This window comes from Jaculus jaculus, chromosome 1 (genome assembly GCF_020740685.1).
Source record: "Jaculus jaculus isolate mJacJac1 chromosome 1, mJacJac1.mat.Y.cur, whole genome shotgun sequence".
Lineage (NCBI taxonomy): Eukaryota > Metazoa > Chordata > Mammalia > Rodentia > Dipodidae > Jaculus > Jaculus jaculus.
Genome location: NC_059102.1, coordinates 192,577,900 through 192,722,078, shown reverse-complemented (window position 1 = coordinate 192,722,078; position 144,179 = coordinate 192,577,900). Strand labels below are relative to the sequence as shown.

General features: G+C 37.6%; 2 protein-coding genes, 1 non-coding gene and 1 pseudogene across 9 annotated transcripts; 1 reads left to right on the top strand and 3 right to left on the bottom strand.

Annotated features, from left to right (window-relative positions):
• Window positions 1-1,477: 1,477 nt before the first annotated feature.
• On the bottom strand, window positions 1,478-4,134 carry LOC101612561 (annotated as a pseudogene).
• Window positions 4,135-46,570: 42,436 nt separating this feature from the next.
• On the bottom strand, window positions 46,571-73,085 carry Cep44 (centrosomal protein 44). 5 transcript variants are annotated; one of them, XM_045142338.1, is made up of 12 exons: window positions 72,976-73,085; window positions 72,227-72,342; window positions 70,004-70,142; window positions 65,918-66,065; window positions 63,292-63,438; window positions 62,215-62,337; window positions 60,124-60,294; window positions 59,606-59,812; window positions 51,385-51,457; window positions 47,767-47,891; window positions 47,474-47,511; window positions 46,571-46,778 (listed from the first exon to the last, which is right to left on the bottom strand). In XM_045142338.1, exons 3-12 carry the CDS (start codon window positions 70,090-70,092, stop codon window positions 46,736-46,738), a joined length of 1,164 nt encoding a protein of 387 aa, XP_044998273.1. In that variant the 5' UTR covers window positions 70,093-70,142; window positions 72,227-72,342; window positions 72,976-73,085; the 3' UTR covers window positions 46,571-46,735. The 5 variants fall into 5 exon arrangements, with proteins under 5 accessions (XP_044998273.1, XP_044998275.1, XP_044998274.1 ...); XM_045142340.1 differs by having other exon boundaries at window positions 72,238-72,342; XM_045142339.1 differs by lacking the exon at window positions 72,976-73,085 and adding an exon at window positions 72,724-72,963 and having other exon boundaries at window positions 72,238-72,342.
• LOC123457823 lies at window positions 64,293-64,429 on the bottom strand. Its single transcript, XR_006635186.1, has one exon. It is a non-coding gene; the product is annotated as a small nucleolar RNA SNORA3/SNORA45 family (small nucleolar RNA).
• Window positions 73,086-73,345: 260 nt separating the features above from the next.
• On the top strand, window positions 73,346-129,945 carry Fbxo8 (F-box protein 8). Of its 3 annotated transcripts, XM_045160371.1 has the most exons (7): window positions 73,346-73,591; window positions 92,293-92,632; window positions 95,600-95,726; window positions 100,000-100,152; window positions 122,798-122,916; window positions 125,479-125,675; window positions 129,436-129,945. In XM_045160371.1, exons 2-7 carry the CDS (start codon window positions 92,301-92,303, stop codon window positions 129,621-129,623), a joined length of 1,116 nt encoding a protein of 371 aa, XP_045016306.1. In that variant the 5' UTR covers window positions 73,346-73,591; window positions 92,293-92,300; the 3' UTR covers window positions 129,624-129,945. The 3 variants fall into 3 exon arrangements, with proteins under 3 accessions (XP_045016306.1, XP_004657183.2, XP_045016318.1); XM_004657126.3 differs by lacking the exon at window positions 100,000-100,152; XM_045160383.1 differs by lacking the exons at window positions 73,346-73,591; window positions 92,293-92,632 and having other exon boundaries at window positions 100,034-100,152.
• The last annotated feature ends 14,234 nt before the right edge of the window (window positions 129,946-144,179 follow it).

Genomic DNA, 144,179 nt, shown 5'->3' with positions numbered 1-144,179 from the left:
ATCTGGCAAAAAGAAAGAGCAAAGGTAGATATCATATTCCCATCTGGAAGAATCCACATAAGAGAGGAGGAAGCATAAATTGCATGAGAAATACAATGCAGAAAAGACTGCAAAGTCTGGTCACAGCTGGGACAAAAAATTCTTATACCCGGCATATGGAGGGTTCTCCAACTTCAGTGTAAGTCAGAATCATTTTGAGGGTTTGATAAGTCACAGATCACTGGATAGAAGGGTCTTGGTTTCAGTGGATCAGGGATGGGGCCCAAAGGTTTGCTTTGCTAACATGTTTCTTCACATTTGATGTTCCTGGTCCAGGGGCCACCCTGTGAGATACTGAGATAAAAAAAATGACAGAAAACCTTACTGGGGAACTATCCGTGCCATTAGCTATGGCATCAGTGTGTGAGATATGATTTGAATCTGAATCTGGTAACAGAAAATGCAATTGAGGATTACTGAATTTAACAAAAATATTTCCAAGAGTTTTATTGATGAATTAATGTGCTGAGGGAACACACAGGATGGTACAATGGGTCTGAAGGTGAACTCAAATACTGGACAAGGGTACAGCCAATCAGGAGGGGATTAGGGATGAATCTGTGAAAAACAATATCATATTCTATAAATTTTATAAATATCATATTCTATTTCTCTTTTCAAAGCATATAAAATCATGCTCATAAGGAGTGCAGTGGTTATTCTAAGGTAGAAAACATTCTCCAGCATGGATGAAAGAATGTGCTATGGATGAATTTGGACAGGAAGGAGACTCCAGGAGGTGGGCTCGATCAGGCATTGTGAGTCCCTGGAGATACCCAAAGTCACTAAATGGCTGGATTGAGAGAAAAATTACTAGTTAAGGCTCATCCATCCCCAGGCTCCCTTTGCTCAGGCTACACACCAGTGAATGACCATCTCACCACTCGCTTGATGATGCATGGCTACTTTTATCATTGATGTGGTGTGTAATACATACATATAATATGTACATACATAAGCACTCACTATGATACACATGTATGCATATGTAGGTTATATTTTCCAATGGCCAATGTTCACAAACTAAAATGAACAAGACATGAGTATAAATCTTTCATTTGTAGGAGAAGGTATACACCTTCTATATACTTATGTATGCATACACAGAAGGATGTAACACACACAGTGACATATGTATGTATACATGCATGTACATGCACCCCTCTTATCATGTACTGCCTCAGATATATCATATGGCAATGCAGGAGTTTGTTCTGGGTGGTCTCTGTTTCCCATCAAAGGCTGACAACACTTGAGAAAGTGGCCCAAGCAAATACAGCACTGGAAAGTCCAGTGTCACAGTGTGACAGGCCATAGTAACTAGGTTTTAATTTCAGTGCCACTGATATCCTTCACCTTTCCCCTCCCTCCACTGTGGACTCTGGTCATGGCTGAGGGGTGCCAGGAGGCTCAGAGTACCCATGGAAGTCCCTTCCTATCACTCATAGGCAGGCAGACCCAACAACTGACTCTGGAATTCCTACAGGGAACGCAGGACCAGAGTGGTCTTTGCCTTCAAGCCTCTGCTCAGGTTTTCATTGGAAATCATGACAACCTGCATCGCAGCTTCCAGGGTTGTCTCCACACTACTGGGGCATGATCACAGACCAGGCATGTTTCCGGGCCAGAGGAGAAGAGCATCTCGGAGCAGGCAATAAATATGTCTGGGATTGGTGAGTTGCTCTTTACCTCAGGATCATCTCCCAGCATGATGTGATTAAACAAATCGAAGAAGTCCTTGTGCCTGCTGGCCTTCATTTCAAAGGACAGGGACCCTGAGCTTCTGGGCAGGCAGAAGGGTATGTTGTATTTTTTCAGGTGGTGGATCAGTTTTACAGGTCCTGGGGTTGGGGTGGGGGGAGAAGGAGAAGGAGAAGGAGAAGGAGAAGGAGAAGGATAGAAGAAAGACTTCAACAGGACAGGCAAGGTGTTTGAAGGATGACAAGGTCACCTGGATTTTCTGCAATGGTTTGCATCTAGAGTGTTCCAAAAGTCCTATGCTTGGCCTCTAGCTAGTGGCTCTATTACAAGTAGGGCCGAGAAGTAGTCCATCCATGTCAAAGAAGAGGTGGGTGAGGGGCTGAGGAGGGGACATGGGTGCTGGAGTGTCCATAGCAATGATGGGGTGGGGTCAGATTACTGAAGTTTTCTTGAGATCTTTAATAAATGAACATGCTTCAAATTGATTATATTCCTATCAGATTATATTCTCATAGCCTTTCTTCACCAGCCCCATTCCACTGAGGGCCTAGTGTCTTATGTAGCCCAGGCTGGCTTCAGACTCTCCATGTAGGTAAGGTTAGTCTTGGTGAGCCTTTTGGCTCCACTTTCCCAGTGCTGGGATTGCAGGTCTGTGTCACCATCCCCAACTTGGATCATTGAGTATTGTAACCAATAATGACATAATGGCTTGCTATCAGTGGAAGGTGTGAGGAACCGAAATTGGTTAAGAAACCCATTTTTGTAGGAGTAATAATAGTACTTAACATCCTTTTGGATTTAAGATTGAGCAGGAAATAAAATGAGAAGTGATACTGCAAATCTTAACCCAAGAGTAAAGCAGCATAACAAAAAGATTACTGTAGTGTATAATATAAAACATCACTGTCATGAGTGAATCATGTCAGAAACAGGTATGTTTATGTCTTCCACAAGGTCAGAAATTACTGAAGAACAATAAATTCACCAGATACATCAATTTTATTGGGTTTAATTCACCAAATACTACCGGTTTCACTTGATAGGCATGACTGTTGGTAAGCACAGATTCTTTTATGCCAATCTTATTTACCAATATTAACTCACAGACTCTCAGATCACACTTCACACCATGTGTTTGTCTGTGTGTTGGAAAATGGCTCTAAGAGGGTTAAAGAAGCTACAGGGATCAAAAGTCTCTCCTGAAGACAAGACAGAACTAGTACTGATGCAAAGACAGTCACTACAGGTGGATAGATATCAACATAACTTGATGCAAGCCTGGTCCTAGGGGTATAGAGTAGGGAGTTTATTACCTATTGGTCTCATGATGCATGCACCAGATAGTCTAATGGCAAGAGGGAAGAAGCCTCCTACCTTAGTGTTAGGTGCACCTCCTATTACATGATCCAAGTGAGGGATATTGCATCATTCATTGGTCTACTGTAACCTTGTTTACAGTCCTGTTTTTTTCTAATAAATTTTTGTTATTCTCATGTGCCCATTTCTTTTAGATTTAATTTGATCAATTCAAAGGTAGTAATATATTATCTGTGTAAATTTATTTACTATTTATTTAGCTGTCACTACTATCTTGTGGTTTGTGATGATTATTTACATTTTAAAAAACAAGATATAAAATTATTCTACCTCAACATTTGCATGTAAAATGGAGCAAAATTCTCATTTTATAAAATGGAGTCATTCAGGGAAAGGTAAAACCTAAGACTACAACCCTGTATAATACTGGAGTATCTTGAATTTCCCAGATTCCCTGCTCCAGAGTGTGTGTGCACAGGGTGAGTAGGCCAGATCTCCCTGTCCATACCCCTCTTCCCAGTTCCTTGGTCCCAGTAGGTAGCCCTGTGGCTGGCTTGGGGCTGTTTGGATCCTGTAAGCTTGCTGCAGAAGCAAGAACCTTGCTCCAGCTTCCTGATTGAATGGCCCCTGGGTGCCCAAGTACTGGATTACCTGCTCCCAAGGGCACCTACAGGAAGAGTAGGCCAGAGCTTCTGGTTGGTTCCCTACTCCCAGTTCCCTGGTTCCAGTACTCCTGCAGCTCCCTTGGGGAGGCCTGATCTCTGTGTGCGGGCTGCAGAAGCAACTCTTTTGCTCTGGTTTCCTGATTGGCTGCCCCCTGGGTACCCAAATCTCTATTCCCATAAGTCAGAGGGTGCAAGGGCCACTGTTGGAGCTGGCCTCTTGTCCCTGGCTTGCCAGTGTCCTCACTCCTGGTTCCCCAACCCCTGATCTCCATGTGCTGAAGAGTATGTGCAAGTGAAGTGAGTAGGCCAGAGCTCAGTTTCCCACCTCCCAGTTTCCAACCTCCCAGTTCCCCAGGTACCTTTCATTACCTGCAATCTTTATAATCTGTGCATCTTCTGTTAACCCCCTCATATACCAACCTGGTTCATATTTATAACAGAACAACCTATGAAGATACTATAAGGACAAGTACTTGCTTCTCCCACAATAGAATAAATGTTTCCCCAAGATGGGTAGACCAATACAAAACAAAACAAAAAACAAACAACCAACAACAACAAAAAAAAAAAACAATGCAAGTGAGAAAACAGAAACCTATATCAGGGATGCCTAGTCCCACAATGGAAGTCGCCAATGACATCATAGAAAAATCAACAGAAATTCATTCCCAAAATGAAAACACAACAACCCAATGTGACCCAGATCAAAATAATTGCTGACCTTGAAGAAAACCATCAAAAACTCAACAATCATATCAATGAAATTGAGCAGAATAGTCTCTAAGGGCACTTAGATTTGGACAGTGGACTTAACAATTGAAGAAAATGTAAGAAGCCTCAAAAGAGATGAAAATGAATTGAAGCTGAGTCAACAAATGAAATATGTCAATAAAGAATTGATTAAGCTTAATGAAGACTTGATCAAATGCAAGAATGAATTCCAAGAAGCATAAAGAAAATAATAAAGCAAACTGAAATCATACTTCAAAAAGGAGATAGACATGATGAAAAATAACACAACAGAAAACAAAAATCTCTAACTAACAGAGTTACTTATGTAGAAAATACAACCTCTAACCTGGAAGACAAGACAGAACAAATTGATTGGGAGGCCAAAAACTTTGCTAAGTTCAAAAACCAAGTGATCAGACTAGGAGGGAACTGTGGGATACCATAACAAAACCAAACATCTGCATCATGTGTATACCAGAAGGAGAGGAAATCCAGGCCAGAGATATAGAGAACATATTCAACAAAATTATTGAAGAAAAATTTCCCAGTTTTTCAAAAGAAGAGCCCATCCAGATACAAAAATCCCACAGAATACTAAACAGACAGGACCAAAGAAACTAGTCTCCAAGGCACAACATAGTTAAACCTCTTAACAATGAAAACAGAGAGAGTGCTAAAAGCAGCAAGAAAAGCAATTCCATCAGAATTACCTCAGTTTTCTCAATGGAAACCTTGGAAACCAGAAGGCCCTGGGATGGAACACTTCAAAGTCTAAAGTTCCAATGCAGTGAAATGTACTGTATCACTACTGTATCCAGCAAGAGTATCACTCATAATAGATGGTAAAAGGAAAACTTTCCATGAAAAAAGTCAAATCTATGATCATATGAACACAAAGCCAAACTTACAGAGGATACTTGAGGCAATAGTCCACACAGAAGAGTCAAACAACAAATCTCAAAAGCAACCAAGAAGAAAGTCACAATAACTAAAACTAGACCAGGCTCAAAAAAGTACCAAACACAGAAAACACAAATCTCCATGAAGCACCCCATCATGACAGGGATTAAATCATACCTCACAGTTATAATCTTAAATACTAATGGTCTTAACTTGCCCATCAAAAGAAACAAGTTAAAAGAGTGGATCAAAAAATGAACCCAGTTGGGTAAAGTGGTGCATGCCTTTAATCCCAGCACTTGGGAGGCAGAGGTAGGAGGATTACCTTGAGTTTGAGTCCACCCTTAGACTACATACTGAATTCCAGGTCAGCCTGAGCTAGAGTGAGAAACTACCTCAAAAAAAAAAAAAAAATTGAACCCTTCTATCTATTGTCTACAAGAAACCCATCTCACCACTAAAGACAGACACCTCCTCAGGGTAAAATGATGGAAAATATATTCCAAGCAAATGGAAATAAGAAACAAGCAGGTGTTGCTATATTAATATCTGATAAAATAGACTTCAATCCAAAAGGAATAAGAAGGCCACTTCTTAGTCATCAAGGGAATGATCCAACATGAGAATATCACAGTCATAAATCTATATATGCTAAACACAGGAGCTCCAAAGTTTAGAAAGCAAAACCTACTTGACATCAAAACATAAATAAACACCAACATCATCATAGTCAGAGACTTCAACGCTCCACTATTATCAATAGACAGATCATCCAAGCAAAAAGTAACAGGGAAGTAATAGAGCTCAACAACACCATAGATCAACTAGACCTAATGAATATCTACATAATTTTCCACCCCAAGGCTACAGATTACACTTCTCAGCAGCCCATAGAACTTTCTCCAAAATAGACCATATATTTGGCAATAAAATGTGACTCCATAAATTCAGGAAATTGAAGTAACACCCTGCATCATATAAGATCACAATGCTTTAAAGCTAGAAATTAACAAGAGACACATCCAGAATTCTGCTGGCTCCTGGAGTCTAAACGACACATTTATTTTTCAAGGTAGGGTCTCACTCTGGCCCAGGCTGACCTGGAATTAACTATGTAGTCTTAGGGTGGCCTTGAACTTGTGGTGATCCTCCTACCTTTCCCTCCCAAGTGCTGGGATTAAAGGCATATGCCACCACATCCGACCTAAACAACTCACTGTAAAACAATAATGGATTGTGGAAGAAATCAAAAAGAAATTATAAAATTCCTAGAATTGAGTGATAATGAAAACTTATGGACACAATAGAGGCCATCCTGAGGGGAAAATTCCTAGCACTAAATAGCCTTTATGACAAAGACAAAGAGATACCAAATTAATAACCTAACTGTCCAGGTAAAGGCACTGGAAAAACAAGAAGAATCTGTCTCTGAGAGCTCCAGATGGAAATAAATAATCAAGATCAGAGCAGAGATTAGTGAATTGGAAACTAAGAAAACAATTTTAAAAATTAATGAAACAAAGAGCTGGTTCTTTGAAAAAATAAACAAGATTTATAGACCCATGGCCAATTTTATCAAAAAAAAAAAAAAAAGAAAAGGGAAATGAAAGAGGAGAGATCACAATAGACACCAATGAAATTAGAACAATCATCAGAGCACACTTCCAAAACCTCTACTCCACAAAATTGAATAATTGGGAAGAGATGGATAAATTCCTAGGCACATACTACCTATCAAAACTAAATTCAGAGCATAGTAATCTCCTAAACAAACCAATCACATCCATGGATATTGAAAAGGTAATCAAAAATTTCCCCCAAAAGAAAAGTCCAGGACTGGATGGCTTCCCATCTAATTTCTATCAAACCTTCATTAAAGAATTAAAACCAATTTTTCTCAAACTGTTTTGCATAATTGGAGTGCAAAGGATCCTCCCCAACTCCTTTCATGAAGCTAGCACCACCCTAATACAAAAACCAGATAGCAGTAAAACAAGAAAAGAAAACTACAGGCCTACATTCTTGAAAAATTTAGATGTAAATATCCTGAACAAAATCCTCATAAACCAATTCTAACAACCCATCAAAAGCATTATCCACCTTTATTAAGTAGGCTTCATGCCAGCGATGCAGGGATGGTTCAACATATGGAACCATATCTGTCAACATAATATACCACAGAAAAAAACTTAACCATAAGACTCACATGACCATCTCAACTAATGCAGAGAAGGCCTTTGACAAAATAAAACATTATTCATCATCAAAATGCTGGAGGGTTTATACCTCAACACAATAAAGGCTATACATAAAGCACCTAAAGTCCAAATATTACTTAAAAAGGAAAGACTCAAGGAGTTCCCATTGATATTGGGAACAAGACAGGAGTGGCCACTCTCACATTGCTCTTCAACATATCCATCTCAAAACTCCTAAATGTGATTGATTCCTTAAGTAAAATGGCAGGATACAAAAACCAATGCATAAAACTCAGTAGACTGTCTATTTGCAAAGGACAAATATACAGAGAAAGAAATGAGCAAGGCTGTCCCATTTTCTTTTATTTATTTATTTATTTTATTTTATTTTCACAAACATTGTTATTGCTGACATTATTGGAAGAGGCAGTAAGGAAAAGGACAATATTGTTTTGAGATATAAAATGTGCCTAATGGATGAGTATTAGATATGCAGGCAAACATTGTTCTCAATGAGTTGGAAGGATAGCTGAAGAAAGACACATGAGCTGAACGCTCTGCTGGCAAGGAGAGATAGTAGCATCAGAAAAAGATGGAGAGAGAGAATTGAAATTCAAAATGTATCTCCCATCATTCAAGTGTCTGCATGCTGAGGACTTAGAAGCAAGCGAAAATGTTTTCTGTGGAATTATCACAGCTTTATTTGTGATAATAAAAAAAGAAAATACCAGAGAACTTTCAAATCTGTCTCCTATCATTAGTATAAGTCATTCAATTTCAGCATATGCCATCTCATATTTAACTGAAAAGATCAACTGGTGTCTAAACTGCATTACACTTACAGAACTTCCATACATTCTATTGCAACATGTTTGAATATTTATGGGATCTACTCTCCTCTTACATTTATTTATCACTGAGGGAACTCTCTCTCTCTTGTAAATGTATTACAGGCTCATTCTCTGACTTTTCACTTTCTGAAGCATTGTGCTCAGTTGATTTTTCCCATTTCATCTACTTATTTTCATTTCTATAGTTTTTTTCTCATTTACTTTATACATTTATTTTTTTTATTCATTAGTTTTGTATTCAGTGAATACAGTCAAGTTTGTACCATTGTTAGGTTCATCCATGTCCTACTCCCTTCCCTTGACACCTCCTTGTTGAGGTATATGGGTTCTGTATTGTGGAGTTAGCCCACATTTATGGGTAGGAGAAATGTCTCTGTGTATCATGACCCAACATGTTCCTCTGACATTCTTTCCACCCCCTCTTCCACAAAATTTCCCTGAGCCATGTTGGGTTTATTTTGGGTCTGCCTCAGTGATGAGGTGTTGGGGGGCCTCTGGGTCTCTGGATATCTGATTTGGTAGGAGTTGATTATTTTCTGTATTCTGCTGGTACCTGGTTCACCAAGAAAACAGCACCCTTGCTTATTTAGCTAATTATTTTTGGTTTCACCTGGGGTGCTTTTGAGGTATGATGGGATGGTTCTCTCTTTAGGATCTGCATCTACCTGAAAAAGAGAAGCAGATTCTCCAATGAAGAGTAAAGTTAGCACCAGACAAACGGGATAACCCTTATATTTTTTTATAGAGAATTTAATAGGTGTAGGCCCTCTTGTAGCCTAAGATTGTTGGTAGCTTGGTAATGGAGAGTGGGCTCATGTTTGGGTATGGTTCTGACTTGGTTCCCAGCTCCAGGTATGTGTCCCATTCCACTGAGGGGATCAGTTAGCCAAATCAAGAGCAGCTGGTTTCCCACCATGACTGTGTGCCACTATTGCACTTGGGTGAGCATCACGACAGGTTATTTGTTGCTAAGTAGGTTAGACCATGAGTTGCTTGCACAGATATTGGTCATTTTCCCCCAGTCACTGGAAGGCTGTCCCATTTTCAATAGCAACAAAAAAAAAAATTAAATACCTTGAAATAACACTAGCCATGGATGTGAAAGACCTATATAATGAAAATATAATAAACTCAAGATAGAAATTGAGGAGGACTTGAAGCTGTAAAGAACTCCCATGCTCCTGGATAGGTAGAATCAATATTGTGAAAATGGCAATTCTACCAAAAGCAATATACAGATTGAATGCAATCCCAATAAAAATACCAGCATCATTCTTCACAGAGATAGAAAAAAATGATCTCAAAATGCATACTGAATGGCAGGAAACTTTGGGTAGGCAAACATATTCTCATTCAAAAAAGAAAAAAAAATCACCTTTGGAGGTATCACCATTCATATATTATAAAACCATAGTAACAAAAACAGCATGATACTGGCATAGAAAACAGAAACACAGACCAATGCAACAGATTGAAGAGCCAGACCTCAGGTAAAGTAAATACAGCTACTTGATTCTTGACAAAGGTGCCAATAATATAGATTAGGGGAAAGACAGCATTTTTAACAAATGGTATTAGACAAATTGAATAACCATATGTACAAAAATGAAGTTAGACCCACTCATCTCTCCATACACAAAAATCAAGTTCAAATGGATTTAAGACCTCAATATAAAACCAGAAACTCTTCTCCTAAAGGAAATAAAAATAGGGAGAACTCTCCATGTTATAGGACTTGAGAAAGACTTCCTGAACAAAATCCCAGTAGATCAGGAAGTTAAACAATCACTCAATCAATGGAATTTCACAAAGCTAAAAAGCTTTGGCACAAGCCCGCTGGGCATGGTGGTGCATGCCTTTAATCCTAGCACGTAGGAAGATTTCTGTGAGTTCAAGGCCACTATGAGACTATACAGTGAATTCCAGATCAGTCTTAGCCAGAGTGAGACCCGACCTTGAAAAAAAAAAGAGCAAGAAAGGAAGAAAGAAAGAAAATAAGCTTTTACACAGCCAAGCATACCATAAGCAGAGCTACACCAGTGACAGAAGCCTAATATCTAGAATCTACAAAGAACTCAAAAAACTGAACAACAACAAAAACAAAAATAATCAAACAACCCACTTCAAAAATTGGGCAGAGAACTGAATAGGAGTTCTCAAAGGAAGAAATACAAATGGCTAACACACACTTAAGAAAATGCTCAACACCCCAAACCATTAGGGAATTGCAAATTTAAACAACCATGAGATTTCACCTTATTCCAATAAGGATGGCAATCATTTAAAAAATCTAACATTGCCAATGTTGGTGAGGATGTAGGGAAAAAGGAACCCTCATCCACTGTTGGTGGGAATGTAAACTTGTAAACCACTATGGAAATCAATATGGAGATTCCTGAAAAGGATGAACATTTAGCTACCAATAGACCCAGTTATTCCCTTACTGGCATTTATCCTGAATGCTCCCTGCATCAATACAGAGATATTTGCTCAACCATGTTTATAGCTGCTCAGTTCATTATAGCTAAGAACTGCAATCAACCTAGATGCCCATCATTGGATGACTGGATAATAAAGTGGAATACAATGGAATTCTACTCAGCATTAGGAAAAAATAAAAGATGATACAATGAAATTTGTAGAAAAATGGACAGACTTGAAACAATCATACTCAGTGAACTCAGATAATCACAGAAAGACACATGTTGCATGGTGTCACTTATCTGTGGTTCTTAACCTGGACCTGTTTGATTTGCTGTCATACTTGATAGGCAACTCAAGACTCAAACAATAGGGATGAAAGGGTTTGAGAGGAGGGGAAAACAAACACAAAACTAAATCCAAAATGTGCTGGTATCATAGAAACATTTATCCTTGGAGAAAGCCTAAAAGATTTAACCCTTAAAAGGAGTAAGAGGGGAGCACCTGAAAAGTAGGGCCCAGTAGAGGGTGGAATGAAGTCCAAACTGAGAAGAATTATTATTTTTGGGGGTCTCTGGCCTATAACTCCCAATACCAGAGATTGGTTGCTACTTACATTGAACTGTTGATCGGAGAGACCTACAAGGCCCCCAAATCAAAACAGCTTTCTGACAAAACACTTGGTTACCTACCTGAGGCAAAAAGTAAGACCCTATTTCTGAAGACAGCCTATGCTACTGACACAGAGCATTGAGAGACCTGGCTGGAATTCAGAAGAAAGCCATTCCCCAAATAGCCTGTCTGGTGCTGGAAAGCACTACATGAACTACTGGGGGAAAGTGACCAATACTGGTCTGAGCAACCAGAGTTCTAAGATACTCAGAGACAAAGACCCTGACACATGCCAATATATTAGTGGCACACAATCTCAGTTATTAACCAATAGCTTTCTGATTGGCTAAGAGATCTGCTCAGTGTAAAGGAATCCATATCTGGAATTGGGAAAAAGATGAATCCTATGGAGACAAAGATTATGTTCTGCAATATCAAGCTGTTGCAGTCCGGTTAGCATTGCTGGTAGAAATCACCCAACCAAGAGCAGCTTCTGGGAAAAAGAGGTTTATTTGGCTTACAGGCTCGAGGGGAAGCTCCACGATGGCAGGGGAAAACAATGGCATGAGCAGAGGCTGGACATCACCCCCCTGGCCAACAGAAGATGGACCACAGCAACAGGAGGGTGTGCCAAACACTGGCAAGGGAAAACTGGTTTTAATACCCATAAGCCGCAATACACTCCCTCCAGGAGGCATTAATTCCCAAATCTCCATCAGCTGGGAACCTAGCATTCAGAACACCTAAGTTTATGGGGGACACCTGAATCAAACCACCACATTCCGCCCCTGGCCCCCATAAACTGATATCCATACATGATGTAAAATACAATGCATTCAGTCTGACTTTTAAAGTCCCCATAGTTTTTTATCAATCTCAATGATGTTCATACATCCCCATAGTCCAAGATCTTTTAACTGAGCCATAATACCAAAAAATAACCTCAAAAAACCCAGAATGGCACAGAATAAATATTCACACTGCAATAGATGGCATTGGGCATAGCAAAGAAACATTCAACCAATACAAGATTTAAAACAACCAGGGCAAACATCAAACTCTGTAGCTTCAAGTCCAGCAACTCTAGCCAGTGACAAATCTTCAAGTCCGATAATTCTAACCAGCAACAAGTCTCTGGCATTCCAATTCCGCCCCTCCAGCTCGGCTACTCACAGTCCTGGGAAACTTCATTGGGAACGGCAGCTCCTCGGCAGCCATCTCATGGTCCCGGCATCTCCATTGGGTCTCCACTGCAAGCCACGGTTCATCCTCATGGCCCCATGGGGTCTCTATGCAGGCAACCAGCAAACCTGCTTCACACTGCCCATGGCCATTTCCAAAACACAAGACCGTGTTGCAAACTCAATGACCCTCTTTTCCAGCATTTCTTATACTCCACGATACCAGGTAGGGTGCCAATTTGTTAATCCAGGGGGGAATAAAGCAGACTTTGAAGAACAGGACACTCCTTGATCACTCAGACCCCTGCAAAAGAGTTGACATTCTTCTTGTTGCCCTAGCACAGGTCAGCTAGCCCAGTCTCAAAGGTTGTAATCTCTCAGTTGCAGCTGAATGGGCAGCAGTTCACCCAAAGATTTTCCTTTCTGTGCCATATCCCTCTGCACACACCAGTTCATTTCTACGCAAAGCAACCCTGCACAACTTTCTCAGGACATGGGCACAAGAGCAAGTTTCTCACACACTGCTAGCCCAGCCCAGGCAAAGCTCTTTCTCACCCTCATAAACCAAACCTCACAGTCCATAGTTCTTATTGCATTCAGGTCTTGCAGCTCAGACCAGAATAGTCCATCAGGCTGTACTTACAGCACTGCATGGCATCTCTTAGGCCAAGGTTTCAACTCCTTCCACATTCCTCTTGAAAATCAGCTCCAAAAGGCTGAAGCCACATAGTCAGGTGTCTAGCAGCAACCCCACTCCTCGGTACCACTTTACTGTTGCAGTCCGGTTCGCATTGCTGGTAGAAATCACCCAACCAAGAGCAGCTTCTGGGAAAAAGAGGTTTATTTGGCTTACAGGCTCGAGGGGAAGCTCCACGATGGCAGGGGAAAACAATGGCATGAGCAGAGGCTGGACATCACCCCCCTGGCCAACAGAAGATGGACCACAGCAACAGGAGGGTGTGCCAAACACTGGCAAGGGAAAACTGGTTTTAATACCCATAAGCCGCCCCCAACAATACACTCCCTCCAGGAGGCATTAATTCCCAAATCTCCATCAGCTGGGAACCTAGCATTCAGAACACCTAAGTTTATGGGGGACACCTGAATCAAACCACCACACAAGCTCTCATTAGTCTTTGGCTAAAAGAAGGGCTACATATATCAAATTATTCCTAAATTAATAATGCTTATCACATTCGAACTATGTTGACTTCACTCTCCATTGGAGAATATATGCCTTTTCAGAAGGTAATGAGGCCAGAGGAGATAAACTACCGCTCTCACTGAAACCAAGCCACAGATGAAACCACAGAGGAGTTGGGGAGAACAGCATAAGGGCTGCTTCCACATTGAACCTGATAATCAGACCCAGGGTGTAGGAGACAGAACCTGGTGATATTCAACACTTACCAAAGCAGAGATCCAAAGGCTGCTAAGAACTCATAACTTAAATAGACTTAAAACTCACCTGCCATGGCTCATGGAACTTTGTGGAAGAGGGAACAGAAAGACTATAAAAGACACAGGCTGAGACATCATGCCCAGAGGCATTTGCTCCCCCCAGAAATAACTGATTGCTGCTCCCACAATGCATAAAGCCCAACCCCATAGGGAATACCTGCAACCCTACTGAGGAATGTTCCCAAATGAATAGGGGCAGATACAAGGGAAAAGAGGGCACCAACACATGACATATCCATATAAAATATGTTTTTAATAATAAAACATAAAAATACTGGAGAGTAGGCCTCATTTCCACAACTGAAGTAGTTCCCAAAAAGAGTAGAGTGATACCCATTTTCATAAGTATTTACTTGTACAATAATGAATTTAAAAACAAAATAGGGCTGGCAAGATTGCTAAGTGGTTAAGGCACTTGCCTGCAAAGCCTAACAACCTGGGTTCTATTCCCCAGTACCCACATAAATCCAGATGCACAAATTGGCAAATGTATCTGGAGTTCATTTGTAGTAGCTGGTAGCCCTGATAACACCCATTTTCTCCCTCCCTCCCTCCCCCCCCTCCCCGTATATATATTCTCTTCTCTGTTTCTCTCTTTGAAAAATAAATAAGTAAATAATTGGAAAAAATATTCTTGACATGATACAGGATTTAAAAAAATGAATTTGACACATGAGGTTATTGACCTTCTAGTATAGAAGAAAAGCTTCCTTCATGTTCAAGAAAACCCAATCTTCAAACAGCAGGCATAGTGTTCAAGAAAGGACACATGGAATATGTCTATTCAAGTGAAATGTGATATAGAAAAGGACACATACAAGGACATGATGGAATGGTTGGATTAAGAGCAATTCATGACACTGACAATCAGAAAAATTAAATATCTGGGATGTCAAATGTCAGTGGAAATAATTCAAAGGTCTAAAATTAGATTGAACTAATGTAGCAAAACCCATTATACTAAGTGAGGTAACCCAGACCTAGAAAGCCAAGCATTGCATGTTCTCTCCTATATGTGGATCCTAGCTACAAATGACTAGACTTCTTTGTGAATAGGAAGAAAACTCAGTAGCATAGGCCAGTAACCTAGAAAGGAGATATAAAGCCGGGCGTGGTGGCGCATGCCTTTAATCCCAGCACTCAGGAGGCAGAGGTAGGAGGATCGCTGAGAGTTCGAGGCCACCCTGAGACTACATAGTGAATTCCAGGTCAGCCTGAGCCAGAGTGAGACCCTAACTCGAAAAACCAAAAAAAAAAAAAAAAAGAGAGAGAGATATAAAGGGAATAGAAAGTGAGGGGAAACCTAATAGGATGGTATTATATATATGTAAGTACAAGAACAAATTAATGGGAGTGAAAAGGCCTAAGTGATGTCAGGGGATGAGATTGAGTTCAAGAAAGGTGGAGGGAGGGCTAGGCAAAATCTAAGAGGATATAAATAAGTCATATGGAAACCTGCTCTTTTGGACAAAGGAACCATAGATTGTTAATACAAAATTTTCAGTGCTAGGGATTGGATACCTTCCAGTGAGTTGTTGGCCAGAGAGGTCCCTGATGCTCCCAAAACATTACAGGCCATTGTCAAGGCTCTTGGTTTCCCACCAGGAATAGATGGTAAGACCCTATTGCTGAAGATCCCATATACTTGGGCTGCAAGGTCACTGAGAAGTCCTACTGGACCTGAGCTGGAAACCTTTTCCATGTAGACCAGCTGACAGAAAGCTTGAAAAAGCTATGCTGCATGTTAAAAGTTCAAAGTTCAGAAGCATAAAGAGAAATCACCAGTGAAGATACCCAACAGTAGACACTACATGCCTTATATTTGGCTAGCCAGGCCAAATCAACCAACTGGTGCAATAGTGGCACGTCTGTTATGGGGGAAACTGACCACCCTCTAATTGGCCCACTCCATAGGAGGGAATACACTCCTGATATGGAAACCCTACAACAGGGGTAGTCATGAGCCCCAGTATAATGTCTGCTGCTGTCTGGCTAAAAGTATGTCCTATGCTCACCAAACTGCCCAGTAAGCACTTCTCTTAATGTTCATACACACATATTGATGCTACTCTCACTTTCGGTTAGAGAACCTTATCTTTTCAGATGGCAGTGACCTTGGGATGACTCAGAAGGCACCATGGTGCTGTGAAGAAGTGACAGAGGAGTGCTCAGCACTGAAATATCACACCTTTCAAGACTCAGAAGAGCTGGTGGAAAGAATGTAATAAATATAGGAAGGGCAAGACTCCTTACAACATGCTCCTCCAAACACAAAATGCCTGGACATCCATGACTTCACAGTGCCTGACACTATTTATACAAGTCTATCACAATAGGAACAAAAGATAATGACATCAAAATAAAAGAGAGGCTGATTGAGAGTGGGAGGGGATATGATGGAGAGTAAAGTTTCAAAGGGGAAAGTGTGGGGAGGGAGGGAATTACCATGGGATATTGTTTACAATTATGGAAGTTGTCAATTAAATAAATAAGTAAGTAAGTAAATAAATACAAACCCACCAGCAGGCAGGGAGTGTAAGGACAGTATAGTTCAAGAGTGCCCTGCTTTCTTCCACCAACGCAGTAGCTCAGTGGTTAAGGTGCTGCCTGCAAAGCCTACCAACCCAGGTTTGATTCCCCAACACCCACATAAGGCCACAGGCACAGAATGGCACTGGCTATGGGCCTTGATGTGTCCATGTTATTCTGGCTATTTCTCTGTCTCTGCTTAAAAATACATAAAAATATATTTTCTAGAAAAGTCAGACATATTGTCCTAGGAAGGGCAGATCAATGAACTCTTACTGTCAGGAATGCTGTGCTTATCTGAAGGCAGAAGTTCACTTTTCCTTTTTTTTTAAATTTTGGTGACTCTCTCAACTGTATGATTAATTTAAACTAGCATGCAATGTCTTGTACTCTCTCAAACTTAGGTAAGAAAAAAATGATAAAACACAATTGTTATGACTTTTTAAAAAAGAAATTAAAAAATTATTTTCAACAAATTGTTCCAGCCCAACTTCATATCCATATGAAAAAAAGGATGAACTTCACTTAAATTAATAGCTAATATTTTAAATAATTGCCCCATTATAGCCAGTAGGAAGGAAACCCTATAGGCACAGAGAAAATATTTTTCTCTTGATTTTTATTAAGATTTTCCATGATTATAAAAAATATCCCATGGTAATACCCGCCCCCCCCCCACTTTCCCCTTTGAAATTCCATTCTCCATAACATCCCCTCCCCATCTCAGTCAGTCTCTCTTTTATTTTGATGTCATGATCTTTTCCTCCTCTTATGATGGTCTTGTGTAGGTAGTGGCAGGCACTATGAGGTCTTGGATATCCATGCTATTTTATGTCTGGAGGTAGCACGTTGTAAGGAGTCCTACTCTTCCCTTGGCTCTTACATTCTTTCTACCACCTCTTCCGCATTAGACCCTGAGCCTTGGAAGTTGTGAAAATCGAGATGTTACTCCGTACTCCAGTCACTTCTTTTCAGCACTATGATACCTTCTGAGTCATCACAAGGTCACTGCCATCTGAAAAGAGAAGATTCCCTACCCAAAGTAAGAGTAGCATTTATATAAGGGTATAAATATTAAGAGAAGTGCTTACTGGGCAGTTTGATAAGCCCAGTACATACATTTTTCCAGACATCAGCAGATGTTACACCCCTAGGGCTCATGACTACCCCTGTTTTAAGTTTTCAATATCAGGGATTTGTTCCCCCCCATGGAGCAGGCCTCCAGTCCAATTGGAGGGCAGTTGGTTTCCACCATAACAGACCTGCCATATTGCACCCGTTGGCTCATTTGGCCTGGCTGGCCAATTATAAGGCTTGCAGTGTCCACTGTTGAGTATCTTCACTGGTGGTATCTCGTTCTGACATTGAACTACTGTAGAATGGCTTCTTCCAGCTTTCTGTCAGCTAGTCTACATGGAGGAGGTTATCAGCTCAGTTCCAGCAGGATTTCTCAGTGGCCTTGCAGCCCAACAATGTGGAGTCTTCAGCAATAGGGTCTTACCATCGATTCCTGGTGGGAAACCAAGGGCCTCGGCAATGGCCTATAATGTTTCAGGGGCATCAGGGACCTCCCTGGCCAACAACTCACTGGAGGTATCCCATCCCTGAAACTGAAAATTTTCTAACAACGATCTATGGCTCCTGAGTGTTCCATTGTCCAAAACCGGAGGATTCCATATGATTTATTTGCATCCTCTTAGATTTTGATTAGCCCTCCCTCCAGCTTGCCTTTACTCAGTCTATTTCCCTGATCTCACTTTGGGCATTTTCACCCCCATTAATCTATTCTTCTACTTACATATATACAATACCAACCTATTAAGTACCCTCCTCTCTTCCTTTCTCTTCCCTTTATATCTCCTTTTTAACTTACTGGCCTCTGCTACTGAGTTTTTTCCTTCTCATATAGAAGCCAAATCATCTGTTTCTAGGATCCACATATGAGGGAGAACATGCAGTGCTTGGCTTTCTGGGCCTGGGTTACCTTACTTAGTATAATCTTTTCCAGATCCATCCATTTTCCTGAAAATTTCATAACTTCATTTTTCTTTACCACTGAGTAGAACACCATTGTATAAATGTGCCACATCTTCATTATCCACTCATCAGTTGAGGGACATCTAGGCTAGTTCCATTTCCCAGCTACTATGAATTGAGCAGCAATAAACATGCTTGAGCATGTACTTCTAAGGAAATGGGATGAGTTCTTAGGATATATGCCTAGGAGTGCTATTGCTGGGTCATCTGGTAGATCAATTTTTAGCTGTCTTAGGAATCTCCACACTGATTTCCACAATGGCTGGACCAGATTGCATTTTCACCAACAGTGTAGAAGGGTTCCTCTTTTTCCACAGCCCTGCCAGAATTTATGGTCATTTATGTCCATGATGGTAGCCAATCTGATAGGAGTGAGATGGAATCTAAATGTAGTTTTAGTCTGCATTTCCCTGATGACTAGGGATGTAGAGCATTTTTTTAGATGCTTATACACCATCCATATTTCTTCTATTGAGAACTCTCTATTTAGCTCCATATCCCATTTTTTAATTGGCTTGTTTGACTTCTTATTATTTAACTTTTTGAGTTCTTTGTATATCCGAGATATTAATCCTCTATCAGATATATAGCTGGCAAAGATTTTTTCCCATTCTATAGGTTGCCTCTTTGCTTTATTCACAGTGTCCTTTGCAGTGCAAAATCTTTGTAATTTCATGATCCTAGTGGTTAGTCTGTGGTTTTATTGCCTGAGCAATTAGGGTTATATTTAGAAAGTCTTTGCCAAGAACAGTATGTTTAAGGATTTCCCCTACTTTTTCCTCCAGCAATCTCAGAGTTTCAGGTCTCGCGTTAAGGTCTTTAGTCCATTTGGATTTAATTCTTGTGCATGGAAAGAGAGAAGAATCTATTTTCATCCTCCTACAGATACATATCCAGTTTTCCCAGCACCATTTGCTGAAGAGGCTGTCTTTTCTCCAATGGGTATTTTGGGCATTTTTATAGAATATCAGGTGGCTATAGCTACCTGGACTTATATCTGGGTCCTCTATTCAGTTCCATTGATCTACATATCTGCTTTTGTGCCAGTACCATGCTGTTTTTGTTACTATGGCTCTGTAGTATAGGTAAAAATCAGATATGGTGATACCACCAGCCTTATTTTCGTTGCTCAGTATTATTTTAGATATTCAAGGTTTTTTGTGATACCAAATGAGTTTTTGGATTGTTTTTTTCTATTTCCTTGAAGTATGCCTTTGGAATTTTGATGGGGATTGCATTAAATGTATAGATTACTTTTGGTAAGATTGCCATTTTCATGATATTGATTCTTCCAATCCAGGAACAAGGGATGTTTTTCCATTTCCTAGTGTCTTCTGCAATTTCTCGCTTGAGTGTTTTATAGTTTTAATTGTAGAGATCCTTTACTTCCTTGGTTAGGTTTATTCCAAGTTACTTTATTTATTTATTTATTTTTTGATGCAATTGTGAATGGGAGTGATTCTCTGATTTCATCCTCTGTATGTTTGTTGTTAGCAGATAGGAATTCTACTGATTTCTATGTATTTATTTTGTATCCTGCTACCTGGCTGTATGTGTTTATCAGCTCTAACAGTTTGCTGGTAGAGTCTTTAGGGTCCTTTATATATAGAATCATGTCATCTGAAAATAATGAAAACTTGGTTTCTTCCTTTCCAATTTGTATCACTTTTATGTGTGTCGCTTGCCTTGTTGCTATGGCTATGAAAGTGGGGACAGTGGACACCCAGTCTTGTTTCTGATTTTAGTGGAAAAGCTTCCAGTTTTTCCACATTTAATAATAAGATGGCTGTAGGCTTGCCATAAATAGCCTTTATTATATTGAGATAGGTTCCTTCTATTTCCAGTCTCTGTAGGACTTTTATCATGAAGGGATATTGGATTTTGTCAAACACTTTCTCTGCATCTAATGAGATGATCATATGATTTTTGTCCTTTTATATAATGTATTACATTTATTGATTTGCATATGTTGAACCATCCCTGCATCTCTGGGATAAAGCCTACTTGGTCAGGTGGATGATCTTTCTGATATATTCTTGTATTCTGTTTGCCAATATTTTGTTGAGAATTTTTGCATCTATGATCATGAGGGAGATAGGTCTGTAATTTTCTTTTTTTGTTCTATCTTTGCCTCCTTTTGCTATCAGTGTGATGCTGGCTTCATAGAAGAAATTTGGTAGGATTCCTTCTTTTTCTATTTTATGGAAAACCTTAAGAAGCAATGGTGTTAGTTCTTCCCTAAAGGTCTGGTAAAATTCAGCAGGGAATCCATCTGGGCCTGGACTTTTTTTAGCTGGGAGATTTTTGATAACTGTTTGGATGTCCATGCTTGTTATAGGTCAATTTAAGTGATTAATCTCATGTTGATTGAATTTAGGTAGGTCATATAAATCAAGGAAATCATCCATTTCTTTCAGATTCTCATACTTTAAGGAGTAAATGATTTTATAGTATGTTCCTATGATTTTTTTGGATTTATCTGGCATCTGTTGTGATGTTACCTTTTTCATCTCTAATTTTATTAATTTGTGTCTCTTCTCTCTTTTAGTCAGATTTGCTAAGGGTTTATCAATCTTGTTTATCCTTTCAAAGAACCAACTCATTGTTTTATTGATTCTTGGATTTTTGTTGTTGTTGTTGTTTGTTTGTATTTCATTAATTTATGCCCAAATCTTTATTATTTCTTCCCATCTACTAGTTTGCTTTGTTCTTCTTTTTCCAAGGCTTTAAGGTGAAGTATTAGGTCGTTTACTTGCAACTTTTCTAATTTCTTAATATAGGCACTTAAAGCTATAAATTTACCTCTTAGTACTGCCTTTTTTGTGTCCCAGAGATTTTGGTATGTTATTCTCATTATCATTTGACTCCATAAATGTTTTTATTTCCTTCCTGATTTCTTAATTGACCGATTCATCATTTAGTAGTGTGTTGTTTAATTTCCATGATTTTGTGTACGGTCTATATATAGCCTTTCTTGCTATTGATTTGTAGTTTGATTCCATTGTGGTCAGATAGAATGCAAGGAATTATTTCAATTTTCCTGTATTTGTTAAAATTTTCTTTGTGTCCTAATATATGGTCTATTTTAGAGAATGTTCCATGTGCTGCTGAAAAGAATGTATATTCTGCAGCCTTTGGATGAAATGTCCTGTATATATCTGTTAAGTCCATTCCTTCTATGACCTCATTTAGTCCAGATGCCTCTCTGTTTATTTTTTCCCGGGATGACCTGTCAGTTGATGAGAGGGGGTTGTTAAAGTCACCCACCACCACTGTGTTTGGTGTTATCTGTGACCTTAGTTCTAATAGTGTTTGTTTGACGAATTTGGGAGCCCCCATGTTAGGTGCATATATGTTTAGGATTGTAATGTCCTCCTGTTGGAGTGTGCCCTTAATCAATATAAAGTGACCTTCCTTATCTTTCTTGACTAACGTTGGACTAAAGTCTACCCTGTCAGATATTAGGATAGCAACCCCTGCTTGTTTTCTAGGCCCATTTGCTTGAAACACTGTCTTCCAAACTTTCACCCTAAGATAATGTCTATCCTTTGTAGAAAGGTGGGTTTCTTGGAGGCAACAAATTGAAGGATCCTGCTTTTCAACCCAGTCTGCAAACCTATGCCTTTTGGTTGGAGCACTGAGGCCATTAATATTAGGAGATAATATTGAAAGGTGTATATTCATTTTTGCCATTTTTTTGTAGTTCTTCTGGTTTTACCTTTGCTGTCTTGTGTTAACTAGTATTTGAGTATTGTTTGTTTTTTTCCTGGTTCCTTATATGTGTGCTTTTCTTTTTCTTCAGCATGGAGGATGCTTTCAAGTAGTTTCTATAGTGCTGGTTTTGTCTTCAAATACTCCTTTAGCTTGCTTTTGTCATGGAATATCCTTATTTCTCCATCTATTTGAATGGACAGCTTTGTAGGATAAAGTAACCTTGGTTGACAGTTGTTATCTTTCAGGACTTGAAATACATCACTCCATCCCTTCTGGCTTTTAAAGTTTGTGTTGAGTAATCTGCTGTAATCCTTATAGGCTTGCCTTTGTAGGTAACTTTATTTTTCTTTCTGAATGCTTTCAATATTTTTTCTTTGTTTTGTGTGTTTGGTAGTTTGATTATAATATGGTGTGGAGACGTTTTTTCCAGGTGTTGTCTGGCTGGTGTTCTAAAGGATTCCTGTATCTGTATTGGCACCTCTTTCCCAATTTGGGAGTTTTCTTCTATGATTTTGTTGAAGACTCCTACTATGCCTTTGGAGTGAAATTCTTCTCCTTCTACTATGCCCTGAATTCTTATGTTTGATCTTTTCATAGTGTCCCAAATATCTTGAAATCCCCACTCATACTTTTCTGTTAGTTTGTCTTTCTCTTTGTTGGACTGTATTAGATCTGCCACCTGGTCTTCTAGCTTAGATATTCTGTTCTCTCCCTCATCCAGTTTCCTGGTGAGATTGTCTATAGAGTTTTTTATTTCATTAACTGTGTTCTTCATTGCTAGTAATTCTGACTGTTTTTTTATTATTATTTCTATTTCCTTATTTATGTCTTGTATTGACCTCTTTGTTTCATTAAATTGGTGTCCTGTGTTTTCTTCGATTCCCTTGATTTCCTCTTTCATTCCTTTAATTTCTTCTTTGACTTCTCTGAACATATTTATAATCATTCTTTTGAAATCTTTCTCAGGCATTTCCTCTAACTCATTCTTACTGGAGGTCATCTCTGATGCATTAATACTTTTTGCTGGATTTATATTGTCTTGATTTTTGGTGTTTCGTATGTTACAATGTATATATTTTTGCCTCCTGGATTATTTAATGATTGGATTTTCTAGTTTGCTGGGTATTATTAGATATATCCGACAATCTGATGTTATGTAACTTCAGGGTAGGAGCTTAAGGTGTTAGGTGTGACTCTCAAGACTCTCAGAGTATATATCCAAGAATAGGTATTATGACAACCAGATCCTCTAACTGTCCTTTTGGGTGTGTGGTGCCCTACCCACACCCTTAATCCTGACAACAAGGAGGTTAAGATTTCTGATCTGTTGAGGGTTCCAAGTCAGCTTGTGACCAGGTGAGACCCTTCCCTAGTGTAATCCCAGTTACCTCTGTTCCTGCTTGGGTCCTGCTGTCAGTTCAAGTTGGCGTGGCCAGGTCCCTGGACCACTGCTCTGTTCGCTGGAGCTGGGCATTGTTGGTGGGGGAGGGGAGGCTGCTGCTGCTGCTCTAGTTCTCTCGCTGTTCCATGTGTTCTTTTACCTTGTGATCTGCTCCTCCGTTTTTCACTGCCACTCTCCCTTCACATGTGAGTGGAAAATCCCCTCACCTGGCTTTTCCTGCAGCTCAAGCTGATCTTGGCCGCTTTCTGGCACACTGCTGCCACTGCCATGGTCATCAGTCCTGCCGGAGCTGCTTCTGCCAGCCTATGTGGGCTCTGGATGCTCTGGATCTCTCCTATTTCTCTGCTGCCATTTCAATTTCCTATACACCTCACTTTTTAGTAAAAGTGTGTATTTTGCTCAGGTTTTTGTTGGCTTTTTCCCCCCTAGGCTGCTTTGGTGTGGTATCTATGCTGCCATCTTAACCAGAAGTTCCGGAAGAGTCCACAGAGAAAATGTTTGCAAAAATTCCAACAAAGATTTTTACTTGAATTATCCAGAGAACTTGCAAACTTGAATAGTATGAAAAAAAAAATCCTCTTTAAAAATGAGCCAAAGGGCCTGGAGAGATGTCTTAGCTGTTAAGGTGCTTGCCTGCTAAGCCTAAGGATTCCAGTTCAGTTCCCCAGAACCCAATTAAGCCAGATAAACAAAGTGGTGTATGCATCTGACATTTGTTTACAGTGGCTGAGGTCCTGGTGTGCCCATTCTTCCCCTACCCCATCTCACTCTCAAATAAATAAATAAATAATCTTTTAAAAATGAGCCAAAGGCTTTGATAGGCACTTCACCAAGAAGGCACACAGAGGTAAATTTATGAGATGTCACACATCATGTTTTTTTTTTTTTCCTCCTAGGAAAAATGCAGTCAATATAACAATGAGATAGCACTGCACACTTACTAGAATAGCCCAACCCCAAGTGCTGGAGAAAATGTGGCAAACAGCTTGCATTCACTGCTGCTGGTATGAAAAACATTAGTGCCACTTTAGAAAATAGCTTGGCAGTATCTTGCAAAAGCAAGCATGATTTTCTCTTATTTGTATTCTCCATAAATCATGCTTTTTGGTACTTCCCTAAAAAATGTTGAAAAGTAATACCCACACAAGAATCTGCACATGGTTATTTAGAAATATTTTATTCATAATCATCCAGACTTGGAAGCCACCAAGTTATTATTCAGTAGATTAACTGGAGAAATAAACCAAGGTATATCCAGACAGTGGAATATTCTTCAATTCTAAAGCGATATGAACAGTAACATTTTTGTCTTAAATGGAACCAGAAAATATGTATGTATGTATGTGTACACATGTGAAATCAGAGCTGTAAACCTATGAGATTATTTAAGTATTATATCAATATCAGGTTTGCATAGAAACAAAGCATTCAATATGTTTTGCCTAATAGAATTTCTCAAATGAGGATAAAAACTCAATGATATACCTTGTGCCTAGCTGCCATATTCAGTTTGCTATTGAATATTGGTATCAATTTTTTAAAGACATAGTCTTGCTAAGAAGTGCAGGCTGGCCTTGACTTTATGATCTTCCTGTTTCAACCTTCCAACTACTACTGGTATTGCAATATATGTATATAGTTTATATTTGTGTGTGTGTGTGTGTGTGTGTGTGTACAAGAAGAGAGAGAGAGAGAGGGAGTGAGAAAAAGTATTGGCATGCTAGGGCCTCTTGGAACTGAAAATGAACTCAAGATGCAAGTGATATCTGGCTTTCTGTGAGTAATGGTGAATCAAACCCAGGTTATCAGGTTTTGCAAGCAAGTTCCTTAACTGCTGAGCATGCTCTCAGGCCCTGTTATCACTTTTAAAAAATGTATTCAAGTCTTTAATGTAAATTAAATGTAAGAACCTCCAAAGCAGAAACCATTTTATATGTTTTATAAGAATTATAATTTCCTTATATATCACCCACAGATGTACTGTGCAAATATTCTGCCTATATATGCATAGGAATGTTGATACCACCCTATGTCACACTAACAATGCCCCTTTTAAAGTCATAAAAAATTCAAAACCAAACACAGGCATGGCCAAATTTCTGCTTGCCTTGTGTCACTAGATCACAAAGTGACTAAACTCTCAGATTTGACATAAGTGAAATTTTTGAATCTTTAACCATTTTGCCTGGTAATGTCCTAGAATGTATCTCTGTGCTTCCCTGCCCAGCACGTCTTTGGGCTTTGTCTTCTTTGGAAGAACATCCTAGGGAAGGCATGCTATTCTGCCAGCAAACTTAGACTCTATTAAAATTTCATTCAGAACATTTGGGAGAAGTCTATAAGCTTTGGGAAGTGCTGTGGGCCCATAGGCTTGTTATAGAAAACATGTAGTGATTGTTAAGGGTTGATGACAATTCTGGATCCTCTTCTTTAAGGCTATCTGTTTTCATTTACATTCACTTGTTCAGTTATTATTCACTGAAGCAGTTTTGATGGTAGCATAGATATATTCAAGCAATGGCAAAATACCCTTTAAAGGGGGTGATATTTTAAATATTTTATTTTTATTTATTTCAGAGAGAGATAAAGAGAGAAAAGTAGGCAGGTAGAGGTAGAGAAAAGAAAGAAAGAGAATGGGTGTGTCAGGTCCTCTAGCCACTGCAAATGAACTCCAGGTGTGTGTGCCACCTTGTGCATCTGACTTACATGGGTCCTGGGGAATTGAACCTGGGCCCTTTGGCTTTGCAGGCAAGTGTATTAATCAGTAAGCAATCTCTACAACCTGGGGATGGTATTTTAAAAGTATGGTCTTTACTATTTTTGCACTGGAACTCATTTTGAACAAAAACACTATGATTTCTAAGGTAAATATCCATTCAGGTGTATGGTTCTCAACCTAGAGTTTATATGTATAAAATGTATAGAATGTTATGCTATGGAATATTAACAAGGGTTTTATCCTGGAGTATTAGGTAAACACACTCCTATATAAACCATTATCTTAATGTTAATGCGATGAGTTTATAATATTAAATGTAATGTAAAATTCCTGTGAGATTTTTATACTAAGACCACTTCAGACTTTGTCTTTAGATATGTGGAGATAAATTTGATTCTTCTTAAAACAGTTTTCATTCACCCACTCATTTTATAACAGAACAGTAAAGGCACAAGTCAAGAAAGAAAAAAAAATGGAAATGGGATTCTTTTACTTTTTTTGAAATTTTTTTTGTTTATTTTTATTTACTTATTTGAGAGCAACAGACAGAAAGAAGGAGGGAGAGAGAGAATGGTCGCTCCAGGGCTTCCAGCCACTGCAAATGAACTCCAGACATGTGTGACCCCTTGTGCATCTGGCTAATGTGGGTCCTGGGGTATCAAGCCTCGAACTAAGGTCCTTAGGCTTCAAAGGCAAGCACTTAACCACTAGGCAATCTCCCCAGCCTGGGATTCTTTTTCTTTTTTTGTTGTTTTTGTTTTGGTTTTTCGAGGTAGGGTCTCACTCTGGTCCAGGCTGACCTGGAATTAACTCTGTAGTCTCAGGGTGGCCTTGAACTCACAGCAATCTTCCTACCTCTGCCTCCTGAGTGCTGGGGTTAAAGACGTGCGCCACCATGCCCGGCTTTCTTTTTCTTTTAATTAAAAAAACAAATTTGGGCTGGAGAGATGGCATAGCGGTTAAGTGCTTGCCTGTGAAGTCTATGGACCCATGTTTGAGGCTTGGTTCCCCAGGTCCCACGTTAGCCAGATGCACAAGGGGGCGCTCGTGTCTGGATTTCGTTTGCAGTGGCTGGAAGCCCTGGTGCGCCCATTCTCTATCTCACTCTCTATCTGCCTCTTTCTCTCTCTGTCACTCTCAAATAATCAAATAAATAAATAAAAATCTTAAAAAAAATTTTATTGACAACTTCCATAATTGTAATTGTAAACAATATACCATGGTAATTCCTTCCCTCCCCCTCTCAATCAGCCTCCCTTTTATTTTGATGTCATGATATTTTCCTCATATTATGATGGTCTTGTGTAGGTAGTGTCAGTCACTGTGAAGTCATGGATATCCAGGATATTTGGGTCTGAAGGAGCATGTTGTAAGGAGTCCTACCCTTTCTTTGTATCTTACATTCTTCCTGCCACCTCTTTTGCAATGAACACTGAGCCTTGGAAGTTATGATAGAGATATTTCAGTGCTGAGCACTCCTCTGTTACTTCTTCTCAGCACCACGTGCTTTCTGAGTCATCCCAAGGTCACTGCCATCTGAAAAGATAAGGTCCTCTAACCAAAAGTGAGAGTAGCATAAACAATATAAACATATAAAAAATTATATGGGTATAAATATTAAAAGAAGTGCTTACTGGGCAGTTTGGTGAGCATAGTGCATACATTTTCCCAGACAACAGCAGATGTTACACCCCTAGGGCTCCATGACTTCCCCTGTTGTAGTGTTTCAGTATCAGGCATATATATTTCCTCCCATGGAGTGAACCTCCAGTCCAATTTGAGGGCATTTGGTTTCCCCCATAACAGACATGCCACTATTGCACCCACTGGCTCATTTGCCCTGGCTGCCCAAATTTTAGTCTTGTAGTGTCCACTGTTGAGAATCTTCACTGGTGATTTCTCTTTCTCCCATTGAGCTGCATGCAGCATAGCTTTTTCAAGCTTTCTGTCAGTTAGTCTACATGGAAAAGGTTTCCAGCTCAGGTCCAGTAGGACTTCTCAGTGACCTTGCAGCCCAAGTATATGGGATCTTCAGCAATAGGGTCTTACCATCTATTCCTAGTGGGAAACCAAGAGCCTTGGCAATGGCCTATAATGTTTTGGGGGCATCAGGGACCTCTCTGGCCAACAACTCACTGGAAGGTATCCAAGCCCTGGCATTGAAAATTTTCTGGTGCCAATCTATGGCTCCTTTGTGTTCCATTGTCCAAAAAAGTAGGTTTCCATATTATTTATATCCTCTTAGATTTTTCTTAGCCCTCCTTTCCTTTACTCAGTCTCTTCCCCTGACCTCACTTAAGCCTTTTCACCCCCATTAATCTATTCTTGTACTTACATATATGCAATACCATTCTATTAAGTCCCCCCCCCCCTTTCTATTCCCCTTTTATCTCCTTTCCAGCTTACTGGCCTCTGCTACTGAGTTTTATTCCTACTCACATAGAAGTTCAAGCATTTGTAGCTAGGATCCACATATGAGAAAGAACGTGTGACATTTGTCTTTCTGGGCCTGGGTTACTTTACTTAGTATAATCCTTTCCAGATCCAGCCAGTTTCCTTCAAATTTCATGATTTCATTTTTATTCACTGCTGAGCAGAACTCCATTGTGTAAATGTGCCACATCTTCATTATCCACTCATCAGTGGAGGGATATCGACGCAGGTTCCATTTCCTAGTTATTGTGAATAGAGCAGCAATAAACATGATTGATCAAGTATCTCTAAGGTAGTGAGATGAGTCCTTAGGATATATGCCTAGGAGTGGTATAGCTGGGTCATATGGTAGATCTATTTTTAACTGTCTCAGGAACTTCCACACTGATTTCCACAATGGCTGGACCAGATTGCAATCCCACCAACAGTGTAGAAGGGTTCCTCTTTTTCTGCATCCTCACCAGAATTTATGGTCATTTGTTTTCATAATGGTAGACAATCTGACAGGACTGAGATGGAATCTCAACATAGTTTTAATCTGCATTTCCCTTCTGAGTAGTGATGTGGAACCTTTTTATAGATTTTTATATGCCATCTGTATTTCTTATTTTGAGAACTCTTTATTTCTGTAGCCCATTTTTAATTGGGTTGTTTTATTTCTTATTATTTAATTTTTTGAGTTCTTTGTGTATCCTAAATATTAATCCTCTGTCAGATGTATAGGTGGCAAAGATTTTCTCCCATTCCTTAGGTTGCCTCTTTGCTCTGTTCACAGTGTCCTTTTGCCATAGAAAAGCTTTGAGATTTCATGAGGTCCCAGTGGTTGATCTGTGCCTGTATTTCCTGAGCAATTGGAGTTATATTCAGAAAGTCTTTGCCAATACCAATAGGTTGAAGGGTTTCCCCTACTTTTTCCTCTAGCTGTTTCAGAGTTTCAGGTCTGACATTAAAGTCTTGAGTCATTTGGATTTAATTCTTGTGCATGGAGAGAGATAAGGATCTATTTTCATCCTTCTACAGATACATATTCAGTTTTCCCAGCACCATTTGCTGAAAAGGCTGTCTTTTCTCCAGTGAGTATTTCTGGCATTTCTATTGAAGATCAGGTGGCTACTAGGACTTATATCTGGGTGTAAATTGGGTTTTATTTCAATGAAAATACTTTGCTCCTTAAAACATGTCATCACAAGAAATGATAAAGGCTTGAGAATGTAGGTCAGGTAAAGTGCTTGATTATTCATATGAGAAAGAGCCTCTAAAGAACACTGCAGAAGAAATGGATAGATTCATGTTAGACCATAGGGTCTAAGTGAGGCCTTCATGAGCCTACAGTGAATACCATAACCCTACTGAGGAGGGCCCCCAGGATAATGGGAGCAGAGGCAAGGGGATAAAAGAGTATAATCTGTTAACACACACACACACACATATTAAAATGAGCCAATGATTTGATACTCATTTCATAAGAGAGTGTACATATACTGTGAATAACCAAACATGTATGTGTGAATAAAAATTTGTTCAATATCAGTAAGAATCAAACAAATGAAGACCACATGAAATATCACTACAATGCCAGCAATTAGCTAGAGTTATAAACACAAATATCAAGTGCTGATGAATGCTATAGTCTGAGTGTGTTCCTCCAATAGTCAATATTTGAATACTTAATCACCATGGTGATAGCAATGAGAGAAAGATGCTTTAGGATTTGTTGAAGTGAATGGGAATAATAACTTTATAAATGAAGCTACAGGGAGCCAACATAGTCTTTGAGCCAACCCATGAGAATATTGCAAGAAGCACCATCTGTGAAAGAGAGAGAGAGTCTTGACTATAAGTTGAAACTGCTGGTGACCTGATCTGGGATTTATTCGCCTTCAAGTCTGTGAGGGATGAATTGCTATCATTTATGTCTTACCCAGTCTGTGGTATCATGTTACAACAGCCCAAATGAACAAACGCAAAATTGAATTGAGAAGGATATTTCTTTAACAAATATAATATGAAGATGGCTTTAGAACTGGACAATAGGTACAGACTAAAAATTTTATTTTATTTTATTCATTTATTTATTTATTTATTTATTTGAGAGTGACAGACAGAGAGAAAGAGAGGCAGAGAGAGAGAGAGAGAGAGAGAGAGAGAGAGAGAGAGAGAAAGAGAGAGAATGGGCACACCAGGGCCTCCAGCCACTGCAAACAAACTCCAGATGCATGTGCCCCCTTGTGCATCTGGCTAATGTGGGTCCTGGGGAATCAAGCCTCTAACCGGGTTTCTTAGGCTCCACAGGCAAGCGCTTAACTGCTAAGCCATCTCTCTAGCCCCAGACTAAAAAAATTTGTAGGTACATGCTTTTAAAAACTTTAATTGCGGGCTGGAGAGATGGCTTAGCGGTTAAGCACTTGCCTGTGAAGCCTAAGGACCCCGGTTCAAGGCTCGGTTCCCCAGGTCCCACGTTAGCCAGATGCACAAGGGGGCGCACGCGTCTGGAGTTCGTTTGCAGAGGCTGGAAGCCCTGGCATGCCCATTCTCTCTCTCTCCCTCTATCTGTCTTTCTCTCTGTGTCTGTCGCTCTCAAATAAATAAATTTAAAAAAAAAAACAACAAAACTTTAATTGCTATGAATGGAGCACTAAGGGTGATTCTTGTGAGGGCTCAAAAGAGCAGAGCTGAAAAGACCACTTCCATCTTCTTAGAGATTATCTAAGTGAATATGAAAAAGATGTAGCAGAAATATGGCATTTTTTTTTTCTTTCTAACAAGAGAAGCAGGGTTGATACAGGGTCTCATACAACTCAGGATGGCCTTGAATTCACTTTATACCTAAAGATGACTTTGAACTACTGAGCATCCTGTCTCCACCTCCCAAGTGCTGGTATTACAGATGTGCGTCACAACACTCAGTTGATGGCATAAGCCACTGTGGTGGTTTGAATAGAATAGATGGCCCCCAATATATTTCAGTTATTTATTTGTTGTAGTTTACATCTGCAGACACCTGGCTGGAGGCAATGTCACTGGGTGAATCTTTAGGTGTGGTGGTGAATTTCAGATTTCAATCTAAAGATATGCAAAGTGTACCTAGCTGGAGCTGCTGAAGTGTGCTGTGCTGTGTGGCTTTTTGGCTTTTGGCTTGTGCTTCTCTCTCTGTGTTTGGTCCTGTGAAGACAGGCCAGCTTCTTCTGACATTTATGGAACCTCCCCTGGATCTGTAAGCTTCAATAAAACCCTTCCTCCATAACTGTGTCTGGTCTGAAGGTTCATCTCAGTGAACCTGAAGCTGTCTGCTTCAGCCACCCTGTCTGGCATTCAATGTATCAATTTAAAAAAATATTTCTGTGTGGGTGTGTGTGAGACATAATTTGTGGGTACTAGGGAATCAAATTCCAGTCTAACAGTCTTTTTGAGCAAGCACCTTTAACTGCTGAGCCATTTCCGGAGCCCCGTATATACCAATTTTAATGTGGCCTTGGAGGAGTGTACAGGAAAGTACTGGGAACTGGAGGAAAAGCCATTTTCACTGCAAAGTGGAAAAGAACTTGGCTGAAATTTATCTGTGTTCCTGTGTTTATAAAACGCAAGACTTAAAGAATGATGAACTATAACTCAAGGACTTGGGAGATGACTCAGAGGTTAAAGGCACTTGAGTGCAAAGCCTGCCAGCCTCAGGCTTAGTTCTCCAGTAACCACATAAAGCTACATGTAAAAAGTAGCACATGTATTTGGAGTTTGTTTACAAGGCAACACACACATATAAATAAATAAATAATATTTTTAAAAGAAATTAAGAATTGAAAAAATGGCTCAATGTTTGCTTATGTCGCTAAGGATGACCTTGAACTTCTGATCATCCTGCTTCCACCTCTAAAGTACCAAGATTACAGGCATGCCCTACTCCTGGTTGGTGTGGTACTGAGGATTGAATTTAGGACTTCATGCAGGCCAATAAGATGCTCTACCCACTGAGCCATATCCCTATCCCAGGAGTATGATATTTGTAGCCATGAATTTTAGAATTACTAGGTTAGTGATAAAGGGTAATTAGGACAGGTATCTCCCCAGTTAAATGAGAGCACAAGAGTATCTAGAGAACAGTATTATTGGGAGATATAAAAGAAATATCTGTAAACACTTTGCCTGGCCAGTGTAAGGGCTCAAAAACATGATAGCAATGATTATTGGTATTATTGTGAAGGGACTTTTTCAGAAGTATAGCCTGATACATGGCTAATGAGTTGTCTGATAGCTTTATACAATTCCCACTCAGAATACTTTTCTTTTGTAGGTTACAATACTGACTCCTACTTCACTTTTCTAACAAGAGAGATGGAGTTAGCCCTTCAGATAGTTGCTGTTGGTTGCTTGTAAACAAAGTAATCCTTTAATCTCTTCTATCAGCTTATATTGCTCTGTCAAATTAAGTAAGCTTTTTAATTGTATGCAAACAATGTATATCACACAAACTAAGGGATGGAGAGAGGAAAGCATGGAAGTAAATCACTAAGCCTGAGGTAGGGCTAAGTGCTTGCAATAAAGCTCTTGAAATGTATCAGTGCCAGGGTTGGGTCCCCAGGCCCCATGGAAAAGCTGATAACTGTGATGTGGTTTCTGTATCCTGGCATACCTATGGTGAGATGAGATGTGGAGACAGCAGAAATTCTTGGAAGCTTATTTGAACCACCTAGCCTGGAAAATGGAGCAGTGACTAATGAGAGATCCTGACTGGAAACCAGGTGAAAGGCAAGGACTGACACCCCTAAAGTGAAAGTTGTACTCTAACATCCACATGTGCTGTATGGAATGTGCACCCATACTCCCATACATGGGTGCATACACACATCATATACACATACAAGTTTTTTAAAAAAGGATTAGAAGACCACATAGAGTGTGAGAAGAATATTTTGTTGATTACTGTTTCATTATTAAATGGGACTGTTGGTTGCATTCCATTAAATAGTACTATAAAATCTGGGTGTGGTGGCACATACTTATAATCCTAGCACTTGGGAGGTAGACATACAAGGATCAGGAGTTCAAGGCCAGTTTCCACTATATAGGGAGTTTGAGGCCAGCCTGGGCTACATGGTATCCTGCCTCAAATAAAAGTATTACAAATGATGCTCATTTAAATATAAGATTTTAAATTTTCAATGCATTTTTGCTTTATGCTCCCCAGCACCTAATATATATTCATAAAAATAAGTTCTAAAGACTATACCTACACGCCTACAAATTCGAATGAAACACTAACACTTTTAATGTTCCTTTCCCTTCTTTTGTATCATTTAAAATTGTTTTTACACGTCTGTCTCAGTAGTGTATTAACTGTTACCCTGACGAATGTTAACATAGTTCCTGTGTTTCCCCCAAAGGACCATAAAAAAGCAAGGTCTTCAGATTTAAGGCACAGATATAAATATACAACCCAGGTGTTTCTAAATTACCTTCCACCATTTCAAATGATCCTATCTTGTACTTGAATAGCTCTGGCAAAATATCTTAAACTGTAGTCTATGTTTGTACCAAGTTGTATTACACCCAGAGTAAATGCATAAAATAAAGCAAGTCCTGATGACATATTTATTTCCAGGCTAGTTCTGTCAGGTGAACTTTATAATCATATTTGAGAATCCAGCTGTAGAAAGGTATATATACCAGATAAATGACTACTGGGCATCTGCCAGACCACAGAGTCAAACTGCATAGCAATGGGAAAACTCCAAAATAGTCCTGGAGCAATTCATTCTTTTAGATTAAAATTTCCAATTAACCATGATTTTTGTTACTGTCAGTATAACAATCCTTTTTATGTCCATAAACATAAAATATTATAACTTTTTTCTGAAAATATCCCCTAAAAGTGATTTCTTTTCTGGTTTCTACACATCATGAGATTTGTAGAAAAAGTGTATCTAGAATATAAATGTCCTTTGTGTTCAATTGTAAACACATTTTCCTTCTCTGTTAATTCCAAAGACCTCCATCCTATACATATAAGAAATATAAGAAATGTTGACTCAACATCCTGGTGGATTATTTCTCTTACCAAATAGACAAGATGTCTTTGTGTGTTCTAGGCCTCAGTACTAGGAAGGCAAGAGGTTCAATCCTAAGCATCATATCCCTCCAATTAGGAAAAAAGTCCTTGATTACTCCACACACCTTAGACATGATATTTTGCATAGATTCACCCTGAATAGTTTTCTCTTCACCCAAAGCACATTCTGATTTTAGACCAATCTATTGAACAAATTTGTGAACCAGAAAAGCAGTTGGTCCTGTTTAATGGATCCTTTGTCTGAGACTTTTGGCAATTGAAATGTGAAGTACACAAAATATCTGCTGCTTTGGGGTTCATATATGTCAGTATGGGTGCACATTCCAAACAGTCCATGTGGATGTCAGAGGACAACATTCATTTTGGGGTGTCAGTCCTTGCCTTTCACCCAGGTTTCAGTCAGAATCTCTCATTACTAACTGCTCCATTTGCAAGGCTATGTGGTCTACATGAGTTTTCAGAAAATGGAAAGATTTTATTTATTTATTTATTTATTTGACAGAGAAAGGGAGGGAGGGAAAGAATGGACATGTCAGGGCCTCCAGCTGCTGCAAACAAACTCCAGACACATACACCACCTTGTACCTATGGCTTATATGGGTCCTGGGGAATCAAACCTGGGTCCTTTGGCATTGGAGGCAAACACCTTAACCATTAAGCCATCTCTTCAGTATTATTTTACTAGTTATTTATTTGCTTATTTTGTTTGTGGAGGCAGTGTCTTGCTCTAAATTCACTATGTAGTCTCAGGGCAACCTTGGCCTGACAATGATCCTCCTACCTCTGACTCTTGAGTGCTGGGATTAAAAATGTGCACCACCATGCCCAACTTGGAAGATTTTATTTTAAACTTCCATTTTAAATATGTTACTGAAATTAGAATGAATTATATTTTGTTAAAATGATGAAAAAATTAAATGTTAGCACTTTTAAGAGTCAATAAATGCAATGAAAAGACCTAACATATATTACATCTTGCTTGTGGGAAGAGATCTTATAAGATGTGGTTGATTTGATTAATGAAATGAGGAGAGTAGCCAGTTTTGCATATTCTAACAATAAGCCAATGCAGTTCCCTTTACTTTTGTTTACATTGTCATTAAATATGTAATCAACAGTGGCTTAAGAATCTTTAAGTACAAGTTGCTTAGTTTTTTTGTGTTGCCTTACTTTATGTGGAAATCCTATACTATCAACCTATCAACTAAACAGAAGACTGTCTTATTTGTTCGGCCCACTTATTTTTTTTTTCATGGTCCAAGCATGTGGTGATTTTTATTAAGAATAACTTTGGTTCTAAGAATTCCACCCTCAGTTCTGTAATACTTTCATTAAAAACAATTTTACAAGAGCAAATACAAAAAATATTAAGTTATGAAAACAAATCCATTAAGGCTCCCTTTATATATATATATATATATATATATATATATATATATATATATATATATATATATATATATTATATACTCAAATAGGTCAAGATTTCTCAGAGAAGAATAGAATCAACTGTTATAGCTTAGAAAACAACACTACTTTATAACTATTTTAACAAAACTACAGAGTGAAAAAATGGAGTCATTTTTTTGTCAAAAAGTGGCCCTAAGAACAAAACTGCTCAGCTGTTCATGGATCCTCAGGGTTTGGACAGTACAGTGTTAGGTACAAGCAGAGAGTGACTGCCTTTTAAATGCAGGCTCCAGAGCACAGCTCACTGCCCGCTTTTTTTCCTGTTGCTTTTGCTTTTGAGCTATATCTCAGTTCATAACTGCCTTCACCAGTGTTGGCTTCCTTCATCATTTTAGATATATAACAATAGCAGTGTGTGGACTCAGCTACTGAGAAGAAAGTAAGGAGGGACTGGGTTGCTTTGTAACTTCTATATTTGAAATTTTCTCTAATGAGCTTGTACAAACTATACTTTCTTTAGTTAATAAAGACATTTGTTAACGAAGCAAAACTTCTATTTTAAAAATGCTTAAATATACCTATCTCTATCCTTTTATTCAATTTGCGATCACAGCCCAAATGAGACTGCTTCCCAACATTAGGGAGGGTCTTTCCACTTCAGTTAATTTAGAAATTCCCTCAGAAACATGTCTATATATTTGTTTCCTGGTGATTCTACATGTTGACATGCCTAACTACCACAATAAGTAACACATACTCAGCCACTACATACCCTGGAAACATATCCATAAAGTAAGAACACCTACTACCCAAGATGTGTAGCAGTATTTATCTTGGCAATTTTTATATTAATGAATGTTATAAACTACTGGAATACACAATAGGGTAATGAACTCAAAGGTTATGATATTATGGCTAGCACACTAAAGCAAGGATAAATGTTTGCTGAACTAGAATACAATACTTTAAAACTGAACATTTTGAGTTTACATTTTAGAACATACCTTAATAATGTGAAAACACTCATTATTTCTACAAAAGAAATCACACCTATAAAAATCATTTTCAGAGCTAGGGAGATGGCTTCACGGTTAAGGCACTTGTCTGTGAAGCCTAAGGACCCATGTCTGATTCTTCAGATCCCATGTAAGTCAGATACAAAAAGGTGAGGCAAGCACAAGGTCCCGCTAGATGGCACAAGGATCGGGAGTTCAATTGTAGTGGCTGAGGCCCTGCCACACCAAGTTTCTCTGTCTCTCTCTTGCTTTCTCTAAAAACAAAACAAACCATATCATCCACATAAATGCAGATAAAAGTGTAGGAAGACAAGATACACCAAAATATTAATAGAGAAGTCAGGCATGGTGGCACCCTCCTTTAATCCCAGCACTAGGGTGGCAGAGGTAGGAGGATTGCTGTGAGTTGGAGGTCACCCTGAGACTACATAGTGGATTCCAGATCAGCCTGGACTAGAGTGAGACTCTATCTCAAAAACCAACAACAACAACAAAGAAAAAGAAAAAGAAGAAGGGCTGGAGAGATGGCTTAGTGGTTAAGCACTTGCCTGTGAAGCCTAAGGATCCTGGTTGGAGGCTTGATTCCCCAGAACCCATATTAGCCAGATGCACAAGGGGGTACATGCGTCTGGAGTTCATTTGCTGTGGCTGAAGGCCCTGGCACGCCCATTCTCTCTCTCTCTCTCTCTCTCTCTCTCTGTTTATTTCTCTTTCTGTCTGTCACTCACAAATAAATAAATAAAAATAAACCAAAAATATTTTTTTTAAAAAAAAAGGAGGAGGAGGAGGAGAACAAAATCAATAGAGATTATTTCTGGGTAAAACTTGCCCTTGAACTTTTGTACATTTGAAAAATAAAAATAAAATGAACATATTACTTTGAGCATGTTAAACATTAACATGTGTTATAGATTTATACTAAAATCATTAACATATATATTATTTTAATAAAAAAAATGAAGGTTGAAACTATAATAAGTATTCTTATCTAAAATATTTTAGTTTACAACTCTTTTGACCTAAGGGTAGAGGATGTTATTTGTAATTCATCCAAAGCCAGCCTTAAGAATTTAACAAGACAGCTCAGTAGTCTATTTTTACCATAAATCTATCTTGAGCAAGACTGGTGATAGCCTAAAGGTTAACATATATTCATTAGCATTTTTTACTAAGTCAGAGAACAACATAATCCAAATAGTTTTTATCCTTTTGCTAAACCTCAAAAAGAGAAAGAAAAAAGACATGGACTACCTTTTGAACTTTTTCCCTCTAGTTTCTCAAAACAACATTTTTAGTTCCCATGAGTAAAGTACATTCTTAAAGCTATAAAGTCTGAGAACATTATCCTGGGGGAAAATGTTATTGCTAAACTACCAATATATTTTAACACAGACTACTTTTATAACTTTGAAGATACAGAAAAACAATTTAAAAGCATATGTCTCCTTCAGGTTTTACAACTTATGAACAACTAAAACTGCTAAAAGCAAAAGGTAAAACTTTGCTAAAAGTTTTCCTAACTAGTTTTTTTTTTCTTTTTCTTTTTCTTTTTTAGCTTTTGGAGGTAGGGTATTGCACTAGCCCAGGCTGACCTGGAATACACTATGTAATCTCAGGGTGGCTTTGAACTCATGGTGATCCTCCCTACATGTGCCTCCCAACTGCTGGGAGTAAAGACATGTGCCACCACACCCAGCTCTTAACTAGTTCTTATTACACATGAAATTTTCTTTTTTGAGTAAACCATTTACCTATATTATTTCTATATTCATTCTGACTCAACTTCTTGAAAAAATGGGTAAGTATAATTGCTGTTACACTTTTTTTTTTTTTTTAACTCAGCCTGACCTGGAAATCACTATGTAGTCTCAGGCTGGCCTCGAACTCATGGTGATCCTCTTACCTCTGTCTGCCAGGTACTCGGACAAAAGGTGAGCACCACCATGCCCAGCTTGCTGTTATACTTTGTATCTTATGTGTAAACGTGAATGCATTATCAAATAGTTTTCTATGCCATAGCACAATAAGAAGCTGTTTCAATTTATATTGCTAAATAATGCTTGGACTTGAAAAGTTAAGAGTAAGTGATTTTGTTGTTGTTGTTTGAGATAGATCTATGTAACTCAGGCTGGCCTCAATTTCACAATCTTTCCACCTCAACCTCCTGAGTGCTGAGAATCCAGGTGTACAGTACAAAGCTCTAACTGCATCAATACTCTCCATGCTTTGTGCACAATGGAATCCACTTGAGTTGCATGATAATCTTGTACATGTGTGTGGTAGTTTGAATAGGTGGCCCCCAATATATTCAGTGTTTATTAGTTTGTAGTTTGCATTTGCAGCCACCTGGCTGGAGGCAGTATCACTGAGCAGATCTTGAAGTGTAGTGATACGTTTGAGATTTCAATGTAAAGATATGCAAAGTGGGCCTAGCTGGAGTTCCTGATATGTGCTGTGCTGTGTAGCTTTTGGCTTTTTGACTTGTGCTTCTCTGTGCTTGGTCCTGTGAAGGCAGGCCAGCTTCTTCTGCCACTATGGAACTTCTGGATCTGTAAGCTTCAATAAATCTCTCTTCCTCCATAACTGTACCTGGTCTGGAAGTCCATCTCAGTGAACCTGAAACTGTCTGCTACAATGTGTCAAAGTATTATGGCTAGAAACTAATAGTTATTGAAAAGCATTTCCTTGTCATAAGAAGTAATTTATTTCCTAACAATTACACAGAATTTTATGAGTACAGTGGTTTATCTATACAAAAGGCTTTTTACAATGTTGACATGCTTACTTACACAATTTTAAAGTTGATGGTTAGGCCTGGCTTTGGATGAAGCTTTTTCTAGCATTGCTAGGAAAAGTACTAGAATTTTTTTTTTCTTTTACAGGCATATGAAACCATTCCTAACACTTTCATTTTCATCTTTACTTGTGTATATTGTAGTATGCATGATGTATGCAGATGTGTGTATGTGTACAGATGCATGTATGTGAGAAGGCCAAAGGATGTCACTGTGCATCACTCTTCTGCCTTATCTCCTTGAGACAATCTTTCCCTGAACCTGGACCTCATCATTTTTCAGCAAAAGTACCTGATGAAGGAGCCCACTAATCCTTCTGTCTCCAGCATCCTCAGTGCTGACATTACAGGTGTGCATGGCTGTGCACCACCTTCTACATGGGTGCTGGGGATCAAGCTCAGGTCCACATGCTTGTACAGAAAGTACTCTTACCCACTAAGGCATCTCCCCTGCTCACAAACACTATCTTACCATTATTTCCATGAGGCAGATGTTTTTACTCAGGTAAAATTAAACTATAAGTACTAGACTCACATTTTCACATAACACTATACAGAGAGAGTCTCTTCTCATAGCTACTGTGGAAAGGAAAAGTTTTTTCTCAAAGACTAAGCAAAAGTTCCTTTCCTACTCCTACCTTTTATCTGTCAATCAATGCCCAGAGTGAGAAAAGCTGTAAGGAGAATAAGCCCATTACTGAATTCTCCAACATCCTGGTAATAACTCCAATTTGTTTAGTTGGTTTCGGGACCTTCTCCTTTACAACACACTTACTTGCTTTGCATTACAGATAAAGAATATAACTGTTATAAATTACTATATTTTCTAGTAAATTACTATATTTTCTAGTAAACATAGTAGAAATCACAAATCCTTATTGTTCTCATAAAATGGTCTCAGATCTTAGATCTTTTCTCCATTCTGAATTACCTTAAATTATGGTATAAATAACCAGACTTTGACTGGAATTATTTTCACTCAAATTATAAATTACCTGAGTACAAAATCTTTATTGTATCATCTTAACATGAAGATCACATGCTGCTCCATTTATTTGGTTTTCTTTAATGTTTTCATTTATAATGTTCTCTATAAAATTCACATGTGGGGCTGGAGAGATGCTTTCAGAGGTTAAGACACTTTCCTGCAAAGCCTAACAACCAGGGTTCAATTCCCCAGTACCTATGTAATCAAAGTGGCACATGTATCTGGAGTTCATTTGCAGTGGCCAGAGGCCCCAGTGTGCCTGTTTTCTTTCTCATTGAAAAAAAAAAAAATAAAATTCACATGCATCTTACATGTTTCTAGATACTTTTATTTTCAAGATAGGGTCTCACTATGCATCCAGACAGGCCTTAAACTCATGATCCTTCTGCCTCAGTCTCCCTAGTGCTGGAATTATAGACATGTATGGGCCACTACACCCAGCCTCCTGAACACTATTCCCTGTTTCTTTTATGTAACTCATGTAGATAAATCTCCATCCACTGCTTCTATATAGAATTTGTTTTTCATAAATTGTCTAGCCACAGATCTGCCAAATTCCATTAATTCTAAAAATCAGCATATAGTTTGTTTTTATTCCCTACTTACATGAACTTCATGAATATCAGAGACAAAAGAGAAATGTTACAAAAAGCAAAACAGTGGGACACATATCCTCATTACAGTGATAAGACAGGCTGTAGAGAAGATGCAGCTGACTTGATCAGAAACAATGTAACCCACAAGATATGGTTATCTATAAAGTTGAAAGATTAAGTAAATAAACAAATCTACATATCTAAACTTGGAACCCAGCAAAAACATCTTTTGAAGATAAAGGTGAAATGCTTTTTAAGGAATTCATCAACAACAAACTAACATTATACATGTATCAAAAAAGTAAAAGGAAGCCGGGTGTGGTGGCACACATCTTTAATCCCAGCACTTGGGAGGCAGAGGTAGTCGGATCACCGTGAGTTTGAGGCCACCTTGAGACTCCATAGTGAATCCCAGGTAAGCCTGGGCTAGAGTGAGACCTTACCTCAAAAAACAAACAACAACAACAAAAAAAAGTAAAAGGAAGTCATTCAGGCACACAGAAAATGATGTTGGAAGGAACTATGTATCTACACAAAGGAATAGTAGCACCAGAAATGTTGCATCCATTTTTAAAAAACTTTTTTGCATGGGTATGGTATGTGGTGTGGTGTGGGCAGCTGGGTGGTGTGTGTGCATTGTATATGCATGTATGGCATCCCACGCATGTACGGCATCCCACGCATGTACGGCATCACACATACCCCCTCCTGCAAACATCCACATGTTTTTTGAGACAGTGTCTGTCACTGATTCTGGAACTTGCCATTTTCAAGAGTCCCAGTGATTCTCCCATCTCTGCCTCCCACAGAACTGGGATTAGAGACATGCATGGCCAAGTCAGCTTTTACATGGACACTGCTTAATTGCGCTTAGGTGGTTTCAATGCTTCAGTGGAAATGTTCTTACTGAGCCATATCCCCAACCCACATTTTTAGAAACTGTTAAAAAAAATACTGACAACTCCTTAAAAGATAATAGCCTGCTTATTGCAAAAATTAATGCTGTTTTTAGAGTTTATGACATATGCAAAACAAGTGTTGCAAAAAAAAAAAAAAGGTGTTTGAAGGTGGGACATGGTGGTACATACTGATATCCCAGTACTTGGGAAGGCTGAAGCAAGATTGCTAGCTTAGCCAGAGCCTCAGAGGCCCCCAACACCTCAGCACTGAAGCAGACCAAAAATGAACCCAACATGGCTCAGGGAAATTTTGCGGAAGAGGGGGCGGAAAGAATGTCAGAGTCACGTGTTGGGTCATGATATGCAGAGACATTTATTGTACCAATAACTGTGGGCTAACTCCACAATGCATGACCCATTTACATCAACAAGGAGGGTCCACTGGGAGGGGTTAGATCATGGATGAACCTAAACAATGGTACCAAACTGCCTGTATTTGCTGAAAAGAAAACTAATAAATTAAATTAAAAAAAATAAAACAAAAATGATCCAAAGAAAAATAAGATTGCTAGCTCCAGTCTAGTCTGGGGTACAAAGTGAGACCTTATCTAAAAATACAATAAAAATCAGAAAAAATAAATGTTTGCAAGGCAAAGTATATGGTTATAAGTGAGACAAGATTTTGGGGGTTCAAGGAGGGCTTATGAACCTTAACTTCTGGGTACTTTGTTAACAAAAAATTGAGAAAACAGACTGAGAAGGATAAATTATAAGTTACTAAGTTTACATAGGGAGAAATTATGAATTGAGAGGTTTATTTAGGGGAAATTGATATCTAGGAAAAGACTGGAGTAGTTAACACATACACATGGAAGAGAGGACCTAGAAGTACCTTCAAATAAAAGACCAGAGAGGATTAGGAAACAGTGAAGGACTAAGAAAAATTATACATGTAATTGAAATGAAATGGTACCCCAAACCATGACACAGATAGAAGGCAAGCAGAAAAATACTTAGGTTGGGAAAAGTACTCTCTCCTTCCCAGCCAAGTTGGGAAAGGGAGACAGACTTGCATGCATGTTCACAGGGCATAAGGAGAGGGCTGGGCCAGATAGGTAACCTCCTTTACTTAGATATCCAAGTCATTTTCTACAAACTAAATGAATCCTCATGCCCCCACATTGCTGCTGATGTCAGCACTGTACTGGGTTGGGTCCACCTTTGTATAAGGAATCTGCCACATTTTGGCAGAAAAGCACAAGGGACACAACATCTCAATTTTACTTCTGCAGTTTGAAATCCCACACTACCTCCACCATATTGGCCTTGCCTTATTTGGCTCCACAGGAAGGAGCCAAACCTGGGGATTGTTAAACTACACATTAAAGCTACAATGTTACTTGAATTAAGTGTTGTAGTTTGCAAAATTGACAAGGTCCTTTTAGTTTCTAATGCTTCCCCAAATGTTGATCAATTACATAATGCTATAAGTAAAGAATGGCATAAAAGTCTTTAAGCTTTATTTTACACGGAAGGTGTTATGTGTTAAAACATTACATTAGAACAGCACCAACATGGTAAAACTAGTGAGATTGTCCTACAATTTTCATAGAACTGATGTTACTTTTTTTCAAACTCAGTGAGTGTACCTCTCTAAAGACTTTACAACTGTTCTTTGGCATCTAAGAGCAAGTACATAAATACTAACAAATAGCCCCAGCTATTGACACCTTTGTTGGTGTACAAGTTTTAAGGGGTGGAACTAATGAAAACACCAGTTAGCTAAAGTTTATGTACCTCTGGGGGTAATCAAAAGTGGCCAGTCTATTGTTACAAACTACTTATCAAATTACCTATGAGAAAGAAAAAATTCTAAAAGAGAAGAAATAGTTTGGCAATCTCTTTAATAAATTCAATGGGTCATATTTGCTTTACTTTTCCAAAAATTATCTTTTCGAAACAACAGCTTCTTTGTAAATGCAATTGTATGCTATTATTATGAGTTGACTTAATTAGGTCTTATTTAAATTGTTACATATATTTATATTCTAAATTTCTATTTGATAATATAGATTACAAATTTTAGGGCTGAATTAGAATTAATTAGAAATGAATTAGAACTTAAGTGTACTTCCTGTGCAAGCATGAGGTCCCCAGATGGCCTGAGACCACTTAAGTTCAAATCTCCAGAAAATACACTAAAACAGCTGGGTGTGGTCACATGCCTGTAACCCCAGCCCACAGGGGATCAGAGGCCTGAGAACCACTAGAGCTCTGGCATCAAGGTCAAGCTCTGGGATCAGTAAGATACTAGCTCAAAAGAGTTGAAGAGTAGTGGAGTGAGACACCCAACCTCCCACTCTGGCCACTTCAGGTGAGCACATGGGGCACCACAAGGGCACATACATGTGTATACACCACACACACATGCACACACACTCACAAGCACACAAAAAAATTAAAATTTCACTAGATGCATTTTGTACATTGTATGTGGCTTATATTAGAAATGTGTCAAATCTTCTAATTTTTATATGTTTAAACTATATACAAAGATGATAAAGACACAAAGGAAAACTTACTTTTTTTCTAACTTTCACAAGAACATTTTTATGTTTCTTTTTAAAATTGTCTCCCATATTAAGACTCACTGGTGCATTCATGACCCCATAGAGAATACCCATAATTCCATGGAAGATGGCCCTCAGGAGAGAGGGAATTTGTGTGAAACTGATGGCAATGAGAATAAGCAAGGTTCATACTATAAAGTTCATACTACTAAAATACTCTAAAAAAAGGGACGGAGCCATTCTTCACCACAAGGTGGTGCTATAATTCCATGCTGGGAATGATATTTTAGAAGGTACCTGATAAGATACTGTTAGCTTTGTCAAAACTATAATCTCTTGGTTTCTATAAAAGTAGTTGTAATTGTAAAAGTAATGCTAAGAGGATTCATTAATTCATTATTGATTTAAACTTTATATGCTTCTGTATGATAGCTTAAAAGTTTACAGTCTTAAGGATGATTGAACATTTATTGAAATATCAAAAATGCTTAAAGTTTTGCTAGTTATAACTTTAACATTCTATTTGACAATGAAATAAAAAAATATATATATACAAAGTGGTGAATAAGAAAATATGATTAGGTAAAGTATGACTAAAAATAAAAAAAATTACTCTTTCTAATAAGAGTTGATTCTCTTGACTATTACCGAGGATAATCCACTACATTTTCACTTAAAAGGCTAGAAAAGATAACTTATAAATAATTTTTAAGATGATTATAATGTTCTTTTAACTTTGTCTAAGGCCTTTGCTCTGCCAAAAATTTTCTTTCCATCATTAGGAAGAGAAATTGCACTGTGTATCATCTAACACTGGACTACCACCCTGTGTCTATCTCCTTGGTTTAAAACATGTTTTCAAAAAGAGCATGGAGGCACTCAACACATTCCTCATGGGGAGGCTTCACACTTGCTTCAACACCAAGGGACACTGATTTGTCCTTTACTTTTTTTAGTATCAATCAAAAAGACACCGCTGCCTTTTGACTTGGTATACTCGTATTGGCATGGTATACTCATACTTTTCTTCCATTTAATTTTCAATGAGCATTTTTAACTTTTCATTATAACTTATTTGTCAGCATAGATGGCAAAAACTGTGTATCAGAGCCTCCTGGGAACAGCATGAAAGCCCTAGCTGGAATGTCTCCAGCAGAATGTAAACCATGGTCCTCAAGCCTGGACTTTAAAAACTATTACTTACACTGCCAGTAAATGTCAACAACAAAAAATACAGTGCTTCACTCTGTAACAGCAATGTAACGGCATACAAGTTTTACTGAGAAAAGTGTAAGAACAATCAATAAAATCAGCCTGAAAATATTTTTTAAAGTTTTTATTCAATAATGAATGAAAACCTCACCTACTCAGTAGAATTGAAATTCATTGTAAAAATAACACAGCACATTAAAATTATAAGAATTCTTAAAATATACAACATATACAAGTGGCCAAAGTCCTAGGGAAGTTCATGTAGAAATTCTAGTTAGTGACTTGCACATTTCAATAATTCTGCAGTTTCTTCAAACCTAAAATAAAACAAATGTCATATTGGTTAAAATGTAATTCATAATGAATAAGACTTAAGTTTATGCTCTTGTGTCCAAAATAAATTTGAATATTTTTCTACTCTTTGGTAGGCTTACTAATAATACCTCTATATATTATGGCTAGGGGAAAGGAAAAATAGCTGTAGTCAATTCTCATAGCACAAGTTATTTAGTACTTTTGAAATGTCAAAGAACATTATAGTTTTTAAGATAGTAGGCTGCATAATATTCTTATACAATTTCACTATATATTTCTTTTAAACTGCTCTTCAAAAGACTAAATTTCATTTGTACTAAACAAAAGTTATCAGTACGGTTTTATCAATAATTTACTGAAAAGACTAGTGGCATTTAAATGATTGTTTTAAGTTATGTAGCAAAAAAATAGATAAGTCGGGATTAATTACAAACCAAATATATCTCTATACCCTTTAACCTATGGTTAATTTGATTAATTTTATTAAAAATGTTTTACATCACTTGCTGGAAAACAGTGACTCATCTCACAAACATAACTGTAGGTGGATTTATTATCCACCGGAGTCTTGAAGGAAATTCCACACCTGATTGAGACCTTTAAGGTTTGAAGCACATATGCACAGCCTATGTATACTGTAATTCAATACAATTCCCTACAGAGAAATCAATTTCTCTTGCTCTTTTCTGTTACTTACATTTTTTTCATCCTTTCCATTTTCTGGATTGTTGTTTCCTTTAATTTAAAAAGCAACAAATTTAGGCACTTTCTCAGAGTAAACAATCCTTAAAGATGGACCATGAATATATCAAGCACAGTATGAAAAACTGTATTCAGTGCTGTTTACTCAAAACAGAATTTTTGAGAGGTTAAGATTTACAGTCTTGCCATTTTTCTTGCCAGCAGAATATACAAGTAAAACTAATGCATGCTTATTTTCTTGACCTTAGAAAGGAAATCACCTAGGCCGTTAGTGGTCAGCTTCCTTACCTCTGAAAGGTCTTTCAGACCACAATAATTAATAGTTGAGCCTCTGGGAGTTGACTGAGCTGATACTGTATTGTAACCAGATGACTGATGGACACTCACTGGCCTCTCCACATTGCTTTTTCTCTCTGTGAAGAAATGAAGTTTTAGCTTACCTCTTAATTTCAAACTAGTGCCAAATATCTATAAACATTTTATTTACAAATGAGAGCAAAATAAACATTATTTAACATGACTACTGGTGTACATAAAAATTAATTTTCAGTATTTTTCAAGAAAATAATATGCATATGTTGAGAGATGTTAAAAACTGCTTAATAAAAATTACAAAATATATTTAGGTCTGTGGCACATAACTGTCATCCCAGTTACTTGGGAGGCTGAGAAGGATTAGGAGTTTGATGCCAACCTGGAAAACACAACAAAATCCTGTCTTTAAAAAAAAGGGCTGGAGGGATGGCTTAGTGGTTAAAGCATTTGCCTGCAAAGCCAAAGGACCCAGGTTCGATTCCCCAGGACCCATGTTAGCCAGATGCACAAGGGAACACACATGTCTGGAGGTCGTTTGCAATGGCAGGAGGCCCTGGTACACCCATTCTCTCTCTCTCTCACAAATAAATAAAAATAAAATATTTAGAAAACTCAATATTATCTTTCCCATGATAGCAATCAGTCAATAGAAAAGTCTATATGCTACTGTTTTGTCCTTAAGGTGGTGGCTTCTGTGTTAACTAATGAATGCTGACAAACTTGGCATGATACTTTGGTAAAGCAACATCTAAGCATTCCATAATTATTTTATTGTAGCTTTGTAGCAAGTGGCAACTATTTATTAACAATTAACCATATATACCTTTTTTAAAAAAAATTTTTTTTGTTCATTTTATTTATTTCTTTGAGAGCGACAGACAGAGAGGGGAAAGAGGCAGAGAGAAAGAGAGAGAGAATGGGCATGCCAGGGCTTCCAGCCACTGCAAACGAACTCCAGACGCGTGCACTCCCTTGTGCATCTGGCTAACGTGGGTCCAGGGGAACTAAGCCTCGAACCGGGGTCCTTAGGCTTCACAGACAAGCGCTTAACCGCTAAGCCATCTCTCCAGCCCACCTATTAAAATCAAGAGGCATCTTACCTTGAGTTAACACATAAGAAAAAGAATGTGTTAAATTCAAGATCAGTTCTAAATAGTTAAAAAAAAACCCACATTTTTAATATTTTGATATAAATTTGACAAAATAATGATTTTTTTTCTGATTAACGCTATCAATTATGGGATCCTATAGATAAGATATATTCTTATCAAATTAAAACTACATAGCATGCTCTATTTTAATCAGCGTAAACTAAGTTATAAAAACAAAGGAAAAATCAGACATTCATTTAATCTAGTATACATAAATGTAGTTTACTGTAAGTCTTTACTGATACCCTTGGTGAGGAACAACATATTTATGCATGAGAACTGATGCCTTTTCTTCCTCACAGAGCTGTACTCTTTGGCCTGCTTTTCTTACTACTTGCTGCACTCCTCTGCTTTTCTTCTGTTTACATATCAGCATGACCTGGCCAAAATAACCAACTTAGCCCAGTCTTGACATATGGATTTAACCAATTTACTCTTGGTGTCCTGGTTCAAATATTTAGGAAATATAATTTGACTCAGCACTTTCTGTATTAGTATTTGCTTGGTTGAGGAAGTCAACACTAAAGCAATCACATGGTATCTACACCAAGATTTTTTTAGTAGAAGTGAAAGGCAATTGGCAATGTTACGGAAAAATAATTTGAAACTAAGAAAGACATATATCTACTATGCCGAAATCTTGATTCATTTTCTACTCGATGGGATAGGTATCTTCTGAAGGTTTCTTACACTATTCTACAAAACTACCTGAGAAGATAGAATAGGGGCTGAAGGAATGGCTCTGCTGGCTGTGATTTTAGGGCCTGCATTTTGAGGCATATAGCCTTATTCAAGAGTGTGTTTCAGGGTGGTTAAAACTGGTACTAAGCAGGCTAGGAGGTTAGAAGATAAGACATACCACAGGCGATTTGAGAGGCTATAAATACAAAGTCCAATGTAAACAGAACACCAGCCAAAGTTAATAGCCAGATGAATTAAATGCATGCTGTTTTCAGTGATAAGCTTTTTTACTGCTTTTCTGAGTCTTCTTTATTAAAATCTTACTTCTTTAAACACAATCATTTCTTAGTCACATTATAGGAGTTGAGAAAAGGATTGGTAATCAAGTTCAGGTTGGAAAGGAAAGGAGAGAGCAATGAGCTTTAATATGCACACACTAGAGAAAGAGGTGGCAAAAATAATTCATGCTTGGTAGACAGAGATTGTTTATGCTTTCAAACATTTTAGCGTCGAGCTTGATATTGTTGACTGCATGAATGATAAATAGAAAAAATAGTCAGCACGTTAACCAATCTGTAATTTACAACCTATACTAATATTAGTACCTGAAAATGCATATCAAATAATTATATTTATTAACTTAATCACTGAAATTGTTTAGCATTTGCAGTGAACATGTAGTGTTTAATAAAAACACCAGAATGAGTTGCCTGGATTCAAATCTGTCTACCATTCAATAATTATGTAACCATTGGCATAGTCACTGATTTCACTACAACTCATTTTCTTTATCTATAACATAGGAATAATAATGATACTTATCTTGCATGTTTGCATTTGGAATCAAATGAGTTAATGTAGTAGAATGATACCAGTACAAGAAAGAACAATGAACTGTTACTGTTATGGAGTAGCTGAAAGATCTAACAATTTTAAAAATCTACACATATTAAGATTCTCAACAGGAGAAAGTATTTATTTTACAAACACAATTTAATCAAAGATATGCAATAAAATATAGAATGAAAAGAATACAAGCTTCCTGCTGTGTTCTTGGTGCTCAGTAATGCTGAAAAGATTTATGAAGTTCACTAGCACGGCAAAATCTTCATTATTTTTCCTTTATGATCATCAGTACACTGCTCAAATATAATCTTCACAGGTTACTAAGAAATGCTTTATTTTTTTTTCCTTTTGAACATCTTATTATAAACAAGAATGCCACTGTTTAGATCTAGATACTAGAAATCTTAGAGAACTCCTTCTGTTATTGTACTTTATTGTTCTAGAATAATTACAAGAGCAAGGTTTGGGCTAGGGAGATGGCTCAGCAGTTAGAGGTGCTTGCTTATAAAGTCTGCAGGCTCAGGTTCATTCTCTAATACCCACAGAAAGCCAGACGCCCAAAATGACACATGCATCCAGAGTTCATTTGTAGCAGTTCTGGCACATTCTACACACTCCCATTCTCTCTCAAATAAATAAGTAAATATATTTAAATAAAAGTAAAGAACAATCTTTGCAGTTCTTTTACACTAGAATTCATTTATCGTTTATGTCATGAAAGATATATACAGTGGCTTTGTAAGCAAACCTTGGTCCTCGTAGGCTATAGTTTATTATTTCCTTTGTTTTAGGAGATCTGTAATTTTTTTTTAAGAAAAAGGCTTGAGAATAAAAAGTTATCCCACATTCATAAAAATTATTTTTTCTCTGAAAACCCCTTGTGCAATAATACTGATACAATTGAAGAACTTACCAAAGTGTGTAAAATCCATGTCACTAACAGAAGCATAATCATCATCTGGGACATTAAGCTTTACATATTCATTCTGGAATGTACAGTTCAATATTCAGAATAAAATGAAAAAGAAAATGTTTTATTGTATACTATCAAGTATCTAATACAAACATAGCATAAGAAACGTTTAAATAGTTTTAATAATTTTATCTATAAAGCAACACATATTCCAATATATAAAAAAAAATCTTGCAGCTGGGGATATAGCACAGTTGGTACAGTACTTTGTACAATGCCCTGGACTAAATCCCAAGTCCAAGTACCATAAAAAAATAAAAATAAAAACTACAAACAAAACCCCCAAGAAATAAAAATAAAAAAAGAAGGAAGAAAGGGAGAAAGAAATAAACAAAGATAGGGAAGGGGACAAGACATGGGAAGAAGAAGGGAGGGAAGATTTTACATGTAGAAGAGAATGAGGATAAGCTTCTCAAGGTTACCACTAACATCCCTCTCTAGGAAGAGAGAGACTAAAAACTGAAATCCTAAGAAACAGAAACAAATCTCTCAGATTCACTAAGGTAAACATAGTAACTATTTCTGTTAAATTCACATTATGACTAAAGTTTTTGCTTAGAAAAAGAAAAGTTACAGTTTTAATTTTTCTACAGTTTATAACTAACTTTTCTTGTTAACTAGAAAAGCCATTTGTGATATTAAAATGCATAAAATACTCTTGACATTTTCATAAAGGAAGTCAAACATAGTCTTATTTCATTAAGTTTTTCAAGTAGTATTAATAACTAAAAGCACAAACTAGGTGGGTGCGGTAGCAGATGCCTTTAATCCCAGCACTCAGGAGGAAAAAGTAGGGGGATCACTGTGAGTTCAAGGCCAGCCTAGTACTACAGAGTGAGCAACAAGTCAGCCTGGGGTAGAGTAAGATGTAAATAATAAATAAAAAATAAAAACCAGGGTCAAGACGAAATCTGCCTAACTGCACCACACATCCCAGGGAAGGAAAGGCAAAGGCAAGACACTTAGGAGCCATTGGGTCTTCTAGGGAGGAGCAGACTCTTAACAGACCTCCAGTGGGAGGGTGTGGAGGGAGCAAAAAAAATAGGGAGGGGGAACTGGCTGATTCACACACTCTCAGGAAGTCTACCAGTGCCCCACTCCCCTCAAGCAGTGGTCCTAGACATAGTCCCAGCCCCCGGTTCCTCCTGTACTAACTGCAGGCAAGGGGACCCAGGCCAGCATAGCTCCATCTGTGCCACTACATGCAGGTGAACGCTCTCTCTGCCCCACAGGAATGCTATCCCACTCTCTCTGACCTGTGAACACTATCCCACTCTACCTGCCCCTAACCCTTTGGCTTCCAACCCAAACTAGTGTACCCAGCAAAAGTATCCCTCAAAATGGATAGTGAAAGAAAAATTTTCCACGATAAAACTCAGCTTTACAACTACATGAACAAGAAGCCAAACCTGCAGAGAGTACTTTAAGAAATTCTCTACAAAGAATCAAGAATCAAATAATCAACTTCAAGTGCCTACATACAAGAAGCAGATCACAATAACCAAACTCACAGAAAGCACACAAAACTACAAGTCCAAGAAAACACCAAACCACATAAACCACCATGAGATGGCAGGGATCAAATCAAACTTCACAGTCGTTACTCTAAATATTAATGGCCTTAATTCACCTATTAAGAGATCTAAGCTAACAGGGTGGCTCAGAAAATTAGCTCTACCTATTGTCTTCAAGAAACCCACCTCATCACAAAAGACAGATACCTCCTCAGGGTGAAAGGGTAGAAAATGATATTCCAAGCAAATGGGAACAGTAATATTGGATAAAATGGACTTCAAACCAAAACTAATTAAAAAAGACAAAGAAGGCCATTTCATACTGATCAAGGAAACTATCCAACTAGAGGACATCACAGTCACCAATCTTTATGCAGCAAACACAGGGGCACCACAATTCATAAACCAAATCCTACTTGACAATAAAACAGAAATAACCACCAACACCATCATAGTTGGGGACTTTAATACTCCACTATTAGCAACAGACAGATCATCCAAACAGAAAATCAACAGGGAAGTGAGAGAGCTCAACAAAACCATAGACCACATAGACCTAACGGATATCTACAGAACATTCTACCTCAAATCCATAGGCTACACATTCTTCTTAGCAGCCAATTGAACCTTCTCTAAAACAGATCATATATTGGGTCACAAAGCCTGCCTCCATACATTTAGGAAGATTGACATAATTTCCTGCATTGTATCAGATCACAATGCTGTAATTGCTAGAAATTAACAACAAAAGATGAACCAGGAATCTCATGGGCTCCTGGAAACTGAACAACACACTTTTAAACAATAAATGGGTAGCAGATTAAATAAAAAAAAAATAAAATTGTGAAATTTCTAGAAATGAATGACAATGAGAACACAATGTACCAAAACTTATGGGGTACAATGAAGGCAGTCTTCAGGGGAAAATTCATAGTACTAAATGCCTTCTTAACAAAGACCGAAAGAGTCGGGCGTAGTGGCGCATGCCTTTAATCCCAGCACTCGGGAGGCAGAGGTAGGAGGATCACTGTGAGTTTGAGGCCACCCTGAGACTAAATAGGGTCAGCCTGAAATAGGGTTAGTCTCTACCTCAAAAATTAAAAAAAAAAAAAAAAAATCAGATTGTAACAAAGACAGAAGATTCCAAATCAATAACCTAACCATCCACCTAAAGGTATAGGAAAAGCAAGAAGAATCCAGACAGAAATAATTAAGACCAGAGAAGAATTTAATGGTTGGAAACTAAGAAAACTGATGAAACAAAGAGCTGGTTCTTTGAAAAAATAAACAAGATTGACAAATCCCTGGCCAATTTGATCAGGGAAAAAAAGAGACGCTTCAAATTAACAAAATTAGAAATGAATCAAAGGGGAAAGTGTGTGGGGGGAGGGCATTGCCATGGGATTTTTTTTTTATAATCATGGAAAATGTTAATAAAAATTAAAAAAATAAAAAATAAAAAAAATTGAGAGGGGAAGGGAATAAGATAGAGGATGGATTTGAGAGGTAAAGTTGGGGTAGGGTGGGAATTATCATGATTTATTGTCTATAATTATGGAAGCTGTCAATAAAAAGTTAAAAAAACAAGAAACGAAAAAGGAGAGTTCACAACAGACGTAAGTGAAATTGGGAGAGTCATCAAAAACCTCTAGTCCACAAAATTCGATGAAATGGATGAATTCCTGTACATATATCACCTACCAAAGCTAAACTCAGAGCAGATTAATCTCCTAAACAAACATATCACATCCATCGAGATTGAAAAGGTAATCAAAAAACCTCCCCAAAAAGAAGAGGCCAGGGCCAGATGGCTCCTCAGCTGAATTCTATCAAACCTTCACAGAAGAACTGAAACCAATTTTTTCTCAAACTGTGCCATACAATAGAACAGGGAAAGCTTCCTGTTGCAGTCCAGGTCGCATTGCTGGTTATGAGCTGGGTGTTGTCTGACCCACCAAGCCATAAAGTTGGACGTGCACAGCAGCAGTCCATCATTAAGTGGAAGTGGTATATATGTGATCGGGCTTGAGCAGGCCCTGAAGGTATGAATAAGTTACATGAGGAAGTTGCCCAAATACCCATGGCTGCTACACCTGTTGCAATACCTTCTGTCCCCAAGCATGCACCTATGGCATCATGGGGTGTGCCCTATGACCAACTGACTGAGGAGGAGAGATCTAGGGCATGGTTTACAGATGGTTTAGCACATTATGCCGGCACTGCCCAGAAGTGGACAGCTGCAGCATTACAGCCCCTTTCTGGGACAACTCTGAAGGACTGTGGTGAAGGGAAGTCTTCACAATGGGCAGAACTTCGGGCAGTACATATGGTTGTGCATTTTGCTTGGAAGAAAAAATGGCCAGATGTGCAGTTATACACTGACTCATGGGCTGTGGCCAATGGTTTGGCTGGATGGTCTGGGACTTGGAAGGAGCACAATTCGAAAATTGGTGAACAGGACATTTGGGGAAGGTGTATGTGGATAGACTTCTCTGAATGGGCAAAGGATATAAGGATACTTGTGTCCCATGTCAGTGCTCATCAGAAGGTGACCTCACTGGAGGATGACTTTAATAATCAAGTAGATAAGCTGACCCGTTCTGTGGATAATGGTCAACCTCCTTCCTCAGCCACCCCTGTCATTGCCCAATGGGCCCAAGAACAAAGTGGCCATGGTGGCAGAGATGCAGGCTATGCATGGGCCCAACAACATGGACTTCCACTAACTAAGGCTGACCTGGCTACAGCTACTGCTGAGTGCCAAATTTGCCAACAGCAGAGACCAACTCTGAGCCCCCAATATGGTAGTATTCCTCGGGGTGACCAGCCAGCAACCTGGTGGCAGGTTGACTACATTGGACCGCTTCCATCATGGAAAGGGCAGTGTTTTGTCCTTACTGGAATAGACATTTATTCTGGGTATGCATTTGCCTTTCCTGCACGTAGTGCTTCTGCCAAAACTACCATCCATGGGCTTACAGAATGCCTTATCCACCGTCATGGCATTCCACACAGCATTACTTCTGACCAAGGAACTCACTTCACTGCCAAGGAAGTACGGCAGTGGGCTCATGGTCATGGAATTCACTGGTCTTACCATGTGCCCCACCATCCTGAAGCAGCTGGCTTGATAGAACGGTGGAATGGCCTTTTGAAGAAACAGCTACAGCGCCAACTAGGTGGCAACAGCTTGGAGGGCTGGGGGAATGTCCTCCAGCAGGCTGCATATGCTCTGAATCAGCGTCCTATATATGGTACTGTTTCTCCTATAGCCCGGATTCACGGGTCCAGGAATCAAGGGGTGGAAATGGGAATGGTCCCACTTACCATCACCCCAAGTGACCCGTTAGCTAGATTTTTGCTTCCTGTTCCTGCAACCTTACGCTCTGCTGGACTACAAGTCTTGGTCCCAGAGGGGGGAGTGCTTTTGCCAGGAGACACAAAGAACATTCTATTGAACTGGAAGCTAAGACTTCCCCTGGTCACTTTGGGCTCCTAATGCCCTTGAGTGAACAGGCTGAGAAAGGAGTAACAGTGATTGCAGGGGTGATTGATCCAGATTACCAGGGGGAAATTGGACTGCTCCTCCACAATGGCGGTAAGGAAGAGTATGCCTGGAGTGCAGGAGATCCTTTAGGGCGTCTGTTAGTGTTACCATGTCCTGTTGTCAAAGTCAATGGACGACTGCAACAACCCAATAGAAGTAGTGTGATAAATGGCCCAGATCCTTCAGGAATGAAGGTATGGGTTACCCCTCCAGGTAAAGAACCAAGACCTGCCGAGGTGCTTGCTGAAGGTGGAGGAAATACAGAATGGGTAGTAGAAGAAGGCAGTTACAAATATCAGCTAAGGCCACGTGATCAGTTACAGAACCGAGGACTGTGATTGCAATATTTCTGTCCTGCCTTGATAACAGAGTGTATCTACACCAATATTAAGATTATATCATTAGCTAACTGTTGAATTTATATTAGACCCATTGTATTAGAGACTAAGCTTGTGTTGGGGGAAAGATTTTGCGGTTCCAGTTGTACGTGGGATAGTTATGCAATGTTAGGCGGAATTATGAGCTTGTTACTGTTTTCATTTGGAAATTAAGTATGATGTAAGGAGACATGATTTGATGCCAAGTTGACAAGGGTTGGACTTGTGATAGTTAAGGTGTTGTCAACTTGATCTGTTAGTAATCCACAGGCTGCTTCTAGGAAGGATCAACTAAAGGAGGAGGTCTTTCCCCCAGGGTGAGCCCTTCCCCCAGAGTGGGCGGCCCCGCTCAGAGGGGGACTTGATACAAGGAAGCTCTGGGTAGAAGAGTTCCCTTTTCCTTCCTTCCTTCCACTTGGCTGCTGGAGCTGCTCCCTACCTTCTAGTGTGGATTGAAGACCAATACGGACTAAAGACCAACATCAACTGAAGACCCACGTGGATCAAAACCCAGCGGCTCCTCAGGAAGCCTCCAGGCTTTCCGGCACCATGTGCTGAGGCATCTGGCCACATGGACTGAGCAGCTACCAGGTTCGGTGATTCTCGGGCCTGCAACTGCTATTGGACTACTGGAAGCTAATCCAATAAATTCCCTTTTTAAAATAATTCATTCTAGCAATTCTGTTCCTCTAGAGAACCCTGACTAATACACTTCCCAACTCCTTCTATGAAGGTAGGTCACCCTAATACCAAAACCAGGCAGAGATGCCACAAGAACTCAGACTCAAAGATCCTGAACAAAATCCTCACAAACTGAATCCAACTACACATCAAAAGCATTATCCACCTTGATCAAGTAGGCTTCATCCTAAGGACACAGGGGTGGTTCAACATAAGGAAATCTGTCAATGTAATACACCACATAAATAAGCTTAAACACCAAAAAGACAAGATCATCCTGATAAATGCTGAAAAGGCCTTTGACAAAATACAACATAATTTCATGATCAGAACATTGGAAAGAATTGGCATGGACAGTTTACAATTCAACATAATAAAGTCTATATATAAAGCTCCTAAAGCCCAAAAAATACTTAATGGAGAGAGACTGAAGGACTTCTCATTGAGGACAGGAACAAGACAGCGGTGTCCATTCTCACCTCAGCTCTTCAATATAGTACTAGAAGTACTAGCTCAAGCAATAAAACAGAAGAAAGAAATAAAAGGGATAAAAATTGGAAAGGAAGGAGTTAAGTTAGCTGTATTCGCAGACCACATGATTCTGTACATAAGAGACAGGAGAGCCTCCATCCCAAAACTCTTAAAGGTGATTAACTCCTTCAGCAAAGTAGCAGGATACAAAGTCAATGCACAAAAATCAGTAGGCTTTCTATATGGTAAAGATAAAGATACAGAGAAAGAAATAAGTGACATTGTTTCATTTTCAAAAGCAACAAAAATAAATAAATAAACAAATAAATACTTTGGAATAACATTAACCAAGGATGTGAAAGACCTATACAATGAAAACATAAAAACACTGAAGAAAGAAACTGAGGAGGACTTGAGAAAATGGAAAGACCTCCCATGCTCTTTCACACTCTGTTGGAGAATTTGCTTCTTCTCTTTTTCAGATGGACACAGATCTTAAGGACAGAACCAGCCCATCACACCTCAAAAGGGCCCCAGCAGAAACTAAAACTAATTGGGGAAATGGGCAAGAGTGAACCTGGTACCAGCACAAGGGTGAAGGAGATAGATACAGAGAACACTCAACTCCAACCAAACCAGATGTCCAGAGTCACAGAGGCTCTCAAGATCTCATCACTGAAGCAGACCTAAAATGAACCCAATATGGCTCAGGGAAATTTGCAAAAATAGGGGGTGGAAAGAATGTTAGAGCCACACGTTGGGTTATTGTGCACACAGACATTGCTTTTTACACATAAATGATGGCTAACACCATAATGCATGACCCATATTTCACAAGAAGGAGGGTCCCTACTGGGGGGGGGGGGAGGACAGGGAGGAGGCTAACGATGGTACCAACATGACTGTACAAAACTAATATAAAAAAATACAAACCATACCCCCCAAAAAAGGTCAAATTATATGTTTTCCAAATTATCTTATTCAATAAAGAAAAAAAAGCAGCCATGAGAATAAAAAAACATGCTATTTGGGCTGGCAAATAGCCTAGTGGTTAAGGCACTTGCCTGTGAAGAAGACTAAGGACCCATGTTCAACTCACTAGGTCCCACATAAGCCAAATGCACAAAGTGATGCATATACAATGTTACACATGTGTACCAGGTGGTGCACATGTCTGGAGTTTGTTTTCAGTGGGTAAGGCCCTGGCATACCAATTCTCTCTCATTATAAAAAACTCAAACAAAAAGCCAGGTGTGGTGGCACACACCTTTAATCCCAGCACTTGGGAGGCAGAGGTAGGAGGATCACTATGAGTTCAAGGCCATCCTGAGACTACATATTAAATTCCAGGTCAGCATGGGCTAGAGTAAGAGCCTACTTCAAAAAACAAATAAGCCAAAACAAACAACAAAACAAAAACATGCTATTCATAACTCTTTATTCTATACTAAACATTGTTTAGTTTCCTTAGTATTTCCTTAATACCATTTCCAAAAGAATATAGACATAACAATAAAATCTATACTTTATTGGACCTGACATATTCTTTACATATTAAGGAAAGGAAATACCTTCTTGGACAAAAGCATTTCTGTTTCAAGAAGTGTGACACGACTTAGAAGATCATTCCAGGTCTTTTCATCAACCATCACTTTGCCTTTCATGGTCTCTTCCAAAAGGTCCAGCCTTTTCTCTAGGAAAGTCAGCTTCCCAAGCTTCTCTTGGGATTCAGCAAGCATGGTCTGAAGTGCAGTAATCTCGGAATTATAATTTATATCCTGAAATGATTACCAGGATTAAGGATAGTAATAGGAGGTAAAAGGCCTTTAAAATCAATCAATTCCTATTTCCATTGTGACATTTTAATTATTTAAGAGTATGAAATATGAGAGGAAGAAAACACAGATTAAAAAAGAGAACAGATGCAACAAACACCATTCAGTAGGGTTAACTGATTCTCAATAACATTAATGATACTGTTAATATGTCATCATTCAAAAGGTAAGAAATATTGCAGTGTTTAAATACCCAAATTATCACAGATATCAAAGAAATGCCAGGCACCTGTTAAAGAAAACCTAAACCTTACCTGCTGCACAGCCTTGGTTGCAGAGACCTTCACTTCAGAAACCTCTGTTTCATTCGTCTTGGTATCTGACTCATCAAAATCTTCACTGATGTCATCTGTTACTGAACTTGTGTCCTCAGGAACGTCGATATTATCTGCATTATACAGGTGACGAATCACCACAGCTTTCTTCTGCATAGACACAAACATGGAAACAATACTTTGGTGGTTCTCCTCCCACCATGATTTTAAATAACCTACACCAATTCTGGTAAAAACACCCAATGTTTACTTAACTATTTAAAAACTTTTAAATTATCAAATATAATGTATCAAAACATACCTAGTTCATATTTTGTATGTGTACAATATTTTTTATGTGATGGTAAATTATGGTTCTGATTTTTAAAGATATTCATATTTCTTCACTGAAGATGGTGAAGATGGGTCTCATGTAGTCCAGGTTGGCCTCCTTGAACTCATGATCCTCCTGCCTCTGCTTCCTGAATGCTGAGATTATAAATTCATGCAGCTGTGCCTGACTTAAAAGCATAGCTATTATTTTAAGCAAATATTTAAGCATTTAATAATGCTTGGACTTGTTTCAAAATACTGGGGAAAGTGGTTACAATAAAGATGAAAAAGATTAGCAAAGAACTGGTTAACTTAAACCAAGATAGTAAATCCCTTTGTCAATGTCTGAAATGTTCCATTAAAAAAAAAAAAAGAAAAGAAACGAAAAAGCTGCCGGGCATGGCAGCACACACCTTTAATCCCAGCACTTGGGAGGCAGAGGTAGGAGGAATGTTGTGAGTTCGAGGCCACCCTGAGACTACAGAGTGATTTCCAGGTCAGCTTGAGCTAGAGTGAGACCCTACCTTGAAAAAGAAAAAAACAAAGCCTACTAGAAAACCAAAACCAACTGAACTGCTAGTTGTAGCGGCATGCAACCATAATCCCAGTACCCAACATCTGGGGCAGTAAGATTACCACATCCAGATCAGCCTAGGCCTTGTCGATAGACAAACAAATAGATTGGGCAGATATATAAAGACTATCATTTAATGTACAAATAGTTTTGTAAGAATTCATTATTTTTTTTGCTATTTCACAAATCAATATATGATACCTTCAGTTGAGCATTCCAACAATGATAAAGGAAAAGTCTTGACAAAAAGGCATAGGTGAAACTATGCATTTACAATGTACCCTTTTAACTAGTTCCTTTTCTGCATAGTCTACCTAAGCACAGAAACAGTACATGTGGTAAAGATACAGATACTTGTTCATTACATGTTCATTACAACTTCATTTCTAATAGCTAAGAGTTGAAAATGGCCTAGATGCCCAGCAATAGATGAATGGATAATGAAACGTGATATATACAAATATATATGCACAATGACATTTAGTTTAGCAGTAGGGAAAAATAAAAATAGAAGGGTCTGGAAATCATATTGAGGGAAGTGACTCAAAGTCAGAAAGACCAAAACTGCACGTTCTCTCTAATATGCTAGACTTAGCTTGTCAAATTTATAAATAGGTACATATAGGAGAACAAATGTGGATAAGACCTATAAAAATAAAACTATAAGAAAAGTGATTAGAATGAGATGAACTAAAGGAGGGGGAGGGCTGAACAAAAGGATACATGTGATGTATAAAAAGAAGGGAAATACAGAGGAAGGAAAATTGGGAGAAAGGAGAATAGTGGAGGGACAGGAATCAGCAAACCAAGTTGTATTGGAAAATACCAAAAATTTTTAAAAAGCATAAAAAATAAAAATTAAAACCACTAAAACTAAATATAACTCTAAAGAAAGTATATATACTGTTCTACAAAAACCCTGGAAAGGAAGCATTTTGCTTTACCACTGACATTCAGTACACAGTAAGGAAGCACAATGATCAATGGTGGTGCTCAGCCAGCTCTCTCCTTCTTATACAGCCCAGAACCCCAGCCCACTATTAAGATGTGTCTTCGTTGTTCAATTAACTGAATCAAGGTAATGTCACTCAGGTATGCCCACGGACTACTCTGATGTAGACAAACCCTCACAGGTGCTTATAGGTCCTGTCATATTGACAATCAATCAAAACTATCACATGTACCTTTCCTGAAGTCATAACCCTGCCACTCATATCAATGCCGATAACGCCTGCAGGTGTTTTCTCACTGCTTGAACAAGAATCTGACTTATCACAAATGGTTTTCTTTCTTTGGTGGGATGGAACCTAAAAAAATGGAAAAGTATTACACATAATAAATTTTGTGTGAAAAAATAATGTAGATTTGAATTCTGCTTTACTTAACTATTCGTTCTGAAAATAACTGACAAATGCTGATACTCTAATGAGATAGGCATGGTGGCACATACCTGGAATCACCAAATTTGGGAGACAGAGGTAGAGGGTTGAAAATTTGAGGTCTGCCCGGGTGATGTGGTGAGGCCTTATTTCAAAAAATTTATCTTAGAAGTGATAAAATCTGTAGTTTAGGACTAGCAATTCTAAGTCAAAGATGCATAAAACCTGTGAATAGCATCCAAAGGTCACCCCATCTGTGAGTAATACAGTCTGAGACAGAACAAGAAAGAATAATGGGATCCATCAACTAGGTGGTTATGAACTCATCCAGGTACAGACTGCAGTACAACCTGCTACTGTAATGAGCTGCTCTCTGCAGGTCGGCTGTGATGTGCAGAAGACTGTGAGACCCCAAAACCCAGACAGAGGATTGTTTCACATTAGTTTCATGCATGTGCCTTGATCTAAATTGCATAGTGGTTCCATACACTCCATGTTTGGTCACTCATTTTTCCTTAGTTCCTAGAAGTATCCTCCAAATTCCTGGAGAATTCCACAATTAGGCACACAGCATTAACATAAGATGTCTCTGCAGCCCCACAAAGCCTTTGATTCCTACGTTCAGGATAGCCAGCTGAAAAACTGAGTTGCCTTCTAGGAATGTACTTTTGCTTTTGCTTCAGTAAATCTGTTCCTGCTTAAGTCTCCTGTGTCCATCCTGGAATTCTTTTTCTCATGAGACCAAGAACTTCTGAGGCCACCAAGTTTGGTGACAGTTGCATGACGTAATAACTCCTACCTAGGGTACCAATTTTAGATGTTGAAATACTGGGTCAGGAATATTTAGTATAAGTTAGGACTAAAATCTATTCATAAGATCACCTTTTCAGAACCAGTCAATTCCTTATGTTTTTTCACCACACAATTCAAAACATCACAAACAATTTGGATTTTCCATTCAGCAAATCCACATTGTATAAATTGCTTTTTTGACAAAATTGGTTTATAGTCAAATTGATCACGAAGAAGCTGCCAAAAAGAAAATGATGAATAGTTAGGAAAAATTTCTTTAATTAACAGTGATATATAACCACCTGGTCAGAGGAGTATTATTACCAGAGGACAACGAAGACCAAACCACTAGTTATAGGTAATAAGACTTACCATGCTGGGGTTGAGTCATGACCAGGTAAGAGATAAAGGTAGCTAGGGACATGCCAGATGGGGGATATACAAATGTTGCAGTCAGGGTCACATTGCTACATCTGAATCAAAACACCACAATAGAGATGGAGACATAGCCATCAGAAACTTCAAATATCCCCAGAAGTACTAGAAAATCTGTAGCTCATTAGAATACCATATGACATGTCACAGAATCATGACTCCCTTTGGGTAAAATCCATCCACTATGTGACTTTTAAACCAGTCAACAGGCATTTTCACTAGTTTCTCACTTATAAATAGAATGGGAATATTTTCCAGGATTCTGTTAAACGGAACCCTAGAATTTATAGCCATATCAGTTAAGCGTCTATGGACAACTATCTGGGATTAAAAGCAAACAAAAGGAAGATTAAATAAAGACCTCCAGTAAACCTCCCATTTCATCAAGTTCAGCTCTAGTTTTTAGTAGAAAATCGTAACACTTAAGCAAAAGTTAATAATAAATAAAAATTTTTAAAAATCAACTGTAAGATTAATTCAGTGTGTGTGCATGTATGTGTATATATAGATACTAGTATAGATATAAGACCTAGTCTCATATCTCAAAGAATAAATTATGAAGTTTCTATTTTTTTTTTCCTAGAAGAAAAAGAATTTACAATATATCACAGCCTGGATAAAGAGACCCACCAACCCAAACAAGGATCCAGGGAGGGGAATGTTTCTGATCTGGGCACTAGCAGGAGCACTGACTGCCACTATCACTGAATCAAGACTAGCAGATCTTCTTTGAGAACTCTAGCACACCAGGTCAAGGGCAAGGGCCATGTCAAGATGTGACTCTAGTCTTGGCAATTATCAAGTTTCAATACCTTGTTATAAATATGTAAATTAACTCATAATTTCATAAACTGCAACTTTTTGTTTATTTTTATTTATCTATTTGAAAGGGGCGGACAGAGAGAAAGGGGAAGATAGAGAGAGAGAATGGGCACACCAGGGCCTCCAGCCACTGCAAACGAACTCCAGATGCATGCACCCCCTTGTGCATCTGGCTAATGTGGGTCCTAGGGAATTGAGCCTCGAACTGGATCCCTTAGGCTTCACAGGCAAGTGCTTAACCGCTAAGCCATCTCTCCAGCCTCTAAACTGCAACTTTTACTGAAGATAGTTATATTTCTCTTTGGCTTCTTCCAGCATATCAATTTTTGCTAAAAATTGACAGAAAACTAGCATATGAGAACCAATGACAAATATTTACCAGAGTTAACAGAATAAGAAATATTTATGAAGCAAACATGAATTGCACCTTCATTTCAATACAAGCTGACAGTTTAAAAGACAAAAGCATATGAAAATATTCTGCCAACTATACAGTCATGTGCCACAAGAAACATTTTTGGTTAATGATGGAATACATATGCAATAATAATAAAGATGAAAACTTTCTATTGCCTAATATGTTGAGTGAAACTTTTCCTTAAAGTTTAAATACCTTTAGACATAAATACTTACATTATGATTCTACAGTATATGCTGGGATATGGCTCAGTGAATAAAGTGCTTGCTACTCAGGTGTGAGTACGCAAGTTTGGGGCCTCAGAATCTAAGTAAAACTGGATATGGTAGCATAAACTTCTGTAATCTCATCTTGCCTTAGGCAAGATGGGGGGCATACACAAGAAAATCCCTCAGAAGTCTACTGGCCAGCCAGCCTGGTGAAACTATAGTAGTAAACAAGAGACCTTGCCTGAAACAAGGTGGAAGGTGAGGACTGACACCCGAAGTTTTCCTGTGACCTCTACATATAAGCATCAAAAAAAAAAAAAAAAAAATCCTACAGTATTCAGTATAGTAGCATATTGTATGGGTTTCTAGCCTAGAAGCAACAAGCTGTGTGTGTGTGTGTGTGTGTGTGTGTGTAGCCTAGGCAGTAGTAGACTAATACTACTGAGGTAGTGTGAGCACACACTCATGTTTGCACACAAAACAATATTGTCCATCAATGATTTTCTAAGAATGTTATCCCATGGTTAGTGATATATGACTTCTTAAATAGTTACTGTTCAATTATTAATTTTTAAAAAGCATTCAGGGGCTGGAGAGAAGGCTTAAATTGTAAGGCACTTGCCTGAGAAATCGAAGGACACAGATTCAATTCCCTAGCACTCACATCAGCCAGATGTATATGATAGCATATGCAAGTGGAGTTAATTTGTACTAGCAAGAGGCCATGGCATACCCATTCATATATTCTCTCTCAAATAAATAAAATATTTAAAAAGAAAAGAAAAAGCATTCAGTAACTTCTACAGTAATTATTGGTTAAAACTCAAAATACCTTATAGACAGCATCTGTAAAGCGCAAGTCATTCTTTGCTATCAGCTCTATATTGGAATCCATCAGAAGTTCTGTTACATAAGGTGAGTATGAGGTAAGAGAATAGCTGATGATTGGCAAAGATGCTGCTGTGTCTCCTTTTATTAAACTGTTAGGGAAAAGGACTTGTAATTAGCATAGTTCTAAAAGCTGGACAGTTAAGGAAATTTAAACAATGATGTCAGTAACTTAGATACTACAGACACAATAATTTAATGATACATGACCCTCCAGGTTCTACCTCCCAATGTAAACCACTCTGGTCAGACTATTGTGAACTGGTTTTGGTCATGTGCCCAAAAAACTTATTGTAGCTCTCAAGTACCAACAGTCTATCTACTATACTTTTTATTGATTTCCTAAAGCTTAGTCTTACTTATCTACCTCATTCCTCCTCCTAATAAACATGTGACCTTATGGTTCATAAAAAAACCTTATGGTTTTGTAAACATTTGTTACATTAACTCATTGCTCCATATCCAAGCTTGCAAAGGTAAATCTTACAAATTATAATTTACTAAAACACTTATGGCAGTATTACCTGGCCTATGGAAGTTGGTTCAGTGGTTAAAGGCACTTGCTTGTGTAATTTGGTGGCCTGGGTTCAATGACTAAGTACCTATGTAAGTTATAAGTATCTGTTGTTTGTAGCAGCAGGAGATCCTGCCCGCTAACTCCTCCCCTTCACACAGATAAATAAATAAAAATTTTAAAAATAAAGTACTAGCAACACTCTCAGCAATTTCAAATTGATATTATAGACATAATAATGTGATACATGTCCCTCCATATTCTATCTCCTATCTAATAAGGTCATGTAACTGTAAAGAAGGATATTTCACTCTGCCTATATAACTATTTTTTCTTTATGAATCTTTTGTCAAATCTTGATTCCTAAAAAGCCAGGCATGATAGCTCATACCAATAATCACAGCACTTGAGGAGGCTGAGATAGAAGGATCACCTCTGAGTTCAAGGCTGCTTGGACTAGCTAAAAGTGAGACCTTACCTCAAAAAAACAAACAAAATACTTGATTTCTATGAAGTCATACTCAACTGTCTGATCTATATCGATCTCAGAATGTTCAGGGTACTCAGTACCTACTGCCATTATACTACTTTCTAGCTATCTACTTATTTCTTGATGTGAAATATCTTCGCTGTATTTGCCACAAAGAAGTTGAACAGTTATTTCTTCAATTACGCAGTATTATTTGTTCAACTGTGTTAACACTGTACTTACATATAAACATACATGCTTTCCATAATGTTCAAAATGTATATATAAATTTCCCATCTCCACCCAAACTTTAATAAGGCAGAGGACAAAAACAGGACAATAACCCTGTATTTTGCTTTTCAGAACATATCTGTCTTGTGTTTCTTTTTTTTAATTGTATTTAATTATTTAGTTACATATATGTGAGTATAAGAGTGTGGACAAGCTAGGGTCTCTTGCCATCACAAGCAAACAACATATGCATGCACCACTTTTTGTGTCTGGCCCTACATGAGGTGCTGGGGCCCAGACTTTGCAAACAAACTCCATTAGCTGCTAAGCCATCTCCCCAGGTTTTGTGCTTATAGTTAAAAATATTTTATTGGAGAAAATTATTCTGATAACATCTGAAATACAGTCTAAAAACAGAAAATAAAAAGATGCTTTTAAATAGAACAATCTGTCCATAATATTTACTTTATGACTAGCTGGCAGCCAGTACTATATTTAACATTTTATAACCTTAAAACCTTGGTTATTCAACTCTAAGGATGGAGCCCATTAATTAAGTAAACACTATGAAAACATATTATAAAGTAGGAAATCAACAAATAGCACACAAAAGACTAGCAATAAAAACAAATAAAAATATGAAAAAGTAGAAAAATTAAAACACATAGTGCTGTGTATGAATTTGTATGTGTATGATAGGAAGAACCCAGCAATCTAAATGTCTAGATAAAGCAAGTCACAATGCCTATCTCAATAGACCCTGAAAACATTACCATGATATGGAATATTGTTCTTAATGATACTCAGGTTAGTAAGAAAATTATGTCTAAACCCTCCATATAGAAAACAGAATACTGGTATACTTTAGAATTATATAAAATTGTCGTTTAATATGTGGATAGTGTTTATAATGACATACATTTGTAATCTCAGAATTTGGGATGTACAGGCAGGAGTATTCAGAGCTCAAGGTCATCCTTAGTTACATAGGAAGTTCAAAACCAACCTGGGCTATTGCAGATCTTATTTGAAAAAACTAAAAATTAAATAATTTGGTAAAAGTTGAAAACTCTCTAACTCAAAGTGGTTCCATCCCTGTAAGTTGAGATTCTCCTGTTCTTAAGGCATGTTGAAGATATTTTCTGTTTATGAATGGCCCATCCTATGCATTGTATTTGTTTCACATGTTCTGCTGCCCACAGATACTGCCTATAATAACAACAGCAAATGGAGTTAGTGTCTCTACTTATTATTCTTGTCTGCAATCTTCTCTTGTAGTGATATTTGCCTATTATGCAGTTAGAATATTCATTCTTATATATAAAGCCCATTATTGGAACATTCTACATAGTAAGTGGTTTATTTGAGCTTTATTATGCTATTTGGATGTGGCCACCTTGTGAAAATCTCTTAATATTCTAATATTCATTGTCCATGTAATCAACTCTGAGTATATGTTAGGTCCAATTCTAGATATGGAGCTACTTTAGTGAACAAAATGAAGCCCCTAACTCAAGCCAACATTCTAGTGGGGGAAATTATTTAAGCAATAAATCAGTGAATCAAAATATGTTAAAAAAAAAAAAAGAAATCAGTGTTCTAAAGAAACAAGAATAAAAGATAAAGAATAACAGGATCATAACACCAGGTTACTGGGAATATAGGAAACAATAGTCGGGAAGTAGAAGATAAAAGCTCAAGTTCTGTTACCTGCCTTTAATGTCAGCACTCGGGGAGGGGAGGTAGAAGGGTCACTGTGAGTTCAAGGCCACCCTGAGACTACATAGTGAATTCCAGGTCAGCCTGGGCTAGAGTGAGACCCTACCTCAAAAAAAAAAAAAAAAAAAAAAAAAAAATTTTCAAGCACAGTAGAGGCTGCTATAAAAATATTACAAATCAAATCCTTTCATATTAAAAAGTACATAATTTAAATGAATAAAACTTATCCTTAGGCTGTAGAGATGACTGAACAGTTAAAGCATTTGCCTGCAAAGCCAAAGGACCTTGGTTCGATTCCCTAGGACCCACATAAGCCAGATGCACAAGGTGGCACATGCATCTTGAGTCATTTGCAGTGGCTGGAGGCCCTAGCATGCCCATTCTCTCTCTTTCTCTCTGTTTCTTTCCCTCTCTTGCTCTCTCAAATAAATATTTTTTTAAAAAATTTAAAAACATTATCCACCAAAAAATAAGTAAGAAATGGCAACATTTTCCCTCACATTAGCTGTATTAAAAAATACTGTTTAATGGCTGGAGAGATGGCTTAGCGGTTAAACGCTTGCCCATGAAGCCTAAGGACCCCGGTTTGAGGCTCCATATCCCAGGACCCACGTTAGCCAGATGCACAAGGGGGTGCATGCACCTGGAGTTCGTTTGAAGCAGCTGGAGGCCCTGCGTGCCCACTCTCTTATCTATTTTTCTCTCTGTGTCTGTCACTCTGGAATAAATAAGTAAAAATAAACAAAAAAAGTTAAAAAAAATACTGCTTAACTGAATAGAAGAATAGTAGCTTATATAATTAATAAAATCTTTTATACTGCTGTGAATTTGAAAGTATATAGACAATACCTTCAACTAATGTTTACTGTGCTAATAAACAACATCTTAAATAGCCTGAATTGGAATTTTTCTGTAATTCATACTTATAAACAAACTTCCAGAACCCCCTGCTTTCTCAAATAGTTTAAACATTTCAAAGTACATTTAAATAGTACTAGATAAAAATCTTTATTTTCATTTAATACACCCAACATGTCATAGACTATCTAAAAGTACCAGATAAAAAGAATACAAATAAATTTGGTAATATAGCTTACCCTACATAATCCACCTCTCTAGGGTAATTTAGTAAACGAAGCATGTGCTCTAGCTTCCGTAAACTTCTTTTTAAGTCACCTGTTGCCATTATTTAACATCAGAATCTGCTCTAACTCTTGAAATAATCCAAATTTTCACCTAAAAATAAAAGTTCATGAAACAATGGTTAAATGTGCATATTTTAAAGCTTCTCTGTTCTCTTTGGTATATAATTCCTATGAGTATTTACCATGCTGATGTTATGCTAGCTCTATTTCTCCTAACTCATTATCTCCTCTATAAGTTAAGTGCCTACTGCCTTGTATCTTCTATAAACTTCTGAATACTAGTTAGCTTCAAACCCTATGCTGTAACACTTTTTCTTTACAAAAAGTAAGCTTACTTTATGTTTATGTTCTTGCAATATATTTAATATGACACTCCCAAATATTTTACTGACTAATAAGAGATAACACTAGCAAGTTCCTTATACCTGTGATCAAACACCTAACAAGGAGCAACTTAAGGGAAGAGAGATTTGATTCACAGTTTGAAGTGATCCAGTCCCTAATGATGGGGAAGGCCTGGAGATGGACTGTTGAGTGGTGGCAGTATCTGCTTGTTCATAGTTTAGCAGATGCAGGGAGCAGAGATAAGAAAGGAAGTTGGGGTTGGGCTACAGCCTCAACCTCCCCCTCTCCCAAGATCTAGTTCCTTCAGCTAGGACTCACAGCCCAAATGATCCACAATTTCCCAAAATACCATCAGTGGAGACTAAGTGGTCAAATACACGCGCCTATGCTGGTGGGTAGTTTACTTTTAAACCCTAAGAGCTACCATTTGGAAAGACACAAAGTTAAAATAGACTCCATCAAATGACTATTTTAGATGTTTATAGAAGCTATAACATAATCAATAAAAATATGAAGACAAAGAAGTTTAGTACAGACTTTGTCATGATTCCCAAGGTTTGGTTCACACACAGATGGTAAACAGATACCTTTCTTTACACACACACACACACACACACACACACACACACACGCCTAGGGAGAGTTCAGTGGGTAAAAACATTTGTGGTACAAACATATGAACTTAGTAGTAGCTGTGTCTGTAATCCTAGGGCTCCTACAGAGAGATGGGAGGCAGAGACAGAAAATTCTCAGAAGCTTGCAGGCCAACTAGCTTGCTGTTATGATCAACAACAGATCCTGCCTTGACCAAGATAGAAGGTTAGGACCAACACTTAACATTATCATCTGACCTCCACACATGAACATGTCTACCCACGCACATTTTTTAGAAAAATAAATACAGTTGAGTTAAAAATTCAGGATTCACCAATATCTTATTCAGGAAAATAATATATAACAGTACCTTCAGAATTCTCTGAGAATGAAGTGCCTTCAAAATAAAGTCATTAACATTAAAAAAAAAACAACTGGTAAATTAGAATAAGTAAATTTTGTAATCTTTCCCCAAGTCTGCATTTCAGCAGCTATCCAGAATATAAAGCCCCTCCTCACAATCTACACACGAGGAGGAATGATACAGTACTAATAAGACATAAAATCTGGAATTTAACCCTTCTAGGCTAAGCCCCTTGGTCATCCAGTAATTACTGCCTCAGGTTAGAGCAGCTGTTCCCTCTCTTTAGGCACATTACTGCACTTCTGTATCTGGTCAGTTCGCCTTTATCAAGATAAAGAACAAGCTAACCACTCTGGCAGGACACAGCAGTCACTGTTTGTAAACCAATAAGATATACTGCCTAAACATTAACATTCTTAGGCAAAAGGAATTTTAGGCATCATCAAATGGGAGATGACAAGATCCTAAAATCAAATGATACAAAGTATTGGCAAAGAAGGTCGACCTTATTTAGTTAAAATCTTTCATGATGCCAAGTTGGAAGGGCATGGAAACTAGTTATTTCCCAAGAGTTTACTTGCAGGGAAAGAGATATGTGGACTAATCTGTAACTGAAAAAAGCCTGTTACTGGGTTTGGTTAACAATGTAGGTCTGATTTTGTTTTCATTCCAGACCTAACAACATAACACAATTAATTCTTCTTGGATGTCTTCTTTCCATATGACATTCCACAACTTTAAAGTGTATTCCTTCCCATGAACTATTTTAGTATATACTCCATTATCTCAAGTTATGTAATTGCATTTTGTCTAATATTCGATGGCACTTTTCCTATTTCTTATGTCCTAGAACACATTTCAGTGTTTCTTACATTATTTCTACCTCTGGTAATGGAATTTTTGACAGCAAAGTAGGCCCATGGAAAACATTCTCTTCGGTGCCAGCAGAGTATTTTGAAGAAGAGTAAAATTCAACTACAGTTTTGACCTGTAGGCAAAAGAGATAAGTGATAAGATAGGGCAGAAAAATAAAGATACGAAAATATGACTACAGAAAACAGCAGCGCATTTTCAAGAAACGCTGTTTTGGGGTTGGGTATCTAGGTCAGTAAGCAGATCCTGGATTCCGTCCAGAGCATGAAAAAAAAATCACAGAAAGAAAAGCTTTTCTTAAAAAAAAATTATATATATATATATATATATATATATATATATATATATATATATATATATATATATATATAAAAAACACTGGAAGATGGAGGATATTTGAAGCACTACGCAAGTGCAAGCAAAGAAAACCCGAAGTATTTGTGACTCCTTCCAGCAGGTCTTTTGGAAGAGCCGGAGGGAGCCCCAAGTCACAAACCATTTGTGAGAGGATGAACTGCGATTCTGTGCCTCGTTCAAGAGGACGTAGCACCGGGACACATCCAGGAACTCCCCTGCCGCCTCGTGCAGGCTTCAGGAGGATGAAAAGGCTGACCAGGTCCTGCGCCCGGTCGGCGCCTCGGAGACCGCGGGCGCCAAGGAGAGTTCAGCGCGGCGGCCCTCGGCTTCACCCAGCCACCGCAAGCGAAGCGGGGCTTCCCAAGACAGAGAGAAAGGGAGCCTTCCTAACCCGAGCGGGCACCGGAATGCCGCCGCGAGTCCCGGAGCGCCTCCCGCGCCGACCGTTTGTATCCGCAGCCGAAGATTCAAGCCCGCCACGCACCACGGGAAAACGCCGCCGCTCGGCGCCCTGGAATTCCTTGCGGCAGATTCCACACGCCGTGCGAGCGGACGCCTGATGAGACTGCGCGCGGGTCAGACACTGCACAATGACTCGTCCTATTTTAAGCTCTCATATTAGAAAGTGGTGTAATTTTGATGCTCATCGTGGTCCGGAATGCAAAGCCACAGAGAAAGAATCTATGGCGAATACTAAACAGCGAAACCAAACGCATCTTCTTGAAAGGCACGCTCCTAACGTCACTTCCGGCAACAATAGGAAACGTCAAAACTCGGCGAGTCGGCTGCTCTTGCTCCTACAGGTTGATGTGCTGAGTTTGCAGGAGCTTCGGGCTGTTTCTGGTGCTGTAGGACCAGACATCGTCACCTCTGCAAATAAGCGGCTTGTGGCCAGGCCTCTCCATGGCTCGGGTACGAGTTCCGGGCTGAACCATTTTCTTTGTGGTGAAAGCCCCCGCCCTGAGGCTGGTTCGTCGCGGCGGCGGTGGAGATCGCAGGTCCCTCAGGTAGGAGACTCAGCCAAGAGATTTCCCAGGTCATTGCTCTTTCGCCGGTACACCCAATCTTCTTGGAAATGAACACAGCCAATGCTTGCCATTTGGCAGAAACTAGCCCCCTGACAAGAGCTTAGGACCAATGATACTGTACAATAGCTTGAGTGACAGCGGTGATGGCTTGTAAAATGGAGAATCAGTGTGACTAGGCGGGGATGGGTCCCTAAGCCACTGGAGTACAGGTCGGCTTGGGACTCCATGTAATGAATGACCTGAAGTCATTCTGAGCAAAGGTGACGAACAGCTAGGGTTACTTTCTTCAGAGCCACGTGTTCCTTTTCAGGTAGTTACTTGGGTTCCTAGTACAGTTTTTGATTCTTTAGTTTCATTGCAGTAGGACAACTGCAAACACACTCAGTGTTACGTTGATGTTTAGTTGCTACAGCAATCAAAAGGGATTGTACAATTTGTTGAAATTCCTTAATTTGTCTTCTTTGGATTCTCTGTGTCTAGACTTTAATTCTCAATAAATACTTCTTAAATGCTTAATAAGTACTACTCATTGGACAGTTGCATAAATTACAGTTCTCATTCCATAAATTTTATTTATATTTTGTGGCTGTATAATCTATCCATATTTATTAATTTAATAATTGCATCTACACTTTCGCAAAATAAATATTTTAAGGAATCCGAGGAGGAGGTGTTTCTCCTCAAGTCAGTGTCATCATTACTGCAAAGGAATCCAGTATGTCCTTAATTTCAATTTTCTTCCATTTATTTACTTATTTATTTATTTATTTTATTTTCGAGACAGCATCTCCTATATAGTTCAGGCTGGCCTGCAAATTGAGATGTACTACAGGCTTGCAACAACCACAACTGACCCATTTTCTTTTTTTAATGTTTAGAGTTTAGTACCTAGATTCCTAAGAAAGAAGCTTCCTCTGACCCCTGTGATGATGGCTCACAGAATAGAGCAGGTTTCAGAATGAAAATTAATTCATTTGTATTGTTTTCAGAAACTTCTTGTACAGTTAACAACCTGAGGTATTTCATTTGCTACATATTCCTGAAAATAAATTACTATCAAATTTAACCATGCTTAAAACAACAAACATAATTTCTGAGGATTAAGAATTAGGGCACAGTTCAGCAAGTGGCTATTTCTTTGGTGAGATGCAGTTAAGCTGTACTTGGAGGGTGTGTTATCATAAGGGTCCATTCAGGTGGAGTAGGATCTATATCCATGTACCCTCCCATGATCATAAGAAGGTTACACTGAGGTGGAGTAGCATCTATTTCAAAGTACTCTTATGATTGTTGGAAGGTCTGGGTCACCATGTGTGTTTCTTCATAGAACCACAGTACAATATGGCAGCTATTTTCCCTTAGGGCAGGCAATCCAAAACTACCTACCATCTTTGTCACATAATTTCAGAAATGATATCTTGCCACTACCACCATATTTTATGTGTCAGAATGAGTCTTAAATCCAGCCCAAGTTAGAGGAGGGGATTGCACAGGACATGAATCCTAGGAGGCAAGATCACTGGGAAACCATTTTAGGAGCACCTGCCTATATGCTATGACCTATAACTATTTGTAGTTAAAGTAGTTTAATAGGTAAGAATAACTGAGCCAAGGGCTGCAGAGCTTGTTCAGTAGTTAAAGTACTTACTTGCAAAGACTGACAGCCTTGGTTTTATTCCCCAAAACCCACAGAAAACCACATGCACATGCACTATGTGGTGCACGTGTCTGGAGTTTGTCTTGCTCTGGCAAAACTCCCTGACATGCCCATTCTCTCTTACCTTCTTTCTCTCCCTCCCTCCCTCTCTCTCTCCTAGCAAATAAATATGTTTTTAAAAAGATTAACTGAACCAAAATACATACAGTTAGAGTTAAAGTGATTGTTTAGTTGCTGTCAATTTATCTTCTTTTGATTCTCTCTGGGCTTTAATTCTCACCTAGTAAACACTTATTAAATATGTAATTGATACTTAAGTCACTGGACAAAGTTATGAGCCAAAGTATGACCTAAAGAAGTTAAATGACAGAAAGAAAACTGCCAGACTGTAAAGCAATAAATAAACTTGTACTAGCATTATCTCTTCCTGAAAAGGGTTTTACTTTTTTTTTTCTTAGTAATTATCCAAGCAGTTTATTTCATTATTTCCTTGGGACATTTTAACTAAAAGTAGGAAGTATATGAAAGAAATGTTTGCTTGTGTTTTTAGGGTTTACATACGCAAATGAAGACTGTGTGTTTATTACCCAGTGACCTTTTATATACCTGAAACTTAGGTCAAAATAAATATGAAAAAACATGAGCTTTGCAGGCTGGAATGTAGTTCTATGGGTAGAATGCCTGCCTAGTGTGTGTAAAGTCCTGAGTTTGAGCCTCAGCATCATATACATGGATATGGTAGCACACACCTGAAACCCTACTACTTAAGAGGTAAAAGCAGGAAGATCAAGAATTTAAGGTTATCTGCATAGTGAATTTGAAATGAGCTTGGGAAACAGGAGACCCTGTCTCCAAAGAATAAAAAGAAGGAAGAAGTTAAGAAAGAGATAGGGAAAACTATAGATAGAATGCAGGTCAGTGACAGATTTTCTCTTGAAAGGACATGATCGAACAGGAATGGGAGAGGTGTTCTTAGAAATATATTCTTTATTTTTTTAATTTTTAAATTTTTATTAATATTTTCCATGATTATAAAAAAATAACCCATGGTAATTCCCTCACTCCCCCCTGACACTTTCCCCTTTGAAATTCCATTATCCATCATATTACCTCCCCATCTCAATCATTGTACTTACATATATACAATATCAGCCTATTAAGTACCCTCCTCCCTACCTTTCTCTTCCCTTTATGTCTCCTTTTTAACTTACTGGCCTCTGCTACTATGTATTTTCACTCTCACACAGAAGCCCAATCATCTGTAGCTAGGATCCACATATGAGAGAGAACATGGGGCGTTTGGCTTTCTGGGCCTGGGTTACCTCACTTAGTATAATCCTTTCCAGGACCATCCATTTTTCTGCAAATTTCATAACTTCATTTTTCTTTACCGCTGAGTAGAACTCTGTTGTATAAATGTGCCACATCTTCATTATCCACTCATCAGTTGAGGGACATCTAGTATGGTTCCATTTCCCAGCTATTATAAATTGAGCAGCAATAAACAAGGTTTAGCACGTACTTCTAAGGAAATGAAATGAGTCCTTTGGATATATGCCTAGGAGTGCTATAGCTGAGTCATATGGTAGATCAATCTTTAGCTGTTTTAGGAACCTCCACACTGTTTTCCACAATGGCTGGACCAGATTGCATTCCCACCACAGTGTAGAAGGGTTCCTGTATTTTCCACATCCCCGCCAACATTTATGATCATTTGTTTTCATGATGATGGCCAATCTGACAGGAGTGAGATGGAATCTCAATGTAGTTTTAATCTGCATTTCCCTGATGACTAGTGACATAGAACATTTTTTTAGATGCTTATATGCCATTCGTATTTCTTCCTTTGAGAATGCTCTATTTAGCTCCATAGCCCATTTTTTGATTGGCTTGTTTGATTCCTTATTATTTAACTTTTTGAGTTCTTTGTATATCGTAGATATTAATCCTCTATCAGATATATAGCTGGCAAAGATTTTTCCCCATTCTGTAGGTTGCCTCTTTGCTTTTTTCACTGTGTCCTTTGCAGAGCAAAATCTTTGTAATTTCATGAGGTCCCACTGATTAATCTGTGGTTTTATTGCCTGAGCAATTGGGGTTGTATTCGTAAAGTCGTTGCTAAGATCAATATGTTAAAGGGTTTCCCCTACTTTTTCCTCTAGCAGTGTCAGAGTTTCAGGTCTGATGTTTAGGTCTTTAATCCATTTGGACTTAATTCTTGTGCATGGAGAGAGAGAAGAATCTATTTTCATCCTTCTGCAGATACATATTCAGTTTTCCCAACACCATTTGCTGAAGAGGCTGTCTTTTCTCCAATGAGTATTTTGGGAATTTTTATCGAATATCAGGTGGCTATAGCTACTTGGGCTTACATCTGGGTCCTCTATTCTGTTCCACGGATCTATATGTCTGTTTTTGTGCAAGTACCATGCTGTTTTTGTTACTATGGCTCTGTAGTATAGGTTAAAATTAGGTATGGTGGGGCTGGAGAGATGGCTTAGTGGTTAAGCGCTTGCCTGTGAAGCATAAGGACCCCAGTTCGAGGCTTGGTTCCCCAGGTCCCACGTTAGCGAGATGCCCAAGGGGGCACACGCGTCTGGAGTTTGTTTGCAGAGGCTGAAAGCCCTGGCATGCCCATTCTGTCTCTGCCTCTATCTGTCTTTCTCTCTGTGTCTGTTGCTCTCAAATAAATAAATAAATAATTTTTAAAAATCAGGTATGGTGATACCACCAGCCTTCGTTTTGTTGCTCAGTATTATTTTAGATATTCGAGGTTTTTTGTGATTCCAAATGAATTTTTGGATTTTTTTTTTACTATTTCCATGAAGAATGCCTTTGGAATTTTGATAGGGATTGCATTAAATGTGTAGATTGCTTTAGGTAAGATTGCCATTTTCACAATATTGATTCTTCCAATCCAGAAACAGGTGATGTTTCTCCACTTTCTAGTGTCTTCTGCAATTTCTCGCATGAGTGTTTTAAAGTTCTCATTGTAGAGATTCTTTATTTCCTTCGTTAGGTTTATTCCAAGGTACTTTATTTTTTTTTTTTTGATGCAATTGTGAATGGGAGTGATTCTCTGATTTCATCCTCTGTGTGTTTGTTGTTAGCAAATATGAAGGCTACTGACTTCTGTGTATTTATTTTGTATCCTGCTACATGGCTGTAGGTTTTGATCAGCTCTAACAGTTTGCTAGTAGGGTCTTTAGGGTCCTTAATGTATAGAATCATGTCATCTGCAAATAATGATAACTTCATCTCTTTCTTTCCAATTTGTATCCCTTTTATGTGTGTCTCTTGCCTTATTGCTATGGCTAAGACTTCCAGAACTATATTAAATAAAAGTGAGGACAGTGGACACCCTTGTCTTGTTCCTGATTTTAATGGAAAAGCTTCCAGTTTTTCCCCATTTAGTAATATGTTGGCTGTAGGCTTGTCATAAATAGATTTTATTATATTGAGATATGTTCCTTCTATTCCCAGTCTCTGTAGGACTTTTATCATGAAGGGATGTTGGATTTTGTCAAATGCTTTCTCTGCGTCTAATGAGATGATCATGTGATTTTTGTCCTTCAACCCATTTATATATTGTATTACATTTACAGATTTGCATATGTTGAACCATCCCTGCATCTCTGGGATAAAGCCTACTTGGTCAGGGTGAATGATCTTTTTGATATACTCTTGTATTCTGTTTGCCAATATTTTGTTGAGAATTTTTGCATCTATGTTCATGAGGGAGATTGGGCTATAATTTTCTTTTTTTTGTTCTATCTTTGCCTGGTTTTGGTATCAGGGTGATGCTGGCCTCATAGAAGGAGTTTGGTAGAATTCCTTCTTTTTCTATTAGCTGGAAAAGCTTAAGAAGTAATGGTGTTAACTCTTCCTTAAAGGTCTGGTAAAATTCAGCAGTGAATCCTTCTGGGCCTGGGCTTTTTTAAGTTGGGAGATTATTGATAACTGTTTGGATCTCCATATTTGTTATAGGTCTATTTAAGTGATTAATATTATTTTGATTTAATTTAGGTAGGTCATATAAATCAAGGAAAGCATCCATTTCTTTCAGATTTTCATACTTTGTGGAGTATATGCTCTTATAGTATGTCCTTATGATTTTCTGAATTTCTCTAGAATCTGTTGTGATGTTACCTTGTTCATCTCTGATTTTATTAATTTGTGTCTTCTCTCTTTCTTTTGGCCAGATTTGCTAAGGGTTTATCAATCTTGTTTATCCTTTTAAAGAACCAACTCTTTGTTTCATTACTTCTTTGGATTTTTTTTTTTGTTTCTATTTCATTAATTTCTGCGCTAATGTTTATTATTTCTTCCCATCTACTGATTTTTGGTTTGCCTTGTTCTTCTTTTTCCAAGGTTTTAAGGTGACGCATTAGGTCATTTACTTGCGACCATTCTAATTTCTTAATATAGGCAGTTAAGGCTATAAATTTACCTCTTAGAACTGCCTTCATTGTGTCCCAGAGGTTTTGATATGTTGTGTTCTCATTATCATTTGACTCTATAAATTTTTGATTTCCTTCTTGATTTCTTCATTGACCCATTCATCATTTAGTAGTGTATTGTTTAGTTTCCATGATTTTGTGTATGCTCTATAGCCTTTCATGCTAGTGATTTGTAGTTTAATTCCATTGTGGTCAGATAGAATGCAAGGAATTATTTTAATTTTCCTGAATTTGATAAGATTTGCTTTGTGTCCTAATATATGGTCTATTTTAGAGAATGTTCCATGTGCTGCTGAAAAGAATGTATATTCTGCAGCCTTTGGATGAAATGTCCTGTATGTATCTGTTAAGTCCATTCCTTCTATGACCTCATTTAGTCCAGATGCCTCTCTGTTTATTCTTTCCCGGGATGACCTATCAGTTGATGAGAGTGGGGTGTTAAAGTCACCCACCACCACTGTGTTTGGTGTTATCTGTGACCTTAGTTCTAATAGTGTTTGTTTGACGAATTTGGGAGCCCCCATGTTAGGTGCATATATGTTTAGGATTGTAGTGTCCTCCTGTTGGAGTGTGTCCTTAATCAATATAAAGTGACCTTCCTTATCTTTCTTGACTAACGTTGGACTAACGTCTACCTTGTCAGATACTAGGATAGCAACAGCTGCTTGTTTTCTAGGCCCATTTGCTTGAAACACCGTCTTCCAACCTTTCGCCCTAAGATAATGTCTATCCTTTGTAGAAAGGTGAGTTTCTTGGAGACAACAAATTGTAGGATCCTGCTTTTTAACCCAGTCTGCAAACCTATGTCTTTTCGTTGGGGCATTGAGGCCATTGATAGAGATATTATTGAAAGGTGTGTATTTATGTTTGCCTTTTTTTGGGGGGGTGGGTTCCGGTTCTACCTGTGCTCTCTTGTGTTAACTAGTATTTGAGTATTGCTTATTTTTTCTAGGTTCCTCATATGTGTGCTTTTCCTTTTCTTCAGCATGGAGGATTCTATCAAATATTTTCTGTGGAGCTGGTTTTGTCTTCAAATATGCCTTTAACCTGCTTTTGTCATGTAATGTCTTTATTTCTCTGTCTAGTTGAATGGATGACTTTGCAGGATAAAGTAACCTTGGTTGACAGTTGTTATCTTTCAGAACTTAGAATATATCACTCCAAGCCCTTCTGGCTTTAAAATTCTGTGTTGAATAATCTGCTGTAATCCGGATGGGCTGCTTTTGTAGGAAACTTGATTTTTCTCTCTAACTGCTTTCAATATTTTTTCTTTGGTGTGTGTGTTTGGAAGTTTGATTATAATATGGTGAAGAGAGGTTCTTTCTGGGTTTTGTCTGGCTGGGGTTCTAAAGGCTTCCTGTATCTGCTTTGGCACCTCTTTCCCAATTTGGGGAAAAATTTCTTCTATGATTTTGTTCAAGATGCCTACTATGTCTTTGGAGTGGAATTCTTCTCTTTCTACTATGTCCTGAATTCTTATATTTGATCTTTTCATATTGTCCCGAATATCTTGAAATTCCCACTCATACTTTTCTATAAGTTTGTCTTTCTGTTTGTTGGACTGTATTAGATCTGCCACCTCGTCTTCTACCTTAGATATTCTGTCTTCTCCTTCATTCATTCTACTGGTGAGATTTTCTACAGATTTTTTTTATTTCATTAACTGTGTTCTTCATTGCTAGTAATTCTGACTGGTTTTTCTTTATTATTTCTATTTCCTTATTTATGTCTTGTATTGCCTTCTTTATTTCATTAAATTGGTGTCCTGCATGTTCTTTGATTCCTTTGATTTCCTCTTTGATTTCTTCTTTGATTCTTTTTATTTGTTTTTTGACCTCTTTGAACATATTTACAATTATTCTTTTGAACTCTTTCTCAGGCATTTCCTCTATCTCGTTCTCACTGGAGGACATTTCTGATGCATTAATACTTTTAGGTGGATTTATATCATCTTGCTTTTTAGTGTTGCTTGTGTTATAATGTATATATTTTTGCATCTTGGATTAAGTTAATGCTTGGATTTTCTAGCTAGCTGTGTATTCTTAGCTGTATCAATTGATTTGATCTTATATACTTTCAGGGTAGGAGCTTAAGGTGTTAGGTGTGTCTCTTAAGACTCTCAGAGTATCTACAAAGGTGTTCCTAGGGGTTGAGTTTCCCTGCTATGGGAATATTCAAGCCGGCTGAGTGGAATCAAATACAGGTAGATTTTAAAATTTAACTGAACACTGTACTCATTCAATCAAAAACAGCCCCAAGTATGTATGCAAGAGTAGTTATTATAACGACCAGATCCTCTATCAACAAAGAGATTAAGATTTCTGGTCTGTTGAGGAATCCAAGTCAGCTTGTGACCAAGTGAGACCCTTTCCTGGTGCAATCCCAGTTACCTTGGGTGATTTTGGTCTCAGTGAAGTTGCTGCCTGTGTCGTTGGGCTGTTGTTATGATTTCTGGAGTGGGCACTGGCTTTTCCTGTGGAGCAAACCGAGCCTGGCAAGTGTGGCCCTGCAGATCAGTATACCTGCTGCTGGAACTGGTGCTGCTGAAGCTTCTGCTGCTGCGTCTGTAGCCGCTGCTGCTGGGCTCACCACTGCTGCTGCCTCTGTTGCTGCTGCTTTAGCTGCCACTGCTGGAGCTACCGCTGCTGCTGAAGCTGCTTCTTCTGGGTCCACTGCCACTGCTGCCACTGAAGCTGCTGCTGTGGGATCTGCTGCTGCTGCCGCTCCTGGTTCTGCTGCTGCTGGGTCTGCCGCTGCTGCCGCTACTGGATCTGCTGCTGCTGAGGCTGCTGTTACCTGTGCCAGAGCTGCTGATGTTTTTGCCAGACTCTGCTCCTACTTGGGTCCCGCTGTCGGCTCAAGTTGGCATGGCCGGGTCCTGGGACGCTGCTCTGTTCGCTGGAGCTGGGCTCAGGTGGTGGGGGAGGGAGGAAGCTCCAGCTGCTCTGGTTCTCTCGCTGTTCCACGTGTTCTTCTTCCTAGTGGTCTGCTTCTCCGTTGCTCACTGCTGCTCTCCTTTCACGTTTCCTGAGTTGCGGAGAGCACCCGTGTGAGTGGAAAATCCCCTCATCTCACTTTTCCTGCGGCTGGAGCTGAGCCTGGCCGCTTTGTGTTGAGCTGCTGCTGCAGCTGGCCGAGCTGCCGGGGTCGCTTTTGCTGGCCTGTGCGGTCTCTGGATGCTCTGGATCTCTTCTACTTCTCGGCTGCTGCTTCAATTTCCTATACACCTCACTTGTTAGTAACAGTGTATGTTTTGCTGAGTTTTTTTGTTTTTTTTCCCCCCTAGGCTGCTTTGGCGTGGTACCTATGCCGCCATCTTAACTGGAAGTCATATTCTTGATTTTTAAGATCATTATTAGGTGGCAGTGTTAGTTTCAGAAAAGCTACCTTATGCTCCCTCCTTCAGCAGTCTGAGTTCTCTTTTCAGAGACCTCTACTCATGTAACTAGAAATTTTTACTATACTGCAGAAAATAACCGCAGGGCAAGGATTTATTAAGAGAAAAGGGATTAATATAGATTATCATGGGCATGGACATTTAAAACAGGAGAGAGGCTTCAGAAAAAGTGTACACCTGGGTGTCGGCAATACCTGTAAATAAGATTTTGTTGGCTTTTAAAGTTACATTTTTAAAAAGTATAAAAGATTAAGGTGATAGAGGGATGGCTTAGCACTTAAGGTGTTTGCCTGAAAAGCCAAAGTACCCAGGTTCGATTTCCCAGGACCCACACAAGGCAGATACACATGTTGGTACTTGTGGGTTCTGGGGAGTCGAACACGGTCCTTAGGCTTCATAGGCAAGTGCCTTAACAACTAAGCCAAATCTCCAGCCCAAGATAGTCATTCCTTAGAAATGCCAGATGAAGAAGATTAGTTGCCAATCTTTCTCCTAAAATGGAAAATCACAAAGAAACATCCATTTCTAAAGTAATGATATCCAAGCTGTAAGAGTCTGTGTAGTTAAGTATTATTTAAGTTGTTTACATAATTATGGATGTAATACGTACTTTACTCTGTATTTTGAAAAGAATTTAAAATGAAAACACAACACTTAGATTTTCCTACCAAAAAAAAAAAGTAATTTGGCTTTGGGTCGGCAGCATTCCATTTTTCCACAGTCACCCATCAGTCTTGCAGAATCTTGCACATAGGTATGGCTTTCAGTCTCTGACCTTCAGCTCTCAGATTTTGTTTTTGCATACAAGGTCCTATCATCTGCAAACAGAAAATTTTACTTCTTTCTTTACAATTTGGATGCCTATTTCTTTTCCCTGTCTAATTACAAGAAGTGCTAGAACCATAGACTGTCATAACTGAAAGGGATTTAGGAGATCATATTCAGAACTTTAACAACAAAATTTAATTAACTTGCCCAGTTCTTGCAGTTAGTTTAGGATTGAATTTGAATCAAATCAACATTTTTCTCTCGGTCTCTTTTCACTCATAAGTTTTCGTGTCTTATATCTGACTTTTTTCCTATTTTTGGTTACTCTCAATATTTACTTTTTGAGTACTTTATTTTATATAAACAGTTTGTTGATAATTGTTATTTTTGTGTCTTTTTTTCATTTTGTGTCATTTCATTACTCTTAGGAATAGTATTATGGTTAGTGGGCATGAGGGTGTGATGTGCTTGGAGACAGTGGGCTGGAGTATGCTAGCATGGCTACTGGTACAGTCATGCTAGATTAGTAAGAACCTTGTAGTAAGGCAGTGTCATTAAAATTGATACTGTCAAGCAGCAACATAATTTTTTTTATTTGCAAGTTAAAACAAATAATAGAACATTTATTTTAAAAACAAATTGAAGAAATTAAGTAAGCCCAAATATCAGGTTTTCAGTTATGCTTCATAATATATGTTCGCTTTTACATTTGCTTAAATGCCATTTAGGTAGTACTCATTGTACAATGAAATTAAAGAGCAGAAGAAAAAGAACCTTTGGAAAGGAATATTGTAAATCTTTTGAATTAAAACAATCTACAAATGGTATGCCTTTTACTAAGAAAATCTGCTCTTGCAGGAGCAGATCTCTAAACTTAATGAGTGGGGCTTTTTATGTGTTTAAAGTACTGCATGACCTGTTAGGACCTAACTGTTTACGTTCTCTCCCTAGAAAGCCCTCCTTGTGGGCTCACCTTTCATTTCTCTGAATTTGTTTCCTTTTAACTTTTAGGAGTCTTGGTTATCAGGTGATTTTCTTGTCTTTTTCGTATTTCTTTATGCAGTCTACTGCAAACTTTGGTGGCCTATTCTTTTGGAAGTGGAGAAATAAATTCTAGGCTGCCAACTGATTCTAAATGCTCATAGGAAGTGTTTTCTCACAGACTTACATACATTCTTATGACATTGGATAAATGTCACTTATACTGCTTAGATGTAGGAGGTATAAAGAACACTAGTCATGTGCAATAAATATTTAAATGAGGCTATACATATGTCTTATTAGTTCTCACAGAGTAAGGACTTAACACTGCTCACAAAGAGCTTAGGGACATTTTGATATAAGGTACTTAGCATTTTACAGATAAGCTTTATATTAGATATATAAGAGCTACAAAGTAATTTACATACTACTCTTTGTAGAAATACTCTATTCTTGAAAAGAAGAAAATTTTATAGGTATAATCAGCCAATACAACCAGCTGGTGGCAAATTGTATAAAAAAACTATTATTTTAATTTTGAAATAAACTGATAACTGATATAGTTATTGCTAATTACTCTTTAGTTTGTACTGTTTTCTAGGTAGAAGTTTTTTATGATATGTTATGACAAGTTTGTCTAAACTAAAACTGTGGTTCTTCTCTATTAATAATAAAACTCATCTTAGTTTCCAGAAATCCTTTTATACCAGTATGGATGCTCCTCAGGTTTTGCACTAATTTGGAAAAAAAAAAAAAAAAAAAAAAAAAACAAGAAAAAAGAAAGACCCGGGGGTTACATACTACTTTATCAAATTAAAAGCTGCTTTAAAAATGTTTATTTATTTATTTCAAAGAGGGAGAGAGAGAGAATGAATGGGCATGCCAGGGCCTCTAGCCACTGCAAACAAACTCCAGATGCATGCACCACTTTGTACATCTGGCCTATGTGGGTCCTGGGGAATCAAATCTGGGTATTTTATCATAATAATGATTTTCATTATTTTGCTAACATATTGTCTGATTTCTTACATTTGTTTGTAGTTATAGACTCACATGGGAGGATAGTTTGAGATTCTGTGGCTATCCTATTCATTATTAAATTCAACTCAGGATCTACTGAAAACTCAAGCTTGGATTATTTTTTTCTCTAAATGTCATAAAATGATTTTTCTAACTCAGTTTTGCCTTTATCAATCATTGTTGTGATGTGGAAGAAGAGCTTTCCCTTCTTTATTCATGTACTTACTGATTGTCATACAGATTGAGGAATTTTTATGTGATGGATTATAATCCATTACTGTCCTTCTATTTTGATGCTCAGGCTATCCCGAGTTTGGTCAATACATATACCCATCAAATTAGCTCTAAGTGTCTTTTACATTATCACATTGATTTTGTTCTATTTTAATTTGTCTTTAAAAGGCTCACTAGACATTTGTAGTCCATGTTTAAAAAATAATGTCTTAAGAATTTTTTGCCAGCCTTTAAGGGGATTCCAAATGAACTAGAAAGATAAAAGTTGGGAGAAAGGCATACCTTTTCACCATGTTCCTGTATACCAGAATTTTAGTATATACCTACTGTAGGTTATTTCCCCAAATGCATACTATGTAGAATATAAGACTTCATAATCATATCTGTTAAAATTAAGATTAAAATTGTTAACCTTTACTGAGGAGTTACTGGAAAACATAAACCAAATAATTGTTGTGCTTCAGTTGTATTTTAATGATGGAACCTTAGATCTTTGAGGCAATAAAATGCTAAATTATTGATGTATCAACCTCCCATAGGCTGGTGGTCCACAGTGTGATTGTTTTGATAGACATTATCATGGGTTGCTTATAAATGTCAGCAGAGTTGGGGATTGAAATCTTTTCTCTGTGGTCAGTTTCACTAAAGAAAATACTTCTTCATTTTTCCTGGTTAAGGGGAAAGATCAAAAAGGATGTCTAAGCATTCTAAACATGTGGTGTTAATATGTTGGAAGGAGACTGTGTTTGCTGTTTCACAGACAAACATTCTTTTATTTCTCACAAAAATAATAACAAAGGACTTTTTATCATTATTGTATAAGCAAGGAAACAACAATTCAGAGGGTTAAAGCTTTGATTTTTGTTTGTCATTTCACCATGAATTTTCGCCTTCCTTATCCTATGTTTTAGAGTACCAAAGCCCTTGGTTGTTCTACATACACAAGCTTCTGCTTCCCTCTCTGTGCTATTCTAGACTGTCTACCTTCTAGCTTTCCTATTGCAGAAAGAAGTTAAAGTTGTATATATATATATATATGTATATATATATATGTATGTATGTTATAGTTATTATCATTTGCTATTTAAAGGAAGCTTTAGCTAAGTAAGCTACATGCAGTCTTACCGATAACAGTTTTCCAAAAGCTTTCTTTGTTTTCAAATAATTCTGGCAGCTTGTTTCCATTTATTTCAGCTCAGCTACTATGCTGCAACAGAGAAACTCAGGAGCAGAAAGTTATGTTAAGAACACTAATAAATGATAGTAAATAAACCAAATATGAAGATCTCATGATCCATAAAATAACTATGGTTCACTTCATGTAGCGCCTTCAAACTGACTCAATTTGGTCACCAATGCTTATTTAGTACATATTAGGAGATGACTTTGGAATTTCCTGTCCTCAAGTGTAATATGTGAGTGTGTTACTGAATTGAACATAAATATGCTCCTCTTAAACAAAGACTATATATAGTGGCTATGAAATAGAGGAGCATTAGCTGAGTTCAGTAATGATCAGGAGAATTGAGGTAGAAATTCTTGGCTAATAGTCCTTTACTTATTTGGCTATTACAGGAACCCAACCCTGCATTTTTCCAAGGGATCATGGGAGGTTCAGTTTTTACTAACTTGGTGTTTTCAACTACTTTATACAACATAACTACCATATCTAACAAGACATAATTATATTTTATTTGTACATGAAATAGACAAATAACGTCTTTACAAGAATATTTCCAGCCGGGCATGGTGGCGCACGCCTTTAACCCCAGCACTTGGGAGGCAGAGGTAGGAGGATTGCCTTGAGTTCAAGGCCACCCTGAGACTCCACAGTGAATTCCAGGTCAGCCTGGGCTAGAATGAGACCCTACCTCGAAAAACCAAAAAAAAAAAAAAAAAAAAAAAAAGAATATTTCCATAATAGCATTATCTCTTTCTTCAGCCTACTTTAGTGACCATATAAGTTACCACCTGTAATTTAATTCACTACAAAAAATCCATATTTATACCAAAACTAGTGATTTCAAATGCGTTTGTTTGTTTTGTCTTTTTCAATGTAAAACTCCTGGCATATTCAGTGATTTCACTATCCCATAATATTTTTAACAAAATAACTACCATATTCGATAACACTATTGGAGTAAGGTTCACATTTCTGACAGAAATCACCCAACCAAGAGCAGCTTTTGGGAAAAAAGGATTTTTTATTTTGCCTTACAGACTCGAGAGGTAGCTCCATGATGGCAGGGGTAAACAATGGCATGAGCAAAGGGTGTACATCACCCCCTGGCCAACACCTAAGTTTATGGGGGACACGTGAATCAAACTATACAACTATTTATCTTATGTTACTATATTTCAGTGTTGAAAATCTTTACACCAAGATTTCTTAATTTTTTGTTTATTTTTATTTATTTATTTGAGAATGACAGGGGGGTTGAGGAGAGAGAATGGGCATGCCAGGGCTTCCAGCCACTGCAAACAAACTCTACATGTGTGCACCCCCTTGTGCATTTGGCTAACATGGGTCCTGGGGAATCGAGCTTCAAACCGGGGTCCTTAGGCTTCACAGGCAAGCACATAACTGCTAGGCCATCTCTCAAGCCCATTACACCAAGATGTGAGTAAAACTTTAAGAGAAATTTTAAAATGCCAGGCTGGAGAGATGGCTCAACAGTTAAGGCGCTTGCCAAAGCCTTATGACCTGGACTCAGTTCCCCAGATGCATAAAGTGGTGCGTGCATCTGGAGTTTGTTTGCAGTGGCTAGAGGCCTTGGTGTGCTCATATTCTCCTCTCCTCTCTCTCATTATAAATAAATAATTTTTTTAAATAAAATAAATGTTGTACCTTGAAATTAAGTTTATTTGATTCAAACCAACTAGTTCTTGTTTTCAATTATTTGAAATAAAACAAGAACCCAGCATGTAAGGACATAATACATATGATGAACTATGAGAATAATTATGATCATTATTATATTTTAACATGTGATAAAACTGATGCCTACAGTTAGTAGTCAAGAAACATGTCTAAGTCCCTGTAACTTTGTATACTTTAAAACAGTTTTAAACATGGATTCACAACTCTGTATTTTCTATAACTTGTTTTCACAACTTATATAGTGGATGTCTTTCTTGGATTTTTGGGAGTTTTATCATTTCTCTGAGTTACCACATTGCACATCCCTATTATCTTATGATTGGGCATAGAGATTTCCTTCTTCCAAATACTAAATTTAGGGTACAAATCTTCCTCATATGTGTTTACTTTATTCTTACCCAGTATCAAGAACTACTTCATAGGCAAGATGATATCCTAAATGGGAATTTTTCAGTTTAAGAATAATGGATGAAAATGAAGGGTAATTTTGCAGCCTTCTTTGTCTGTGCCATGTGTACAAGAACCTCAACCCCCCTCCCTCCCCATCAGTGTTTTTGAAGAAACATCTGCTGGCTTTACCTCTTTCTACTTGATGAATGCCTACTGAATCCTAATATCCAATGTTCAATTTAAGTGATCCTCATTAAAGCCCAGAGTCTAGGGAAATAGCTTGTGTTCCTTGGCAATGGCCTGGGAGCAACAACAGCTGGTTTACCATTTGCCACTAAAAGGATGCAATGAGAAAAAAGACAAGATTTGTTATTAAGTGCTGTAATAGCTTGAAATTTCACAACACCATAATATTTGACCACTTACCATTGGTGGTAAAGGTACAATGATTTGTAGTTATTTTCCTGCTAAATTAGAGAAATAGCTATAATCAAAATACAACATCTTTGCTTATGATTGGAAGTCTTAAAATATTACATTTGTTTCAAGATTAAGTGTTCTTATACTGTGACATAGCATATTTATACTTTAAACAAATTTGAAACCTCCTTACAAAATTTCATTAAAGATTTCTTCTTATTCCATAGTTTAACCTTTGCTAAAATGTTATACAATTGGAATCATATTGTCAAATTACCTTGTTTCATCTATAATATGCATTTACGTTTATTCCATGACTTTTCATAACTTGATAGCTCATATTTTAGGGCTAATCAGTGTAGTATTGTATTGAATGGATGTGCCACCATTTATACATTCACCCACAGAAGCATATCTTAGATGCTTGTAAGTTTTGCAACTATAGTAAAGCTGCTTATAAACATTCATCTGTAGGGATTTGTGTGGACATCATAAGTTTTCACCTTATTTAGGTAAACACCAAGAAGTGTGATTGTTGGGTCATATACTGAAAGTATGTTTAATTTTGCACAAAATAAATAAATAAATAATGGCCAAAGTGACTTGCAAATGTCTGTCCCCTTTTCATCCTTATTAGCATTTGGTATTGTGAGAGTGTTTTGGATGTATGATTCTAAAACAGTTGTAGTATTTTCTCATTGTTTTAATTTGTAACTCCCTAATCAACTATGATGTCAGCATCTGTTTATGCTTATTTGCCATTTTTATATCTTATTTTGAGGTGTTTCTTGATATTAAAAAAGCAGGAAATAGGATTCAAAATCTTCTACATGCCTAAGGCATAGGATTATTAGGCTCCTTACTTTTTTTTATATTTATTTATTTATTTATTTATTTATTTATTTGAGAGCGACAGACAGAGAGTAAGACAGAGGGAGAGAGAGAGTATGGGCGCGCCAGGGCTTCTAGCCTCTGCAAACAAACTCCAGACGCGTGCGCCCCCTTGTGCATCTGGCTAACGTGGGACCTGGGGAACTGAGCCTCGAACCGGGGTCCTTAGGCTTCACAGGCAAGCACTTAACCGCTAAGCCATCTCTCCAGCCCTAGGCTCCTTACTTTTAAGTAGGCTTTTTTTTTTTTTTTTTTTTTTTTTGCTGAGTTTTAGGTACCAATCCTTTATTAGAAATATGTTTTGCACCAGGCATGGTGGTGCATGCCTTTAATCCCAGCACTCAGAAGGCAGGGGTAGGAGGATTGCCATGAGTTCAAGGCCAGCTTGAGGCTAAATAGGGAATTCCAGGTCAGAATGGGCTGGAATGTGACCCTACCTTGAAAAACAAAACAAAACAAAAAAAGAAAGAAATGTGTTTTTCAGGTGTTTTTTTTTTTTTTTCCTGAGATAACAGTCTATCTTTGTTTTCTTAATATTTTAGAAATTTTGTGGAGGAAAGAACTAATTGTTTTCAAGGCAATACCAAATTAGAAGTCGAGCCATGTAACAGAGTAGTATGTAATTGTTCAGGTTGCCGTTCAGGTGGAGGTAGGGGGCTGCAGCCCTTGTTCTGGTATTTTTTTACTGATATCTCTCACAAATCCACAGGGTTTTTGGTGGGGAATTAGAAACTTGATCTAAATTATGATTTTTATTTATTTATTTATTTTTGTTTTGTAAAGTGAGGTAGGGTCTCACTTTAGCTCAGGCTGACCTGGAATTCACTATGTAGTTTCAGGGTGGCTCGAACTCACGATGGCCCTCCTACCTCTCCCTCCCAAGTGCTGGGATTAAAGGTGTGCACTACCATGCCCAGCTAAATTATGATTTTTAATTGAAAGCAACAACAAAACTAAGTAGTCAGTTATTGTTCAGTTATTTCTCCTGGAGTTCTAGGTGTCTAATTTATAAGGTTTGTGAATTAGACTTCGGGGCCTATGTTACATTTTATTACAGTCTACTACATAAGTGTAGACTGGGTAGAATTAAACTAAAAGCCTGTCTCACAGCTGTTATGCATCTGGGAGCTTGGTTAAAAGGGACTAGCTTAGCTTAGCCTGCATTGTGATAAAAAACAGGGTCTGGAGGCCTTTTAACTAAAGTCCCATGCTCTGATCAGAGCTGTATTTAATACTGGCCCGTAAGTCCACATAATTATAATTTGTAAGTGTCTTTAGGACATCAGTAACTTTTAAATCTTACCACATGAAAAATGGTTATGTCACCTGTGGATTTTAAAAGTTGTTAGCAAGCTGGGAGAAAGGTGATGATCAGACCAAATATTTCTGAAATTTTTTCTATTCAACTTTTGCACTTAAAATGTTCCAACACTGCTTTAAAATATACTACTAGTTTTACTGGGCTTTAATAAAGGATTTTAATTCTGATAAGTAAATGCTTCATGTCAGATTTGTTATACCACTGGGGAAGATGGTTTACTTTTTTAATGTCGCCTTTATTACCTTCTGGCTTTCTCCCAGGATTGCAGATGGGTCAAGGACTCTGGAGAGTAGCCAGAAATCAGCAGCTACAACAGGAAGGCTACAGTGAGCACGGTTACCTCACCAGAGAGCAGAGCAGGAGAATGGCTACAAGTAACATTTCTAACACCAGCCAGCAGCGTAAACAAGTCCAAGGAGGCATTGACATATATCACCTTTTGAAGGCAAGGAAATCTAGAGAACAGGAAGGCTTCATTAATTTGGAAATGTTGCCGCCTGAGCTAAGCTTCACCATCTTGTCCTACCTGAATGCAACTGACCTCTGCTTGGCTTCATGTGTTTGGCAGGACCTAGCTAATGATGAACTTCTCTGGCAAGGGTAAGTTAAACTTTCATGTTTAATGTTCTTTTCCTAACATATATCTATTATGAAATTTCTTTTACCTCAGCCTTGGATTTTGAGCTTCTTTTCATTTAGTTATTAGAAAATAGAGGTACAATATTGTCACAGTCAACTTGGATATTAGCAAACGACAGTAGAAAAGAAACTTGGACTTTACGGTGAGAACAGGGAAAACCAATAATGATGTGCTTGTTTTTATAAATTAGAAATTGTTAGCCTGTTCTCAAAATATAACCATACTGTTGTGTTCATCTGTATATAGTCTTTCATCCTTAGAGGAGTCTGTCCCCATACATATCCCGTCTAAGGAATGGGTCTACTTAATAAATAATCCTCACAGTGTTGATGTTTTCATTGGTTTCAAAGACTACATGTGTTTGTGGGGTGTTCACTTACCTATTTCTATTTAAGGATATTTAGTAGCACACAAACTTGTATGGTAAATAGTTCAACTTTTTAATTTTTCTAATCAACATTTCATCATAAAATGCATGAAGTGCATTCATTCATGAAGTACACAAATATTAACAGTTTATATGCTGAAGTTGTATAATATGGAAATTTTAGCAGCTGTTGTATCAGCTTAACTTTAAACTACCAATGAGGATCTTTAGTAAAATAGAATCTTTTTTTATTAAGCCTGAGTTACTAATTTTTTTAATATTTTTATTTATTTATTTGAGAGAAAAAGAGATAGGGTGAGTATGCCAGGGGCTCCTGCCACTGCAAATGAACTCTAGACATCAATGCCACTTTGTTCATCTGGCTTACATGGGTATTAGGCTTTGCAAGAAAGCACCTTTTTCTGCTAAGCCACCTGTCTAGTCCAAACCTAAATTGCATCATGTACTTATTGAAAATCATATATATGACATTTTCTTTGTTCTTTTGAGTCTTGAAATTAGTGGCAAACATAGAGGAATCACTGGATGTTTATTATGTATTCTAGCATTCATTACCAAAGTTTACTTAAATCTCATTTTTAAAATTATTTTGTTAGCAAGCAGAGAGAGAAGAGACACAGAGAGAGAGGATGGGCCCCACCAAGCCTTCTAACCACTATAAACAAACTCCAGTTGCATGTACCACTTTGTGCATCTGGCTTTACATGGGTACTGGGGAATCCAGTTCAGGTTGTTAGAGTTTGCAGGCAAGCACCTTAACTGCTGAGCCATTTCTCCAGCCCTCCTTGTTTTAAATAAAACTTTATAATAATGATGAATTTATCTAGAGCTAGAAATTTCACTCAAAGGTTTACTAAATTTTTCTAAATCATCAACCCTTAGTAAAAATGTATTCCCAGGGATATTTCTAACTTGAGCTTCTTCATGTCACAGAATTATAATGTAATATGTTTGATGATTGTAGACTGAGGCAGTAACATTTTACTGGTGTGTGTGTGTGTGTGTGTGTGTGTGTGTGTGTGTGTGTGTGTGTGTTTGGTGTAAAGAAGGAAGCTTACAGTAAAAAGCAGTATTATGAGAGGGTGAAGCTATTTTGCTCATTTTAGCAAGTAGCAGGTATTTTGAACATCTACACAAAAATTACACTATTTTGAGGTTAAAAAAAACTCATTAGAATGTTTTGAAATATAGTTCTTGTATGTTTTTACATCACCAGAGTATTACACTTCTATTTAAAGCTCTTTAACATGTATTCAAGATAGATAGGCATTATCATAGGGTAAAACTTTAGCTATGAAATAATAGCTGTCACCTCTCTACAGAGTTGGAACTCACTGTCCCAATATGCAGAAAATAGTGCATTTTGATAAGTGAGTAATTAAGTTTTATAGTTTTTTAATTGTTTATCTTTAGTTATTTATTTGAGAGCAACAGACAGAAAGAGAGAGAGAGGGAGGAAGAGAGAGAGAATGGGTGCACCAGGGCCTCCAACCACTGCAATGAATTCCAGATACATGTGCCACCTTGTGCATCTGGCTTATGTGAGTTCTGGTAAATCAAGCCTCAAACCAGGGTTCTTAGGCTTCACAGGCAAGCACTTAACTGCTAAGCAGTCTCTCCAGCCCAAGTTTGTATTACTTTTAAAAACTGTATCTTGTGATTGTAAAGAGTGTTTTGAAGTTGTGAGATTACACATTCTAAGTTGAGTTTTTAGTTATTTTATATATTTTTGAAAGATAAGAGATTGTCTATCTGAACAGCAGTCTGACCTTGTATTTGTTTTTATTTCACAAAAGGGCATAGATTACTTAAGAAATCCTGTTTATCTTCTTGTTGAAGGTGACATGTTTTGGGTTGGGGATGTGTATAGCTCATGTGTAGAGTGCTTGCCTAATATGCATGAAGCGCTGCTCTGGGTTTGATCCCCAGTACTACATAAACCAGCTTGATCTACACACACTTGGAGGCAAAAGAAAGTTCAGGGACATCCTCAGCTACATAAGGAGTTTGAGGCTAGTTTAGGCTAAAGATGGTAGAAAAAAAAAAAAGATTGCAAACTCTAAAATCAAATGTAATAGAGTCAAATGATGCCTCTGTGCTGCATGTTAGCTGTGCAGCTTTTGGCCACTTCCTTATCTAGTTCTAACATGTTTTACCAACATTAGGTTTGTTGAGAGAATTGAGCAAGTGAATAACGGCTTTAAAACAATGTAGTGCCTGGCATGGGCATCTAACAATTACTTCATGACAGCCATTCACTATTACTATTGTTAGTATTGATAGCTGCTATTTAACTTCAGATAATATTCATTAACTATGACTAGTCTTCTGAATTCTTAGATACTATCAAAATTACTAAATTTATGATATTTGCCCTATTCTAGTAAATAAAAACATATAAAGTTGAATAGTTTACACATTGCATCTCTAGTATCCAATTTTATATAAACTTATTTTAGTATTTTATCAAGTAGATACATGCTTATTTTAGGAAATTAAGTAAGTTAATGTTTGGTCTCATTTTCTCCTATTGTTACAGGTTATGCAAATCTACTTGGGGTCACTGTTCCATATACAATAAGAACCCACCTTTAGGCTTTTCTTTTAGAAAATTGTATATGCAGCTGGATGAAGGGAGCCTCACCTTTAATGCCAACCCAGATGAGGTAAGCCAACAACATAGTTATATGTATCAAATGAACTTTTACTACTTGCAGAGCTTTCTAATATCATGAACTTACAGGTAAAATGGAAAGCTACTGAACTTGCCTCCACAATCACTGTAAGTTCTTACTATGTGACATAATCACTGTTTCACTTCCTTTGCACATTCTAATATCCCTGCCTGTTCACATTGTATCACAGCATCCTGAGGACATGAACAGTCCTCTACTGGTCCGAGAGCAGTATTATTAGAGAGTTTAAAATGTTGGTAATTAAAACATAACTTATGGTCATCCAATTTTATCTCTAGCATTTTTGTCCACACTTTAGAAGTGATATACCTTTATCAGAGGTAATCTCAGAAAGCATCTTTCTAGTTTCCAAAGTCAAAACACATTTAAGCTGAATGTGGTGGCTCATGCCTTTAGTTACAGCACTTAGGAGCCTGCGGTAGGAGGATCACCATGAGTTCCAAACCCAACCTGAGCTACAGAGTGAATTCCATGTCAGCCTCAAAAAAAGAGGTTGCATTTCAGTGGTAATTTTAGCAATATAATTCCATATTGACATAAAACTACTTAATTGTTTTCTTATAAAATTGACTGAATTTGTATTAATTATCTAATTCCTTAGCAATATGTACACATGATCAAAATGTGAAGGAAATTATTTAACTCATCTATTCCTATTCTCATTTTAATTCATCTTTCAAAATTCAGATGTTTAGAAACATTTCTCTTCCCATTAGGCTTAGTCTTTGAAATCCAGATGGAAATCATGACAGTAAGAGCCTTACTTTCTGTTACATTATTTGCTATGTGAAAATTTAACTAGGCAAAATCACTTTAATTTGCAGAAACTTTTTGTTTGTTATATAGGCATTAAGAATGATTTAAGTTGGGGCTGGAGAGATGGCTTAGCAGTTAAGCGCTTGCCTGTGAAGCCTAAGGACCCCAGTTCGAGGCTTGGTTCCCCAGGTCCCACATTAGCCAGATGTACAAGGGGGCGCATGTGTCTGGAGTTCGTTTGCAGAGGCTGGAAGCCCTGGCGCGCCCATTCTCTCTCTCTCCCTCTATCTGTCTTTCTCTCTGTGTCTGTCGCTCTCAAATAAATAAATAAAAAATTAAAATAAAAAATAAATAAAAATTAAAAAAAGAATTATTTAAGTTGTGCAACCAAGTATTTCCTAAAAATAATCTTAACTTTTAAGTAGGAAAATATTTCTTAAATAAAAAATTAACTATAAAAATATGCTATGAATATAATCCAATGACAACATATTTTTACATAAACTGGTTTTTATTTATTACGTATGGTTTATGGAATTTTTTTATTTTTTTACTTTTTTTTGGTTTGTTGACTTTTTTTTTTTTTTGGTGTTTCGAGGTAGGGTCTCACTCTAACCCATGCTGACCTGCAATTTACTATGGAGTCTCAGGGTGGCCTCAAACTCATGGCAATCCTCCTACCTCTGCCTCCCGGGTGCTGGGATTAAAGGCATGTGCCACCATGCCCAGCTTTTGTTGACTTTTTATAGCTATATAAGAACTCAGAATGCTCCTACAAATGTTTGCTGTTCTGCATACATCTTATCCTTTGATCTTATCCACAGAGAAAACAACGTATATGCATAGTAAAGCTTGCTTTAACATTGAACTTTAAATCCTCATTCTTTTTCTTCTCACTGCTGTTTTAAGGAAGTTAGAAGCTGATTTTAAAATTTGGGGGGGTAGTGTTTTATAATTTTATTTTTATTTTATAAAAGGTTAAAAACTCTAGATCTCCTCACCCTTGCATCCTTGCTCCCCATTCCCTGAGAGCCCTCTTCCTCCATGGGGTTTTTGGTATTCACTGTGGGGTCATGAAGGCTTCATGGTATGTAGGGTACTGTGCCTCAGGATAATTGCACCCACTCTGTGGCTCTTACAATGGTGTTAGTGTTTTCAGACAGAGTCTCATGTAGCCAAGGCTGGCCTTTAATTCACTATGTAACCCCAGCTGCCCTTATGTTCCTGTTCCAGCTTCCTGAGTACTGGGATTACAGATGTGCACTACCATGCCTGGTAAAAACAGATGTTCTTAATGAAATTAGAATCATTTATTCAAATTTAAAGCTTAAAGTATACATTTGAAACCTATACAGTATTACCCTTTAGACGCTAATGTTTATTCTTTAGGAAAGTAAATAGGTAATTAAGTTTCAATTATATTGCTTATGCTTTTATTGCAATTTCCTGATGTCTTTCATTATAAAATATAGTTATTTTTACTTTATTTTTATTAAATCCCAGTTATCTACATTGGGAACATATAACAACAAAAGGTGTCATCCTTCATATGTGGAACACTAGCATATCAGCACTGTATCAGAGATTCTGCTACAGTTATTTGTCAGAGACTTCATTATATTTAGTCCTTTATTACAATTAGCCATTACTTGTTGCTGATCAGAGCACTTCATATGCTGAGCCTTCTAATAAAATATATGCTTGAAGTCTGGAGAGATGACTCAGTAGTTAAGGTGCTTGCCTGCAAAGCCTGACGACCAGAGTTCAATTCCCCAGTACCCACATAAAGCCAGATGTGCAAAATGATCTATGGATCTGGAGTTCACAGTGGTTATAGGCCCTCATGTGCCCACTCTTGGTTTCTCTCCTATCTCTCTGTGCTTGCAAATATATATGTGTGTGTGTGTGTGTATATATGTATATATATATTTTTTAATATTAATCTGACAAGTGAATGGTGGTTACTGAAGAAGAACTGAGGCAGAATGGTATTATGTTTCACATTAGAATACATAAGAATCATGAGAGGCAGGTTTTGTAAACCCCAATGTCAATATATCAAGCCTTACTGGTTTCCATCATAAATTATACTTATGTAACTCATCGTTAATTCATGGGACTGGCAAATGTTACCCTGTAAGAAAATGTAGCTTGGTTAGCACTAAGTTGCAGACTTACAAACTAAGAAAAATTGGATGTCACTACTCATGTTGATAATAGTAAGTACGTCTATTGCTAAAAGAGTTCCAATTTTTAAAACAAATTATAAAACCATCTTATTATGAAAAGAAGAAAAATATATAAACCCTCAAAATTTGTGCTAGGTAATTTTAAATTATTAAATTGAAAAAGATACTTAAAAGTTTCCATCTTTGCAACTACATATATTAGACTATGGAGTTCTTGTTAGTAACTTTTAGAATGTTTGGAGGAGAGGAAGCAAAAAAAAAAAAAAAGCAGTAAAATTCAAGAATCTTTTAAGTTTTACTATGACAATAAGTTGTACATTTTTCACTTCAAATATTTACTGTAAGGGAAGGAATTGAAATTATTGATTAAAATAAGATTTTTAGATTTTCAACTTAATTATCCATCTCACCTTTCATTGTTATTGAGAGTTGGCTGTATTTTTGTTTTTCTCACTCATTGGCCTTATTTAGAAATATCCTAGAATATTCATGAATTAATTAATTTACCCTTTTTTTTTTTTTTTTTGGTTTTTTGAGGTAGGGTCTCACTCTGGCTCAGGCTGACCTGGAATTCACTATGTAATCTCAGGGTGGCCTTGAACTCTCGGAGATCCTCCTACCTTTGCCTCCCGCGTGCTGGGATTAAAGGCGTGTGCCGCCACGCCCGGCTAATTTACCCTTTTAAAGGGAAAAATAGTGCTGCCAAGAGCCACAGAGCTGTGCCTTTCAGAATGTCAGTGGTTTTAGATACCAGATTCTGTGCTTTTATGGATAACAATACCTTAGTAGGTATTGCCTATAGCAAAAGAGTTCTTTCTACTACACTGCACTTAAGATACAAACAGGGAACAAAAAGGACATTGAAATACTAAAATGCATTTAGTTTTTCAGAAAAATAAGGGTAATCTTTCTAATGAGTATGTTCATTCACTACTAATAGCAGTAGTGTCAATTTATTAATGTTTAAAATTGAAATCATATAAGAAAACATCAGAAAAGATCTTCTTAGATAGAACTTATCTATATGAGTTATTTGTTAGCCAGGTCCTTAGAATGACTCTCACAGAGGTCTTTGACTCTTGATCATAATTCTTTGGAGAGGTTAATTTCCTCCACTCACCAGAGCATTGGCATCAGTGGGTTCATCAAAATGATCAGTAAATTACTTTTTACATGTGTTCAGATGCAAGGGGTGTTTATAATACAAGTACCTGAGATAAGATGTATATAATTGTTAAGTATTTAAAAAATGTACTTTTCCATAATTCTAGTTTTGTACTTAACATTTTCATAACAAGCATCATTTAAATATAAAAACAAGAATACTTGCAGCCACAGGGAACAAGATCCTCCAAAGAACATCGTCCATGTCCCGGAAATGGGTAACCAAACTCCATAGCACCTGCTGGCAGTGGCTCATGGGGTGGGGGAGAACATCTGCACCATCTGTGGTACGGTTATCTGGCACGCTGCTGTATGTGCATGGCGTTGTGACCTCAGCTGTGTGTGATGTCTTGATCCTCTGCATGAGCTCATGGGCTTTGTGGCAGACCACCACATTCTAGTAAAGGAATGTGCCAAGCACCATCTGTTTCAGCTGTATTTCCTCTGCATGGACACATTGTGTGTGACTTGCTCTCACTAGCAGTACTGTAATAAAGTAGGTGAAGTTAACAACCAGCAAGCTGTATTTCTTGTGCTCCATTTTGTTTTCGAATGTTTTCTTGACATGGTTATCTTTAAATTTATAGACAGAAAAACTGGTGATAAACATAGTGTTAATAGATTTATTTTTATTGCTATAAACCTGTTTAAAGCAGTCTTTTAAAAATGCTGTCTCAGTAAGGTGATTGCATTTTTCTGTATTTGTACAGAAAGAATACATACAGTTTTATATATTTTATTATATTGACCTTGGATAAAATCTCTTATGAAAACTATTTTAAGTTTGAGCTGCATACACAATTTGGGTGGAAATGAATATATGTATTTACAGTTCAAATAGCATATTCCTTTTGTTGTAGAAACAGGATACTTGTAAAAGTTCTTTGGTATAGGGAGGGTATCGGGAGTTTACATTTCACTCTTACTGTTAGTCAATCTGATTGACTTTTTGCTCTAATATTTAGCAACAGAACTATCATTGTCATTATTTCATAAAACAGGAACAATGGTGAACAGTAATTACAAATGTCTCCCAGATGTATACTCTGGGAATCCCTAGTAAGAAAGGAGTTTTCACATATGGTAAACTTGAATATGATAGGTTTATAGTTAGTTGGCCTATTTAGAGTATAGCTTTTTAAAGCCTTTAATTCATTTATGTACATTGCAAATATTTGACAGGAGGATGCAGTGTGAAGTATATCTAATATATTTGAATAGTGGACTTTTTATTAAAGGAACGTTCCAAGGAACACACTTATAGATACACTAGTAATGACCATCAGTAATTTTGTTATGTGTATATAAATATAAGAAAGGTTAAAATAGCCTGCTATTTATTACAGATATCTGATGTAATCTCTCTGATAAAAGTCTGCTGGATCTATTTTTCTTTGTTTTTATTTTGCCTACAATCTCTGTTATGAACTCTACATCTATAGTTATTTGTTTTCTTTTTCATAATCTGATAGTTGAGTTAGGTGAACATACTTTTTTCTTCATGTTATATGTTGATTGTTCTCTAATCTGTTAAAGAACGTGTTAATTTGGACAATTATCTCCTAAACCAGATTTAATCCAGAAACCATCTGTAGACTCTGCTACAAATATTTATGTGAAATAATTTGGTACAAATAGACTATTCACAATTAGGTTCTTGATACTTCATTCTCCATAGTATTATCAATTTACAGTAAAGGCTAATAAGCTACAAAGATATTTTTCATTTTAGAAAACATGCACTACATTTGTGGTTTAGTCTTATATGTATAGTGCTAGAGTTTTTCTACTGAAAAGTCTCTTAGTAATAACTGTACATTATGGATAGTAGTGCATAAGCCAAATTGACAGTGAGATGTATATACCTTGAGCAATAATTTGTAACATAAAGAAAGAGAAACTTGAGCTCCTAATTCTTGGCTGTGCTATAAACTACAATTTCTCTTGGAATAGTTGAGTTCTCAATGCCCTTTACTGTTCCTCTTAGGCAGTTCCACAGTTTAGAATTTGCTACTTGTAGTATTTATTGCCTTTGTGTGTCAGTAGGATGTTTTGGCTGCAACAAGGAACCCAAGCTAACAGTGACTTGAATTATGCACATGTCTGTGCTTTAAAAAGCATGAGAGGATGTACTCGGTGTTACTGTGATCCTGTCATAGAATATGTTGATGTTTGCCCCCTCTTCATACAAAGATGGCTGCCACATATGGTGATGCCATACTTTCATGCTTTCCCAACACAAATATCAGAGCAGAAAAAGAAACTTTATTCTTTTACATTCTTTATGCTTCTTAGGCTTAAGGGGGAAAGAAAACATTTTTTTTTCAGAATTCTTCAGAATATTTAGACAAAATTTTAGTAAATAGAACATAATCACATGAAACTCCTAAATCAATAGAGAAAAGAATAGAAAGGAAGCATGATTGGTTTAAACCTGTAACTCAGAAACATTGCTAAAGTGCTAGAAACAATGAAAAGTGAGAAATAGCCTTTTGGTAAACATCCATGATGCCAGTTTAAGTAGCAAGCCACTTGCAAAGTTTGTGATTCTGTCTCCCATATTTCTGATGCCTGCTGAGTTAAGGGCCTTCTATCCAAAGGAGGAATATTAACACCAGAAGTGCAGCAATTTGAATTAGTAGCTGATACTGCTTTCTTGCCATTTGAAATCTTCCTAACAGTGAACAAATAGTCCAAAAGGAAGTAAAGTCTGAAGGCTTGTAGGTATATTATAGTTGAAGTGAGTTTAACCTTATTACTAGAGAGAAATAGTTATATACAGTGAAGGGAATCATGTCTCTTCTTCAGTTACTCTCTGCCTTAATTTTGAGAAAGGATCTCTCACTGAACCTGAGGCTAGAATAGATAGCCCACAAGCTCCAGAAACCCCTGTCTCTGCTTCCCTGGTGCATAGATGATAGTCACATGCCACCATGCCTGGCTTTTATATGGGTGCTGAGGACATGAACTGAGGTCCTCATGCTTGAATAGCAAGCACTGTACCCAGTGAGCTAATGCCCCAGGCCCTAGTGAAGGTAATTATTTACAAAATTGACAGTAGGTCTATATAATCTCATCACTTTGACTACTAGAGAGAGTACCTCTGCAAGCTGAGTAGAAAACTTCATCCTCAACCTCTAGAGGAGAATACATACTTTTCAAAGCCAGTCATACTAATTCCATTGATCGAGTCCTGACACATGCATATACATAGGTGCCAATTCTGATGTGTATGTACCATGTCATGTGTTAGCATGTAACTACAAGTACTACCTGCAGTCATCTTGAAGCAATGAGGTTCTATTAGCAACACACTGAGAACAAAATACTGGGAAGCAGAAAATTAGGTCTGAAGTACCATCCATGAGCCCAACAAATTTTTTAAGTAATTTTTTTCCTTCTCTTGATTAAAAAAAAATATTTATTTATTTGACAGAGACAGACAGGCAGAGAAAGAGAGAATGGGTGCACCAGGGCCTCCAGCCTTCAGATGCATGTGCCACCTTGTGCATCTGGCTTATGTGGTTACTGGGGAATCGAGCCTCAAACAAGGGTCCTTAGGTTTCATAGACAAGCACTTAACCACTAAGCCATCTCTCCAATCCTTCTCTCTCTCTCTCTCTCTCTCTCCCCCTCTTCTCTCCCTCCTTCTCTCTCTCTCTCTCTCTCTCTCTCTCTCTCTCTCTCTCTCTCTCCCCCCCTCCCCCTTCCCCTCCCTCCCTCCCTCCCTCCCTCCCTCTCCCCCCCCCTCTCTTTTGGTTTCTCAAGGTAGGGTCTCACTCTAGCCCAGGCTGTCCTTGAATTCACTATGTAGTCTCAGGGTGGCCTTGAATTCACATGATCCTCCTACCTCTGCCTCCCAAGTGCTAGGATTAAAAGTGTGTGACACCACACCTGGCTCTTTCCTGAATTTTTTTTATTAAACTATTTTCTTTATTTATTTGAGAGAGAGTCAGAGAGAGAGAAAAAAAAAAATGGGTATGCTGGGGTCTCCAGCCACTGCAAACAAGCTCCAGACTCATGTGCCACCTTGTGCATCCAGCTTTATGTAGGTACTGGGGAATCAAACCTTGGTCCTTTGGCTTTGCCAGCAGGCATCTTAACTGCTAAGTAATCTCTCCAGTCCCCTTCCATTGATTTGTGAATTAAATTCTTACTTTTGGAAGTCCAAACAGTCCCTGTGTATTACCATTATTATTAGCAGCAGCAGGAGTAGCACCCAAATTCGGAGGCGTTTCATAAGTACTCCTGGATGCAAATTATTTTTGAGATCTTAATTAGCAAATCAATTAATTTATCCTCACATTTACTGATGAGAATTTAATCAGAGCAAAAGATTCTAGTTGACAATGAAAGGAAATTCTTCACAAATGTCTAGCTTCTCCCTCTAAACAACTTAGTCCTTTTACTTAATTACTTGTAACTCATCCAATCATGCTATGGAGATGAGTTACTTTTTTTTAAATAATGGGCTATAAGTGTAAGATGTGTGTGTGTGTGACTGTTTCAATCTGATTTTTGAGATGATTTTATAGTTAAGCCAACTTTATTCTATCTATTAAATCAACTTTGTTTTATATCTTTCTATAATGCTCTATCCTGACTGCCCTCTCTGGGCCCCTGTTTTCAAGAGTCATTGAAATACATGGTCTAGATCCATTCACAGAGGTTTGTAGAATCAAAGTTAACCTTTTCAAAAATACAAAGAGAAATGGATTTCCCATAGCTGAGTCATCCAACCCAGTTCACTTGACACATTTTTGTCTTATTTCTCTTAATGTACTATGAGAGGTATTAATTTGCCATCTTACTGAGATAATTATCAGGAGTAAAAGTTTACTGGGTTAGTAGGTAATGTGTTTAGCCAGTGTGCTGTTTGTCAAAATGAGCTATTTTTATTTCTTCATCTGAATTGTATTTAGTTACCAATTTAGATAATTATACTTCGAAATTTTGTAATATTGTACTATGTATTTTAAGTACATCTCAAAGTAAAATGGGATTTTCTTTAACTTCTTTTATACTTGACCACTTTTAAAATGTTTTCACCTATTTGATATAATTACAGCTTCAGGAAAACAGTGTCATTTTTTTTAATGCCTTAGTCAGTTGTCTTTCCTATAAGTCTTTCCAGCATTTAGCAGTTGCTGCTCTAGTGTCACAGTAGATGTTACTCCAAATTATGGGCCCTGCATCAGAAATCTAAATGACAACACTTTCTTCTCTTTTTGGATACCAATAATTATAAAGCATCTGTTAATGATAGCTTTTGAAATATGAAGCTATGAAAAAATGGTATACTAAAATGTATTTTTAACCAACTAACTGTAGTGTTTGTGTGTGTGTATGTATGTATGTGTGTGTGAGAGAGAAAATATATTCTTTTGTACCATAAAACATTGTGGGATACCTTTAGAATAAGACTTTAAGAAGTGCACCTTGAGTCACTAATAGTTAAATAGAGCTTCAGAATGATGTGCTACTTCTGATTATTTATAACAGTACTTTAACCTTTGAGAATATATAATTTGGGGCCTTTCAGTGAGAAATGGGAAAGGAGGGGGAAATCTTACCTATTTATCATATTTATAGCAACTCCCTCTCAGAAGAATGTTTTTGTTATTGTCATTATTTTTCACTCTCCCTAGTTGAATCATGAAATATGGAGTATCTTAATCTCTTACTAATTATGTGACTTTGATTTTGGGCAAATAACATCTGAACTTCAGTTTTCTCAACTATAGAATAGGGACAATGCTAATGGTATGATGGTATGATGATATAAGGCATGTTAAATGCCTAGTTTCTAACTGCTCTCCAAAGTCTATCTAGATATTACTGAGGTCCAACCAAAACACCTTAGAATGTGAAGAATCAGATGGTACTTTGGGCCTTGCAGTTCTTTTGGAATGTTTAGGTTTCAGTAGAGGACTACTCACAACCTTAGTAACAGTACTTTAAGCAGAGTCTATCCATCAGACCAAGAGTAACAGTCCTTTATGCAGTGTGTATCCATCAGACCAAGTGTAATGGTCCTATAGGCAGTGTGTATCTACCAAACCAAGAGTCATGGTCCTTTATGCAGTATGTATCAATCAGACCAAGAGTCATGATTCTTTAAGCAGTGTGCATCCAGCAGACTGAAAATAATTATTCTTTAAGCAGTGTGTATCCATCAGACCAGGAGTCATGGTCCTTTATGCAGTGTGTTTCTGTCAGACCAAGGGCAGCAGTCCCTTATGTAGTGTGTATCCATCAGACCAAGAGTAATGTTTCTTTATGCAGTGCATATGTGTCTGACCACAGTCTCCAACCTTGCTGCTGATTTTGACCTTTAATTGTTTCACCTGATATTGGTGAACAGTCTTGTGCATATACAATAACACTTTGCAGTGGATTTTCTTCTCTATATAAGGCTTTTTAAAAAATAGTTATTTATTTTAAAAAAGTTTCAGACTTATTAAAATGTATTTATAAATTTACATATTAGAATCTAGAGAGTATGACAGCTAAAATTTTGTTTGAGTTGGATATAGGATACACACTCATAAAATCATTGCAAATGCAATATTTGGATGTGATTTTACAAAGTAAGTATAATTTAGCTACTATTAGTGTTTCCATGTCACTTTCTCATTAGTTGCAGTTGCTATCACCTATACTTCATCAACATATATTTATTAGAGTGCCTTCTTTTTACACAGTAGAATCGGGCTATAGATAGAATGAGCTCTTCTGTAATCCCATCTTGTCTAAGAGCAACTTTTTCAGTAAAATCAAAATGGTGATTTTTTTTTTTTTTTTGAGGTAGGGTTTCACTCTAGCCCAGGCTGAGCTGGATTTCACTATGCATTCTCGGGGTGGCCTCAAATTCACAAACTCTGCCTCCCAAGTGCGGGGATTAAAGGTGTATGCCACCATGCCCAGCTCTCAAGATGATGATTTTTTTTTAAGACTTTTTTTTTTTTTACTTTATTAATTAGAAACAGAGAGAGGGAGAGAGAAAGGGAGAATGGGTGCATCAGGGCCTCTAGCCACTGTAAAGGAACTCCAGATGCATGCACTCCCTCATTCATCTGGCTAACATGGGACCTGGAGAATCGAACCAGGGTTCTTAGGCTTCACAGGTATGTGACTTAACCACTAAGCCATCACTCCAGCCCAAGATGATGATTTTTATATTTAACTATATTTAGTGGTGATTTAAGGACCTTTATCTATCACCATATTGATACATCCCAATCACAGATATGGCTGTCGTTGAGCCTATTAGTGATTCACAAATGTGGCTCATTTTCTGAGTCTATTAGAACCAATTAATGGAGCTTTAGTTATTTAAAACTTTTTATGCTAAGGTTTAGATGATAATGTCTGATGCCATTACTTTATCTCTAAAACAAATAGAAACATTTTTACTCTCTCTCTTCCACTTCTTCCAAACTTTTTGAAGAGGAATTTCCATTTATTTATATTTTTCTTTTTTTTTTTTTCAAGAAAGAATCTCACTGGAAGCCAGGCTGACCTGGAACTCACTCTGTAGTTCTAGCTTACCTCAAACTCACAGCCATCCTCCTACCTCTGCCCCTCAAGTATTGGGATTAAAGATGTGTGTCATCACACCCTGCTAGATTTTTCTTTATCTTTTTTTAATTTAATTTAATTTAATTTATTCATTTATTTATTTTGGTTTTTTGAGGTAGGGTCTCACTCTAGCACAGGCTGACCTGGAATTCACTATGGAGTCTCAGGGTGGCCTCAAACTCACGACCATCCTCCTACCTCTGCCTCCCGAGTGCTGGGATTAAAGGCATGCGCCACAACACCCAGCCTATCCTTTTATTAAAACTTTCGAACAACAACAACAAAACCTTCTGTAAACATCTTCTAGCTGCAAGTAATTTAGGCATACATGGTCTGTATACAGCTTTTATCAGTACTTGAATGTAATGAGAAGTCCTAGGAAGCTAAAATCTTGCTCATTAAAACAATGTCCACAAATAAACTGATTTCTTACCATATCTTGTACCAAAGCCAGGATAATCTGTTTCTCATATCCTCCAGGTAAAATATGATATTAGGATATTAGGATTCATTTTTAATAACTCTATTAGAAGGAATTAGCTGTGGGGCATTGACACCCTCCACAACTGCCACTTTTTCCATATGAATATGGACAGTGTGTGTCCTCTACTGTTAGAAAGAAGAAACTGAAATTTGTAGTTCAGATTCCAAACTGACATAAAAATTCTCTTCATAGAGCTGAAAAGATTGTTCAGTGGCTAAACGCAATTCCTTACAAAGCCTATCTACCCAAGTTCCATTCCCCAGCCACCCATGTAAGGATGCAAAAAGTGGCACAAGCATCTGGCACTCCAACAGTAGCAGGAGGTCCTGGCGCATGCACACGCACGCACACACACACACACGGCATGCTCCCAATAAGTTAATCAATATATGAACTTTATAGTTTTTCTGCAGGGTCCAGTCCCTGCTTTCCTTAGATTTGCAGAATATAGAGCCTGCAGTAGAAATTTTTGTCATGGGCACATCAATAGCAAGAAAACATTATAGGGCTGGACAGATGGCTTAGTGGTTAAACACTTACCAGTGAAGTCTAAGGACCCCAGTTTGAGGCTTGATTCTCCAATAACCAAGTTAGCCAGATGCACAAGGGGTCGCACGCGTCTGGAGTGCATTTGCAGTGCATTTGGAGGCCCTGGCGTACCTATTCTCTCTCCCTCTCTCTATCTGCCTCTTTCTCTCTCTGCCTGACAGTCTTAAATAAATAAATAAAAATTTTAAAAAAGAAAACATAATCAGTTTATAAAATAAACAATATTTTTTCTCCATAGGAGAACCTTAAAAAAATCTAGGTATAGTCTTTAATTCTAACAACTAGATTGAGAATAACAATTATAATAGCATAACTTATAATTAATAGAGGCTTAGGAAAGTTTTAATTTTTTGCTTCCCTCTCAGTATTTTAAAACTTTAGTCTTGAAACAAGCAAATAATGGGCAGATTAACAGGAAAAGATAAATGTACTTATTAATAGGCAGAAACAAGTATCCATATACATAGTGTAACATTCAAGGTGTCACACAGGAGAAGCTGAAATAGCATTTTTTTTCATGGGCAGTATCTGTCCTTTATTTCTTATTAATTAATTTTTTATTAATTAGTTTTGTATTCAGCAAATACAGTCAGTTTGGTACCATTATTAGGCTCATCCGTGACCAACCCCCTCCTCTTGGCCCCTCCTTGTTGAGGTATATGGGTCATGCATTGTGGAGTTAGCCCACAGTTATGGGTAAGATAAATAAATGTCTCTGCATAACATGTCCCAACATGTGGCTCTGACATTCTTTCTGCCCCCTCTTCTGCAAAATTTCCCTGAGTCATGTTGGGTTCAATTTTGGTCTGCTTCAGTGCTGAGGTGTTGGGGGCCTCTGGGTCTCTGGCTCTCTGATTTGGTAGGAGTTGATTTTTCTCTGTGTTGGTCTCCTTCTCCATTGTGCTGGTATCCGTTTCATCAGGAAAACAGCACCCTTGCTTGTTTCTACAGTTTTCCTTAGTTTCATCTGGGGCCCTTTTGAGGTATGATGGGGTGGCTCTCTCCTTAGGATCTGCATCTATCTGAAAAAGAGAAACAGATTCTCCAGTGGAGAGTAAGTTAGCACCGGGACAAATGAGATAACCCATACTTTTTTTTTTTTAAAGAAAATTTAATAGGTGTAGGCCCTCTTATAGCCCACGGTTGATGGTAGCTTGATAATGGAGAGCGAGCATATGTTTGGATATGGTTCTGATTTGTTTCCCAACTCCAGCTATGGGTTCCATACCACTGAGGGGATCAGTTAGCCAAATCAAGAGCAGTTGGTTCCCCACCAGGGCTGTGTGCCACTATTGCACTTGTGTGGGCATCACAACAGGTTATTTACTGCTAAGTAGGTTAGACCATGAGTTGCTTGGACAGATATTGGTCATTTTCCCCCAGTCGCCCATGTAGCACCTTCTGGCACTAGATGCGCTGACCACCTGGGGACTGACTCTCTTCCTGAAATAACATTTTGAACAACAGAAAGATATAGGGAAGGAGGATGAGGGAATGCACCCCCAGAAAGGTTGTCCTTTATCATGTGAAATTTCCTAGGTAACAGTCTTTAGAAAACCACCTGCAGGAGTCTGTCTCGGTCAGGTATCAGATTCCTAATATCTTTTCTTACTGAAAAGATTTTTTCCTAGACAGATAGAGAATATCAGATAAACTAAAGTATTTGTCTACATTGAGCTTACTAATATAGACAGGTACAAACTCCTTTTCTCAAAAGAAAAAACATTTTACATCTTACATCTGCAGCCTCTCTAAGAGTCATCTGGGACTATGGAGGGAAGGGGAGGGTAAGGATATCAGTAGCAATGCAGTTGTTACCATTGCTGCCTATTTTCTGACAGTGGGACACTCCCATGTGACATAGAAAGGGATATCTTTGCTGTTCTAACCATTTGCCACTATACAGAAAGTATAACTTTAATAATGTATTATATCTCCTAATTCTTATATTACTTTTACTATGAAAATGTCCCATCTCAGTAAAAATTTTTTTTTGTGTTTAAAATATATGAAAATCAACATGTCAATTCTCAGGCTGAAAGAAAAATTAGATATTTAGATTTAACTATTTTGTTGTATAAACATTTTTTGCTAAAATTTAAATATTGCTACTTTTTAAAGTTTTCAAAATATCCTTTAAAAGGCCAATGAATGCAGAATCCTGTTTGCTTTCCCTTATATATTCTAAGAACAGGTTTATTATTATGGTACTGGATTTATCGATATATAAAAGACAACTTTGAGCAAGACTAGCTAAAATCCACCACTACCACTCCCACCACTTTTTGTTTGTTTTGTTTTGAGACAGTCTCATTACAAAGCCTGTAGCACAGAACCAGCCTGAAATTCACTACCATAGCCCAGCTCAGCCTGACCTCAAACTTGCCTCAGTTCTCCCGCCAGCAGCCCTACCAAGTACTGGGATTACAGGTATGTGTATGCTGTGCCCACCTCAGTCAGTTGTTTTCATTTCTTACTAAGCTGCTCTTTGCCCAATATGTGGCAGTTTTATTATATTGTGATTTCTTGTATTGATACTAACATACACAACATTTCTGCCAAGCGTCTGTGCCAGTTGTCAGTACTTGTCATTAGCTTCACATGCCAAATTTTCTGGAATCCACTCTATTCTGCAGTAACTATTTTGTGACTATTTATGGCAGATGTTGTTGGTATTTATTTACATTGCCTTCACTTGGAATTTTTTCAGTGCTGGGGTAGGCCTCATGGCTTTGGCATGCTCACAAGCACTCTCATCACTCAAACTAAACTTCTCCAATAGCCAGGTTCACCTGAAGTCTTACTACTTGCCACTTGGTCACTCCTACTGTGTTCTAGTTATATCTACACGATTGCCAGTTGAGATCTTCACTGTTCTCTGCAAAGACATAAAAACACTCTTTCCTTTCTAGTCCTCCCCAGATGTCTTCTCTAAGAAGGAAACCAGGCTGGAGAGATGGCTTAGCAGTCAAGGTGCTTGCCTGCAAAGCCAAAGAACCCAGGTTCAGTTCTCCAGGTCCCACATAATCCAGATGCACAAGGTGGCGCATGCATCTGAAGTTCATTTGCAGTGGCTAGAGGCACTGGCGTGCCCATTTTCACTCTCTCTCTCTCTCTCTCTCTCTCTCTCTCTCTCTCTCTCTCTCTCTTTCTCTGTCTGTAATAAATAAAAATTTTAAAAAAGAAAAGCACTGTGAGCTCCATTTTCCCTTTCCATGTTCTTAATAACTTAACTGTCCCTAAACCAGTATTGGTACCTTGGCCAACAGTTTCCAAAGCCTTTTAGACTCCAGCAGAAAACCATCTTCATTGACTCAAGAAGTTCAGACCTGTTGAAAGTCATCACATTCTTTGCTCCTGGTCACCTGGTCTCCATGAGCTCTTTAAAAGGAAACTCACTGTGTTTCTTGTGCTAGGCACTTTAATGTCTTTGCAGAAACACTGTAAGGTTCTTACTGGTAAGAAAGCCAAGACTCTGGACAGGTGAGTAAAGTGCTTATGCTTACCTCATTATGTGACAGAGCCACATTTTTCTCCCTATAAGTTAAGTTCTTTCACCTTTGTTATATAATTGCTTCCTTTCCATCTGATGGTACTGACAGTGGTATTTTCTTTTCTTTTTATCTTTCTTTGTTGGTTCTTTTTTTTTTTTTGTATTTTTTTTTCAGACTTCCTTCATACTGTAGACCAACCTAGTCTGGAACTCACTATATGAGGCTAGCCTAAAATTTGTTGCAATACTCCTGCCTCAGCCTCCTAAGTGTTGACATTTCTGGCATGAGCCACTAAAAAGACAGCTTAAAATTGTGTTTATGCATCTCTTTCTTAAATCTCAAAGACTCTTCCTATTCCCTCTGACCAGTCTTACACAAAATCCTTAATATACAGCTCCAACTCTCACTTTTTCTGTACATCTTGTTTGCTGCCCATTCAGCAGGTTTAAAATCAAGAGACTAATGGTTTTGTGTTATATACAGTGGAGATACAGATAGGATAGAGGTAGGCAACAGGGGATTTCATCACTGCTCACATAATAATTTAAAACTATGAAGCATTTCTGGAGTTTTACATAGTGTTATTTTCAGGTTATCCCTATGGACAATTGAGAAGTCAGAAGGCAAAACCAAGAAGGATTATTGTATTGTCAGATTCATATTGTAGGTAATTGCTCCTCTTGTTACATAACTATCAGAGGTTTCCAGTTATATATGGGTAGAGAATTTTGCCCTAAAATTTAGTACTACTTTTCTACAGTCCAGCTCCAGATTTATTATCAAATCCAAGATATTTTTCCTTTTCCCTGGAAGTATGACTTTTTAATATTTTATTGCTTTTGATCTTGTGACACAATAGTTATAGAATGTTCTTCTCCAGTGTTTGTACCTTCAGAGATAAGTATAAGACCTTTTCCTTCCTTCAAATCTTGTCCAGGTGTCCTATCTCATAGTGATTTGAACTATTTATTGTACACACTTATTCACTTAGGTCTTATTTATCTGCCTTGAATCATTAACTTGTCACATGGATGGATTTTAGTTATTCATGTACCTGTCTTACCACCAAAATACCATTTAAATCTTCTCAGGGCAAAACTTTTGTCTTAATGTACTTAGAATCAATCACTAAATAATTTACAAAGAGTACTCATGCTTAATACATATGTAGAAAAGCTTTTAAAAGCAATACATATGCACATGCTTAAGTCTGTACACGTAAACATATGTCTACATTACAAACAGGGTTTTTATCAAGTCTAACTTCAAATAGATTTTTTGTTTGTTTAATTTTTGTTTTTCGAGGTAGGATCTTGCTGGCCCAGGCTGACTTGAAAATCACTTCGTAAGCCAGATTGGCCTTGAATTTACAGTGATTTTCCTACCTGTGCCTCTGAGTGTTGAGATTAAAGGTGTGTGCCACCAGACCTGGCTTGATGTTCTGTTTTCAAAGATGAAATTATCAAGAAATACAGGTTTGTAGTATGAACGTTGTTTACCAGTTAGTCATTTCTGGAAAACAATGTGGCCTAATATTTGTTTTTAATGGAAAATTTATTTATCCTACTATAACTTTTCTCTAGCGCTATTTATTTTATTATTATTATTATTATTATTATTATTATTATTATTGCAGAAACAATGTAAGGGTTATTATTTTAGCCAGTAGTTTGATTTGATGAGCTTATCTTTATGCTTTAGACCCATCCTACTATAGGATTGGCACCCTCATGAGTTGTGATTTTATGTATTTTTTTATTATGTACATGCTTAGTATGAATACATCATGTGTTGGTACCATCCTTTCCCTCATCCCTGCCCCCATTCCAATGGTGGCCCTCTTCAGTGGAATTGTAGATATTCCCCACAGAGTTGTGCATTATGCATTTTGGAATCAGTGGTCAGTTTTGGGGGAAGACAATGCCTGTGGGCCTGATGTCCCAACATGTGGCTCTTACAAACCTTCCACCCTCTCTTCCACAAAATTCTCTGAGCTATGGTGGGTGTATTTTAAATCTACTTCAGTGAAGAGTTCTTAGGATCCTCTGTATTTCTGCTTTGGTAAGTGTTGAGTGTTCTCAGCATCTGTCTCCTTCACCCTGGCACTGATTGTCAGGCTCACCATGGAAGCAGCACTCTTGCTCATCTCTCTATCTCCTCTATGGTTTCTGCTGATACTTGGCTGAAGTACAAGGAGGTAGTTTATCTTCTCTGGTCTTAACTACCTTCTGTAAAAGAAAAACAGATTCTCCAACAGAGAGTGAAGTCAGCACAAGTTAAATGGGATAAGCATGATTAATTTAGGGAGAATTTGATGGATGGAGCTCCTCTTTTTGCCAAAGACCAGTGGGAGCTTGACATTAGAGAGCATAATCATTGTCCCCATAGGATTCTAGCCTCATTCCCACATCCAGATATGGGTTCATTTCCACTGAGCACATCTCTTAGCCAATCATAAAATTATTGGGTACTCACCAAGGCTATGTGCAACTATTGCACTGGCATGTACATCCTGTCAGGGTGTTTGCTTCTGAGTAGCCTAGACTCCTGGTTGGTTGAAACGTTTTTGGCCATTTCCTCTTGTAGCTCATGTAGCACTTTTCAGCTCTAGGCATGCTGTCTGGGGTCTAACTCTCTTCATGATTCCAGCCAAGGTCTTCCTGTGTTCTGTGCCAGCAGCATATGATATCTTCAGCAATAGGGTTTTACATTTTACCTCAGGCAGGTAATCAACTGCTTTCACTGAAGTCTGTCTTGTTTTGGGGACCTCATAGGTCTCTCCAATCAACAACTCATTGTGGGTAGCAACTGCTTACTGGTAGTTGGAGTTACAGGCCAGAGCCAAAATTTTTTTAAGGTTAGGCTTCATCCCACCCTCTCCAGGGCCCTTCTTTTCAGGTGCGTCCCTCATACTCTTGTTGAGGTCTAATCTTTTAGTCTATCTTCAAGGATAAAGGTTTATACTGTACCAGTTTGGGTTTAGTTTTGTGTCCCCCTCCCCCGCCTTTCCATCCCCACAAACCCTTCTATCCCTGTTGTCTAGACCTTGAGTTTACCTATGAGGTTTGAGCTGATCCAGGTTAGGAACCCCAGATGAGTGAGACCATGCAACGATTGTATTTCTGTGATTGTGTGAGTTTGCTGAGTATGATCTGTTCCAAGTCCATACATGTTCTACAAATTTCATTATATCTTTTTTTTTTTTTACTATGAGGAATTCCATTGTATAAATGTACCACAACTTTGTTATCCATTCATCCAGTGATGGGTACTTGGATTGATTCCAGTTCTTAGCTATTATGAATTGAGCAACTATAAACATGGTTGAGCGGATATCTCTGTAGTGAATCATGGACCATTTAGAGGAAAGTGCCCATTAAGGGAATAACTGGGTCTGTTCGTAGTTCTATATTCCTCTTTTTCAGGAATCTCCATATTAATTTCCACAGTAGTTATACAAGATTGTATTCCCACCAACAGTGAATGAGGGTCACTCTTTCTCCACATCCTTGCCAACATTTGGTGCTGTTAGATTTTTTTAATGATTGCCATCCTTTGAGTAAGGTGGATTCTCATAGTTGTTTTAACTTGCATTTTCATGATGGTTAGGGATGTTGAACAATTTCTTAAGTGTATGTTAGCCATTTGTATTTCTTTCTCTAAGAACTTTCTATTCAGTTCAGTGTCCCACTTTGGGAGTAAGTTTTATTATTATTGTTATTGTTTAGTTCTTTGAGTTCTTTGTAGATTTTAGATTTTAGGACTCTGTCACTGGTATAACTAGCAAAATTATTCTCCCATTCTGTGGGCAATCTCTTGGCTCTTATTATGGTATGCTTGTCTGTGCAAAAGCTTTTTAGCTTCATTAGATCACATTGATTAAGTGATTGTTTAACTTCCTGGGATACTGGCTTTTTTTTTTTCAGGAAGTCTTTCCCCACTCCTACATAGTGCCGAGTTCCTCCTTTTTTTCTCCAGTAGGAGGAGAGTTTCAGGTCTCATACTGAGGATTAAAGTAATCCATTTGGACTTGGTTTTTGTATATGGTGAGATGAATGGTTCTAGTTTCATTTCTGTACATGTGGCTATCTAATTCGTCCATCGCCATTTGTTGAAAATGCTGTCCTTTCTCCAGCATATGTTATTAACACCTTTGTCCAAAATCAAGTAGCTGTAGTTACTTGACTTAAAGTCCAGGACTTCAGTTCTGTTCCATTGGTCTATATTTCTGTTTTTATATAAGTCCCATGCTGTTTTTGCTACCATGGCTTTTTAATATAGCTTTAGATTGGGTATGATGATACCTCCAGAGGTGTTTCTTTTGCTGTGGATGTGTTTAGATATCTGAGTTCTGATACCATTCCATATGAATTTTGAGATCATTTTTTTCCTATTTCTGTGAACAATCATGCTGGAATATTTTTTTACCCCAAGGTAAGGTCTCACTATAGCTCAGGCTGACCTGGAATTCACTAGGGAATTGCAAGATGGCCTCAAACTCATGGCAGTCCTCCTACCTCTGCCTCCCCAGTGCTGGGATTAAAGGTGTGTGCCACCACACCAGGCCATGGTGGAGTTTTTATTGGTATTGCACTAAATCTGTATGTTGCTTTTGGTAGAATTGCCATTTTCACAATATTAATTCTACTTATCCAGGAACATGGAATATTTTTCCATCATCTAAGTCCTCCTCAATTTCTTTCTTGAGTGTTTTTGTGTTTTCATTTCATAGGTCTTTCACATCCTCAGTTGGTGGTGTTTTAAGGAATTTAATTTTTTTGTTGTTGCTATTGAAAATGGGACAGCCTCACTGATTTCTTTCTGTGTATATTTGTCCATGCATATAGAAAGGCTACTGATTTTTGTGTGTTGATTTTTTTATCCTGTGACTTTACTGAAGGAATTAATCACCTTTAGAAGTTTTGAGATGGAGAATTTCAGGTCATTTATGTATAGGATCATGTCATCTGCAAATAGAGCCAAATTCACTTCTTCCTTTCCAATTTATATTCCTTTTTTTTTCTTCTTTCTCCTGTCTTATTGCTTGGGATAAGACTTCTAGTACTATGTTGAATAGCAGTGGTGAGAATGGGCACCCCTGTCTTGTGCCCAATCTCAATAGGAATTCCTTGAGTCTTTCCCCATTAAGTATTACTTGGGCTCTATGTGCTTTATAAAGCCTTTATTGTATTGAGATATAAACCATCCATGCCTATTCTCTACAGCATTTTCATCATGAAATGATATTGTATGTTATCAAAGACCTTCTTTCTGCATCTGTGGAAATGATTATGTGGCTTTTGTGATTAAGTATATTTATGTGGTGTATTACAATGACCAATTTCCATATGTTGAACTATTCCTGCATTCCCTGGGATGAAACCTACCTGATCAATGTGGATAATGCTTTTGATGTATTGTTGAATTCAGTTTGTGAGGATTTTGTTCAAGATCTTTGCATCAAAGTTCATCAAGGATATAGCCCTATAATTTTCTTTTCTTGTTGTATCTCTGTCAGGTTTTGTTTTTAACTTGATGCTATATTCATAGAAGGAGTTGGGAAATATTCCCTGTTCTCCAATTATGTGAAGCAGTTTGAGAAGAATTAGTTTCAGTTCTTCAATAAAGGTTTGACAGAATTCAGCCAAGAAGCCATGTGGTCCTGGACTTCTTTCTGGGTAGGTTTTTGATTACCTTTTCAATCTCAATGGATATGATACATTTGTTTAGGAGATTAATCTGCTCTGAGTTTAGTTTTGGTAGGTGGTATCTGTTTCTTCTATATTTTTCAATTTTGTGGAGCAGTTTTGGAAGTAAGTCCTAATGATTCTTTCAATTTCATTTATGTCTGTTGTTAGCTCTTCTTTTCCATTTCTGATTTTGTTGAGTTGAGACATCTCTTTTTTTTCTACTTGATCAAATTGGCCAGGGATTTATCAATCTCATATATTTTTTTCAAAAAACTAGCTCTTCATTTCATCAGCTTTCTTAATTGTTTTCTTAGTTTCTAATTCATTAATTTCTGCTCTGATTGTGATTATTTCTCTCAGTCTGGAGCTCTTTGGGTTGGATTATTCTTGTTTATCCAATGCCTTTAGGTGTATAGTTAGGTTATTAATTTGGGATCTCCCTGTGTCTGTAATGAAGGCTTTTAGTACTATGAATTTTCCCCTTCGGACAGCCTTCATTGTATCCCATAAGGTTTGGTAAGTTGTGTTCTTTTATCATTCATTTCTAGGAATTTCCCAATTTCTGTTTGGATTTCTTCTACTACCCATTTACTGTTCAGAAGTGTGTTGTTCAATCTCCAGAAGCTTATGAAATTCCTGAAGTGTCTCTTGTTAATTTCTAGCTTTACAGTATTGTGATCTAATATGATACAGGAAATTACATCAATTTTCCTGAATTTATGAAGGCATGCTGTAGGACCTAATGTATGATCTGTTTTGGAGAAGGTTCCATGACTGCTCAGCAGAATGTGTATTTGGTAGAATTCAGGTGGAATGTTCTGTAGATGTCCGTTAGATCTATGGTGGTGTTTAGCTCTGTTACTTCCCTGTTGATTTTCTGTTTTAATGATCTGTCTCTTGATGATAGTGGAGTATTGAATTCCCCAACTATGATGGTGTTGGTGTTTCTTTCTTTTTTTTTTTTTTGTCAAGTAGGTTTTGTTTTATAAACTGTGGCACACCTGTGTTTGCTGCATATAGATTTGTGTGGATTTCATTTATGTTATTGTTGATTTTTGTTGATTTGCTGCTAGTTCTGTCATTTGTTTGGTCAGGGTCACATTATTTTTTGTCTTCATATTGGGCTTTTATTCCTGTTGTTTCTATGATTTCATTGGAGACTTCCATTGTGGGGACTAGGCAATCTTTTTGGAGCTCCCTCCATTTAATGTTTCCTGTTTCTTTTGTATTCTTCTTATCACAATATGGGAATCTTATTTAATTAAGGAGGAAGCAAGAGTCTTGTAGTGTCTTTAGTGAGTGTTTTATGTTTGAATAGAATAGGTTAAAGATGTCTTTGTATTTCAGGATGCACAGGTCGTGAAGAATATAAGTGCACCAGCTTTTCTGAGCTGGTTCTTACTACCAGAGGTGGGATTGGAGGTCTGGGATCTCTTTTGACCTGGCCTCACCTGTGTCTTGCCTAAGGCTCTGGGCTGTAGTGCTTGCCCTTGCTCTCCTACTGAACCCACATAGGCAGATTATGGAGGGCTCACTGGTTCCCCCATGCAGGTGATTGCCTGGTTTTCCTGTGTTCCCCTTCTGGGGTTGATGTGGTGCCCCATGTAGTGACTGGGAGTGGGATGAGGGTTGTTGTGTTTCACAACCCTGGCCAGATCAGGGAGTTGTCTGGTGTTTGGGAGCCAGGGGCTATAGCCAAGGGGCACACACAAGGGTGCTATAGGAAGCACAGGGTGTTTCGGGTCTGTGATCAGGGGGAGTGGTGGCAGCCTTTAGCCCAGCCCACCAAAGATGCAAGACAGTTGAGTGTGACAGGAGTGCAGCTGGGTTATGGTCTCAGTAGACGTAGCCTGTGGGAGTCAGACATGGGTGAAAGCAGTGGGGTAGAACCTCCAGGAGGTTGGGAAGACTTGGATCACTGATGGATGCAATGTGCATGAGTCACCAACATACACGGTCCCTGGCAGGGCCTCTGGGAGAAAGGGAAGAGCTCCATTGACAGATGCAGTGGCCTAGGCCAAGAGAGCTAAGGTACATGAACCCCTACTAGGAGAGCACAAGAGCCTCGGTAAGCTGCAGTAGAGAACCTGGTGAAGGAGTAGTGGCTGGGGTGAGTGGTTGGGAGGACTTGAGGGTCTAGTGGGCTACCCCACAGTGTGGGATTCAGTAGATTCTCAGCTATGCCCCTCCAAACACCTGCTGGAAGTCTGCTAAGACCAATTCACAGTGGAGCCCCACAGATCTTGCCTGATATTACCCTGGGAGCTGAAGCATGGTTAGGAGGACACCATCTTGACCCAATCTCTACGTGGGTGTCTTACAAAAAAGTGTCGTCTTGGAGTTTTCACCAAGTAACAGGCCTGACTTAAAAAATTTTTCACTCTTATAGTGAGTAATATCATCCTCCATTCTACACTGAGCTTTTCCTTTTATTGGAAATTGTATGTGAAAATAGACATATACCAATGTTCATGAATTCATTTGCTTATGACTAAATGCATATATGTATGTGAATATACATGCATGTCACAAACATACACCTACACAGTGCTGAATATTTGAATTGTGATTAATCACTACTGTGCTATGTGGACTAGAGGTCTACAGTTCTCTAAAACTTTTTCTAAAGCCAGAACTACTTAATTTAATTATTAAACGAAGGACGGCTAGCTATTTAATACATCTAATATTGTGACATTATTGTATTTTGGTATTTATACAAAGAGAAACTTTGGATGATTACCAGCTTTCTACACTTCTAATCTGATTCTCAGCCTTTTTCTGTTCATATCCTTAACATTTACATTGATAGCACTTCTAAAGGAATCTTTCTCTCCAGAGAAATCTTAGGCTTAAAACTGATACACCCTTTCCTCATAACACCAATAAAATTGGCTTTGGCCTGAAAGGCTCACTCCTTTGTTTTCAGGACTAGTGTGTGTATGCTCACTCAATTATATTCAGTTAATTTTGGAGAATTTCAATCAGATCAGATAGGAATGTGCTCAAATCATATGTTCCACACAAATGGAAATAGCCAACAACAATTTTATCGTGTTTAATGAAACACAGTCAATGGTTAGCTTATGACCAAATCACAAGTAATACAGAAATTGTACCTACCATATATTTAGAGATTTATATTCTGCTTGATTGATCATATTGATGAGTTTATTTTTCATAATTTTAAAGGTAAATATTCGAGTTATTTTTATATTTCCTAATAGTGATTTTGATACAGATGAAGCACTATAATTCTTGACCTTCTATTTTCTTTAAGTTAAAGTTATATGCTGGAAATAACTCTAAAATCATATTTTTTTACACCAAGGAAATTTTGAACAAACATGACTCAGCTCTTGATAGGAAGATTGATTAAACATACAGTCAACTCTCAATGATTCAGGCTAATGGAGAAAAGGATGGAACAAGCATTAAAATTTCTTTAGTTCCTCCCCCTTAGACATTGCTGAGAGCCTCATTCCAAACAAAGTTTTATGGCCTTCATTTTGATCATAGTACATAATTTTAGCCATTGTTTCCAGGGTTTAGTAAAATATGGCTTACAATGCATTGACAGGAAAGTTTCATGTTATCACAGTCCACTTTTCATTATGTATATTTTAAAGACATTGCTGTAGCATTGCTTTTATAGTATGAAAAATCACGTGAAAAGTTGATAATATTACTGTTAAGTTTCTGATGGCTCATAAAAATTGTTTTATATAAAAAGTACCTTTGAATTCCATTTTACAGATAAGTGTAGCTTTTCAAAAGCATTACCTCATGGTACCAAATTGCTTTAACTTTTTTTAAGATAAAAATTGTATGAGAAAGTTTTTATCTTAAGAGTCTTATAGAAATTCTTCCAGCTTTTTAAAGTCTAATATGTGCAATATTTTTGAGTACTATGTAAGTGTTTGTAAAGTGAAGAAATGCTGAAGGAATTTATATGTGAAAGCAGTACATTGCATGTATATAATACATCATTTTCTGTACCAATTGACTACACATATTGTACTAGTATTCAGACATAAGCATTCATAGGAATGCATATATCTGGATATCTGCAAGTTGAAATAAACACACCTGTCTTTTATTTCAATAACTGCACATTCAAATCCACCTGACATTTATTTGAATGTGGCCTCCATATATTTGTGAGAACACTGGCTTCAGCACTTGATTTTTTTTTTTTTTTTTTGGTTGTTATTCTTTTGTTGATTTAAACTGAAATTAGATCCAAACTTATGGGTAATGCTTTTCTGGAAAACCTGCATGCAGAGAAAAGGAAATTCAAAGATAATACCTGTGGAAAATAGTAGAATTTTCATATTTACTTTGTCTCAGTGTGTGCTTTAACTAGACTCTTACAAGATGTCATGACGCTTAAAGCCAAAGCAATGAAACCCACAAACAGACTTGGAGCTTGACCTACTTCACTCCAAGTTGCATCATTTAATTATTTTTTCCTTCTAGAGCACAGTTTTTAAATCTTTGATTTGTAGAATACTATTTACTCAAGAAGCTATTTCCTTAAAAAGCATGCCATAATATTGCCGGGCGTGGTGACACACGCCTTTAATCCCAGCACTCGGGAGGCAGAGGCAGGAGGATTTCGAAGAGTTTGAGGCCACCCTGAGACTCCATAGTGAATTCCAGGTCAGCCTGAGCTAGAGTGAGACTGTGAGACACTATCTCAGAAAACAAAACAAAACAAAACAAAAAAAAAGTATACCATAATATGTATTTGAACTTAAAGAAGTCTTGCTTTCTACCTGTCTTATAGTCTTATTATAGACTTATAGACTTATCTTATAATCTGTATTGTTTCTTCCTGATCCCCTTCCAGATTAGGTCATATTTATATATAGCTACTTTTACCTAACATGAACCAAAAAATTAAGATTTCTTTAGGACTTAACTTTGAACTTCCTACTTTTCATTGCATGTAAGCTATCAACCACAAATGCCAGTTTTAGTTGAGGCTATAGCTTGTATTTTGCATGGTAAAGCTATCAAAAAGTCTAATAATGCTGTGAAGAATTTGTAGTTATGATTCTGCTGTTGAATAATTGTTAAAATGTGTACTAAAAAGTGATTTTGTTCATGTAGCTGTGTCTTTCTGCCTTAGGGAGTGAACTACTTTATGTCCAAGGGTATCCTAGATGATTCTCCCAAGGAGATAGCAAAGTTTATCTTCTGTACAAGAACACTCAACTGGAAAAAACTAAGAATCTATCTTGATGAAAGGTAAAAAAATTAATAATAATAATAAGTTTTCATCAGAATTTTAATAGTGAAATTTTACTTTAAAAACTATGCTAAAAATACTATACTAAATATTAATCATCAAATTGCAAAACAATACAGACAGCAAAAAAGTTTCTATTTGCATTTTTTTAATTTGCTGGTGAAGAAGTTGCCATTATAAAAGTTTCAAATACATATTTTTTTAAAAAAGGCTTGGTGATGGGCTGGAGACGTGGCTTAGCGGTTAAGCACTTGCCTGTGAAGCCTAAGGACCCCAGTTCGAGGCTCGATTCCCCAGGACCCACATTAGCCAGATGCATGAGGGGGCACATGCATCTGGAGTTCTGTTTGTAGTGGCTGGAGTCCCTGGTGAGCCCATTCTCTCTCTCTCTCCCTTCTCCCTCCCTCCCTCCCTCCCTCCCTCCCTCCCTCCCTCCCTCCCTCCTCCTCTCTCTCTCTCTCTGCCTCTTTCTCTCTCTGTCTGTCACTCTCAAATAAATTAAAAAAAAAAAAAAATTTAAAAAAAAGGTTTGGTGAGGTACAGCCTGAGGCAGGTTGATCTAAAATTTATAGCCAGCCTGAGCCACACACGGAGATACTAAGTCAAAAAAAAAAAAAAAAAAAACATGCACACACAAGATGTAGCTCAACATCCTTGAAACAACTAGCCAAAATCAAGTATTTTTAGGGACATTGTAATCTTGTCTTTTTCTTAGTAATTAGCCATAATCTAATTTTTCGTGTAATTAGAAGCTAAGTGCTCACATGTGCCCATTAAAAATATGTTGTAAAGACAAATTACACTCATAAATCCGGGATACACAATAATATAAGCACATGTGTATATTTGCATAGAAATATTACACAAAAGTATCATGTGCATGTTTGAAATTTCTGAAACTGATGTTTAGTGTCTGTCTTTCACAAATAGAGATAGTACTTGGTGATCTGCTCCAGTCAGATGGCCACTCACAACTTCGGTTCTGTTATTCTAGTTATTTAAAAGACAAGAATATGGAAACTAAGTTATACAACATAGCTAAGCTACTATTTTTAATATTACAGATCTAACACAAAACCAACAAGTGGTTCAAAACACATTTGCCTTTTCATTGCAATACTCAGTCTTTTTATTTCTTAGATTTTTTTTAACACCAGTCTATAAACATTTGTTATATACTAGAAAATTTTCTAGAGAGTAGAGATACATAATTCAGGTATAATCATTGTTTTGCATTCCCGGGCAACATACTTATCATTGAAAGAAGTATTTTATGTAATGCTGTTGTCCTTAACTCTTTTTGTCTTTAAATGTTAACTATCTAGGTATGAACAGTTTTTATTTGGAGAACTAGTTCTTTCTGTAACTATTTTAGGCTTTGCTAGCCTTATGATCTCTGTTGTAGTGACATGGAGTTCTTCCATTTGTGTTAGGAAAGCAGGCATAGGCCATCTGTAAATAAAATACTGTGACCCTGTGATCAAATACAGGCAGTGGGCTTGATTTTGCTTGCTAGCTGTAGTTTTCCTACTCCTGCCATAAACAATTGTTAAAAATTGAAAAAGTAAAAATAAAATCAGTTTCAATTCAGTAACAATTAAAGGATGTTGTTGATGCAAAATATTACTCTAGGGCTGGAGAGATGGCTTAGTACTTAAGGTGCTTGCCTGCAAAGCCAAAGGACCCAGGTTTGATATCCCAGTAATCTGGTGTTCGTTTGCAGTGGCTAGAGTTCTCTCTCTCTTCTTTCTCCTACCCCTATCTCCAATAATAAAAAAAGTATCACTATATTACCATGATGTTGGTTAAAACATAATATATATGTGATTATATGTATATATTTAAATACTGTATACTTAGAACACTATAAATAACCTAAATATATGTCCATGGGATTGTTAAATCCATAAGATGGGACACTTCAGAGCCATTAAAAATAATAAGGTGGATCTTATGTAAATAAAATATTCAAAATAGATTGTGAAAACAAGAAAAGTAAATTGTAAAACAATGTGTATAGTATATATATATATATAATTTTAAATGTCTTCATAAATAGCAGTGACTTCAGCCAAGGTGTCTTGATATAATGGGTGAAGATTCTCATTTCTTTCATTATTAGAACAAGGAAAAAATGGAATTATAGTTATACATATACTTAGTTCATACCTTCCTTCTTTCTTTTTTATTCTTTCTCTTTTTCTAAAACAAGGTCTCACTCTATATAGCCCATGTTAGTCTTGAATTCATAATCTTCCTGCCTTACCATACTAGATGTTGGGATTATAGAAATATACTACCACACATGGGCTAAGCAGACATTTGTAGTACTATAAATTTTTCTTTATTTTATAAGTTGCATTCATGATAGTAATTTCTTTTGCTTCACTCTAAACTATTTGTGAAGTGAAGGGTTCAAAATTGCTTAATGTAAGCATTATATCTATATAGGATTTGTTGATACGGTAATCAAGTATTTCTATGGAAAAATGCCAAGTTATGGTTTCCCGTACATTTTTATAAAAAGTTAACTGAATCTGTACCATTTTCTCTTTTAATAGGAGAGATGTCTTGGATGACCTTGTAACACTGCATAATTTTAGAAATCAATTCTTGCCAAATGCACTGAGAGAATTCTTTCGTCATATCCATGCCCCTGAAGAACGTGGGGAATATCTTGAAACTCTTATAACAAAGTTCTCACATAGGTTCTGTGTTTGCAATCCTGATTTAATGCGAGAACTTGGCCTTAGTCCAGGTAAGAATATATATAAAATATTATGTCCCCTACCATCACAACCTACAGGTCAAAATATTCTCTTTCTTTCTTTCTTTCTTTCTTTCTTTCTTTATTTATTTATTTATTTTGAGAGGGGAGAGAGAGAGAGAATGAGAATGGGTGTGCCAGGGACTCTAGCTGCTGCAAACGAACTCCAGACACATGCACCACTTTGTGCAACTGGCTTGTGTGGATTCTGACAAGTTGATCCTGGGTCCTTAGACTTTGCAGGAAAGCACCTTAACTCCTAAGCCATCTCTCCAGCCCAAAAACATTCTTTTATATATTTTTTTTTTTGAAGGTAGGGTCACACTCTAGCCCAGGCTGACCTGGAATTCACTATAGAGTCTCAGGGTGGCCTCGAACTCATGGCAATCCTCCTACCTCTGCTTCCCAAGTGCTGGGATTAAAGGCATGTGCCACCACGCCTGGCCCCAAAACATTCTTAATATGAGACACTTTCTCACTGTGGGGAAAAATGTTTGCACGAATTACAAATATTTGTTTTATGAAAGTAACAGGGACTTCATCTATGGAATATTTCCCTTATGTAAATTTAGAAGTACATCTTGTTAGTCATAATCATATATATAATAAATACACTGATTTGTAAAATTTTTTTGAGGCAAGCCCAACAGACTAGCCTTTTTTTTTTTTTTTTTAATACAAGAGAGAAAGAGAAAGAGAAGTGGCATGCCAGGACTTCTAGCTACTGTAAGCAAATTCCAGATGTATGCACCACGTTGTGTGCATTTGTGACCTTGTGTCTTGTGTCACCTTGTGCATCAGGCTGACGTGGAACCTGGAGAGTCAAACATGAGTCCTTAGGCTTCATAGACAAGTAGAGAAGTGCCTTAACTGATAAGCCTCTCTCCAGCCCCATATATGGTTAAAAAGTTCAGCTATGTAAATTATTTAAAATTATTCTTCTTGTATTAGACTCTTTAAAACATATTTTTACTTATTTATTTGCAAGAGACAGGGAGGGAGGAAGGGGGAGAATAAGCACACCAAGTCCTCTTGCCACTGCAAATGAACTTGAGATGCATGCACCACTTTGTATGTCTGGCTTTACATGGATACTGGGAAATTGAACTTGGGCCATTATGTTTTGCAAGCAAGCACCTCTAGCCACTGAACTGTCTCCCCAGCCCAAGTATTACTCATTTTTATCTAGCTAATTGAAAACTTGCAAAATTATTTTAAAGCTTTTAATAAAACATTCATAAGTAACAATATTTTCCACGAAAATTTATCTTACTAAACTAGTGTATGTATGTATACACTAGTTTAGTAAGTAATTAGTAAATTTATCTTACTAAACTAGTGTGTGTATATATATATATATATATATATATATGTATGTATGTACATATATATATACACACACTAGTTTAGTAAGATAAATTTTACTAAACTAGTATGTGTGTGTGTGTGTGTGTGTGTGTGTGTATATATATATATATATATATATATATATATATATATATATATACACACACACACATATACTAGTTTAGTAAGGTATATACATATATATATATATATATATATATATATATATATATACACACACACACACACATATACTAGTTTAGTAAGGTATATACATATATATATATATATATATATATATATATATATATATATATATACACACACACACACATATATATAGTTGGCATATATGTGTGTGTGTTACAGCCTGAGTTTTGCATATAAATTTTTCACTTGATAAATTTGCTTATTTCTTCATATAGAAATTACACTTATGTTATTAAGTAGAGATTGCAAAATATTTGTATATTATATGAAATTTGATGACATGTTTTATAAGACATAATGTTTAGCATAGAACTAAGAGTAAAGATTCTGAAATAGAAATACCACAGAAGCAACAAGGTTAACATTTCTTGTACTACTGAAAATCAAGTGTAACCATATGATCATGTAAATATTTTTTTAATATATATGTATTTTTATTGACAACTTCTGTACTTACAGACAACAAACCATGGTACTTCCCTCCCCTCCACCACTTTCCCCTTCATAACTCTGCTCTCCATTATATCCCCTCCCTCTCTCCATTAGCCTTTCTTTTAATTTGTTGTCATCATCTTTTTCTCCTATTATGAGGGTCTTCTGTTATTGCTAAGCACTGCGAGGTCTTGGGTATTGAGGCCAATTTCTGTCCAGACAGTTGCATTGTAAGAAATGGTACCCTTCCTTTGGCTCTTACATTCTTTCCACCACCTCTTCTGCAGTGGACCCTGAGCCTTGGAGGGTGTGAGATAGTTCACTGCTGGACACTCCTCCACCCCTTCTTCTCATCACTGTGTTGCCTTTTGGGTCATCCCAGTGGTCATTGCCATCTGCAAAGAGAAGTTTCTCTACCCAGAAGTGAGATTAGCATTAATATATGAATATGAACATTAAATGTAGTGTTTTCAGGGCAATTTGGTGAGAGTAATATATGCATATATCTAGACAAGAGCAGGATTTATATCTCTAAGGCTCATGACCTCCCCTGCCATATGCTTTTGATTGGGTTTTCAGTACCAGGCCATAGAGCAAGCCTTTAGTCCAATTAGAGAGTAGTTGGTTTCCCCCATAACCGACCTGCCACTATTGCACTCGTTCAATCATTTGGCCTGTCTGGCCAAACTTGAGGCTTTCAGTGTCCACTGTTTTCACCACTGATGACATTATTTTGTTGAATATTCTCAGATATAGTAATCCCCCCCCCCAAAGATGCACTTCTGAAATTAATGCACAGATTCCATTGACCTGGAAATATACCTCTCAAATGAGAATATTAATAAATCTTAATATTTCTTTATCTTTTAATTTTAGTGCCAAATTGGTACATTTTCCTTTCATTAAAAATCATTTCAAGTTAGGTTTTTGAAAAAGCAATCTACAAAAATATATATGGTGGCTTTTTGATCATACAAGACCATCATAATAGGAGGAAAAGATCATGACATCAAAATAAGAGAGAGGCTGATTGAGATGGGGAGGGGATAAAATGGAGAATAGAGTTTTAAAGGGGAAAGTAGGGGGAGGGAGGGTATTACCATGGCATTTTTTTTTTTTTTTTTTGGTTTTTTTGAGGTAGGGTCTCACTCTGGTCCAGGCTAACCTGGAATTAACTCTGTCATCTCAGGGTGGCCTTGAACTCATGGCGATCCTCCTACCTCTGCCTCCCAAATGCTGGGATTAAAGGCATGTGCTACCACGCCTGGCTTTACAATGGGATATTTTTTTTATAACCATGGAGGTTGTTATTTAAAAAAATTGAAAAAAAACTATTAAAAATAATCTGACAGTAAAATTTATTTAATGAATAGTTGGCTACAAATATTCCATTTGAAAGCACAAGTGAAAATAAAGCCAATTGAAAATTTTAAAGTCTAAAGCAAGTTTTCACTATAAACTCCTCAGCCATTCTAAAGTTCTTTTGAATTGAAAAAAAAAAAAAAGAAAAGAAAAGAGTGTTCACTGAATTGCCATTCAGACTGGATGATGTCTGTCTTGGTTTGTGCACTTTCCTAGGATGTGGGACTTTCTATACTAATACGGAAAAATACCCAGGCAGATTGAGATGGCTTGGTCACCCACCTTCAGCTAGTAACTAATCTCGGTATTTTGAAATTTTGGCCATTTTCCCCTATTCAGTACCCTTCAGTATTTTAAGCTTAATAACTTAATAACTTGAAGTGTCTTCTTTTCCTTCCAGATGCTGTCTATGTGCTGTGCTACTCTTTGATTCTACTTTCCATTGACCTCACTAGCCCTCATGTGAAGAATAAAATGTCAAAAAGAGAATTTATTCGAAATACCCGTCGTGCTGCTCAAAACATTAGTGAAGATTTTGTAGGACACCTTTATGACAATATCTACCTTATTGGCCATGTGGCTGCATAAAAGCACAATTTCTGGGATATTAACTCTTCACTTCAGACCAATGCTGCCCAAGGATCTACTTAGCAAATACGAGTATCACATAAGTGCTGGTCATTCTAGCTTCTGTATACCATCAAGCATGAGTATACAGCCTCTTTCTGTTTCACTGTTTTCTTTTCAGTAATTTCCTTGGGAAACTGAATAATTTTGCAGAATTGTTCTCACTGTTGCTCATCATGTTTGCCCAGAGCAGAGCCATTTTCTCACATAGCTGTGCAAGAATAGTACACTGACATATACTACATAACATGGTGTTTTATGCATTAAATTTGCCTGAAAACTATCATTTTCCATTCTTTTTAAAATACAATGTAATGTATACATATTTATAGAAATTTATAATAATTATTTTATTGTAAAGATTTTAACTAAAGTTTTTTTTTTTCCTTTCCTCTAATACTGAGTTCTGAAATTTATTTGATTCTGATCTGTGGGTATTGTTAAATCTGGCTCCATAAATCAATACCAGCTTTCCATTTCTTTGAACTCTAAAAGTGTTGATTTACTACATTACTATGCAAAATTGGCACTTATTTGTAGAATATATATTTGTTATCTGTTTCTTCATTTTTAAAAATTTTGGTTCAGATAAGTCTCAATAAGTTCTTTAAGCATTTGTAACATTAAAAATTATCAGAATTTAAAGTTATAATTATAAACAGAATAAAATATTATTAAAATTCTGGGATATTTTAGCTTGCTTATATCTAAGACACTCAATTATTTTTTTAATCTCTGTTCAAAATTCACTGATAAAGGGATATTGTGAATAGTGGTATCCACTCTTAATTCATTCAATAAATGTTTCTCAAGGACTTTCCATGTACAGTGTACTGTGCCTGTGCTAGATGCTAGTGATGCCTAGACAAGTTCTGCAATCACACATGTTACATGATTGTATGAGACGAAAATTGTAAAGTTTTTGCTATACTCATAGGAACAAATGTAATAAGTATATCTCGACAGCTAATTGATAATTAAAAGCCAGCATTAGGGCTGAGAAGATGGCTCATTGTTTAAAGGTGCTTGCTTGCAAAGTCTGACAACCCAGGTTCAGTCCCCCAGTACCCACATAAAGCAAGTTATACAAAGTGGCACATGTGTCTGGAGTTCATTTGCATTGGCAAGAGGCCTTGGTGTATTCACTCTCATTCAGTCATTTATATTCTCTCTCTCTCTCTCTCTCTCTGCAAAAATAAATGAAAATAATAATAAAAGAGAAATTATATAAATATATGCATACATATACATACATATATGTGGGTTGATAAAAGAGCATTTATTTATATGAATTCAGAATTGTTTCTGAGTACAAGGTAAGAGTTTTAGAGTGATACAGGCTGTGACAGAAAGAGATGCTAGGTTAGGGGTAGGGATTGCAGCAGAAACTTCTCCCTAGGGGTATGGATCATTGCTCAAGCCAGTAGAAGTTCTTAATATTACTAGTGTAATAGTGTTCTAAAAATCTTTCAATAGAAAAGTATAAGGTATTAAACACATTTAATGTAAGAGACTTCTAAACTGATAAGCACTTTGCATATTCTCAAGAAAAATATCTGAATAATTTTATGCATACATAATATTCATTCTGTGACTAAATAATTCCTAACTTTGAACTTCAAAACAATTTATTATTTGAAGATATATAAAGTTCAATGATAGAATATTATTCATTCTTTTTTTTCAAATTTTTATTAACAACTTCCATGATTGTAAAAATTATCCCATGTTAATACCTTCCCTCCTTCCCAACATTCCCCTTTGAAATACCATTTTCCATCATATCTCCTACCCATCTCAATCTTTCTTTTATTTTCATGTCATGATCTTTTCCTCCTCTTATGATGGTCTTGTGTAGGTAGTGTCAGGTACTGTGAGGTCATGGATATCCAGGCCATTTTGTGTCTAGGGGAGCACATTGTAAGGAGTCCTTCCCTTCCTTTAGCTTTTACATTCTTTCCACCACTTCTGCATTAGACTCTGAGCCTTGGAAGGTGTGATAGAGATATGACGGTACTGAGCACACTGGTCACTTCTTTCCAGCACCATGATGCCTTCTGAGTCATCCCAAGGTCACTGCCATCTGAAAAGAGAATATTCTCTATGAAAAGTGAGAGTAGCATTAACATAAGGGTATGAACATTAAGAGAAGTGCTTACTGGCCAGTGTGATAAGCATATTTATATGCATTTAGCCAGACAGCAGCAGACATTACACCACTAGGGCTCATGACTACCCCTGTTTTAAGTTTTCAGTATCAGGGATGTATTCCCTCCCATGGAGCAGGCCTCCAGTCCAATTAGAGGGCAGTTGGTATCCACCATGACAGGTGTGCCACTGTTACACCCGTTGGCACATGTGGCCTGGCTGCCCAAATGTAAGGCTTGTAGTGTCCACTGTTGAGTATAGTCACTGGTGATTTCTCTTTCTCCCATTGAACTTCATGCAGAATGGCTACTTCCAGCTTTCTGTCAGCTGGTCTACATGGAGGAGGTTATTAGCTCAGTTCCAGCAGGATTTCTCAGTGGCCTTGCAGCCCAAGTATGTGGAGTCTTCAGCAATAGGGTATTACCATCTATTCCTGGTGTGAAGCCAAGGGCCTCAGCATTGGCCTATAATATTTTGGGGGCATCATAGACCTCCCTGGCCAACAACTCACTGGAAGGTATCTCATCCCTGGTTCCGAAAGTTTTCTAGCAACAATCTATGGCTCATTAATGTTCCATTTTCCAAAAAAGTAGGATTCCCCATAATTTATTTATATTAGATTTTGATTAGCCCTCCCTCCACCTTTCCTTTACTTGCTGTCTTCCCGTGACCTCACTTTGGGCCTTTTAACCCCCATTAACCTATTCTTCTACTTACATATATACAATACCATCCTATTAAGTACTCTCCTCCCTTCCTTTCTCTTCTCTTTATATCTCTTTTCTAGTTTACTGGCCTTTGCTGCTAAGTTTTCTTCCTACTCACACAGAAGTGCAGTCATCTGTAGCTAGGATCCACATATGAGAGAACATGTGACGCTTGGCTTTCTGGACCTGGGTTAACTCACTTAGTGTAATCCTTTCCAGATCCATCCATTTTCCTGCAAATATCATAACTTCATTTTTCTTTACCGCTGAGTAGAACTCTATTGTATGAATGTACCATATCTTTATTATTCACTCATCAGTTGAAGGACATCTAGGCTCGTTCCATTTCCAGCTATTGTGAATTGAGTGGCAATAAACATGGTTGAGCAAGTATTGAGGTAATGAGATGAGTCCTTAGGATATATGCCTAGGAGTGCTATAGCTGGGTCATATGGTAGATCTATTTTAGCTGTCTTAGGAACCTCCACACTTATATCCACAATGGCTGGGCCAGATTACATTCCCACCAACAGTGTTCCTCTTTTTCCACACCCTCACCAGCATTTATGGTAATTTGTTTTCATGATGGTAGCCAATCTGACAGGAGTGAGATGGAATCTCAACATAGTTTTAATCTGCATTTCCCTGATGACTACGGATATAGAACATTTTTTAGAGGCTTATATGCCATCTCTATTTCTTCTTTTGAGAACTCTCTATTTAGTTCCATAGCCCATTTTTTAATTGGCTTGTTTGATTTCTTATTATTTTTAAGTTGTTGAGTTCTTTGTATATCCTAGATATTAATCCTCTATTAGATGTATAGCTGGCAAAGATTTTTTTCCCATTTTGTATGTTGCCTCTTTGCTTTATTCACAATATCCTTTGCCATACAAAATCATTGTAACTTCATCAGGTCCCAGCAGTTAATTTGTGGCTTTATTGCCTGAGCAATTGGAGTTATATTCACAAAGACTTTGCCAAGACCAATGTGTTGAAGGGTTTCAGTACTTTTTCCTCTAGCAGTTTCCAAGTTTCAGGTCTGATATTAAGGTCTTTAATCCATTTGGACTTAATGTGCATGGAAAGAGAGAGAGAGAGAAATGTATTTTCATCCTTCTACAGATACATATCCAATTTTCCCAGCACCATTTGCTGAAGAGGCTGTCTTTTCTCTAATGAGTATTTTTGGCATTTTTATCAAATATCAGGTGGCTATAGCTACCCAGACTTACATCTGGGTCCTCTATTTTGTTCTATTGATGTATGTGTCTGCTTTTGTGACAGTACCATGCTGTTTTTTTACTATGGCTCTGTAGTATGGGTTAAAATCAGGTATGGTGATACCACCAGTCTTATTTTTGTTGCTCAGTATTATTTTAAATATTTGAGGTTTTTTGTGATTCCAAATGAGTTTTTGGATTGTTTTTTCTATTTCCATGAAGAATGCCATTGGAATTTTAATAGGGATTGCAATAAATGTGTAGATTGTTTTTGGTAAGATTGCCATTTTCACAATATTGATTCTTCTAATCCAGGAACAAGGGATGTTTTTCCATTTCCTAGTGTCTTCTGCAATTTCTTTCCTGAGTGTTTTAAAGTTTTCATTGTAGAGTCCCTTTATTCCCTTGGTTAGGTTTATTCCAATGTACTTTATTTTCTTCGATGCAGTTGTGAATGGGAGTGATTCTCTGATTTTATCCTCTGTGTGTTTGTTGTTAGCATATAGGAATGCTATGGATTTCTGTGTGTTTATTTTGTATCCTGCTATATGGCTGTAGGTGTCTATCAGCTCCAACAGTTTGCTGGTGGAGTCTTTCAGGTCCTTTATGTATAGAATCATGTCATTTGCAAATAATGATAACTTGATCTCTTCCTTTCCAATTTGTATCCCTTTTATATGTGTCTCTTGCCTCATTGCTATAGCTAGGACTTCCAGTACTATATTAAATAAAAGTGGGGACAGTGGACACCCTTGTCTTGTTCCTGATTTTAGTGGAAAAGCTTCCAGTTTTCCCCATTTAGTAATATGTTGGCTGTAGGCTTGTCATAAATAGCCTTTATTATATTGAGATATATTCCTTCTATTCCCAATCTCTGTAGGACTTTTATCATGAAGGGATGTTGGATGCTTTTTCTGCATCTAATGAGATGATCATGTAATTTTTGTCCTTCAGTCCACTTATACAATGTATTACATTTATCAATTTGTGTATTTTGAACCATGACTGCATCTCTGGGATATAGCCTACTTGGTCTGGGTGAATGATCTTTCTGATATATTGTATTCTGTTTGCCAATATTTTGTTGAGAATTTTTGCATCTATGTTCATGAGGGAGTATGGTCTGAAATTTTCTTTTGTTTTATCTTTGCCTCATTTTGGTATCAGGGTGATGCTGGCTTCATTTGGTAGGATTCATTCTTTTTCTATTTTATGGAAAAACTTAAGAAGCAATGGCATTAGTTCTTCCCTGAAGGTGTGATAAAATTCAGCAGTGAATCCATCTGGGCCTGGACTTTTATTAGTTGGGAGATTTTTGATAGCTGCTTGGATCTCCATGCTTGTTATATGTCTATTAATCTCACCTTGATTGAATTTAGGTAGGTCATATAAATCACTGTGTTTGGTGTTATCTGTCACCTTAGTTTTAATAGCATTTGTTTGATGCATTTGGGCTCCCCTATGTTAGCTGCATGCATGTTTAGGATTGTAATGTCCTCCTGTTGGAGGGTGTCTTTAATCAATATAAAGTGGCCTTCCTTATCTTTCTGAACTAATGCTGGACTGGAGTCTACCTTGTCAGATATTAGGGTAGCAAATAAAGAAAATCATCCATTTCTTTCAGATTTTCATACTTAGTGGAGTATAGGCTTTTATAGTTGTCCCTATGACTTTTTTAATTTCTCTGGTATCTGTTGTGATGGTATTTTAACTCTAATTTTATTAATTTGTGTCTCTTCTCTCTTTCTTTTGGTTAGATTTGCTAAGGGTTTATCAGTCTTGTTTATCCTTTCAAAGAAGCAACTCTTTGTTTCATTGATTTCTTGGATTTTTTGTTTGTTTGGTTTGTTTGTTTATGTCTATTTCATTAATTTCTGTCCTAATCTTTATTATTTCTTCCCATCTAATGATTTTTGGTTTGCTTGTTCTTCTTATTCCAAGGGTTTAAGGTGAAGCATTAGGTTGTTTAATTGCGACCTTTCTAATTTCTTAATATAGGCACTTAAAGCTATAAATTTACCTCTTAGGACTACCTTCATTATGTGCCAGAGATTTTGGTATGTTGTGTTTTTATTATTGGCTGACTCTATAAATTTTTTGATTTCCTTCTTGATTTCTTCATTGTCCCATTCATCATTTAGTAGTGTGTTGTTTAATTTCCATGATTTTGTGTATGCTCTATAGCCTTTCTTGCTATTGATTTGTAGTTTGATTCCATTGTGGTCAGATAGAATGCAAGGAATTATTTCTATTTTCCCATATTTGTTAAGATTTGCTTTGTGTCCTAATATATGGTCTATTTTAGAGAATGTTCCATGTGCTGCTGAAAAGAATGTATATTCTGCAGCATTTGGATGAAATGTCCATAGATATCTGTTAGGTCCATTCCTTCTATGACTTCATTTAGTGCAGATGCTTCTCTGTTTATTTTTTCCCGGGATAACCTTCAATTGATGAGAGTGGGGTATGGAAGTCACCCACTACCACTGTGTTTGGTGTTATCTGTCACCTTAGTTCTAATAGCATTTGTTTGATGAATTTGGGGGCCCCTATGTTAGGTGCATACATGTTTAGGATTGTAATGTCCTCCTGTTGGAGGGTGCCTTTAATCAATATAAAGTGGCCTTCCTTATCTTTCTTAAGTAATGTTGGACTGAAGTCTACCTTGTCAAATATTAGGATAGCAACCCTACTTGTTTTCTAGGTCTATTTGCTTGAAACACAATTTTCCAAGCTTTCACCCTAAGATAGTGTCCATCCTTTGTAGAAAGGTGGGTTTCTTGGCAGCAACAAATTGAAGGATGCTGCTTTTTAACCCAGTCTGCAAACTTATGTCTTTTGTTTGGGGCATTGAGGCCACTGATATTAAGAGATATTATTGAAAGGTGTGCATTTATTTTTGCCATTTTTTGTAGTTCTTCCGGTTTTACCTTTGCTCTCTTGTGTTACATAGTATTTAAGTATTGTTTGTTTGTTTTTTTTCAGGTTCCTTATATGTGTGCTTTTCTTTCTCTTCAGCATGGAGGATTCTTTCAAGTATTTTCTGTAGAGCTGGTTTTGTCTTCAAATACCCCTTTACACTGCTTTTGTTGTGGAATGTCCTTATTTCTTCATCTGTTTGAATGGATAGTTTTGTAGGATAAAGTAACCTTGGTTGACAGTTGTTATCTTTCAGGACTTGGAATACATCACTCCAAGCACTTCTGGCTTTCAAAGTTTGTGTTGAGTAATCTGCTGTGAACCTTATGGGCTTTCCTTTGTAGGTAACTTGATTTTTCTCTCTAACTGCTTTCAGTATTTTTTCTTTGTTTTGTGTGTTTGGTAGTTTGATTATAATATGGCCAGGAGAGGTCCTTTCCAGGTGTTGTCTGGCTGGTGTTATAAAGGATTCCTGTGTCTGCATTGGCACCTCTTTCCCAATTTGGGGGAAGCTTTCTTCTATGATTTTGTTTAAGACACCTACTATGCCTTTGGAGTGAAATTCTTCTTCTTCTACTATACCCTGAATTCTTATGTTTTATCTTTTCATAGTGTGCCGAATATCTTGAAATTCCCATTCATACTTTCCTATTAGTTTTTCTTTCTCCTTGTCTGACTGTATTAGATCTGCCCCCTGGTCTTCTAGTCTAGATATTCTGTCTTCTCCTTCATCCATTCTCCTGATGAGATTTTCTAAAGAGTTTTTTTTTTTATTTCATTAACTGTGTTCTTTATTGCTGGTAATTCTGACTGTTTTTTTTTTATTATTGCTATTTCTGTTCCCTTAATTATGTTTAGTATTGACCTCTTCATTTCATTAAATTGGAGTCCTGTGTCTTCTTTGATTCTACTGATTTCCTCTTTCATTTCTTTTGAAATGAAAGGTATTCCTCTAACTCATTCTCACTGGAGGTCATTTTTGATGCATTAATACTTTTTGGTGGATTTGTATTCTCTTTTTTTGTTTCTTGTGTTATAATGTATATAGTTTTGCATCTTGGATTAATTTAATATTTTATTTTCTAGTTAGCTGCAGTATTATTAGTTGTATCAATCAATCTGATGTTATATATCTTCAGGGTAGGAGCTTAAGATGCTAGGTGTGGCTCTCAAGATTCTCAGAGTATCTACAAAAGTGACCCTAGGTGTTGAATTTGCCTGCTACAAGAGTATTCAAGTAGGCTGAGTGGAACAAAATGCAGATTCCAAAATTTAACTAAACAATGTACACTGTCAATGAAAAGCAGCACAGAGTATTTAGGCAAGGGTAGGTATTATGACATCTAGATCCTCTAACTGTCCCTTATCTTGTGTGGTATCCCACACCCTTAATCCTGACAACAGGAGGTTAAAATTTCTGGTCTGTTGAAGGTTCCAAGTCAACTTGTGACCAAGTAAGACCCTTCCCTAATGTATAACAAGAGGTACCAAAGCCACTATAAATCAAGATTTTTTTTTAAAAAAGCCCAAAATATAGCTTATTTAAGAATGGGAAATCTGACCATTCATCAGATTTAACATATAATTTATCCTGATATAGAAGGTGCAATTAGCACTTCTGGTTCAGGCCTATATACCAGGTTTCTTTGATGGGTACTGACCTGGTGTAATCCCAGTTACCTTTTGGGATGATTTTGGTCTCAATTATGCTGTGCTTCTGCTTGGGTCCCTCTTTGGTGCATTGTGGGTTCAAGTAGGCTGGCTTGGTCATTGGATCACTGCTCTGGCCTGGTCTGGTCTGGTGCTGGGTTCTGTGATCTCCCTTCTGCTGGTCTCTGGTGCTTGCCAGCACACTGGCGGTGGGGGAGGGGAGGCTGTCCATGGTGGCTCTAGTTCTCTCACTAGTCCACATGATCTTCTACCAGTGATCTGCTCCTCTGTTGTTCACTGTGGATCTCCTTGTTTCTTGAGGTTGTGAAGAGCTCCAGAGTGAGTGGAAAATCCCCTCTCCTGGCTTTATCTGTGGCTCAAGCTGAGCCTGGCAGCAGTGACCCTGCGGACCTGGTGCCACCACTGCTGGAGCTGCTTCTGCCTGCCTATGTGGGTCCTGGATGCTCAGATGCTCTGTATCTCTCCTACTTCTCTGCTGCCATTTCAATTTTTATGCATCTCACTTTTTAGTAGAAGAGTATATGTTGCTGGCTTTTTTTTTTTTTTTTTTTTTTTTTACTTTTTTTTCCCCCTGGGCTGCTTTGGCATGATTCCTAAGCCACCATCGTAACCAGAAGTCTCCTCATTCTTGTTTTCTACTGAATGATACATGGGCCTATCCCTCTACGTACCTCTTTCTGACTTTTTTTTACGCATGGCTCTTTGGTTGTTCTCTGTCTCTTCCTCCCTCTAAATTTGACAGTTTAAAAAATTTGTGTCTATTTCCTAATCTATTTTCATTTTTTAAACATTTTTATTTATTTATTTGCAAGCAGAGAGAGATAGAGAGGAGAGATGAACAGAGAGAATGAGCATAGCAGGGGCTCCAGCCACTGCAAATGAATTCCAGATTATGTGCCACTTTGTGCACCTGGCTTTACATGGGTACTGGGGAATAGAACTCCAGTCTTTAGCATTTGCAGTAAATGCCTTAAACGCTAGGCCATCTCTTTAGCCCCTCATTTTTTCTTTTTAACTTTTCCATTCAGACCTTTCTTCCAAAATCAATTTTTTTTTTAATTTAATTTATTAGTTTTCTTTTCAGCAAATACAGGCAGTTTGGTACCATTGTTTAGGCTCATCCATGATCTACCCCTTCCCATTGGACCCTCCTTGTTGATGTAAATGGGTCATGCATTGTGGAGTTAGCCCACAGTTATTGGTACGATAAATGTCTCTGAATATCATGACCCAACATGTGACTCTGACATTCTTTCCGCCCCCTCTTCTGCAATATTTCCCTGAGCCATGTTGGGTTCATTTTTGGTCTGCTTCAGTGCTGAGGTGTTGGGGGCCTCTGAGGCTGTGGCTCTCTGATTTGGTAGGAGTTGATTTTTCTCTATGTTGGTCTCCTTCCCCTTTGTGCTGGTATCTGGTTCATCAGGAAAACATCACCCTTGCTTGTTTCACCAATTGTCCTTAGTTTCAGTCGGGCCCCTTTTGAGGTATGTTGGGGCAGCTCTCTCCTTAGGATGTGCATCTATCTGAAAAAGAGAAGCAGATTCTCCAACAGAGAGTAAGTTAGCACCTGGAAAATTGAGATAACAATTACTTTTTTGATAGAGAGTTTGATAGGTGTAGGCCTTTTTGTACCCCATGATTGATGGTAGCTTGATATTGGACAGTGTGCTTATGTTTGGGTATGGTTCTGACTTGTTTCCCAGCTCCAGCTATGGGTCTCGTACCACTGAGGGGAATTCTATACAGCACCAAAATCAATTTCTAATAGAAAATTTCAGGCACAGAAATGTGGAAATATTTTACAGACAATACCTATACACACCTCACCCACAACTAAAATTTGACTATATTCACTTTAGCACATAATCATCCATCCCTCTATCTACCAATAAACCCATCTTCATGGTTTTATACATGTCACAATAAGTTTCAAAATCAATACACTTCATTCCTAAGAAGTGAAACATACATATGGTTGACCAGAGGTCAATATCTTAGCTTCTTTTTTCTTAGAGGTAATATTTATATTCAAGAAAATATAAAAAATATATGTTCTTCTACCCTGAATCAATCGTGTGTGTGTGTGTGTGTGTGTGTGTGTGTGTTTGTGTGTGTATACTGTCATAACGTCCAACATAAAATGTTATAATTTGTTTCTAATACCCCTCTAAATTAAGAAACTTTTTCTTTTATGTTCACTCAGATTATAGTTTCAGGTACTCTTATTTTTTCTGAAGATCCTGATTTTCTTGTAAGTTCATTCTTTTCACAATGGAAAATCTATTGTAAGTAAGGTGCCTTAAATATTCTAGTTTTCTTTTATCTGAAAATGGATTTTTTTATTGAAAGTGGTTTGGTACATAATTTTGGTTTAACATTTTCCCTTTTGTGTAAATTATTTTATTTTTTTAAGGATGAAATGATTTATTTTGGTGTGAAATTTAAAGGGATACAGTGTATCATTGTGGGGAAGGCATGGCAGCAGAGCCAGATTAGTCCAGGATAGTGAAAGTTGGCAGGAGTGTGGCACAACCTAATTACGTTTCTGTAGATTTGGAAGCAGGACTTGAGCTAAAAGCGAGGGCAGACTAACTCAAAGCCTGCACTCAGGGACCTACTTCTGCCAGCTAGCATTGTCTCTTATATTTCTAAACCTTTCAAAGAGCACCCCCAGCTGGAGACCAGTTTTCAAAGACATGAGCCTGTGGTAATTTTTACAAATTCAAATTTTAACATTCTGACCCCTCTCCCCCCACAGGCCTATGGCCATCTCATAATGTAAACTATATTAAATCTAATTTTAAAAGTCTCCATAGTTTTAAATTTCCAACAGTATTCAAAAATCCAAAGTTTTATGAGACAAGTCAATGTCTTAACTGTGAACTTCTATAAAAATCAAAGAAGTTGTCATGATTTGCAGAGACATTTATCATACCAATAACTGGGGGCTAACTCCACAATGCACGACCCATTTTCATTAACAAGGAGGGTCTAATGGGAGGGGGTAGATCACAGATGAGCCTAAATAATGGTACCAAATTGCCTGTATTTACTGAAAAGAAAACTAGTAAATTAAATTTTAAAAAAAATCAAAGAAGTTATATGCAATGGCATAAACAGTCCTATTGTGAAAGGTAGAAATGGGAACATAACAAGGAAAAATAGAACAAAGCAAGATCAAACCCAGGAGAACAAACACCAAACTGCATCTTGGGCTCATTATGGCATCTGGTATTCAACAGGCTTCAGTGGACACACTCCTTGTACTTTGCCACCTTCAGTATATATAGCCTCTCAAGCCAATTACATTCAGATGGCAGCTTTTCTTCCCATGTTTCTGGCATCTCTGGTATCATGTCAGGTTAAAATAGGGCTATGTTGCAGACAGGTTTACATTGCTGGTAGAAATCACCCAACCAAGAGCAGCTTGTGGGAAAGAAAAGGTTTATTTTGGCTTACAGGCTCTAGGAGATTTTTCACGATGACAAGGAAAATGATGGCATGAGAAGAGGGTGGACATCACCCCCTGGCCAACATAAGGTGAACCATAGCAACAGGAGAGTGTGCCAAACACTGGCATGGAGAAACTGGCTATAACACCCATAAGTCCACCCACAACAATACGCCACCTTCAGGAGGCTTTAAATTCCAATTGCCATTAGCTGGGGAACCTAGCATCCAGAACACCTATGTTTATGGGGGACACCTAAATAAAACAATCACATTCCATCCCTGGTCCCCATAAATAACCATACATGATGTAAAATGCAATACATTCATCCAACTTTAAAAGTCCCCATAGGTTTTATCAAACCTAATGATGTTCATACATCCCCATTCCCATAGTCCAGGGTCTTTTAACTGAGCAATAATACCAAAAAATCCCCCCAAAACACATAATGGCATAAAATAGACATACTTCAAAAGATGGCATTGGGCACAGCAAAGAAATATTCAACCAATACAAGATTTAAGACAACCAGGACAAATAACAAACTCTGTAACTCCAAGTCTAACAACTCTAGTCAATAACAAGTCTCCAAGTCTGATAACTTTAACCATCAACAAATCTCTGGAGTTCCAATGCCACCCTCCAGGTAGACTACTCACAGTCCTGGAAAACTTCATCTGGGGTGGGAAGCTCTCCTCAGCAGCCACTTCATGGTCATAGTATTCCACTTGGTCTCCACTGCAATTCATGGTTCATCCTCATGGCCCCATGGGGTTTCCATGCAGAAATCCAGCAAACCTGCTTCTCACTGCCCATGGCTGTTTCCAAAACACAAGACCACGTGGCAAACCCAAGAACCCTCTCTTTTCTATATTTCTTGTACTCCATAATACCAGGTAGAGTGGCAATTTGTTAATCCAGGGGGTAATTAAGCAGACTTTGAAGAAGAGGACACTCCTTGAGCACTCAGGCCCCTTCAAAAGAGTCTACATGCTTCCTGTTGCCCCAGTGCAGGTCAACTGGCCCAATCTCAATGCTTGTAATCTCTCAAACAATTAGCAGGTGAACAGGCAGCAGTTTAGACCCAAAGATTCTGTGCCATATCCCTGTGCTCACATCAGTCCATTTCTATGCAGTGCAACCCTGCACAACTTCTCAGGACATGGCCATAACAGCAAGCCTCTCAAATTGCTTCTAGCCCAGTCCAAGCAAACCTCTTTCTCACTTTATTAAGCCAAAACTCATAGTCTATATTTCTTTCTGCATTTAGCTCTTTCAACTCTGACAAGAATAGTCCATCAAGCTGTACTTACAGTGCTGGAAGGCCTCTCCCAGGCCAAGGTTTCAAATCCTTCCATATTCCTCTTGTAAATTAGCTCCAAAAGGCCAAAGGTACATAGTCAGGTATCTAGCAGCAATCCCTCTTCTTGATACCACTTTATTGTTGTAGTCAGGTTCACATTGCTGGTCGAAATCACCCAACCAAGAGCAGCTTGTGGGGCGGGCAAGGGTTTATTTTGGCTTACAGGCTCAAGGGGATGCTCCACCGTGGCAGGGAAAATGATGGCATGAGCAGAGGGTAGACATCATCCCTGTCCAAAATAAGGTGGACCATAGCAACAGGAGAGTGTGCCAAACACTGGTATGGGGAAACTGGCTATAACACCCATAAGCCCACCCACAACAATACATGACCTCCAGGAGGCTTGAATTTCCAATTGCCATCAGCTGGGAACCTTGCATCCAGAACACCTAAGTTTATAGGGGAAACCTGAATAAACCACCAGAGGCTAATAGAGTAATCTATAACCATGCTATTGGGCCTTTCAAGGCCCAGGCTTGAGGCCTAGTGGAACTTCCTGAGCCTAGCTAAAGTTTAGCGATTTGCCTCTGGCCAGCAATGACTCAGCAATACGCCTAATGGCTTCTGGCCTGCTACTTCCACATAGGAGTTGGAATTCCTGCACTGCGAGCTTGGGACCAATCATCTCAAAAGTCGTGGTTTACTATTGGCCCTTACCCCCACCCCCATCCTAAAATCTCTACCCTCGTTTTCAACATTATATAAGTAACTGCCTGTAACAATAAAGCGAGGTCCTGCTTCTACAAGACTCCGGCTCAGTGGTCTGTTCCTGGCCCTGGACACCCACTCTCCTCCACAACCCCTTGGGAGGAACCAGCCGGCCTGGTCCTCCCTCAGCACTACCTGCCAGGGGAGCCTGGCACCATGCCACAGGACACAGATAAGAAAGAATATAGTCATTTGTCTTGTCAGTATATAACATATATGGACTGTAGTCTGGCTCCTGATAGAGTCCTTGTTTTTCTCTGAAATATCATGAACCCAGTCTCCACTGGCCATATTGCATTGCATTTGGGATTGTACACTTCCTTATTC

What these genes read in the sequence shown, in the direction of transcription:
- Cep44 (XM_045142338.1), bottom strand. Translation starts at nt 70,092, where the DNA reads ATGGCAACAGGTGACTTAAAAAGAAGTTTACGGAAGCTAGAGCACATG. An exon ending in AGAGAGGTGGATTATGTAGG is followed by an intron (nt 66,066 to 70,003) that starts GTAAGCTATATT and finishes TTTCCCTAACAG; the next exon opens with TTTAATAAAAGGAGACACAG. An exon ending in GGGTTATGACTTCAGGAAAG is followed by an intron (nt 60,295 to 62,214) that starts GTACATGTGATA and finishes GTGTCTATGCAG; the next exon opens with AAGAAAGCTGTGGTGATTCG.
- Fbxo8 (XM_045160371.1), top strand. Translation starts at nt 92,301, where the DNA reads ATGGGTCAAGGACTCTGGAGAGTAGCCAGAAATCAGCAGCTACAACAG. An exon ending in GATGAACTTCTCTGGCAAGG is followed by an intron (nt 92,633 to 95,599) that starts GTAAGTTAAACT and finishes CTATTGTTACAG; the next exon opens with GTTATGCAAATCTACTTGGG. An exon ending in TTAATGCCAACCCAGATGAG is followed by an intron (nt 95,727 to 99,999) that starts GTAAGCCAACAA and finishes TTTCATAACAAG; the next exon opens with CATCATTTAAATATAAAAAC.